Source organism: Phaenicophaeus curvirostris, chromosome 1, assembly GCF_032191515.1.
Source record: "Phaenicophaeus curvirostris isolate KB17595 chromosome 1, BPBGC_Pcur_1.0, whole genome shotgun sequence".
In the NCBI taxonomy this organism is placed as follows: Eukaryota; Metazoa; Chordata; class Aves; order Cuculiformes; family Cuculidae; genus Phaenicophaeus; species Phaenicophaeus curvirostris.
Genome location: NC_091392.1, coordinates 32,635,730 through 32,779,908, shown reverse-complemented (window position 1 = coordinate 32,779,908; position 144,179 = coordinate 32,635,730). Strand labels below are relative to the sequence as shown.

Here is a 144,179-nt window from a genome sequence, read left to right as displayed (position 1 = left end):
AAAGAAGCACAATTAATTTGACCCCAACTTGCTCATAGCTTGCTTTGTGAATGGGTTCAAGTCACCTGGAAAACAGCCCCAGGTAATCCTGCAGCTGATGTCCATATCATAATATGTAGGTGCAATAGGAGCAGGAATAAGAAAGGAAGCTGTGGCTCATTGCAAGGGCCAAGGATATGCACTCAATAACAAGGTTGACTCTTTTCCTGGACTACGGCTGATCTCACACTTCCAAAAGGCTCTTAGTACAGTCTGTTCTACAGGGGCCAGTGGTTTGATTTAACAGGTGACAGCTCCACTAAATTGAAACAGAATTTTCTGGGACAAAGAAAAGACTGTTCTTTTTTATCCTTCCTGCAAAATTTCAAAGCTTTGCTGCAAACAGTGGAGATGTTAGAGCTTCTCAGGAAGAAGAATAAAAAAAGGTCACCTGTATCTGCTGCACAGAAAAAAACGAAGAAAATTGAAAGGTTTTGCTTTTGTCAGTAAAGCAGAGATTTTCAGAATAATTTCAAAGCTTTTTACCTGATTGGTTGTGTTTAGCAAAGGATCAAACAGAAATAGTTGCTTATGGATGTTCTTTCAATCTCTATTATTTGTTTTATTTGCCTGCTCCCTTTTACTTGCTCCCAGGCAGTTTCTTATCTTTGCAAATGTTATCAGCATGTCCTCTGGGCACTCACACTTCCCTAACTGAACCAATTTACATATTGAAAATTCCCCATGAACGCATATGTGCACATAAGGAAATACATGCATACACATTAAATGTATATGCACACACATGTATGTACTATTAGTAGTTTTATTCACTTTCTTTTCCAGGCCAGCAGAAAATAAAACATTGAGCTGTAAAATTCTGAAGACTTAATTTGTAAATAATTTTTCAGTTTATCTAGTTTTAGCACTAAATAATGTACCAAAAATTCCTTATACTTATCAATTTGACATACTTTTGCTAGGTTTACTGCTCTCGTTTTACAAACGTGACAAAAAAAATAACAACTATCCTCTGTGTGACACTTTGCAAAGTTTAATCTACAAAATTTTGTGATTGCAGTTACTTCTCCCATGTTTTGTGCCTTGGAAACTCTTGAGAAGGGTGGTGAATGAATTATCCAAGGGCATGTCCATAGAGTATACAATAGGTTATAGTCAAGTCAGCTTCAAAGCAGAACCCCATGGAGACGGTTCAGGGAGAAGCTGAACTCTGCAGGTGTCACTACATCAAACTTATCAGCTTCTGCCTGCAAAGACTCAGGAGGACTGACGAGGAAGGGTGCAGTGATGCTTTTCTACAGGTGAGACTAGGGATTCCTACCTTGTCCAAGCGCCACAAGAGCATGTCATTGAGGAATTTGTCTTTTCAGATAGGTTCAGAAATGCTATCTGGACTGTCTTTTTAGTTACAACAGCAACCTCAAAGGGCCTATGCATGGCATGCCTATAACACACAATTCAAGCCCCAGACAGACATATAGAAGTAAAAAAATCTTGTAAGCAAAGATTACTGGCAAAACATTACTTCACCGTACACAATTACTCCAATATACTACCTAATTTCACTAGAATTGCTCTAGTCTATAGAGAAGTACCATATAGACATCCAGCAGTACTTTTCCAACCAACATTTGAGTCATTCTGTGATGCTATAAACTGTATCTCTACTAGGATACATCAGTGCCAGCAAGCTCTCTCAGGTGTAGAGAGATAAATATCACTCAGGAAAAAAAAAAAACAAACAGAGCTCTACCTCCCTAGCTTCTTAGTGAGGACACTCTTCTGCTTGTGAAATGAATCATTGTTCTTGTAAAGCTCTTCATATCCATGTCTCCCACCTAGAAAGAATGTTGCAACAACTAAAATCACTGAAGAAAAATCAAGATCATCAAGTCTACGCTCTTATGCAAAAGAGGATGAACAGTACCCTTACTATTTCTAACAAACATCTGCCTGGATTGTTCTTCAGGTCTCCTGCAATGGTGTTTTGTTGTTTTTGTAATCCACCTAGTGCCAGAGCTTCACAGACTCCCCTGTTAGAGTGCTTTTCCTAATATCTAACCAAAAGTCTCTTATTGAAGTCCATTACCTCTCAGTCTAATGACATTGGAGAATATAAGGAGCTTTCACCCTTCAGAGTGGCTTTGGAATATTGAATTATTTAACAGAGCTGTCACCAACTAGAGTTAGTCAAAACCTGTTTCTAAACTGACATTGTTGCATTTGTAGAAAAAAACCAAAATTGTGTATATATGCAGCCCAGAGCGCACCATTTAAGCCGTGAAAATTAGTGCTGCCATAACAAGTGATGTGCAAATTGTAACCCATGAGCAATGGATAATCTGTGGATTTTCATTAAAAGGCATCTAGAAAAGAAAACCTGTTTTCAGTAGGCTAAATGCACTGCAAAGTGCCCAGTGCCTCAGACCAAGAACTGAAAAGATTCTAAAAATCAGAAAGCATTGAGAACCATTGATGTTCTGTTATCCATTGTCAAATTACATCATTTACATCTAGTTTGGATGTGCTCATTGAACACTGAATTAATGGAACATCACTGAAGACACACAAGAATATTCTCTTGCCGAAAGCAAGAAGCACGTATCATTCCTTGCTGGTTAAGGTTTGTCATCTGTCATTTTAACCTGTATACAGAGACTGACCTAGGGGTGAATTCATCCAGCTGTGCCTTGGACTGAAAGAGAGATTCTAAAACAGGAAACATGAGTACATGAGTAGAGTGGAAAAAAATAAAAGCATTTAAGGCTAAGGGACAATACAAAGTCTCAAAGGTAACAAGCTTCTTAAAGGAGGAAAGATTTAAAATAAGAAATAAGCTATTATTAGAAATAAAGAATCAGAATGGTCATAGACATTCAATTCAAGGAAAATCCTCCTAAATTAAGATAATAAGAGATTACAGGAAAAGGAGTTATGGCTGTTCAGGAAATAAATTAGAAAAAACTATGACTATTTCAAACAAAAGTGAACTTTTAGATTGTATACACTGAGCAGATTATTAGAGCCTGCAGAAAATATTTTTTGTAATGAGCGAAATCTTAAAATATCACATAATTGAAATTTTAATAGAAATTATTTTTTCTTTCAGGTTCTGATAAAAGCATTGGTGTATAAAGGACTGACTGAAAGATCAGTTTTGCTGAAAAACTAATATCTACTGTAAAAAAGAAAAAGATATTTTTTAGTTTCAGAAATTCCTTCTGTAACTACGTATTGCAATATTTTCTATGTCTATCATCAAATATTTCTTAGATTTTACTAGCTTTTTTTAAGGCATCTTGTGGTTAGTGTAAAGTATACTGTAGTTAAAAGTCAGTATGTAAGTAAAGTGAATAAGAAAAAGCATGGAACTCTTTAATGTAGGGTATCCAGAGAATTTATAACTAAAACCCTACAAATATTGAATTCTATAAAAAGATCCTCCTCTCATAAGACAGGAGGCACTGCGTGTGTGAAGAAAAGATATGGGCTACAGGAAAGCTGCTTAGCTCATGGGGAAAGGCAGGAAGAGAGTAAGAGTGGGGAGCAGGAAGGGAATTCCTATGGCTTTACATAGAGACAGAATTTTTTTTTTTTTTCCTAATTACTGAAAGCCGCAACTGAATCTTTTCCCACTTAAATTAGCAGGAATTGACTCCTTTGGTAATCTGATTAGGCTCATGTTGACATGCACCAGAAAATATTCTAATGAACCAAAGATTTTTAAGATTCTGCATTTTACAAAGAAACTAATTGTCCTTCTTGTTTATCCATCCCTACCAGAGACAGTGCTGGCCAGATGATGGCATTTTACATTTTAAACACAGGAGAGAGAGGACATGAAAAGTACTCTTGAGAGGGTCTGAAATTTGAAAGTAATTAAGTAATTTGACTTTTGCAATTTCATGAAACTCTAGTTTCTTTTTCTGTTAAGCTCTGCAAGAGGAAATATTTGCTCTGCTTGCTGTTAAGCAGTTTGAATCACTAGAAGACTCCTCCCCAATGTCAAATTGTCAGGAAATTAATGTAATGTATTCAAGAGGTTGGTACAAGCATATACAGCAGCTTAAAGCAAGTTTGTCAACTCAAGTTAAAGCTGCTTAAGCTGTGCTACAGCCAGAGTAAAGATGCAGATCTCTTTTGAAATGAAATATTGTGTTTATTGTTATGTATTGTTATTTATTGTATTGTAGAGCAAAGCAAGCCCCATCTATCACTGTTTCAGACCTTGGGAGCACCTACAGTAGTGTTAGATGTTGCTTTCCAGGGGGGCCTCCATTTGTGCCCACTTGCTGTGCTTGGATTCACATCTCAGGGTGCTCTGAAAGGAGGGGAAATGCATTAGGAGTTATCATCCCTTGCGCTCTGGCTGCTGATGGAAGGCCAGGCCGCAGTGTCAGAGGGGAGCAGTCAGAAGGAGAAGCCCCATGACCCTGCAAGGTGTTCCCCAAAGGTACAGCTGCAGCTGTTTCCCTGGCACCTCTGCTCCTCCAAAGCTGCGCAGCTTGTTCATATAGACCCAGCCTTTACATTACTAAGCGCTTCACGTTTTGTCTTTGCTTAAGACTGAGTAGTATTTTACATTAATTAATTGATGAACCTGTGTAAATGTGTGTGTATTGAGACACATCTTAAAGCAGTTTTTCCTCTTTGGGTTACATTTGTGAGACAATAAAAAGGAGTCCACCTGAACTCACTTTTTTGAGTGTCTTCTAGGTAGATATGAAATCTCGTTCTACTGGAATACATTTCATGTCTCCACCACCAGGGGAGATTTAGGCTGGACATTAGGAAAAAATTTTTCACAGAAAGGGTAATTGGGCACTGGAACAGGGAGGTGGTTGATTCACCTTCCCTGGAGGTGTTCAAGGCACAGGTGGACGAGGTGCTAAGGGGCATGGTTTAGTGTTTGATAGGAATGGTTGGACTTGATGATCTGGTGGGTCTCTTCCAACCTGGCTATTCTATGATTCTATGATAAAGAACACATTATATCTAAGGATCCCATTAGTACTATACGAAGGGTACTTCAGATCCTGGGTACTTCAGTACTCAATACAGATGTGAGAAAATCTCTTGATGCAGGATACAGCTTTCAAACTGACAGAATGCAAAATGAGAATACCTTCAGGTTTTGTTAGAAGTTTCTGTTATGGAAGGCAATGTAATTTTCTATAACCTCTGTTTATATAAATAGAATGTATTGTAAAGAAACAATTGCTATATTCACATGATTTTTTTCCACATGACTTCCCATTTTTTTGGTTAAACCTTTACACAATGAGAAAATCTGAATATAACAAACGAAACCATAGAAACATTGCTGGAAATATTTAGTCAAACCTTAGCTTAAGAAGACTGCCTGATGAAGGAGAGAAAGGGAGGACAAAGAGGCCATGATCTAAAGCAGGTGGCTGTGTCTCCAATCTCTATCAGTCTAAAATGTTTTATATGTATATCAAATGTTTTGTATATGTATATTATAGGCACTTCCAGGGATGTAATGGGATGATCTAACTGACTGAATCAAATCTGCGTCTGAAGTTGGGAGTTGACGTTCATCTCACTCTTCCTAACGAGAAGTCATTTTCTTTTATCAAAAAACAAGCACTTAGTTAATTTTCATTTTATGTGGTAGATCTCCAGGAAAAATAATATTAAAGAAAAGAAATTAGAATCGCATGTTCTGCATGAGAGTTATTTCAACTTCCCTGCAAATGTTTTATTTCTACATTAAATCTTTTCAGTTTTCAGGCTTGTTCTTTTCTTTTGAAGAACTTGACTTTCATTCCATATGAATATTATTTAAACATTATATTCACACAGGAGAAGGATAAGCTCTTATGAATGTGAGTCAGGAAGAAGAAAGATTGGTTTTACCGAAGAAATTGAAATAGAAAAGAACATATTTCATATTAGTTAATAATTTAAAAGTTGCAACAGTTTTTCAACTGTGAAACTGAGATTTGGTAAGCGTATGAGAATTCTGATCACGAGTCTTGAAAATTATATTATTGTCCTGTTTTGAAACAGAAGACATTCAAGTGGTTAGAGTTTTCAGCTCTACTGAGGACTCACTATGTGTTCAGTTCTCCATGTGTCTTGGGAATGTGATGGACCAAAATGTAAACAAAATAATAAACCAGGTGCGCTAGCAGCCCAGAAGGCCAACCATATCCTGGGCTGAATCAGAAGAAGCATGGCCAGCAGGTTTAGGGAGGTGATTTTCTCCCTCTACTTCATTCTCAGGAGACCCTACCTGGAGTTCTGTGTCTAGTTCTGGAATATGTAACATTAGAAGGATATGGAACTGTTGGAACAGGTCCAGAGGAAGGCCATGAAAGTGATCAGAGGGCTGGAGCACCTCCCATATGAAGACAGGCTGAGAGAGTTGGGGTTGTTTAGCCTGGAAAAGAGAAGGCTCCAGGAAGACCTTGTAAAGACCTTCCAGTACTTGATGGACATGTACAAGAAAGCTGGGGAGGGGCTTTTTTCAAGGACATGTAATGATAGGATGAGGAGGAATGGCTTTAAATTTGAAGAGGGAAGATTTAGATTAGACATTAGGAAGAAATTCTTCACGATGAGGGTGGTGAGGCACTGGCACAGATTGCCCAGGGAAGTTGTGGCTGCCCCATCCCTGGAGGTGTTCAAGGCCAGGTTGGATGGGGCCTTGGGCAGCCTGGGCTGGTGGGAGGTGTCCCTGCCCATGGCAAGGGGGTTGGAACTGGTTGGAACTAATCTTTAAGGTCCCTTCCAACCCAAACCATTCTATAATTCTATGATTCTACACCTTACAGCCTCAACTATGCAGTCATAGCCCCATAAGGGACCACTTTTATAGGCAAATAAGCTGCTTTCATTCAGAATGATAATCACTACAAATAGCATTTATTGCTGGAATAACACTTTAACTTTTTATGTGAAAGTTAAAAGGGTAAAGAAAAACTTCTTCAGTTTTCACAAAATATGTTGAATTTGAAACTTAAATATTCTGGATAATGCACAGGGGATTTAAATTGCTAATTACATTCACTTCTTTTACATAAGGTCACTTTTTAATACAAAACAGCTGCAGAAATGCTAGATCGTACCAAAAAAAATGAGCATGTCTGTTTGACATACATTTATCACTTTCAGAGAACATTATTAAGGTTACAATTTTAAAAAACAGAAAGCTCCTTCACAGAAGACTTCTGAAAAGTGAGGACAGGTTTTGCAATCAAACCAGATGCAAACTAAATTATTCATTTTTACTAGATCTTGATATTACAGCTTAGACTTTTTCTGTTGTCAGAGGAACTGAGTTCTAGATGAGATACATTTACAGCAGTTCCTCCTAAGGAGTCAAGCTGCCTTTAATTAAGTTGGTGAAGCTGCCCAATGTATATGACAGGACTGTAGGTTAACAACTCAGCCAAGGCAAAATGAGGTATAAAATCACCGTGGAGTGTAAATTTACTGATAGGCCTAAGAATCTCAATAACACAGAGGCAGCCCAGAGTCTAATAGGAAATTAATCTTGTGGAAAGACCCACAACACAATAAAAAAACCATTAAAATTATTTCTTCTTAAAGTTATTTCTTGGATAGCCATTATTCATGGGTGAAAAAAAAATACAGCATATAGGCATTACTTGCATGAGGATAGGACTGATATAATAAAAATAGTTTTAAATGCGTGGTGGAAACAGACACACAAAATGATCACTATGACAACAATAAATATAATGAATACATAAGAAATATTAAATTACAGTTGAATAAATTATTGAAAGGGAATTTGGTAGATATTTTAATAACTATAAGATACCTTCTCGTCTAAGATTTTTGCCTATTTACATTGGAGGAAAGGGAACAGAGGCTTGAATGAAAGTTATGCAGACAAAACTAGAGAACTGGTGCAGCTGGGTCCATGCTACCCCTCCTCATTTCATAGCATAAAGCAGGGTACATGTAAAGACCTTTTTTAACTTTTGAACAAAACCAAAAGAAATTTGTGCATTCTCAGAATTTAAGGTGGGTTTTTTTGGTTTTTTCTGGTTTTTTTTTTCGGAAGATTCTGGGACTGGTAAAATGTTAAATTGAAAATAAAAGGAAAGCTTTTTCTGCTCTTCCTTACGTACCCCCCAACAGAAGCTCAGGAGTTTTATTGCAATGGCCTTGAGATAAACTTATGAAGATATGAGTAAGGCAATTTAAAGAAATGTTATGAGCAAGAGAGCTACAAAGTGTGAAAATAGTTATATGCTGTACTGTGTCAGTAAAATACTGGTTCACTAGAGTGCTCTGTTTCTTTATGAGTGCATTTGAACTTGTACAGGAAAAAATAGAAGAGAAATAGTTATTTGATTCATTAGTATGGCTTTTCTTGCTTTTTTCTTTTTCTTGTCCTTTTGCTTATAATTAGGCATGATGAGAATTGGCTTTGCCTTTTAAAGAAGTATATGGCAAGTAGTTTGTCTCCAGATGACAAGCATCGTTCTTTCTCCTTTCCAACGAAAATTCTTAACAGAAAAGCCCTGCAAAGTGGCAATTCCCAATGTCACTTCTTTCTTAAGATGTTCAAGCACAATGCAGTGGACAGGAAAGGGATTTGCTTGATGATCTGTTCAATCAGAAAAGTGGGGAGGTTAATAAAAAGATAAACTATTTATTCTGAATAAACCAACCCAAAAATTAAAGACATATCATACCGACTGTCTAACTGGAGGAAGTGGAATATAATAGTCTGCTAGCATCCAAATGACCTGCTGATGCTCTCACAAGAGACTCCTCAAGGTGAAATACATGGTATGATGATAACTTCACTGTCTGTCTGGCATCATTCATAGCAATAACCTTTTCTTCAACAGGATATGGAAGGGCAAGAAATAAGTTTATGCTGATTATGTTTGATTTATGGTCACAGAAGAAAGATACAAATTATATCACTGTGACTTTTATTATTCATACAATATTCTATATGAGACTTCAGTGCAATAGTCCACCAAATAAAGGTTAATTGTTATAGAAATTGCTCCTCACAAAGGTCCAAAACTTCAGAAGTTACTGATTTCAATAGCAATGAATGACTTAAACACTTACGAGCATCTGGTCTTAAATTAATGTGGGGTGATATCTTTAATTCACAGTTAAGTAGAGCACCCATTGATTGATTTTAAAATATAGAAATAGGTGTGTTAACAGAAACCTAACATGATCTCCTCTTCTTGCATCGAATCACCAGTAGTGTGATTTATTTTTAATGGCAAAATGGTTGTACATCATACATAAAACCTTCTATTTAAAAAATACCTTGACCTTTAATTTACAAAGTTCAGCCTAGGATGACCACATTGCCATTTGGGTTAAATGGAGTGGGATTAATTAGGTGGGATAAATTGAGGACTGAAGACATCACCTGTCTTTGCAACTGTCCAGGGATCACGATTCAGCTGCAGTTTGTTCCAAAAACTAACGGCATGTCCTTTCAAAATTAGTATTCTTTTCAATCTAAACTGTTTCCATCTGACTTTCTTCACACCATATCTTGGTTTCATATAGATTTTGATATTGAGGGCCAAACAAAGAGTCTGGGAGAGAATGCAAATAATTCCAAATGAAATAAAGGAAGTGTGTTCATGCCTATGAGTTCATTTCACAGACAGAAGTATTATCAGCACCACCATGAAAAAGTGATTACTATAAAATCCTTAGGATCAATGGCTTTGGTTCTAAACTTAATCAGACTTACTACCCTCTGGAGTTAATTCAGGGCCCAGTCTAGGTCAAACAGCTGAATGTCAAGGAGAATCCCTTCTTGAATTTTGTTAGATTTAGTATTCATTTAAATATATTTTTACGGCAATGTGGATGAAAGTTAGTTTCTCCTTGACAACACCGGCCACCCTAAGTAGCCCACTCACACAGCAATGATGGGGCCAACATGGAATAGACAAGATTGTCTGGGAATCTTCCTAAAGTGTCCTGGCATAACTTTCCAGAAAGACAGAAGGTTGTCAGGAAATTTAAGATTACATCACCTAAAAAAGAAACTCTGATTTGCTTAAAATCGAATATCATGACTGTACTCAGCTTGAGTTATAGTGCAGTTCTGACCTCTTCCAGGGCTGAATTATGAATTCATGAAGTCAAAGACACAGAAGACTGACATTATTTCAGTGAAATGGGAAGTCGGATACACAGCATCAGGGCAAAGGAGAGCTCTGAAGATAGGATCAAAGACTTGAACTGTCCTTTTCCTTCAGGAAAAAGGGAAAGGGGTGTTTTCAGCATTTCAGAAAAAATGTAATAAGACAGAAGATATTGTACAAAAAGCACCAGGAAAACTCCTCTACTTGGTCACAAACAACTAACAGACAGTATTTTTAATAAGATATCAATATGTCATTGTATAATTTGGTTTTGTAAATTGGTATGGTCCTGACAGAGTATCAAGATAACACATACCTCTGCACTTTCAAGTTCACACACAAAATATTCTTAGTCCTTTCTACAGCACATTTGTCAAACTACGGGAGTCGTTAAAATTGTCCAGCACAAAGCATCAGATCATGATGACAGTTTTCTTCAAAGGAAAATTTTAAGGGAAACAGAGGCAAAGAGCAAAACAACCTATGCTACTACCAAAATGTAAACTTTAGGAACCACTGTGTCTTGAACTATGGTTGCTTCAAGCCCAAGCTTGTGTTTCCCCTAGAAATGTAAAGTTATATGTTCTCCAGAATTCCAGAAAAAAGTTTGAGATTCTCCAATGTCATTTCTTGACAATTGCTTAAAGACTTTTTCACATTTCTAGTGCTGACTTGAAATATTTTACAGCCTTGGTTTCTCTCCAAACTGTATCTCTTAATCACAACAAACTGTCACACATTGTCAGTCTCCACCAGAGGAAATTATAGTGAGGAGCTTCACTTTGCAAAAAAACATCGAACTCATTTCAGATTGATGGGAACAGCAAACAATTTTGCCCCAGCGTTTGATGAGCATATTTGTGCAGCTTGGAAATCCCATCCCAGAAAAGTAAACTTGCTCTTGGCAGTTGGAAGACAGATAGTGCCAGGGCTCTATTCTAGTACTACTGAACTAACCATGGAGCAGATGTTGATTTGCTGCCCTTTGTGGATTGTTCTCTAAACTCTGAGCTGCCCCTAAGGCTGCAGTCTAATGGTCACTTCCACATGTAATAGTAGACCCTTGAGTAATACATCCTGTCTTGAGAACATGGTCTTACAAATGCCATAGTTCCTTTCCCAAAATCCCAAAAGTAATATGCATCTTTACTCTTTGATGCTATATGGATTTCACTTTCCTTACTTTATTACTTCTGGAATGCAAATGCATGGCTAAAACCAAGCTCAAACAAACAAACAAGCCCTCTATAGGGTAAACTTGACTTGTTGGCTCATATTCAGGAGTCCTTGCAATGTACTCAATCAGCCTTTGGTGAATGGGGAGCATATGACCGTTGACATTCAAATAAGCAATCCTGCAGCAACTCAAAGTATGCTATTCTTCTGTACGAAGGGAAAACACTATATCCTGTAGGAACTCAGAGAGCAGCTTGCTGGCTATACATTCTCTCCACATGGGCAAAAGCTTCCCCTGCTACAAGCAATGCAACAGGAGCTGGAAGTGGTGCTTTGCACAGAGCTGTGGTAGGGCTAATCAGTGTGTCTTGCTTCTGTTTTAAGCAACTGATGTCACCTGGGCTTCAAATCTGCTTCAACTCCCTCCAAACTTCATGCTTCTATGATGTGTTCCAGGTAGCTGGTAAATTTAAAAGTATTACTAAGATACAGGTTGCTGGCTAAACTTGGTGCTGTCGGTAACATCATTTCCATTACATTTGATATATAAATCATTCCATTGAACTCCAGAGAGCTGTGATTCCACCATGGTAATGTAGCAGACTATGGCCATACTGCTGGTTTGGATGTAAAGAAATAACTGAACCACAGAAAGAGTTGAGAAGGACTTGCCCATGTAGAGTATAGCAGGCCAAATTGAAAAAGTGGAGCACCAGCAAAGAATCATAGAATCATAGAATAGCCAGGTTGGAAGAGACCCACCGGATCATCGAGTCCAACCATTCCTATCAAAAGTCCAACCATTCCTATCAAAGGATGCAAGGTCAAGGTCCCTACCTATACACTGCTTCTATCAGCCCTCCATTTAATTCTGCTTGTGAACAAAGTCCTGTACTATTAAGGACTCACTATGGAGTCAAAGTAATTGTCTTCCTAAAGCACATAACAGGATAATACATTTACTATAGTCTGTTGTCCAGCAAATTTTTGCAACTAATTTACAGAACTGTAAATATTCAAGTAATGACAGCTTTCTGCACTATACAATGGATAGCAAGTCTCTAATTACATTTTGTCTATAAAACCTGACTGTTACAAAGTGTTTTCTTCATTGACAGGGAAACTAGGTGCTTTCTCATTTGCCCACACCATGGTATAATACTACAGAGATCTCAAGCTGTTTGACTTTTCAAAGGTATACTTGAAGGAAAATAATGATATACTTCTGCTTTTTTTTTGTCATGTGAAGGAAATGAAAATTGAGCTTCTTACAGGGACTGATAATTTAAGAGTCTTTGAATTAGCCGCAAAAAATTATTTTATGGTATTTGAAAACAGAGCAGTTACAGTAGCAGTAACTGCAGAAAATGGAAGTAACTTTGTAACTAAGTATAACCATAATTTTGTAGCTAAGAACAGCGGATGTCATGAAAAATTCAGTGTTTAGCACAGGGGAAGGAGGTGTAATGCCTATGAACAACACGGGAGATACCAGAGCTACAGAGCATGCCTGAAGCAGCGAGTGATGCTCAGGACTGCAAGTAATGGAGAAAGTTATCACCACCCTGCTAAACCGTCTCAGATTACACACATTTATAAACAATTAAGTTATCAATGCAGCAACTGTATAATAACACTTTCAATATTAGTACTGAGGTTGGTATGAGGATTTGAGAGAGCTTTCTGTGTGGCAGTTAACTAGTCCCAGCAGCATGTTTTCTTGCCTAACACAACAGCTTGAACCTGTTTCAAAAGGTACAAGAATCTGTAGTCCTCAGCCTTCCAAAATGAAGAACACACACCTATAGTTGTCACTTTAAATGACAGATAAAATACAATGGACTTGTTATTCCTGTTAGAGCATTCATTATTTCTCTTGTAATAATCTGAGGAACACCCTTCCAGCACCCTGCTGCACACTGGCCTGCTTCAGTCACTGTGTACAGACAACAGCATTTGGAAGAAAACAACAACTTTGGTAAATTCAATACCATCCAGTCAGATTTTTTAGGAGTTTGGGCAACTGAACTCTAAAAATCCAACCTCTAGTGACTAGATGATCTTTAAGGTCCCTTCCAACCCTAACTATTCTATCATTCTATGATTTTCCAGATACCTCACAGGAAAACCGCCACCAGCTAAGGTTTAATGGTCAGATATTCCTGGCTTCACAGATTAATGACTATTCTAAATTACTAACTTGAAAGTTAGTACTAACTCGAAAAGTTACAGGGGGACTACAACACAGCTAAACAGTACAGACCTGCACACCTCACTCTAATTTGGGGGTATCTACCACTAAATACTTACCAGTTGTGTGTACCTACTTACACCCATCATAATTTATTATAATTCCGTCTAACAAAAATTTGCAGGTGGAGGACACATTCTCCAAATTTGCTGCAAGAAGCCAAATCCATGTCACACTAGCATCTGCTAGAGGAGGAGAAACTATTTAAAGGATGAAGGATCAAGGAGGTATCACCACTCACAGAGGCCAGGGATCTGCTGGAAGCATATGGGTAATCCATCTACTCTCTTGAGAACAACTACATCAACCTTACTTTTGCTATTCAGATGGCCACAGCATAGCTAGCTCATTATTTGGCTCTTGACTGTGCCCTTAACTCACTGTAGATGAACATTTTTAACCTACACTTCAAGCCAGATTGCTGTCACAGTTATAAGTGAATTAATGCCAAATTAGCAATAGATGCTGGGGAAAGGGGCAATTCTACTGGTAATTTGATGCCAGTAGAAATCCTCTCACTCTCAAATTTCCTCCACATGTCATCAGTGATGTGTAATCCTGTACCTTCAAAGCAGCAGCAGGATTTTGTGTTTGGGTGTATTTCTCTGATGAGCATCTCCTCTGCCCTCCATCCTGCCTTCTCCATCACTCCAGCAGGGATCAATTTCTCCTTTCCTGAGCCAGTACCTGTTTGAAGATTGACCTTAGCAGCACTTTGAAGCAAGACAGACATGAGGCTGACATTGCTAATTTGGTGCATAAGACCATGTGCACCTGTATTTACTGTTATAAGAAACTTCCTCCAAATGAAGTCCTTGTCTCTCCCTCTACTGACTAGTTGAGCTGCACAATGCTATCTTAACGATTAATTTGTTCCCACAGGCAGCATGTATTAGAGATATTTAAATGACAGACATGGGTTCTGTTAGGCTCTTGACAGAAAGCTGAACTGCAGCCTTCTTGCTCTGTTTTCGCAGGCAGCCACAGCACCAGGAAGCTGAGAAACTAAGGGAGAAGTGCAAAGGATCTACAATATATATACACAGGAGAAGGAGGAGGAAAAAAAAGAAAAGGAGAGACATAATATTTTCTTTCTTTGTGTTTTTTCTCTTCAGTACCACTTCACTTTATGCGTGTTTGTTCTTAAGCTGTATATTTTAATACAATCTCTCTTAGCTTATGTATTAATTATGGTTTAATTTTATTCTACATATGTAGTATATAACCCAAAATTTAAAACAAATACAAACATTTTCCTCAGTAGGATTTTCCTGTGCAAAATTATTGTTTTATTCCGTTTTGGTCACTTTTTTTCTGTGTTCTAGGATCACATGAGAAATGAGGGTGGATCTTTTCTGTGCCAGGGAATTCATGAGTGTTTCCAAAAATACTATTTTATGATAATACCGAAGTGTTTTAATTTTATATAACCCTCATTTTTCATTGCTTAACTGTCATGGAAAAAAATCCAAACCTGTGAAGTAACCATGAAGGAAAGATAGCCTTGCTGTCTAATACCCAGGGCTTAGCTTCATCTCACTTGTTCATTGGAACATATGAAGAATTCTGTAGTTATTATTTTTGTATTTTTTATTTCCTTCGTAGTTTTATACTCCAAAACATCATAAATCTTGGTAAAATATAGGAATTGCTGAATTAATTCTCTAGATTATACCAATATGTTCTGCTTGTAAAAGATTTCACTAGATTTGCTTTAGAAGCTCTTGAATGCTAAAATAGGAAATGAAATTTCAACAAAGGTGACAGGTCTAAATATAACCATTTCTATATGAACACTAAACAAGTTATATATTTAAAGGAAAACATGCACTCATTAGCCTATCATCTCCTGCATGGAGAGTTTTTTCTTATAAGGTAAAGTTTGTAAGCATGGTACCTAAAATATTTTTTTGCCCATCCTATTTGTCCCTTTCCAACCAATCTATAACTTTTCTTTCAGGCTTTTTCATGCTAATGCAGACCAGCAGAGCAAAGTGTACAGCTATGACATCAATTATTTTTTTCTTAGTTGCTGCTTAGTAACAATGAATGTTTATTTTTAACATACTTTGTCACCTTTAAAGTCCTAAAATTAGTACAGAACTAAGAAATTGTTTTGTTCCCAGAAAAAAGCCTTTGGATGTCTAAATTACATGCCAAATTAAATATGAATTTGTTATGATTATCTAATTAATACCAAGATATTTCTGTCACCTCACTACAGTTTCTACTTACAATAAGAAAAGATATGTTAATCAAGAATGCCCTTGTCTATTTTTAATGTAGAATTTTAAAATGCTATCTTTGTCATACATGACCCTTTATAAATGTACATTAAATGAATGACAGTTATAATTTCTTTTCTAGTTCTAATTATTAAGGTCTCAGAAGCAACTAAGAAATGAGTGTACTACGCAAATTACGCTCTATACTGTGAAATACTCTCTGAGTTGTTAGCTGTTGGGACATAATTACAAAACTGCAATTGCTGATGCCAGAAACCCACCTCAGATCATCTGTACCACTGTGTTTCCTAGTGGTTTTGCAATAACCAATCTCCTTTCTGTTTGCATCTACCTCAAACAATAATATGCAATGCTCATTTATTGACCATACCGAGCTGCCAACCGCTTGTTCAATTAGTGGGCAACTTGAGAACTGAGTAGCAAAAATGGTTCACCTTTATAAATAATGTATTCTTTTAAATGAAAAGAAACTAAAGACCCATTACAGGATTCAGAATATTGCTCATGAGCCTAATCTCAAGCAAGGTATCTAAATTCAGAGAAGGAAACTAGAAAATCCCTACTTTGCTCTTTCAGATGCTTGAATCAATACATGTATTTGTATTTTTCAGTGAAAACTGCTTTCTGTCCCTAAAGCTGTGCTTTTGTACACTCCGAAAGAACCTGTTGCTTAGCTTGATGAAACCTTTGTCTTGCTTAAAGTCTTGTGAGTTGCACACTATGTGATCCTTACAGTAATGTTCCTGGAATATCCCTTTTTTTTTTTTAATATTCTGAGTGCTTGTGTTGAAGCACAGGATTCTTCAGTCCTGCTCACCACTGTTTAAAGAAAGAGCAGGTAAGGGGTGATGTTTAATGGACCCAGACATAAGTTCATAGAGACTTAGTTCCTCTGCCCCAGTTTGCAGGAGGCTGTCCTAATCATTCAGTGACACGTTAGACAGAGGGTAATTTTTCTAATGCTCCTTCTTACAGCTGCACCACTCTGCAGGCACGGATGCAGAGGAACCCAAGTCCAGAGAGGATGTCTCAGCTGAAGCATAATTTTGTACCTCAGTAAATGGCCATTCATGCAGAATGACTCCTTCCCTCCCTGGTGCCTCTTTGGCTTTCCCAATGGCTATCTAACACAAAACACACACAAACACACACACGCACACACACACAGAAAACCTCACAGGACAGATAACAGCCTCTCATTCCCCAGTCCTTCTATAAGAAGCAGTGTGGCCAGCAGGTCCAGAGAGGTTATTCTTACTCTGTACTCGGCACTGGTGAGACCACTCCTTGGATACTGTGTTCAGTTCTAGGCCCCTCACCACAAGAAGGATGTTGAGGCTCTGAAGCGAGTCCAGAGAAGAGCAACAAAGCTGGTGAAAGGGCTGGAGAACAGGCCTTATGAGGAGCAGCTGAGGAACCTGGGGTTGTTTAGCCTGAAGAAGAGGAGGCTGAGGGGAGACCTCATTGCTCTTTACACCTACCTGAAAGGAGGTTGTAGAGAGGAGGTTGCTGGCCTCTTCTCCCAAGTGACAAGGGACAGGACAAGAGGGAATGGCCTCAAGCTCTGCCAGGGGAGGTTCAGGCTAGGTATCAGAAAGACGTTTTTCACAGAAAGGGTCATCGGGCACTGGAACAGGCTGCCCAGGGAGGTGGTTGAGTCACCATCCCTGGAGGTGTTTAAAAGATGGGTAGACGAGGTGCTCAGGGATATGGTTTAGGGGCAGATAAGAATGGTTGAACTCATTGATCCAGTGGATCTTTTCCAACCTGGTGATTCTATGATTCCTGCCACAACACTACAAAGACCCTCAGCTTCAGTTCTGGGTGAGGTCTACACGTTCATCACTTTCTCCTCTTCTCTAGGACTGAATAGGGATCTAATTTCTTGCTTCTGAGCCAAATGTCCCCAACACCTCAGAAAGACAGTAAGTGCTAGTGTAATGTACTTCATCCATGTTCTAGGTAGAAAAGGTAATCTGTCTGTCAGCACATGGTTTCCTTGTTGACCCTAATCAGGTGACAATGTGCCATTGATGGTTCAATTAACCAGAGGACCAAGTCAGTTAGTAAATCCTCTCAGTGGAGGAACTTCAGCTGCACCATTCCCTTTGGTCCTCCCCACAGCTCCTGTCATTGTCCTGCCTAGAACTCAGCCAAATCGGAAAATAGTTTAAATTCTACTGCAGAGCTTGAATTCTTTCTTTTGGAGCTGTTCCTTTATTCAGATTTTCTGAACCTCAAACAATAAAAAAAAAACCTCCAGTATCATTATATGTCAGGTATAAATGCCAAATGATATAAATTGGAACCATTCCATGGAAAGGAGTATAGCTGTAAGGATTTGTACTGTTTAAGGCTTTATACCAGCAATGCATCCCCTCTAGAGTAGTACGGACTTCGTTGCAGATAGAACTTAACCAGGACATAGATGGAGTGTACAGAATTTTCCTCAACAAGACAAGGCAAGTCTGAAAAACTTCACTAATTGCTGGACTAGTCAAGATACATTATTAGTGACTCCTCACATTCAACAGAAAAATACCACACCTAGCAAGACTTCTTACATTATAATTCTGCCATGCTCCTAATTTTGGCAGCTGAACTCTTTCTCTGTGTTTATTGTACCACCAAACTCAACACTTTGATTACATATAGCAAATTCAAACTTAGGTTTATACCTACCTGGAAGCATTATCATGTTCAATCTTTGGAAACAGAAACTCATTATTTATGAAAATACAAATAATTTATTAACAGAAAATGCAGATGCTTTATTAACAGAAATCACAAGTTCTTCTAGCCAAAACAACCAAAAAAGCAGATTTTGCTACTTGGAAATTTCTAGAACAATGACCAAGTTACAAACTCTACAAAAAAAGTGAAGAGGTAATGCTATTCAGCAAAAATTAATAGCTCTTGCAGGAAATGTAAAATGGAGCCCAGATTAACGGGTAAAACGATTTCAGATGTCTCAACTTATGCAGTGTATACCTGGTGCTGACTTGGGAACTGATAGATTTCTATAAGAAAAGGCTGTACAGAGCTTCCCTGTCCCTGGGGAGAAAACCCAGCCCCTAACTAGCATTGTGCCCCACAGGGAGAGCTGAATGGCAGCATGAAGTGACCAGCAAGGCTCTCTGAAGCTGCAGTAGCTATTTTCTCCAGCATTATGAGTATCATTTAGATAATACAAATATAACTATCCCATTACTCCCCCAGAACATGCTTATGGCTGAACCACTGAGGAACTGGCAAATTGCTTTAAATTATCTTTGCTGAGAGCTTATTGCTCACAAGGGACTGGTTCTTCCTCTGTGTTTCCAGCTGTTAAATTGCCTTCAAGGATGCTTTTCCACATAAGCATTTGCTACAGTGTCTTCAGGAAGTGATGTGGTGAACATTGCTGTAGTCTAAGCTGTGAAAACTGGAAAAATCCTGCGTTAAGAGCATTTTGTAGTTGGAAAGTCATAATATACAAGTGCATTCTTTACTTTTCAAAGTCTCTTCTGAGTTTGCTTCACTACCAATCCTGGCTTTCAGGGAATAAATCCACCCCATCAGGTTAAAGATCATATTTTCATCAGAAAATAATTGATTGATTCTGATACCTTTGATATCTGGAAAATCCTATCAAAGTACTATCTCCCAACAGTGGCACATGCTAAGCATGCTATGGTAGTTGAAGCCCAAACATACATTTACTATGGAGAGGCAACACCAAAATAACTCTGTAAACCACACTGCCGCCAATCCCCAACTATCAACACAACGAAAGGAAATTCCCTTTGAAATTCCAGCTCCATTGGGGAAAAAAAATAAGTTGATACACACGGATTTCTAAGAAAGTGAAGACTAATGTTAGAGGACAATTTATATTTCTATTTTTTAAAAAAATATTATACATTGAAGCAAAAGGTAAAAAATGCTCATCTTCCACATGCTGATATACACTCACATCTGTAAATATTAGCATGTGGGCAGACTCACCAGGTGAATCTTAGTCATTTGGAAAGGAAAGGTGAACTATATGGAGCCTGAAATTCTCATGAGATTTTACACTGAGTTCAATATAATTTTTCAATGGCAAAAGTAAAGTGTAATCTGCTTTTAACAAACTATAAAGAACAAACAGACCATCAGAACAAATTGTAACCACATGCAACATAAATATGATACTTCAATGTTATGTAAACACTGATGCTCAATAATGCATGAGACAGGAAGGTGAGGAGGTAACGCCCTCAAGCACGAGGTGTAATATTCCTAACTAAAGGTCTGAAGGTCTTCTGATCATTACACTGATAAACATTAGCATGTAATATTTTGAACACATCACACATCAGACTAGAATACGGAAGATTGCAAAGAACTAGGTTCATCAGACAAGCTTTTCCCAGGACCTGGAAGTTTCACAGGTACCCAGCACTGATTTCCCAGCCAAAATTAGCCCTCTGAATACCTTCAAATCCCAGCCTCAGACACTGTAGGAAATGAAAAGCACATCTGCTGGCCAGGGCATGTGTTTCAGAAAGGATAAGTCCATGGAAAACAGCATTGTTCCTAAAGAAAATTTTAATATTGTTAGGGCTCCATCTTGGAGACAGAAATAAGTAAGAAAAGACTGAAAGCAGCTTTTTCCTTTTGATCTTGCTGCAGTAGGGGACATCTGGCCAAGACATTAGGCAGCAGATCAGTACAATAATCTGTAGAGTTCCATCAGGGGCACTTTGTTTGTACATTCATTTACTAAATATCTCTTTCTACTCAGACATATGGATATCCTACTGTGTTTATGTAATTTAGGCACAAATGCACAATCCTAGTGTGAGTCACCACAGTCTCCTTCATGCATTACGAAGTTCATTGGACTCCAGTCACTAGCTATAAAACAAAACTAATGGTTCGCTCTCAAACATCCAGCATTCTTGAATTCCACACAAGCCTACTACAAGATATCTTCTATCTTTCAGCATGAGGCCTCCAGGACAGGGACTTCAGATGTCATTTAGCTGTCTGCCAGCCCTGGGAAGAGCCAAAAGACATTTCAGTTTCCTAGGAAAGTTAAGCAAGTCTCAGCTGTGTCTGAAAGATTCTCTGACATGGGGATGCCCACGTTGCTTGAAATACTCCTGAAATATTAAGCCCCTTCCTGAGAGAATGCAGCCCATGACTGGCAGCGTAGGAAGCAGTAGCACAGCATTAGCTTAAATTAGCAAAACTTTCATCCTTTGGAACAGGATTTCCATTGTCTTTGTCTTCCCTCTTAATAGTTTTCCAGAGCAGTGAATCCAAGCACTATCACACTAAGCTGTTGTTCACCAGGCAGCATCAATAGTAATCTGACATTCACAGCTAGCTCTCGATAACCTCTGAAATTTATTGTAAGCAGGCAGGGATTCTGCCCTGGTCCTCTGAGTGGGACACTTTTTGCAGCACTCTCTCTCTCTGGAGGGCATAAAAATTGCTGCTGAACTTCCTTAGCTGGACTGGGACTAAAAGCATTTTAGCTGCTTTGGGGACAGCACAAAAGCCTGAGCTAATGATGTTAGAAAATGCAGCACAGGGGCTACCTCCAATGAAACTGTATCCCAGGTCTCATAACACAAAAATTAGGGACAAGGCTGTAGCCTGGGGTCTTCAGATAACCACTTTAAGCATATTTCCACCAAAATCAATACCTATGAAAACAGTTTCACCCATCATGGCAAGGTATCGTATGTGTCAGTGTTATCTGCTTGAATACTCACAAGGTTAAGCTAACCCTTCTGTTAACTTCATACACGTTTACAAAAATTAGCAGTTCTTTCACCTCCGATAACGATGTCCAGTGGAGATCAGTAGCCTAATTTTCATACATACTTGTCAGTAACTGAATTTTCTGTATTTACACAAATGTGTGAGCTTTGTGAGTGCAGGGAAGCTGGCTGGGGGAACACACCTCTTAAAAGCGCTGAGCAACCTCGGCTTTCTCTCTGATCAATATTCGTCACTCAATATGGGTACAAGTTCATGCACTGACTGAGAGATCAATGTTGCTATTTTATTGATACCATTTCTAAAGTGTAATTATACATTGAAAATATGACCAAGAGTGTTTTAATAAATATTTTTTGTTGTTACTGCTCTGGTACTTCAAGTTTCTTGTTATAGGAAAAATGTTTTGTAGAAAAGTCTGATGTTTTTATCCCTAAGTGCTATGTGATTTGCTTGTGGTTTGTTTGGTTTGGTTTTTGTTTTTGTTTTAAATGGGAAGCTCATTTCCATTCTGCTGCAGGATCCAGTGAGGGTGGTAGTGATACTTGGAGGATTATTTTGATGTGATTATAAAGATGAAGATTATCCTTCTCCATCCCTTTTCAGATCATCTTCCAACATGCCTGAAAAAAGAAAAGCAGTGTCATGCCACAGAACTGAGATTTTTGTATCTCAGTTTGCTATGTGCCCCTGCTCCCAGGTTGCTACTGTAATTACCTTAGTGACATTGCAAGTGCAGGTTCAAGATTAATGTAACACATAGGAGCAAGAGGATCTGAAAAATAAAGGCTTAGGATCCAACTCTAATATTTTTTTTATTTCTTGGCCAAATATGTTTCCTTTAAAAAAATTACGTATGTCATAATTATACGTAAAGGAAATTGTAGAATGTCTACTGAAGGCCATTTAGAATGTCTACTAGGCCATCATCTGGATAACAAAGGCTTGATGAATTTCCAAGACAAGTATCCAGGATTCTGTGACAGTCCACTTGGTAACTAAAATTTGGGATATTTCTCCTGTTACTAGATTTATGAGTAAATTAATTGTATAGCATATTTTCTGCTTAGGCTGAGCATTTTTATTTGAGGGGTGCATTGCACTTTTACTGTTGAAAGTGGGTAACCAAAGCATACATGCCGTCAGGAAATGACTATTTTAGGGTAAATATTTTGACAGTCCCAGAAGAGCCACGTAGAAGTCTCAGGAACCACATATTGTCAAATAAATGTGTTGCCAGAACATTGTTACTGAAGTGAACAACAATCAAATAGTTAACAGACCTCAAAGTATTACCACTGTTTGGCTATGTAGTATCCCACTGACAGCAGTTGCATTTCCTGAGGGTGACTGTTTCAAAACGATGGCAGCTTTGCAGTCTTATGGAAACACTGTGGAGCCCTGAAGAACTAGCAGTGTAATTATTTTAAACATATTCATTAACTTTAGAAAGCTAATTAGTGGCAGCAGGCCGATTTTCCGGCTAATTCTACATCCTAAAGGCAACAAAGACTTAAACCTCCACACTAAATATATCACATTTTATCACATTACTCTTCTGTGAAGAAGCACCTGTCTGAGAGACACAGAAGTTCAAAGATAAACATAGAGCAGAAGCTCAGAGTTTGTAATTAAAATTTCAGTCCTGAAAGAAAAAGCATAGGCAAGTGTTTTAGGTCAAATGTTTAGATTAAAAGCCCCATATTCTGTTTTAGGATGTCCACAAAGCTGCGCTGTGCCAGAACCAAAGTAGAATTTCTCCTGCCTTCTACTCCACCAGCACAAACAGCTCAGCTTCTTTGCCTGCTGGCAGGTAGACATGTCACTGGAAGTAGCTGTGTTGAGGTTGATGCAGGACTTCATCCCCAGTGGCCAGCTGCTGGGACACACTGCTGCCTACCATGCATAAAGGCGGCGTTTCTGCTTGCCTTTCCTCAGGAAGGCAGAGACCTCTCTCAGTCCTCACCCAGATACCAATTTTTAGATAAAATTTAAAGGACCTCCAATATCCTAATCCTCTTTTCAAACAAGACAGCAAACATTTCATTAACTGGTTTAGAAACTATTAGGGGAAAGGACTGACAGACAGGTGGATGGCTAGATACAGAAATAGACTTTATCTCATTTTCTTAGGAAACCAGGTGACAAATACAACCTAGATGCACACAAATCTGAGTTTCATTTTATGTCAATATTTGTTCAATGGGTACAACAGCTGTCTGCAACCAGGGTGATATGTTGTTATTCATTTACGCACCCCAGTGCTCATTTGATCACCTGCTACCATATAAAACCAAAGAAGTTTTTTATAAAATCCTAAATCATTACAGGATAGGGCAAATAAGCAGTGGACATATAATTTTTAGACTTTCCCTCTCTGCCCTTTTTGAGCAGAAGGCAAAAACTTCCACTAAATCACTCAAAACAGCTTTCATTCATTTCTTTGAAGTCATTTTACAACTTTGTAGATCACATGGAGCACTTAGCTGGAGCGTTTTACATAGCATCTGCCATTGCCTGCACAGCAGGTCATTTGGGAAAGCCCTGAGAAAACTACATTGTACTAGTGAAAGGGAGACATCATAAACCCATGAAAGCAGATCCTTTCCTGGATGCTAATTCATGTAAGTGCAAATCTAGGCTTATCTTTTTTAGTAGAGAAAAAGTAAAATCAGGGACTGAAAATGTACTGGCACAAAGCAAAGGAAACTAAAGTTAAACATCAAAATTCAGCTCTCTTCATCCATTAGGATCAGAAAAGTACAGTAAAATGTAGCCTGCAGTGGAAGAGAAAAAGTCCTCTGAAGACTGCAGGCAGTGTAGGGCTCTCAGAACGGGGCAACTTACACAGCAGTGAGTGGGCGTCCACTGTGTGCATAGCTGATAAATAGCCAGCATGTTCCAGTTGTGAGTAAATTCTCCCAGTAATGAATGCTATATTAGATAATGGGAAATGCAAGTAATGTCCAAGCACAAAGCCTTTCAGCATTCCATCTGGTAGGTAAAGTAGAGATTGATGAGCTTCATCAAATGACCAATTTTAGTGTACTCTAAAGGGAAAAAACACATAGAAGAAATGGCCTGCAGACATGTACCAGCAGGGGAACAAAGGTGAGGAGCTGAATTAAAACAGTTCTGAGATTAAAAGTAACAAAATAAATGCCCTGAGAGTAGTCTGGCTGTTTTCTTAATCAGCTGTATTCCTCACAATGGGACAGGACTGGGCCGAACATCACTTCATCTCCTGGATATTTTCTACATCAGAACAAACACCAGATACTTTCCAGTGCTTTCATGAATACCTATCTTTGGACTGAAAATGTGATGATTTTATTTGATTTTCCTCCTTTCTCCCAGCCTCTGTCTCTTTCTCTCTCTCTCTCTCCCCCTCTTTCAAATAAAAATTGATAACAGAACACTGCTCTGAGAAAAAACAAAAACACAAAAAAACCCACATTTCCAATAATCTCACTTTTTCTTCATCTGGTCCAGAGGCAAAAAAAGACTTTGACTATCTCTTCTTGTAGAAAGCAGCAGCAAGGGAGGAGCTTTTCTGAGGAGCTACATAGACAATGAGTCTCAATCAGTCAGAAGCATCAGTGTGAAAGTTTAGGACCCTCTTTGAGATAAGAAGGGAGTGAAAGTGGAGCTGGGAGGCTCCACAGAAATCTGAATGAAAACCTTGCTCCATGACAGGTTAGAGAAAAATATATACTTGTTAGAATAATTGTGTCTTGAAACAAAGAAGCACAAGCTAAAAACAAAGTCAAGGCAAAGAAAGGGGATGCCCCCTCATATGCATTAATGTCACACTGCGTGACTGCATGTCACTGCATGACTAACTCAGCTAAAGCACTTGTTTCAACTGTGAGAATTTTTCAGGAAAGTCAGAAGGGGCTTAGCTTTTGAATAATAGCTCACACTTTTTTCTAATGACCAGGGCAAGAATTTATTTTTAAAAGAATACACTGGGCACCTGATGCTGCAATAACTCTAGTTATTTAAATGATAGACTTTGATTCTAATGAAAGCAGAAATTATCCTTGAGCGACTGATTAAAATTATATGATATGCTAACAGTAGCTACAGACTGTATTATCACTGCGGTGGGAGGAGCACTAATTCACAAGTTTGGTTGACTGCAAATCCAGCATTTAAAAATCACAAAAAAGCAAAAAGCATCATTAAGATTGCCTGGTGAAAGAATTCTGGTGTATTTGCAAAATGAAATAGAATATTTTTTCATGTTTGCTCTACACAGATGTTCAATCATTTAAGTTGGCAAGACCACAGCTATTTCAGCTCCTTATTTGCAAAGTGAGTTTTTTACTTACTATTGCTTGCTAGAATGCACTTCTGGAATGAGATTTCATAAGGGACATTTTCAGACATCCTTGTGCTCCTGGTGTTGCTTCGGATGCAGGACTTGCCATTGACATTTAGTGTCTTGACTTCCCCTTTTATCTGCTGCTATTCCTGTCTTAAACTGGAAAAAAAAAGAAATCCAAGGGGAGAGGGAAAACGTGCAAGCAAACAGCTTCCCAGAGCCCAGGTGAAGTCCCAACTTCCATTTTTAGAAGCAAGACTGAAAGAAATCCCTTTGTATTACTGGTGCTGGTGAATGTGGGCCAAGGTTGCATGATTGTGCTTGTGGGGATGGAGTTTAAGCAGTAGAGGAGACTGGCATTTCAACAGATACATTTTGACATCCCCCAAAATGGTATTTCTTGTAGGTACAGTCTTTTGTACTCGAGATGCCATATGCATGGCAGCTGCATGCCATCCCTCCTTGTTCAGTTTTTGTGTGCTACAGAATGCTGTGAGTGTCCTCATTTTCCATAGGAGGCTTGGCGCAGGTACAAATATACTGAAGTACAAAACCACTGATGTGGGTGTAACTCCACGGGAGAAGAGGCTGACAAGATATAGGACACATGTTTCCTTGTATGAATGAGGGTAGGCATTCAGGCCCTAACACATTGCTTGCACAGACTTTAGAAATCTGAGGCCAGAATACAACAGCAGTAAAGGCAATATGAAGACAGAGTATGAGCAATTTCTTAGTTCCCAAAAGATATATTGAAAAATCTCAACAGTATTAACAGAGCGAGGATTTTGCCCTTACATTCTTCATTCCAAGTGTCTTTCTATCATAATTCTGGTTGCCACTCACGTAGCCATAATGTTGTATCCGGTTAGAAACTATTCAGTATAGGGATGGGCAAGAGCATTCTGGCTGCCTGAGAGCACAGCAGAACTAGTGTATCTGAGGGTTAGCCCTGAATGTTTAGGGAGCCACAGCTCCAATGCTGTAGCACCCAAATTGTCCTTGGTACATCTTCAGCAGTTGCAGACAGCCCTGGAGACATGTGGAGATACCTGTTGAAATCAGAAGAGGTGGAGTAGAGATAAATCACTTTTTTCATTATTTTATCCAAGAAAAATAAATGTATTTTTTAAATAAATAAAACAAATTCTGTATCAATACTTAGTGGATGAGATTATGATATTAGAATCATAGAATAACCAGGTTGGAAGAGACCCACCGGATCATCGAGTCCAACCATTCCTATCAAACACTAAACCATGCCCCTTAGCACCTTGTCCACCCGTGCCTTAAACACCTCCAGGGAAGGAGGTGTCAATATCTATCAAAGGTGAAGTCAATATCTATTTTTAGTCATTTAAAAACTACTGCTAGTCCATATTTATTTTCTTCTTTGATGCAGGATACTTAAGTAGTACATGAAATATTAAATACAGATTAGTATTAAGAAGTATTTTCAGTGAAACAGAAATATCTACAGGGAGTCATGGAGCAGAGAATTATTACTATTTCAACAAACCAGAATGAAGTAAAAATTCTCAGAGTCATCAGGTGATAAGCAGATGGAAGAAAGTTAAAGCTGTCATCTGCTGTGCTGAGTGATCACCTGCCAAAACCACAAGTTAAAAAGCCTAAACATGAACAGAGGAAGAATCTCAGAGAAAAAGGGAAAGAAGAGAAAAAGACTGCAACATATAAAAGATTAAATAAGAAATCAGTAGAATGACAGTTCTCTGACTGGTCCATTGTTAATGAGCTACTAATAACTATCATTAACATAATGAAAAATAATATAGTTTTTCACCTTTCCCCAATAAAACAGGCAATTTTCCAGATGACATGGGAACCTTAAAACAAACAATATTAAATAGATTCATTGGCCTTTAATTTTGAACATAGTTTCTGAATGAATCCTTATTTTTTGAAGGATTTCAAGAAAGTTTCAGAGACATATTCTATAAAATAATTGGATCTAAAAATTTTTGGATTAATACATTTAATAAAATTGAGCTGGAAAATACAGGCTTTAGAGAGGCAAACACTTGTGTCCAGTGAAAAGTTAGTAGAATCAGCATGGATCTGAATTTATTTTGCTAAGTAATCTATGTTCACAAAACATAAGTTTAAATCATAATTTGATTTGCTTCATAGTGAGATTAGGCAGATTGTGGCTTATGGTAGTCAGGCAAAAAGACAATTTAGTTAAATCAATGTTTTCTTGATTTGTTACAAATCAAGACCAGCTACGAATGCTCTCAGTACTTCACAGTACTTTCAAGAAAGAAAGAAATTCTTCATTTCTAATACTAATTTTGAGCTTCAGTAACAGAGGAAGTGGCAGCTCTGTTGGCTGGTAGATAAAGTAGATAATATCTTTCATGACCTCTATAAAATAGCGACTCAAAATATTCACATGGTTTACTAAGAAATCAGTTCTTTGGTTGTATCTGGGGTACAAATTATCAGTCTTTACAAAAATTGAGAACTTTTATGGGTGCGACGGTGTGCTCCATTTTTCTGTATTAACCTACAGGTTAGGGTACTTCTAAAAAAACTCCTCTCTCCATCAAGTGAGTTCAAATCCCTTTCTCATCTCTCTGCCTAGGAGGAGAGTAATCTACCCCAACTGGAGACATCTTATTCCTACTGAAGTTGGATCACAGTGCAGAAAACAAGTGTAGAAGGTGGGCTAAGTCAGAGTGAGATCAAAGGCATCTGGAGCTCATGAAGAAAAAATATTCTGTCAGAAAAGAAATCCAAGTGAGTTCACACTACAGGTAGTTTAAATAAAAGCAACACACTTTTGTCACCTGTTTGGTATAGTATCTTAGAAAAGAGTTCATATGGGTACAGAAGGCTTGCCTAAGGCAGAGTGTGGCAAATGGGTGAGTGGATAAACCAGGCTGTCACGCTGTATGATTCAAGGTCTCTCAATCTAAGACAGGTATTGATCTGGTACTGGCTCCTCAGTATATTTATGAATTGAAAGTGGTACAGTCTGAGTATTTTACATACCTTCTTTAGGGGAACAAATAGAAAAGGCTTGCATTGCATGGCAGATGGTCCTTTAAATCAATATAATGCCTGATAACACACCTGGCTCAGAGAAATGTACGTGCACATTTAGAATCATAGAATCATAGAATAGTTTGGGTCAGAAGCGACCTTAAAGATCACCTAGTTCCAATCGCCCTGTGACAGGCAGGGACATGTCCCACTAGGTCAGGCCGCCCAAGGTATTCCCATATTAGCATTCACAGGCCCTGTTTTTCTGTTTTCTTTCTTCTTTCCCAAAGAAAGCATAAGGTTACTCCCCCTTTTATCAGTATGACTCCTGTATAGTTTGCAAGCAGCTCTGGACATCATCCACATGGGTCAGAGCCAGGTGTCTGTGTCTCTTGTGATGGGAAACATAAAGCAAAGATGCTCTTTGTTTGCTGCCCAATAACATAGTCATTTTCAAGCAGGAAAGAAAGGCAAGGAAAGGATACACGGTTTGCAGCGGCAGGAGATATGCTGGAAGAGTGAACTCCACAGCTATATTTTACAGCAGTGCTGTCGTGAGCCTCAGAATTTGTTATTGAAAAAGCTCCTTTTTTTTCCCTGTACCACTGAAAACCAGCTGCAGGTATCTTCCCCTACCGTGGTTTTTTGAGGCTTGTTTTGCTTTCTGGTTGAAACCGTTGATGAAACTTTCATTACGCCATTTGTTTGTCAGAAAACTTTTGCACCATTCTGTAATAGAATCTCCACCAAAAGTGACCCTTCTATTATCACACATATTTTATCAGGTCACCCAGCATCCTTCCTAGCTCAAGACTTTCTCCCAGTTTATTCCTTGATTTCTTTTCTATGACATTTCCTACTGCTCCAGTGCTCCTTGGTTCCATTTTTCTTTATTCCTCCCATATTGTTGTAATTACTTAAAACACCCTTTCAGGATAAATGCCAATTGTTTTCTCTCCATTCAATTCTATCAGCCAGAGAGCATTAATACATTTCCTAGAGAAACACTGCACAACCTGAATTTCAAAGAAAAGGAAAACCCATTACTTCCTGGCTAAGCTTTCTTCCAGGCAGGGAGCTGCCTGCTGCTCTTCAGCCTGTCCATTGCTGATAAACTGCAGGAAGGAGCCCAACCTTCCTGCCAGTGATGTCAGCACAAAATAACATCTGGCAGCACTGTGCAGATTTTATTTTACTTTAGTTTACTATTGGAGAAAGCACAGTTTGTTACATATTTGTTTTGTAAATTCCATTTCCATTTTAATTAGAAGGCAAGTTCCTGCAATTTTCCATCATAATTATCATAATCTGCTTACAGTCAGTATGATGAGTACAGTCAGGACGAGCAGCTGGGTTACATTTGCTTTATCCTGGGTGGAAATCTTTAATCGAATAAGTATTGGAAATAGTTCAACAATCCCTCTTTTTGAGACAATATCCATTTGCAGGAGTTACTTTATGGATTGCGCGTAGTAGGATCCAGGTAGCAGGGAAGAAACAGCTTATAGTGTATCTCTGGATGTGTAGCAATGGACATATGCAGAACTCTTTTTTTTTCTGATTGTGTTGCTTATGGAGAAGATCATATTGAGGTTGTTTACATTTTCTTGGGAAATGACTTATACGGGTAGGCACATATTATGGATTCATTCACTATTGAATTTTATGCCTGTGTAACTCAATTGAGTTAAGAGTTAGGGCAATACAGCAGTAAATCAGACTCTATTATTCTTTGCTACTTATATGGAGTCACAAGCTAAATTCACTGTGATATAACCAGGAATATGTGTGTGGGAGGGTGCTTAAAAGGGGGTCTTTAGCGAGAACCATCAATCTTTCTGATTGCATTCACCTCTGCTCCACAAGACACTCCAACCAAAAGAAAGCTGTGCTTTCACAGGGCATCCTTGTCTCCTTAGAATAGAAAAGCTGCTGCAAAAATAGCTGGAGAATTCAATGCTTTCTCTCACCTGTGCTACTTCACTCTTCATCAATATTGTACAGCTCATCTATAGAACTGATCTGGAGGAAAATAGAGTAACAAAAATCAGAGACAAGACTGGGGAAATAATGGGGTGATTTTATTTCAGAAAGTCTCTGGGCAGATTAATTTTACCCACTCAGGCTCATTCTTTCACAGTCTCCTTTCATTCATGCTCTTATGTCTATATACTTACAAGCCCACAGATGTGTGTGCCCAAGTGGTCAGGTCGCGATCAGTTTTGTGTAACAGAGAGGACAAAAGTCCCTGCCTGTGAGGCTTCATATCTTTTCAGTTCCTCTTGACTGGTGATGACAAAATAGTTTTCTTTTATATTCTGTAGAGTTACAGCTGTTATAGGGTGGCCCTTTGCTTCAGAATTGAATATACTTCAGAATCCAGAAATCTTAGGCAGGATTGCTTCTTGTTGTTTGCCGAACCTTGTTTGAAACATCCTTTTGAAATTTATATGTCTTTACGGCTGTCCTCTGTTTTCCCACCAGGCTGACATGAAAAAAAATAACATAGATGTACTGTAACCTCTCTGCCCCCATCCTGTGGTCAGAAAGCAGTGTCTTCACCTAACAAGGCATCTCTGCTGGGCTCTTGGTAGAGGGCAAGCCTTTGGGGAGTGAATAACCATAATGTTCCTAAACTTGATTGATGGGGAGCAGTCACTCCCAATACAGGTCAGTCTTTTAACACTCATAGCAGCCATAACATTTTATTTTAAGTCTCTTCAGATATAACATCCTCCTAAAAAACAACAACAACCAAAAAAACCCAAGACAGATCTTCCCAGTAGCTCTCAATTGGGAATAGGTTTGGGTCCTTGACTGACAGCGGACTTGAATTTTTTTAGAAATAATTTTTCAATAGTTCCACAAATGTACACCACTGGAGGCAAAGAGTTCATCAAATTATTTACTAGTATTATTTCAGACAGTTTCTAATAAGATTTGAGCAAAAATTATCTACTGAAGCCAAAGGAAACCTGAAGTGCTATTTATGACTCTCTTAATACGTGGTCAGATGGTCACTTCCACTGTCTGTATTTCTGGATGTAAACTGCTTCATGGATGTCTTGAAGTTTTTTTAGTGATATTTGTTTCATGTTAACTAATATTTTCTAAAGGTAAAATTCAAGAAATTTGGGTTTTAATTATGTAGCAGTACGATTGTCACAGCCTCCTATTAAAAAAATAAAGAAAACCTGCTAAATTAGTCTGGTTACCATTTACATACTGTTTTCACTGCACTCACCATTTGAACAGCTGTAATTTGTTTGGAAACTTCTTTGTGTGGATGTACCAAAGCAGCTAATCTGAAGTTAACATCATAGAAATTGATTGCTTAATTGAATAAAAGCTGCAAGAGTTTGATCTGGATTTCTCACTTCAGAAACAGGAAATGTTGAAAACTTTGTTGATCACTGGACTAGCTAAATTAAAATGACCAGGTCTGTAGTTTTCTTACTACTAAAATTGAAAACAAGGTCCCGTGGTGGTTGTTGATATGGGAATTGTCTGCTACCAACACACTTAGAAAGATAAATGTGTTTTGGATTACATAGAGGCAAAGTTTTCCTAGTTATAAACCATATACAAATTATTTCAGATCAAATACTGCCTTCTGTCTCATAGCTTTCATAAAGCTGGCATTAACCATTGGAGGCAAACTAACAAGATCCACTGTCTGTGAAAAACGATCCCAGTCAAACAGAAGAGACAGTTTTAACCATTTAATGGATAAATATAATCCTATCCCTGAATTTAAGAAGTACATGTGTGTACTGTGTGTTTCAAACCTATATTACTTTGATGATGACATCTATCTTGTGCCCTACCTTTGACCTTCTTATGGATAGTGAGCGATAAACACTTTGCTATCAGGAGAAATTAAGATATGAAGGATGTTATTAGATTAACTTTTCTATATATGAGGGAGGAAATAAATATAATATATATACTCCTTTAAGAAATGTAGATCAATAAAAAAGCCACACTTCTCAGATATTCTGAAAACCTGCTTGTCTGCTGCCATAACACAGCGGAACATTCAAATTAAGCATCACTCTGGCTTTGGCTGCATCCAGAGAAGAGGTCAAGTGCATAATTGGGTATGTGCCTCAACGAAGAGATACTGTTGGCTCTTGAGCTTCTGCATCTCTGAGAAAAGAAAGGCTGACTTTGACTCAAGCTATGGTTTTCTTGGAAAACTCTGTGGATAGATGGAGGAATACCTGCCAGTTGTACCTTTTCCAGCCTTACTTTGATGAAGCAGAATGGGTTTTCTCCATAAAACCACTTATTTTCCACAGATTGATGATATTCCACCACTAATTTATTTTCCCACCTGCACACACACTGGGGTGTTTTGTGAACCTCAAGCAAAGGTGACAGCAAGTACCAGTCTGTGGGACTCCACACAGGCCTCTGTTCTACAGCTGGTGGAGAATTTCCCGACTACTTCTCAGATGCATGGGAAAGGCTAATTTGTGGAAAAGAGTTTCCCAATAAATCTCACAGAATTGCATGCAGAGTTTGGCTAGAAATCTGTCACTGCTTTTGCCAGTTCATTGTCTCACAGATGCTGGCTGGCCTGGCTTTTCCTGGTTCCAGGACAGTCTTATCACCTACCTCACCCTCATGTTGGAAATCAGAAGTTTTTCTTTGCTTTCATGGCAAACTATACCCTGTCACAAGGTTTGAAACTCCTAATATTACAAGAGCTGTGTAGCAAGGTGTTGAGGAGGCTCACAGATCCCAGACCAAGAAGGCTTTCCCTCCCATCTGGAGGAAGCAGCAGAAGGCTGGACACCTTTAGGGTTGAGCTGGTCAGTTGCCAAGCTCCATGTTCATTTGTCGCTTTGTGTGGCTTCAGGATTCCAAGCTCCTGACAACACTGATAGGGTGCCATAACTGGTCTTGAAACTCCAAGCAGCAAGCTCACAGATTTGATTTCACTTTTGAAAGATTTCGTTTAAACATTGCCACAAGTAAAAATTTAAAAAAACAAAACTTCAATCTTTTTCTCCAAAAAGTAGGAAATATTCAGAACTTCATAAGTTCCTAAAGGATATGATCTGATTACTGACTAACATTGTACCAAAGGGATGGCTGCTCAGCGTCATTCATTCCACTAGTAACATGTAGAAGAAGGAGGGGAATACCGTTACTTCAAGACACTAGGTTTAAGCAAAGAGATATCCTGGCCTTTCCATAGTCTCTGTCATAAAACTACAAATAAAGGGAAACAGAAGAAGAGAGAGACAACAATCCTCATGGGTAAAAAATGTTTTTTACTCGAGTAAACAAGTCAGTGTCAGAAGCGCAAACGAAAGTCATTGCCTTTCAGTAAGAAAATCCTAAAAGTCATCAAAATTAAACTTATTTTTTCTTTTTTAAGCAAGTAAGAATGTAATAAATTTCACGATATGAAGTTCTGATTCTTTCTGTTGTGCTCGATACAAGCTCCTCTAACACAGACTTGTTGGTTTTTGGCTTTTTTTCATGAGAGGTTGAGTTTCTGGCAAGTGCTTCATTTCACGCTTCCTAAGGCCGTATTTGTTTGCTCCAAGATGAGAATTAACTTGCAAGGTGGCAGCCCACAATCTTTGCAGATAGTGATCTTTAAATAGGATTCTGATGAATTCACAGAGGATTGGAATGAAACACCACAAAAAATTTACCTTGAAAAGATACAGCTTCTTAAATTGGTTTCCCAGAGTACATTTACAGTAGCTGTCACCAAAGATAGCTCATAGCTGATGAGTCTCAAATGAGCACTTCAAGTCCATGAGACAGAAGGTGCATAAGCAATCACATTAATGCTATCTAACCAAGCTAAATAGCATACGACAATTTTAATTTGCATGCTGACAAGAGCTAAATAAATCAAACGGTGATCATTGCTTTTGCTTTTCATAAATTAGCATCTGCCAAGTACACCATAAAAATTCTGGTCACCTAAAGAAAAACATATTACAGAGCTAAATGTCACCATTACTTTGAATTACTTTGACTTATGATACAGCAAGCAATATTTGGTAGCCTCTAGCAAAACTATGACCTTTTCTCAGTCAACTGCAAGAAACAGAAATGGTGTTGATAAAATACAATACATTTTTGTAATATCACAGACTTTCTCATATTTCAAAAAAAATCCTTAATAATGTATTGTTTTTTGACACTAAAATATGCCTTTTTTTTCATGTGTGGCAGTGAATGAGGAGAGTGTTAGCTAATAAATAATAGTGCTCATGGATACTTTCAGTCGGCTTGTTTTCTGTCAAATATTTTGGCTTTATGATATTAACACAAATTAGAAATGGCTGGTAGTTCTCACTCTGTATATTGCTGCTCAGAAAGTTCTCTTATATAACGTGTCAGCATGTTCAGATGTATAATATAACACCACTGACACTGACTGAAGTAGCGTTACTATATACATATGATTAATGCAGCTCCTCCAAGGAGCTCTGAAAAATTGTCCATGAACTCAAGCCCTTGAGCTCTGCAAGTTCAAGCAGCAGCATCACTTCTTTTCCAGAAAGGACTAGATGTCCCTGGGTCCAAGTCCTTCACTTTCTGATAAACCTGCTTGCAGTTGAAGATGTTGAAGGATGTTTTTTAAAGGAATGGGCATTATTGAGGAGTTGATGGAAAAAAATTACTCCTCAAAATCAAAGCTTTTCACAGGAACGTGCCTGTCTGTATATAAGTTCCCTCTGTGAAACATTTCTGCACATTAGAGTTGAATTTCCCACAGAAATCAAAGAAATACAGCTGCCTACATGCTGAATTGGTTCTCTCTTGCCCCAGGATGTGTATCACAGCTGGTTTATTTAATCTACTGGAATCTCCCTGGGTTTTTTTATTATTTTCCTAGAAAAATAATGGCTCTTATTGTGTGACCTTGAAATTTCAGCTTTGCATGCAATGCCTTACTCTAATTAGTAAATCATCAGAGAAATTATCAGTAAACATATACTAGCTGTTACTGGTTTCTATACAGCCTTTTTCCTTTCACACTTTTTGGCTTCTTCTTAGTTTAATTGCAATACCATCTCTTTTGTATTCTTTGGCCAAGCCTTATGAATACCCTGAACCTCATTTCTCATTGAGATTAATACTGGAGACACAGCCATTTCAGGCAACAATGGACTCAAGAGTGCCTACAGAGAAAAATCAGATAAAATATAAGAACATTTTCCATGTCATTTTCCTAATTTGCATAAATTCTTTGCTGGTTTTTGAACACATTAATGGCAAGCAGTACTGTGACTTAATTAAAATAATTCCATGAATTTGAAGCAATTGTGTTGTTAGATGATTTCATGTTGCATAATCAAAGAGCTTTGTACTGAAATCACCCACTTGATTTTAGCGATGAGCCCCATGGCAAAACAGAAACTGAAGTGCAACCTCCCACTTCCATCCCCCTTCCAGAACAAAATTAAAGAGAATTAGAAGTGCCCTATGAGGAATTCTGGTTTAGAAAGTAGAGAGAGGCTGTATCACAATTTACAAATCAGCCACGTTTTATTGCATAGTTTCAGCCTTCAGATGATGGTTAATTAACTTGTAAACTGATATGGGGTGTTTCTTGTTATGCACTCCAGAATTTAGGTATAATGGAGATAGAAAACCTACCATGACATAAGAAGAAACCACATACTGACAAACGTATATGGCAAACCTTACATAGATGTAATCAAGCAATGATACAGAAGAAACAGAAGCATTCTCTGAACAGCCACAAGCCTAACCTGATATTTCAGCAGTTAATGAAGTAAATATTCATATATGTGTAAGAGAGTGGAGAATCAAGATGATAAGCACTACCTGTTCTATCCAGAACTGTAGCATTTCTCTTAACATTGTTAGCTCATGAGATGTACTGCTTAAAATCAATTTCAGTTTACCCAAAACCTACACACATATACCCCTAACTCACACTTCATCTCTTTTAAATGTGTATAGATAATATAAATGTTTCACCTGAGTAGGTTCTTCTGGCAATCTGTATCTAAATGGAAGCTAACACCAGCAGGAGAGATTCATTCTCTCTCTGGAAGGGTTTTAAGCAGGATTCAAATTGCCTGATAAAGAAGTTTATTCAAATTTTTCTATGCCAGACTCATGGTATGTAAGCAGATATTAGGTTAATGAAGATTAATGCAGCAACATCAAATGTATGCATCAATAACTTCCTGTAATATGATATTAGAAGCTATGGTTTCATTTCTTTTCCTCTTCAGCAGCAGTGAGACAGAAAGAGCAGGCAATTACCATACCATTTTCTAACTGTCTCATATAGCCACAGCTCAGCCTTCACATACACAGCATTAATCTCCTTTTTAAAATTAATGAGGACAAATAAAGGAAAGTAAGCCCCCACAAATAAAAAAAAGTTGCTTTTGTGTGAAGTTAACTCTAGTAACTATCAAAAAATGCCATTCCATTGGAAAAAGACATGTACAACAACAAATTATAATAAGAACTGATGAATGTTAACTCTTTCCAAGCAAATCAGAGAAGTCAGTTTTAACTCTTACTTTAAATATGATTATTAGTAATACAAATGGTATGAAACTGCTGGATAATCTGAGTTAAGATAAATCAAATGAAGGAAGACTAGAGAAAAAAAACATTAACGGAGATTTAAAGAAACTATTACAGATCTACTTTACACTACACCTGAATACTATAAGCTTCAAATTCTGAAATTTGGAGATACTAAAGAAGAATAAAAAGAGATACTTTTTTTCTGTGGCTATACTGAAGAAGTTATTTTCAGAACAAAACACAAAACAGTTGCATACCAGTATGGTACAAACCAAATCTCAGAAAAATTCAGCCAGCTGCCAGAACATGCCCCTACAAAGAAATTTGTCGACTAATGAGACATAGAACATTTTACAGGACTAATTGTCTGACTTCCATGTTTAGGGTAGTATTAAGTACATATGAGTACAGATCTGCAAAACTTTAACCTATCTAAAGTTTCTTCCATTCTGCCAGAAATAAGAGAAGACTGACCTGAATGTAGGAGCTGGTTGTGAAATAACGCTGAACCACCCATATCATAAAGAAAATCCAGTCCTACTATACATCCAGTCTGGTATTTCTACCAGCAACAAGCAACTGCTCTTAGCATTTTGCAGAAAAACTGATCTGGAAAACCGTGTAGGCCCATTGTCAAGAAAAGAATAATTTAAGCTAGAACAAAACCAGAGCAGGGTTGTGAGACCAGCTCAGTAATCTAAGGAGGATCTTATGAGGACTTAAAATGATTTGGCTTCTTTTGTTTAATAGATGAAACCCCAGGAAAAAAATATGATTTTTTTAAATATAAATACATTAGGAAAACATATAATATCAGAAAAGAGCCATATGTTTTAAAGGGCAATGATGGTTAAAAAATAATTAAAATTAAAGATTATAAATTCTTGATGTTTGTCTTCAACTGGTTTCTAAGCATGTGAGTAATGAGTACAATAGTTACAATCTTCCAGCTGGAGCCCAGGGAACAAATAGATTACAATTTTAGGAATAATATTGTCTAATGTGTCCAGACATTGCATACTAAACAAAAAGAAAAGAAAAGAGAAAACAGGACTACACAGGGATAATCTGAAGTAAGAACAAGATTAAAGTCCATTGATATACAGCCACTTTGATTTGATTAGCTGTTTCTGTGCCAAGCTTTTTGAATGATGGAAACTTGCCCAGGTAACCAGCTCAATCAAATACAGAGAACATAAAGGAATCAGTCCTGGCTCCTACCCACCTCCTTCTTAAGACTCACATGTTAGAACTGCTCAGGTTTGAAATCAAGGATTTCCTTTCTTAGCACACGTCACAGAAACTGCATTGCAAACTCTTGCAGGTAATGCATTTCTTTTCCCAGGTGCTACAGAGCCATAGCACTGTATTTCATAGGACTAGTTTCAGTGTTTCCAGTATCCTGAATATAAGATCCTGTCATCAAGTCTGAAAGCAGAGCATCCAAATTTCCTCACATTCCAGTGTGAGGTTGTGCCATGGAAACAGTGCACAAAAATTTTAAATTAATTAGAGAAGAGATCAGTGATCTGAAAGGAAGTATCTAAAAGGTGCTTAGAGTACAGATGCAGGATTTTAAGAGAGCACTGACACCCACAGTCCATCCTGATGTGAATATGGTAACATTGGATGAGTAGAAGGAGACCAAAAATGGATGGTAGTTTTGGACCATGATCAGAAAAAAAATAGAGAACAGAAGCTATTCTAATTATGAAATCTGAAAGGAAAGATATCAGATAAAAAAACTGCTAAAGCCAGGAAGACAAATTCTACCAAAGCATTAAAAAAAAGATCACAAGAAGTATCTGATGACAGGGTAATGTGGTCACTGAGACAACATTGGACCAAAGAGACCCTGATGACCAACTAAGCATAGAGGCAGAAGCTTATTGTTTGTACCATGTAAACTCATGAAGCAAAGTATATGGCTAACAGATTAAAAGTAGTTTTAAAGTAAATGGAAGGTAAAGGAAAACATGCTCTCAGAATATGCCAAAGCTACACTGATCTAAAGCACGTGAGCTGATTGTTAATGTCTTGGTATTCATTAACTTTTCAGAGCTAGTCGTTTCGTGGGCTACTATGCAAAGCTGAAGAATTTTATGGAGTTCGGGACAAGTTCATTGCAATTGTAGACACTATGTACAAATTCCTTGTAGTGCTTTATGAACTACTGAAAAAAACAAGCTAGAGGCTCAAGTCAAGGACAAACCATCACTTTTTATCCTCCCTTTAAAATAGACATGATGAATGTGCAGGACCTTGTGCTTTACCTTCTTGAACTTCAAAAGTTTGTCATAGGTTCACTACCCAAGCCTGGGAAGGTCTTTCTGAATGGCATCCTTTCCCTCCAGTGAATAAACTGTACCACACAGCTTGGTGTCATCTGTAAACTTGCTGAGAGTGCACTCAATCCCACTATGTCACTAATGAAGATATTAAATTATATCGGTATTAGTAAGGATCCTTGAGAGACATCACTTATCACTGGTTTCCACGTGGATATTGAGCCATTAACTATAACTCTTAGGAAGCAGTTCCTTATTCATCTAACAGTCCATCCATCACACCCATCTGTCTCCAATTTAGCTGCAAGAGCATTGCGGGGAACCGTATCAAAGGTCTTACAGAAGCCCAGGTAAATGACCTTCTAGCTCTTCCCTTGTTATCTGATGCTGACACTGCGTTGTAGAAGACACTAGATTAGTCAGGCACGATTTGCAGTTGGTGAAACCGTATTTACTGCCTCTAATCATCCCCTGACTTTCATTCTCCAAGGGGGATCTGCTCCATGATCTTAGTGGGTATGGAGGTGAGGCTGACTGGTAGGTAGATCTCCAGGGTCCTCCCTTTCACTCTTGAAAAATGGGTGTAATTTTTCCTTTTTCCTCATCACTGAGGACTTTGCTTGACAGCCACAGCTTTTCAAATATGATGGAGAATGGCTTGGTAGTTAAAACAGCCAATTCCCTCAGGAGCTTGGGATGTATCTAGCTGGATCCCATTGATTTGTGTTTGTTCAGGCCAAATTTGTGTTTGAATCAGGTGACAGTCATACCCACAACATGGGAGAATTAAGGTTGGACTTGTTTTTTTAGGGGTCTGGGTGAAGGCACTTGCTGACCCTTTGTTGGAGGCAGCTGGAAATAGAGCAGCTGAAATCAGTTTCAATTTTCAACAAATTATATAATTAAAAATGAAAATAATTGTGATCTGCTGCATGTTGACACTTAGCTGAGGGACTTAGGCAACTATTTGTTAGAAAAGAGTTTGAATTGAATCAACCTGTCAATTGCAGCCAAGCTAAGAAAGCCAAAGCAAAAGTTTACTTTGCTAAAAGTTAGAAAGACAATTCTTGATAAATGAACTTTTGGAACTAGAAGTTTATGTAACAGTCTAGATGAAATGTACCATAAATGGATTGAGTTTATTGAGTTTTTAATATATTTTTGAGTAGGAGGATTATGCATGACAGTAAAATTGATGGAAGAAAAAATAATGAGGGTAAATTTACTATGTTAATGAAGTCGAGTTATACCATCAGGAATGCCTTCTAGTGGCCTGTATGCTGACCAACCCCATACATGATACATAGGCATTTGGCCTGATCTTGTGGGAGTTTAAAAAAAATACTGCTAAGAAAAACTACTATCTCTTTTTTATCATAAAGTATTGTGAATAAAGTAGAAACCACTTTTTATTATATGTTATGAAGTCTTACAATTTACTAAGGCTTTTTGGTTATATTAAACTAGAGCAAATCATGAAGCAAGCAGAAACAAAATTAATTACAGTGATCACTATGACTTTTCTGCAATCACAGATTTAGCCATTGACAGGGGAAGTCTTCTCCAGAGGGGCTAGATTGTTTTGTCATTTCTCTAAGGACTAGCTGTGATTTTTAAATAAGAGATCCTCCATTAATTTCCTATAAATTTAAATTGTTTAAAAGACACTGCAATAGGAAAGAGTACTAGGAGAAAAGGAGATGCAAGAAAACTAGCTGCATTTCCAGCTTATAAGCACCTAAAAATTCAGAGTTAAGCCCGCAAGACATATATTATGTTACCGCAGGGTGCTGCTTTCAGATCTCAATACATCTTTACCATTGCAGCTTTCTTAGAAAAAGGGAGAATTCCTGCTTATTAAATGACTTGAAGGGGGAGGAGGTTATATGATGTTTGCCTTAGGTGGTGAATAAAAGCAAGGCACTCATTTATAAAATTATTTGCAGAATTTGGACACCGAAATCTGCTGTATGAGTTCACAAGCACATACATTAGAATGCAAAAATGAATGAGAATATGGGCTCATGTATTCAAATTGTGCCAATGGCTCTTAGTATCACATGGAATATTATTAGAGAGAAAAAATTAGGAATGCACAGAATAACTGAATGTTTGGAAGATATATGCTGCATTGGACAGGAATAGGATCAGCCTGGAGGGAGGAATTAGTTTTGGTTCTGGCACAGACCATGGGCAGTGTTGAGATGTACATGAGCTCCCTAAATGCCGTCTCCTACTGATACTGCTGGAGGTGTAAAACTGGACTAGACAGACCCCTGGTCTGACCCAATAAGGTATTTCTTCCTTTCCTACAATTGGTTAATTTTTCATCACTGATTGTGACATGAAGTCTGAAAAAGTTCTATTGAAATCTGTCAGCGAAACACACCTTTCTGCCAGCATAGAGTAAGAATGGACTAGCAAACAAGAAAGATCTGGGTAACCTCAAGGATGGCAGCAATAAAAGCATCATCAAACTTATTAACATAAGAATGAAAACTCATTAATATTTTGATAAAGATTTTTTCTTTAAACAATAGCTCAATACTGGACAATGACAAAGTAGTTTAAAGACTCAAAAGGATGCAGCCATGAAAATGTAGATGTTATTATAGCAGAAGCATCTTCAATGGTAGTAGGAAAATATTAATGCCATCTTAGCTGTACTTCTCAGAAACATTTTTTGACGTTCCAGACACCTACGTTCAAGAAAGACTGACCCAGGTTGTACTTGTTTCAAGGAAGGATTATGAAGATGCCCAGAGGAACAGTGTGCTCATCTTATGAGAGGAGGCCAAAGTTATTTCTAAATTGCATTCACAGAAGATGATACAGTGCTGTGTAGGAATACCAGCTTTAACCTGGCAAGCTTGGGTACTGTCAACAGTCCAATTGCAACAATAAATAGTTCAGTGTGGGCTAAATTACTGTCAAGACTGCTACCCACACTCAAGCTATATAATTAAAAGCGGCTCATATATCTCTGCTCTTCACCCTAGTCACAATAGCAGCAAAAAGAAGAATAGATATCAGGCTTTCCATAAGGGTGTCATTTACAGCAACAGCCTAAAGCAGCCTAGTTTGTTAGCTTCATAAACAAAATACAAGTAAAAATAAAACTGTAAGGAGATAAGATTCCTCTCAAGAAATAAAAAGCAAGCATGAGAATGAGAGCTTGCCACTAGGAGCTATTTAGTTTACTAGATTATCTCAGAAAAACAAATAGATGTTAAGTGTCCATGAATATATTTTTAAAAAAAAGTTTCTAATCAACAAACCAATGAGATGCTAGAACAGTCTTTCAAACAGAACAGTGGGTCTAAAACCTAACCAATTTTAATATAGTGCTTGATTAGATTAAGAATGGGATTAAATATTGAGATTGCTTGTAATGACTGTGATCGAGAAAGTTTCATGCATTCATGACTGAAAACGCGTAGATTACATTACTGTGTAGTACTTTGTCTTTCTTAAATAATAATATCATCTCTCTTTTACATCAAAAGTTAAATGAACTCAGTGCCTCTTTGTTAGTCTGTTCTTTCATGGACTCACACTGATGAATTCTTGTGATCAAAATTTTGCATGCCTGAATGATAACCCATTTTATCTTTAGAACTTTGTAAATAACATGGTACAAGTGAAAATAACCAACATACAACTTAATTCCTCACTCAAATTCAAAGAATTAAAGAATTTTAAAGATTTTTATTAATTCTTTTCTACTCTCTGCATAAATATTTTATTTTAAAAATATTCTGCTGTAAAGAGAGCAAAACAAAACAATTCCTTCTTATTTACTGCAAATTCTGATATCTTATTAGGCTAAGTATCTCTCTAGATACAACCGTGATCTTATTGTAGTATGAGTACCATTGATCAATAAATACAGAACTGTCAGGTCTCTCTCTTAATGTAGGAAAATAGCTGCAAAACACAGATGTAAAAAGACAGACTTGTATGTAAACTGCGTTTTTTTTATTTGTTAATATAACAATGTTCATACTTCTGGAGGAAAATGAAATTGCTTGTTCCCTACTACAATCAAACTTCAGAGCGAAATTTTTTAATTAAAAAATATATTTAATTTTTTATGTAAAAACCCATTATCTGTCATCTGATAGCTTTTTTTCTGCTACAGTGTCCACAAGGTGAAGGTCTTAAAGCCCTTTCAAACCAGCAAGTTACTGTTCCTCTGCACAGTGGTGGAGGGAACAGTGCAATCCTTAGAGCATATCACAGGGAAGAGATCAATACAGACAATAAGCCAACTTCCTAAAATGTAAATAAATGTCAAAGTGCCAGCTTTGAGGTTAGACAAGTATATATGTATATGAGTAAGTACTTATGCAACATTTCCCTCTTGCATATGAGTTTGTGACTCAATCACTGCTTAGCAGAATGTGAGTGTGCTGCCTTTCCCCTCCTCCCCAAACCCAACACCAAAACCCAAACTAAATTTAAAAGGAAATTCAAGAGATTTTCAGGAAAGAGAAGTGTGGTGGAGTCAGTTTCTGGTTTCAAACTAATAAGGCCACAAGGACTGTGACCTCATTCTGAGAGGAAATTAGATTTCATTTGAAAAATCTGCCATCTGTACTATTCTGTATTTCTTTACGTTGATTATCTTTGTGAGATAAAGTCATGAATACTGTAACAGAAGGTCATGTTCGTATTTACAGCTAAGCTCTTTTACACTCCTTAAAGAACCTTTCCCATTCACTTTAAGACCTCTCTATGCTGACACAAATGTGAAACAAATTTGCCTGGAACTAGATGAGAATCAAGCTCAGCATATACATAGGGAAGAAAGCTATATGGGGGGAAACCCAGACATGTGGATTGAAGGGAAGATGATTAAGAAAGAGCAAGAGAGCTAAGCCCAAAAGTGTTTACTCTGGGACCACTGAAAGAACTACTTCAAGATTATTGCATTTTTTGTTGTTTTGTTTTATTGGAAAAGAAATATATAAAGAGGTAATATTTGTTTATTTTTATGGTCTCTGTGGAATGTGAACAAATGTGCATTTCTGGATTTTGCAAACCCTAAAGATAAACTGGAAGAAAAAGTCACTAATTGAGCTGGGAGAGAAGGATAATAGACTGGAAGTCTGGCCTTTGGGACTCATTAGTCTCTGCTTCTGCATCAAACATCTAGGGTACAGGAAAGTATCTTTGGTTAACATTTCAAAAACTAATTTGGTCTTTAAGCTGTGCATTTCATCCAGCTGAGTAAATATTATTTGCAGCCAAGTGAGTAAGCTGTTACATTAGCTATAGCGAAACTGCTGATTTTGAGCACTTCGAGCAGAGAAGGTCAATAGCAACAAGAAGAATTAATAGACATGTGGCTTTTATAAAGTTCCACAAAGTTTAGCCTCCTCTTATTTGGCAATAATACTTGGTTTGAAGCTAGAATCTGCAAAGGCAAGGTAATTCTAGCCTTGGGTTGCTGTGACAACCTTAACATAGCTTCTGCAAACAACCTGAAATTGTATCAAAGAATACAACACAACAGCAACTCCCAGCCAGGCTTAAAGGCAAGGAGAAGAAAAGGGAGAATTAAAAAATGGTGGGTTTTTACAGGTTTTATTGTCTTTGCTAAGAGGATCTAGAAGATTTTTTACCAAAAAAAAAATGTAGCATTTAGCTTTTGTTAGTTTGGATTAATTGATTTTTTTGGTATTACAAGCTAAAGATTTTCATTATCCTGGAAGGTTATGCCTATATTTAACTTATAGGATATTGAACTGGTAAGCTACATAGTTTTTCCTGAAATCTCAACTTAGCTAGACCAGAGCTTTGCTCCATTTTATGCAAAGTAATTGTATTTGCAGCCTAAGGAAACTAAAGCCCATTGAGGAAGAGAAGTTGAGTCAAGAAGAAAAGAATTAAGTCCGAATTTAACCAACATATTTGTGTAGATCACGAAGATGGGAAACATTCCAGAGGTATCCCTGTTCTACAGTTTAGACCTAGCCAGTGTTGACTTCATAAGGGGAATTATAATAGTTCATACAGTTAAAATAACTTCCTCATAGTCACATAGCTTCCACATAAAATTCAAGAAAATTGAGGGTGCGTTTTTTCATCATTACAATTACTATTTGAATTCCAAAGCCCAACAAATCAGAAGAAAAGACATATCTAATCTTTATTCACTGACAGATTTTTTTTAAGGATTAATACACGTAAACTTCTGAGAATCCCCCAGCATATCAGAGAAAATCGTGACAGATAAACTTTTTCATAGTAATGCTAACGATTCTGCAAGACATTATGCAAAGAGAAGCGATTGAGTCTGTGTATTGTGAAGAAGTGAAAACAGCCAGAGATTTTCTTCATAAATATTCATAAAATATATTTCTTCATAAATCACCTTTCAGAGCAACTTTTCCTGTCCTTCAGAGAAACTAAACGTGCAGACTTCACCTTGAGAGGATGAAGGCCTCATAAATTGATACTCTGTATATAGTTAGCCTTTTTTCCCCATTGATGTTGTTTGTTTTATTAAAGCTGGATTAAAATCAGAAGGAAAAAATATTGCAAGAATCCTCTCAAATGTCCTAAACAGATCCATTTCCCATGTTTTCATGATTTCCATTTTCAATCTCACTGCCCATTCACACACAGCACACACATAAATGCACTTCTGACCAAAAAGGGCTAAACAATGAAATCACCATCAAAAGAAATCTTTTAAAATTACCATTGCTGCAGAAATCCTTATATCACGCATATAGATCAGTAACCTAAGCCTAAAATACATTCCTTTGACTAGGGAACACAAAACTTACCATCCATCTTGTGTCTAATAAAAGGCAGCTTATCCTCAACAAGATTCCTTATCCTTCTTCATATTGGTTTATTTTCTTTCATATAGACTAAATTAATATAGAGGCAGAATCATAAAAATGTGCAAGTCCAGATATGCTTACATATTGCCGTTGTACAATAATGTGGTATTTCTGATGTACTCCTGGATAAATATGGTGTATTAAAAGGACTAAATTAATTAGCCAGATCAGCTTTGTTTATGAGAAACACATTCAGATATTTCATATAAAAGTGTGTATATAGTACTAGATTCATTCTGCAAGCCTATGATCTCCAGAAATCTCTACTTTCAGTTTTGTGATGGAAATTTCCCAAAATAACAAGGACTACAGATTTGTAGAAGCATTGTCATGATAATAAGCTCTATTTCAATGAACAGTGGTTTTGTTCAGGTAAAAAATAAGTTCTGACAAAAAATAGCTGAAATATTCTTGAACTATTTTCCAAATTAATAAAAGGAACTCTAAAGAAAACACTTTCGAGTTCCAATGTCACAGAGAGCTCAAGGCAAAATTTTTAAGGGGATTATTAAAAGCATTTTTAGAAACCGTTTTGTATTAAATTCATTTTAATAAAAATAAAATGTATTCTTACTTTATAAAACCTAACTATCAAACTTCAAAATGTTTGTGGAAGAGAAAGTCCATCCTGAGACGACAATTAAATTTTCTAGGTTTCAAATTATCCTGAGATGTTACATCAGACAGCTGTTAAGGATCTCACCAGGGATTGCGTGCATTTCTCTTTGTCCATCATTTTTAGAAGGCTAGGCATTAAACATTCTCTTTTTATGTTTCTTCTCAAAGCTTCTGTGCTGGCTGCAGATATGTGAGAGAGGAATCAGAAAGGAAGAAGCTGGGAGAGAATCTACTCCTGTTTCTGGCTCATTGTGGTATAAATAGCATCCAGAAGCTCGTGTTCTGCTGGTGCTAGCAGCAAGATTCTTCCATCTCTTCCACTGTGGAAATAATGTTTTCATCTCAATAATTCGCAGATGATCTGTTAATATTGAGGGAGTATTACCCTGTCTTCAGGTCTATGCAGGTCCTCGGTTCAGCGAGGGTCCTAGTCACTCTCCTGGCTTAAATGCATGGGTGACATAATTATTTGATACTATCAGAGCAGTAAAGAGGAGCTCACACAGTAGCTGACTGAGAGATTAGATGAGGCTCTGACAACCTCTAGATTATTAATGTCAAACTGTGATCAGCTGCCCTGCTGTCAGCACAAAAACATTGAAAAAAGAACAATCCAGCAAACTGACAGCTTAAGGGAAGGTGACTTGCTCTAAGTGTCTAATTATTCAGCCTATATCGTCTCTGGCTAATGTGTCATATATGGTCTTGATCAAAAGCCAGCAACATGCCATTTGCTTAGTAGAACTGTTTCCCAATGCTCTCTTTTTCTGTGATTTGTTGTATGTGATATGTAAAAGGAAGATTTTACTCGTTCTATGATGCTACCTGAAACTAGAGGAAGTGTCTGAAGTTGAAATGAAAAGGACATCCTACCAAGAAGATGAGTCTGAGGAAAAAGTGATTATTCCAGAAAATATTATGAATACAAGAAACTAAATATTGCCTATTCACCCCAAGCAAGATGAAAGATGAGAATCTGAAGTCTGCATTCAGGAAATAAGGGCTGATGTTTCATACCTCTAATAATAAGCCAAGCACTGAGGATCTTAGCAGAGCTATTCTGAGTATTAGAAAGGTACTTACTGTTAAATATTGATGGGGGACATATTCATATGCTGTTTTTCTTGAGCCCTTGTTTACATTTCTCTAACTGAAAACTAACCAAAGATCTTGCAGAGATAGGACTTCACCTTGTTTAGCTCTTTCTGGAGTTATAAATGATTTCACCTGAAACACAAAAAGCTGACTTCATCCTTTTGTAACAGTGAGTCCAGGTAAAGTTGTATAAGCATCAGCAAACATTATCCAAAGATGCAGGGACCTCTCACCTGCTGGATGTATGGCAGAGCTGGAGCACGCTGTGCTTCCAAGGGGGCTGAAAAGTAGCTAAGGCTTATATTCAGAGGAAATACTTGCTCACTGAAAGAGGAAAATGTAGAACTTCAGGTTATATAAGTTAATATTCATTATTTCCATTTAACTTTTCTTATATATTTTTCCTTTCTTTTCTCTTGATGCTGTACTCCAATGCATTTATTTGTAAAGGCAAATAAGTAAATCAATAATATCTAAAATAATTAAATTAGCAGTAAATTACTGCTGCTATTTTAAGAATTGTCAGTACACATTCCAGAAGTAATTTCAGAGCAGAAATCTAGTAGTCATATAGTACCATCCATGCAGATGGCTCCCATTGTTTCATATATGATGTTTTATAGTTCCTTTATCATCTGGTTACCAAGGCTTTTTAATTGTATCTGCTATTTGATGTAAGCAAGCATGCTACTTGATTGAGTAGAATGAAAATGATTTAAAAAAATAAGTTTTGTAAGGGCTTTGAGCTGTTATCCATCACTCATTTATTTTTAACAGAAGAGTATCCATCTAGATTATGCACTTATATAAGGTTTAGATTCATGTAAGTCTTATCTCCTTCTTTTCTTTTTTTTTTTATTGCAAGCTCTGCAAACATTATAAATCATGAATAATTTTAAGCCAAAGAGTATTTCCACAGACTTCACTTGGACTACTCTGATACAAACAGACACAAGCAGATGACAGGCTTACAGAGCTGGGAGCTGAGCATCTGAGTTAGAGAAATTGACAACTGTTTAGACCTAATTAAGAACAATTTTCAATTGAATGTTCTCAAAAATTGCTGATGTACCAAACATGAAATTTCTTCAGTTAATGCACAAGATTTCTCAGTCTGAGGAAAAGGAAAACTTTGATGTGAGAAGAATATCACTGAAGGGAAGTTCAGTTCTCAACAATTAGATTATTTACGTGGGCCAAAACTGATTGATGCTTACATCTCTTTTCTGCCTGATTTAAAATAAGAGGCACCAGCAGGACCAACTCACTCAGTTGAACTTGCTAGGGATTTCAGAGACTCATGAACACTACACTCATTATAAAAATTTTTTATTTGTATCTAGTCTAAATCTACTCTTTTTTAGTTTAAAATCATTACTCCTTGTCCTGTCATTACAGGCCCTGCTAAAATGTTTTTGCCCATCTTTCTTATTATAGAGGCCCTCTTTAAGTACTGAAAGGCCACAATAAGGTCTCTCTGGAGCCTTTTTTCCTCCAGGCTGAACAATCTGTACTCGGCACTGGTGAGACCGCTCCTCGAATCCTGTGTTCAGTTCTGGGCCCCTCACCACAAGAAGGATGTTGAGGCTCTGGAGCGAGTCCAGAGAAGAGCAACAAAGCGGTGAGGGGGCTGGAGAGCAGGTCTTACAAGGAGTGGCTGAGAGAGCTGGGGTGGTTTAGCCTGGAGAAGAGGAGGCTGAGGGGAGACCTCATTGCTCTCTACAACTACCTGAAAGGAGGTCGTAGAGAGGAGGGTGATGGCCTCTTCTCTCAAGTGACAGGGGACAGGACAAGAGGGAATGGCCTCAAGCTCCACCAGGGGAGGTTTAGGCTGGACATTAGGAAAAAATTCTTCACAGAAAGGGTCATTGGGCACTGGAACAGGCTGCCCAGGGAGGTGGTTGAGTCATCTTCCCTGGAGGTGTTTAAGGTGCGGGTGGATGAGGTGCTAAGGGGCATGGTTTAGAGTTTGATAGGAATGGTTGGACTCGATGATCCAGTGGGTCTCTTCCAACCTGGTTATTCTATGATTCTATGATTCTATGATCCCAGTTCTCTCAGTCTGTCCTTGCAGGAGAGGTGTTCTGTCTCTGTGATGATTTTTGTGGCCCTTATCTGGACCTGTTCCAACAAGTTCATGTCTTTCCTGTGTGGAGGGCTCCAGAGTACTCCAGGTGAGGTCTAATCAGAGCAAAGCAGAGACGCAGAACAATCTCCCACGACCTGCTGGCCATGCTTCTTTTGATGCAGCCCACAATATCATTGGCTTTCTGGGCTGCAAGTGCATGTTCTTGGCTCATGTCCAGCTTTTCATCCATCAGTACCCCCAAGTCCTTCTCTGTAGAACTGCTCTCAGTTCCTTCAGTCTCCAACTTAAACTGATACTGGGGATTGCCCCAACCCAGGTGCAGAGACTTTCACTTGGCTTTGTTGAACGTCACAAGGTTCTCGTGGACTTGCTTTTTGAGCTTGTCCAGGTCCCTCTGCATGGCATCCCATCCCTCAGGCATGTCAGCTGCACCGCTCAGCTTGGTGTCACCTGCAAACTTGCTGAGGATGCACTCAATCCCACTGTCTATGTCACTGATGCAGATATTAAAAAACACTGATCCAAATATGGACCCCTGAGGGACACTGCTCATCATTGCCAAAATCCATCTGGACACTGAACCATTGACCGCTACCCTCTGGATGCAATCATCCAACTAATTCTTCATGCACTGGACAGTCCACCCAACAAATCCATACGTCTCCAATTTGGAGAGAAGGATATTGTGGGGGACCATGTCAAAGGACTTATGGAAGTGCAGATAGACGACATCAGTAGGTCTTCCCTTGTTCACTGATTTAGTCATTCCATCATAGAAGGCCACTAAGTTGGTCAGGTGAGCCCTTCATGAAGTCACGCTTGAAAGCTGTGTGAAGAGACTGAACACTGAGGCAAAAGTTGAGTATGTCAGCATCAGCTTTCTCTTTGCTGTTAAGAGTTTGCCCGTCTTGCTCATCGGGGGACGGGGAGGAGGCACTTTCTTTGACCTTCCATTTCCAGCTGTAAAAGCCTGTAGAAGCCCTCATTATTCTTTGTGTCCCTTGCTAAAATCAGCTCCAGCTACACCTTGGCCTTCCTGACCCCATCCCCACACAACCAGGAAGCATCCCTATACTTTTCCCAGGATGCCTGTCCCTATATCTACTGCCTGTCAAGTTCCTTCTTAACTTGTAGTTTGACGAGCAATTTTGAATTCAGCCATGCCAGTCCTTGCCTTCCTTTCCCGATTTCTTACCCCTGGAGGTCAAGAGCTCTTGCACTGCATGGATAGTGTCCCTAAGGATCTGCCAGCTCTGTTTTGCAACCTTGACCCTGAGGACATTTTCCCAGGAGGGGTCCTATTATCTAACTCCTTGAACAGCTGTTATTTTGCTTTCCTAAAATTCAGGGTCCTGACTTTACTCTTCACCTGACCCATATCGCTCAGGGTTGTGAACACCAGTGCATGACCACTGCAGACCAAGCCTCCAACCCTGACATCACCAATTAGCTCACTTGCATTGGTCACCACCAGGTCCAATATCATATCCCCTCTGGTAGGACTGTCTATTACCTGGTTTAAGAAGTTGTCCTCAATGCATTCCAGGAGTCTCGTGGATTGCCTACAGCTCACTGTGATGCTTTTCCAGGAAATGTTGAGGTTGATGAAGTCCCTTAATAGGACAACAGCCTGTGAGTGTGATGTCTACTGTAGCTGAAGTAAGATGGCTTTGTCAATAGGCTCTCCTTGATCAGGCAGCCTGTAATAGACACCAACCACAAGGTTCCCTTTGTTGCCGTTGTCTCTGATTCTTTTCCATAAGCTTTCAACACACTTGTGGCTATTCTTCAGAGACAGATCTTCATGTTCTCTCCATTTCTTGATGCAGAGGCAATGCCTCCACCCCTCCCTCCTCCCCAGTCCCTTCTAAACATCCCATAGTGACTGATAACTGCACTCTAGTCATGGCATTTGTCCAGCCAGGTTTCAGTAAGGGTAACTAGGTTGTAGCTTTCTAGCAGTATGGTGGCTTTCATCTCCTTTTGTTTCTTGCCCGTGCTGCATGCATTGGTGTAGAGATACTTCCAGCTGGGCTGTTGGCCTTGTCACCTTCTCTAAGGAACACCCCTTAATTCATTTGAAGTATTTCACTGGTGTTTCCCTTTTGACTCCTATTACCTCAGTAGCCCCTGGCTCATCTCCGAAGACTTCAAGTATGCTGCAGTGTAGCCAGCATGCCTCAAAGCAACAGGCTGAGGGCTCTCGTTAGCACCCCATCCCTCTAGCTTTGGTGTGTCATCCCAGAGCTTGTCACAGTCTGCTATTATCCTTCCCCCCATTAAGCCTAGTTTAAAGCTCTGTCAATGAACCTTACTAGCTCATGAGCAAAGACTTTCTTCCCCCTCTGAGAAAAGTGAATCCCACCTGACACAAGCAAGCCTGGTGCTGTGTAGGCCATCCCATTGTCAAAAACCCATAAACTGTGGTTGTCACTCCATGAATGATGCTATGTATTAGTAGACTGGGACCATCTGTTTCTTCCAATGTTGCTGCTTAGAGCTGGAAGAAGAGAGGAAAAAATAACCCGTGCTCTAGATTCCCTTACCAACTATCCCAAGGTCCTGAAGTTTCTTTTGATCACCTTTGAACTATTTCATTGCCACACACATGGAAGAGCAGTAATTTTCTGAAGGCCATAACAGGCTAAAAGTTTCCTAGTTATGTCCTTAACCTGGGCCTGAGGGACGCTGTAGACTTTCCTAAGGGGAGAGTCTGTTTGGTATATTGGACGCCCTCTTCCCCTCAGAAGGGAGTCATCTGCAGCTATAACCCACTTTTTCTTCATGGAAGTGGTTGTGATATGGGGCATAAGCCTTTATGACTTTGGAAGTACTTCTGGTGTAGATGGACCTTTATCCATATCATGCATTGACTGTCCTCCCACACCCAGAGTCTCATATCCATTGTACAGAGGCACCAGGGAAGGTGAGGTGGGCAAGAATGGGGTTTGTCTGTCGCCCCATGGACTTGCCTCCATTCATTCTTTTCCTTTGAGCTACTACCTTCAGCTTGGAGGGGTAGGATACAGGATCCCAGCTGTTCATATTTCTGACTCAGGAAAGGCACAGCATGGCTCCACCAGTCTATCTCTTCTTCAGACTCCCTGATGCTCTTCAACCTTTCTACTTCCTCTTGTAGTTCTGTCACCATGCTGAGCAGGTCATTCACTGTTCCCACTGCTGCCATCCATCACCAATGAAAAGCTCTGGCACTGTCTGCAGCCTGAGACCTTGATATCTGCATATTTTTGTACGAGCTCTGTCTGGGTTGCCACATCCATTCTGGTGAGCACAGAGGACAGAACTTTCTGCCACATGGATATCATAGCTAAGCTCCTTCTGAGAAGGTGATGACCAAATGAACTCACTTCTTGAGCTGGCAGGGTAACTCCACCTTTCCTGTGCGCCTTTCCACACAAGCTGCAGTGCCAAACACTGGCTGCCACACTACAACTTGTTTCCCTGTGCTCTTTGCAGAGCTTCTGGCTGGTAGGGGTCCCCAGGCAGATTTCTATGTACCTGGGAATGGCATTTCTATGGCAGTGCGCACACCTTGACAGCTTTCTCCACTACCCAGGACTTCCCCTGCATCAGGAAAACAATGAGACCAGCTGCTCTGTTGTGAATAGAGCCAGCTCATGAGCAGCTCCCCTTGGCACCTGACCTCAGGCTCCACTGGATACATTCTGAAATCTTACCCTTTCAGTTTTACACTCACATTCTTTTTTACTGTGAAAGAGATTAAATAACCATTTTGCTTTACTCAATGTTAGCAAGGCAAGACCAGAAACGTGACAAATTTGGGCACCACACCTTCAACACATTTGTAAATAAACAGGAGATTCCAGAGAAGTGCAATCATAGACATTAGTCTAAAAAAGTAGGAAAGAATGAGAGAGTTGAGTTTATTTATTATAGCAATGATGACTTCCCTTGCCAAGTTCAGCTCCAGCTGCACCATGGTCTTCCTGACCTCATCCCTGCACAGCCAGGCAGTGTCCCTATACACTTCCCAAGTCACATGTCCCTGCTTGCACTGCCTGTGACTAAATCAGGTCATTTGAGCCACTAATGTGCGCCCACAGGCCATAAGGACAACTGTGTCCTGGGCTGCATCAGAAGAAGTGTGTCAGGGGTGATTCTGCCCCTCTATTCCTCTCTTGTGAGACCTCATCTGGAGGTGTGTCCAGTTACGGAATCCTCAACATAAGAAGGATATGAAGCTGTTAGAACAGGTCAAGAGGAGGGCTGCAAAGATGATCAGAGGGCTGAAGCACCTCCCATATGAGGACAGGCTGAGAGAGTTGGGCTTGGAGAAGAGAAGGCTCAGAGGAGACCTTATAGCGACCTTCCAGTACCTGAAAGGGGCCAACAAGAAAGCTGGAGAGGGACTATTCGTAAAGGCTTGTGGTGATAGGATGAGGGAGAATGGGTATAAACAGGAGAGGGGCAGATTTAGGCTAGACATGAGGAAGAATTTCTTCACCATGAGAGTGGTGAGGCACTGGCACAGGTTGCCCAGGGAAGCTGTTCAAGGCCAGGAGGATCCCTGGAGGTGTTCAAGGCCAGGTTGGATGGGGCCTTGGGCAGCCTGGTCTTGCGGGAGGTGTCCCTGCCCATGGCAGGGGGGTTGGAACTAGATGATCTTTAAGGTCCCTTCCAACCCAAGCTATTCTATGATTCTATGGTGATAAGGTAATTCTCCTATAGGTATAGAATGAGGCTAATGGGTCAGTTTCCTAGGAGAGAGCTAGACAAGGAAGGAAATACATATTGTAGGAAATGTACTATCATCTCTTCTTTTTTTAATTGAAAATTAAGTTGAATCATCTTCTTCTAGTTGTAGCATCTCTGTAAGAGCAAAGATCCTGGGCAGCAAACGTAATTAAGGAGAAGGGCTAACATTAGTGCCCAAGACTAAAGGAGAGGCAGAATTTGCAATATCTTTTGGTTATTTTGGTTTTTTTTACCCTAAGGAAATCCCTGAACAAAGACATTCAGTTCCCTGAAACTATCATTTTCCAAATTCAGGAGAATCACAAGAACCATTTGTCTTTTCCATGACAGTGGTTTTTCATATGTCCTATAAATACTGCAGTATTTCCATGAAGGATAGTATTGAATAATACAAAAGCAGTGAAACTGCTTGTCCACTTGTCAAACAGAGAAAATACTGGAAATGGAAGGACACTACAATGGCAGAAGAGTTCTGGTGCTTAAATAGCAGGAAAATTGTCACTTTGGTTTTGAGTTTGAATAAAGTTTCTGAAAGCACTGAATGAAGGGATAGGTTATGCAATGTGTGGACAAGCCCCTAGGAATTTCATATTTGTGGGGTTGGAGCCAGGCAGAAAGATACAGTGGTAGAAGCAGGTAAGGCTCATGTCTAACTTGCTATTGTAGCTATCTATCTTTTAATAAATAAACACTTTAGGAAGGTGGGTATTATTTACTTCACTGGATTAAACGAGACCAAATATGATTCAAATCTGGTCCTTAGCAGTGCAAGACTTTTTTTAAACAATTTTTGAAAACATTACAAGAAGTAAGTTTTTCCTCAAGTAAACCCCACAGTTTCCTGCTGCAACAGCAGGAACTCTCAAATACAAGATGACAGCAGCTGCAGGGGTTTAAACCACTGCATCACACATAGATGGACTTTGCTCTGAGCAGAACAGGACTTGACAGGGCTGTAATTAGCCAATGGCTTTTTCACGTACTGGGCTTGAACATGTGGCGACAACAGCAGGAGTTTTCATGGAAATTATCCAGTAGAAACACAGCTTTCTGTTGCCATACAAGATACAGAACTTCTATCTTCTTAGCTGTAGACAAAGACTGGGAAAACAAATCATGCCCTATTATAATATTTATACACAGAGGCAAACAGAAAAAATAACCTAATGTGTTTATACACATACAGCTAACTTATCTTGCAGTTTGCCAGTGTTTTTTTTTTCTTTTCCATGTATCAGTTTTGTTTTTTTTCCACTGACATTCACTGCCTATGACAAAGGTTTATTAAATATAAAGGAGTGAGTTCTCTTTTATATTAACGCACGGGTTTCATTTTGCAACAAACTGATGGGTTCTTGTAATTTAGTCAAATGTTTTGGGGTTTTTAAAAAGATATAACAGGCCTGGAAAATCATTCTAAAGAAAAGAAATGTTTCTCATTTATACTGCTGTTACTCTAGTTATTGAGTAATATTGACTGATGCAGCAATTTCCTTATAGGGAAGCAGGATATACATTATGAAGAATTTTATTGAGACCTTTGAGGTATTACTGCCTGTAGCAGAAATGCTTTAACAGATCTGAGAGTGTGTCCAGGATACAAAGGGTTAATGTATGTACTGAAATCACTAGTTTAGCTGATGGTTTTACTATATAGTTATGGTTTCTTGTGCCTCATCACACACAACTTAGATCTACCCATAGGAAAGAAGCTAACCACAGGAAGGAACAGGGAAGTTTGCCATCCTTTTCTGACCCCAATATTTAAGTTTGGTGCAGCAAATATGATAATTTTACCATTACTTCAGACATGATGACTAGTGTCTCCAAACCATTCATTTAAGTTGTCCTCCCACTCTCACTTCTCCTTGTTCTGCCTGTATGATGCAGAAACAAAAGAACAGAATATGTGAGAGATGATATGCACAGCATCCTGCTGGAACAAAAACATTACTCATCCTCTCTGGAGAGCTTGGGGACTCAGAGGAAGAAGACAGCAGCTTTCATCTCTGTTCAGGACTCATTTTGATTTCTAACCGAACTTGTATTTCTCCTCAGGAGCTGCACTTCTATGTAGTGTGCAGGTCTCTGCCCTATCAAAGGGTATTTTATAAAGACAACCTTATTATTTATGCCAGCACAATGTACACAGAGCACTTTTTCTCATGGCTAGGTGAAGTGGTGCTTGTTGCCCCAAAGCAATTACACTGCTGAAGGCAGTAAAGGACAAAAGGTGTGAGCCTAAAGCTGAGTGATTTATTTCTAGCACATACACTAAAGATGTGCTTTGATGATGTTGCCGCCATTTACAAGAGTAGGTCAAATTTATCAATTAGCTTTAGCTCAAAAACTTTTTCAGACAGGTCCAGAGATTGTCTTCATGGCTAAATAGTTAGGCCACTTGCTCAGCGTTTACAGACTGTGTCTGCATTTGAGGACTTAGAAACCACATCTCATGTCTCTGAGGAGAGTTGTTTAAACAAAGATAATTCTGGGTCTGGGTGTTCTCAGTGTCTTCTGGACCTGTTCTGTACTACACAGTATCATCTTCACAAACACAGCAATGGTCCCTTTCTGGCCTGGTGGGGAGTGCAGGTAGGACAACACCTTGGTCATCAATACAGGGATTTTCACTTAGTTACACTCAGTTGAAAAATACAAGGAGAATAAATGAACAGGAAAACTTCAACCTGACTTCAGATGAAAGTCTATGAAGGGTTGAGTGTCTTTCAGACAGTGAGAGCCAGCAGGTCTCTGAGTTGTGCCTGAGACTGAGGTAGTCCCAATCCCTCAGCCTACTGAGCTCACCCAGGGCACCCTGGCTATGAGGGATGCAAGGGGGGGGCAGCAGCCAGTGATGCTTTCCTCCAGCACTCTCCAGACAACACATTAAACACAAACCTCATCTTTTCAATCTTTCCCTCTAGACAAAATCCTTAAGAGGTTCAAACATGTGGTTTGATCTAAATTTCTCCTCTTCCCCTCCTACTACCTTCATCTAGTTTGTCTGGCAAACTGAGAAAAGCACAAATATTTACTCAGCCTTTATTTTACATCTTGACATCCACTTCTGCATGAGCAATGTTCATACAGCATGATCCAATACTATCAGCACCAAGTTCTATCTTTTAGCCACAAAGCCTGAAATGCTTTTGGTTTGCCTAGATAAGAATTAGTCCTAAGGTGATCCTAAAGCAGCAACAGAAACCTCATTGAAAGCATCCCCAAAGTCTTAATAAACATCCCGCTTTGTATGTGAAGTTGAGATATTAGTTTATCCATAAATTTATGATTTACATCCCCAGAAGAAATTGAAGAATGACAGCAGAAGGATGAAGAAGGGAACAATTTTGTCTAAGTATCTACAGCTTTGCTGCTAGTTCTTCTCTAAGACCTCAAACATTTGAAGAGAACTATAGGATGAATCAAGACCTGACATTTCCAACAAAACTCATCTCAGATTTTTCAGGAGCTCAAAGAGTAGAAGAAAAGAATATAATGGAACTTAAGAGAAGAGAAAGGACAAGTTTTTTATATGTTTATGTGCTTAGGCACATGAAAAATTGCAGAAAACCTCTGCAAACCATTAGCAAATTATTAGGAAAAATACAATCAAAAACCTCTGAAAAATCAACGTCACATAGAGTTAATGGACCATATTCTGTACCAACTTGCAACTCAAAACCAAATTTGCTAAAGCAGGATTTTATGTAAATTCACAAAGATAAAACACAATGATAAATAACAAAAATGTTATTTCAGTTGATTCAAACACATTTTAAAAGGTTAGGTTCTATAAAAATATATAGCATATCTCATTTTCATTGTCTTAATTTTTACAGTTATTTTAATTTTTTTCTCTAGAACTTTTTAAGATTTGACTTTCCTACCATCTCTAGGATTGAACAACACCAATGAGACTAATATATCATGATGGGTCAGCTGAGCAGGAGATGACAAAAAGGCTTATCTGTCCCAGAATTTTTTTGCAAGTTTTAAACCTATCTCCTGTCACAAACTGGAGTAAAATGGTAGAATCCACCAAAACCTTATGACGGCACCCTTCTCCTCAAAAATATATTTTGGATTCAGTAATTTTCTTTCTTTTATTTTTGTAATGTTTGGCTAGCTTAGATTTTATAATGAAAAGTTCTTTTTGATATAAAAAAACTTCAAACATGGAAAATCTCAAAGGAGAACATTTGTCGGTTTTGCACTTTTCTCAAATCTGTTTTCTAAACATGGCATTTTGTAAAGTAGCTCTGTTACTAACTTTCACCTGGAATGAGGCTTGGGAAAATAATAAGGAGCTTTTCAACTCATGGAATTTAAGTTATTTCATGCCCGGATAAGGGCCTTCCTTTTTGGTCCCTCACAGCTTACCTGCTAATATACAGAATTTCTTTCAGTCTTTTATCATTTCCCACCATGCATTTGCACAAGTGATTGATAATAAATTTGAACAATATTATCACATCAGAAGCGTGAACAAAGCACAACAAAAAGTTCTCTGAGGTCACTTAATAAATTTGTTAAAACAGCATAATGAAAAATAAAATATAAGAAAATGTTATTACAATAAATATATAGTGACTATTAGCTTTACCAATTGCACTGTGAGAGAACTGGGTCAATAAAGTACTTAATGTTTAAAGTACTTTAATGTTTGTAAAGCACTTTGGAGATGAAGATTACCAAGGATAACCCTGACAATTCTTTGAATGCTCCACTGGGATGTTTTAATGTAAACTCTCCAGCTAACATTAATGGGTAGAGGTTGACTGATTCTCAAAACGGAAGCAAGTCTTCACCCTAATTTTGCTCGAGCCAAGCATAAACACTCTCACTGTGTCAGTGATATCTCCTAGTTCCTCTCCAAAATGGCAAATCTCAAGATCAAAGCTCAGTTTTCACAGCACCTGACTTTCAGCCCTCTATTCTTGGTGGAAGGGCCATAGCCCTCCAGTCCTCCAGAGCCTAAGACAAGTGGATGTCTCAGAGGGGATACACAAAGCACTGTGCTGTAGAGGGTTCTATCTAACTAATCAACAGACAAATCCTTCTGAAAAGAGGAGCTTGGGAGTCTCATTGACAGTTCGATACCAAAATCGTGTTTTGAAGGTAGACACTTCAGATCTATATGCGACAATGCAATTGATATAACTAATTGGGCTTTCTAGAGCTTACTCAAAAACTGCGCTAAACCTGAAGGGGAATCTCTTTGGGAGGCACGGTGGTCAGGAAGGTGCTTTCTCCTGGATGAGGCTCGTCCCTTATGCCATTGGTGAACTGACCCCTCCAGTGGTCCCAGAGGCAGGAAACTTGACTGTGTTTGTGCTGTGTGCAGCAGCAAAAAGGAGCTCAATACTCATCCAGAATCTGTGAAACCTGTGAAAATCTGTTTTATTTTGTTTGTGGAGAAGGTCTGATCCTGCGTCTTTGTAGGAGAGTTCCCAACTGTACAAATTATTCTAGAACTGGAAACCATACACTCTCCACTCTGTGCTTAAAGGTCTTTTTTCCTTGGCTGGATTACTCAAAGACTTGAGACTGTCCATGAAACCATGCAGCTCTGTAATAGAATAACCACTAACATAAGCCTCTTAACATAGGTAGTTATTGGGGGAGAGTTTTTAAGACATCTGTCTTGCTAGTAACTTAACATCACAGGCCCTAGATTTCCCTGACTGTGCATTTCATTCAAAGAAACTAGATTTTATATCCTAGCTCATCTACCATCTGTTAATGCAACACTTTCCTGCAAAAATGTCTTTGACCAGAGTGTCAAAGCTGGGTCTTCTTCTTTCTCAGGGTATTTAGGAGGCAAACACCCCTCCCACTGCTGAAGACTGCAATTACTGCTTTTGCATTTTGTGTGGAGCTTGATACACTAGACAATCCTGAGAGAGTTTTAGGCTGTTATCAGAGGGAGGATAAAAAGCAGAATGATGATTTCTTTCTGAATCTCAATCAAGTTTGCTCAAAAGCTAGAAAACAAGTAGCTCAGCATTGCTTAACTGTGCCATTGTTAAGCATGCACTGAAGAAACATCAGTGGAATATCAATGTCAAGAAGCTAAGCAACCTCAGAGTGAAAACGCTGTTTTATTGCATGGCACAGATGAAGGTCTGAAGAGTAGCAATTAAACCACCTTTTCAAATCATGTTTATGTTCCTGCCATTCGTTGTAGTCTTCCAAATGACAATTTACACTTCCTGTGACTGATATTTTTCCCTTGAATTTGGAGTTTTGCATGCAATTCAGAAATGGGAGAAGGGCTGCAACCCCCTCTTAGCACTACTCGATGGAGCTCAAAATAGTGTGCTTTGGGATATATTACACAGTCTCCCCATTCAGAGCATAGATACCTCTTGCCCTGTCTATAAACAGTTTAATTTTTCAAAGATGTTTCATTTACTGTACTTCAGAAGCATTCTTGATACTGAAAAAAATTAAATTGTGCTGAGGAATAAGAGTGTTTTCTCAAAGAGAGCCAATAATGACCAAGTCACAGAGAGGATATTTTCGACATATAAGGACATGTTTTAGACATCCTTTCATACTTGTAAGTATTATCATAAGTAGTTGAAATACTTGCTTAGATGTCCATGTTTGTAAGCTTTTAATAACAGCATCATAAGAAAAGATTCCTCAGTCACTGACTTCAGGGTTCATAATTTGGAACAGAAGATAGCAGAAGAATTTACGCATCATTGAGTGCAATACCCTTTAACAGTGCCAGCATATAAGCTCAATCTCAACAGTTTAATGACTCTGTAATATTTTATTTTGTTAATCAACTAGTAATTAAGATTCAGAGTGATTTCCCTTATTGATCCTTAGATGGCTAAAGTCATGATATCATTCAAATATGTATTCCTCCAAGAGGTTTATGAAGAAACATATTGCCTAAAAGGTTGCTAATAACTCATATACTGTTGAATTGCAAAGAGAAAAAAGTCATAATTAACTAAAAAAGCTCCTTGAGTCTTCCCCATCAAATTTATAGGAGACGTATAAGAGCTTATTTTCTGGCTAACTTAAGCTCTGTAATGTATACTCTGAAACTTCTGTTATCATATATAGTTTGGGGAAGTAAAGACGCAAATGGTAGTGAGTTCAGGACAAAGGCCATCAATCTGAGAAAATTTTGGTCATTTAGACTGTATTTTAGTGTAAGTCTCAGATTTCAATTATGCAATAATCAAATAGGAATAAAAAAATGCAATGTTATTTCCTAAGAAATATAAAAGAAAAATAATTACTTAAATTTACAAGATAACTGCGAAGAACACAGTAGGAAAATTATTCTTAACAAGGTAAAGTGACCTTAAACAATATATAGTATTTATACCCACTGTGCTCAAACTAGGTCCCATATTAAAGTGCATTTTTCATTCATTTGTTCAGTGATGACTCATCCGAGCAACGATTTCATTATCTCAAGCACAGTGTCAACAGAAGAATAGTGATGAATGCAGTTTTACTAAAGAAATAGGGATGTGTTCTACTCAAGCTAGGAAAAGACCTTCTGCTAAAGTCAAGCCACTGGGTCCCCTGTGTGACACCTTTATGGTAAAACAGAACAGGAACTGGGGGATGATCCCACCACTTATTCAATGGCAGAATAACCTGGACTGGAAAATCCCAATCTGAGAACTACCACATTGTACACGGGACCACATCATCTGGTAATCTCAGTTGACAATGGGTTGTCATAAACTACTTGTCTAGTGTTTGCAGTAGTTCTGAGGATGGTTCAACAATTATTAGTTTCTATAGTTTCTTCACGGCATGTGGAAGCCCAAAGTGTGGGGTGAGTTTGCCCTGAGACACTTTCATTTATACACCAAAGTTGCATTGCTAAAGCTACAAGTGTCTACATTTCCAATAGCCAAGAAAAAGTAAGTTTAAAGAAGCAATAATTTCTTTCTATTACTGGCAGGTCACACAAGGATATTAAATTACAGAGACCAAGAATGAAACTGAGTGTGCCTTGCAAATTAGAACATTACAAAGGAAGTAGAAGCAAAGAATATCTTGAAAAAAACAAGACGGGAAGGGAAACTCTACACAGAAGAGCTTTCACATTAAAATGAGCTTTGTACAGACTGTCCAAATCAATGTGACCATGTGATCTAGCCTAGTCAAAATAGTCCTGAATTAAAGACCCCTTGGAATTTTCTTCAGGCCCTTAAAAGCAACACATGGAACTAGTAGTTTCCTCGTATTTGTGTTGTTTTCCGGGACTTAAGATTTATCTATGTATTTTCCATCCTTTAAATCACATTAGAAAAAAAAACATGACCTTCTGCAGCCCTGTGCTGGAGGAGGTGACCCAATACAGAGGACATACCCACTACCACGTAAGTAAGCGAAAGAAGCTTGCCTTTCCTTCCTTCCTTCCTTCCTTCCTTCCTTCCTTCCTTCCTTCCTTCCTTCCTTCCTTCCTTCCTTCCTTCCTTCCCTCCTTCCTTCCTTCCCTCCTTCCCTCCTTCCTTCCTTCCTTCCTTCCTTCCTTCCTTCCTTCCTTCCTTCCTTCCTTCCTTCCTTCCTTCCTTCCCTCCCTCCCTCCTTCCTTCCCTCCCTCCTTCCTTCCTTCCTTCCTTCCTTCCTTCCTTCCTTCCCTCCTTCCCTCCTTCCCTCTTTCCTTCCTTCCCTCCTTCCTTCCTTCCTTCCTTCCTTCCTTCCTTCCTTCCTTCCCTCCTTCCTTCCTTCCTTCCTTCCTTCCTTCCTTCCTTCCTTCCCTCCTTCCTTCCCTCCTTCCTTCCCTCCCTCCTTCCTTCCTTCCTTCCTTCCTTCCTTCCTTCCTTCCTTCCTTCCCTCCTTCCCTCCTTCCTTCCTTCCCTCCTTCCCTCCTTCCTTCCTTCCCTCCTTCCTTCCTTCCTTCCTTCCTTCCTTCCTTCCTTCCTTCCTTCCTTCCTTCCTTCCTTCCTGTGTTGGTAGTGCCTCAGCTACCCACATCTCTCAGCTCAGAAAGTGCCCGCTTTCCATGGCTGCTGGAGTCTGCCTGACGAAGAAGCAAGAGGCAGGACAGGAAAGGCAGCAGAAGAGGCTGAAAGGGGGAGAACATCCCTGGGAGAGAAGACATTTAGGATATGAAGGAGCTCATTGCTGTGGGATAACATACACTAGCGTGAGCTGAGCAGGAGTTTAGCAGCAAGTGGGCAAGTGAGGTTAGGAGTTGAGGGCTCTTGTGCAGATCACAGAATCATAGAATCATAGAATCACGTGGTTGGAAAAGACCCACTGGATCATCGAGTGCAACCATTCCTATCAATCACTAAACCATGCCCCTCAGCACCTCGTCCACCTGTCTCTTAAACACCTCCAGGGATGGTGACTCAACCACCTACCTGGGCAGCCTGTTCCCTTTCTGTGAAATTTGACGCTTTCTGTGAAATTATTTTCCCAGCATCCAGGGCAGCTTGAGGCCATTGCCCCTTGTCCTGTCCCCTGTCACCTGGGAGAAGAGGGTAATTTATTTCTTCCCTGAAGCAATAGCATCATGTTGGACATTAGTCCCAGTAATATAGTGATCATGAAAATTAAAAATTTTTAGATGATCTTGCACAAGAAATTGACTTCTTAAAGCTACTCATAACAGATCATCAAGAAAACAAGAGGAAATCCTTTGACAGCACAGGATTTTTAAAGCATGGATTTTTCACATAATTTTTTTTTCTGTCAATGTTACTACTTGTGACAAACAAGTAGGAAGAGTGGAAAGAGGAGGAGTATCATTACAGAGAAATGCACAGAGAGTACTGTCAGTGGGATGCTTTTGCACAGAGCCCCAATAGCTATTAAATATTTCCAGTAAATTTCCTCTTTAGAAGATTACTCTTTTTTTCTGAGAGGTTTAGGACTGAAAAGAGTGATTTGAAGGCACATATAAAATAAAATACTACCTATGGCAAGAGGTACAAGTCCTTAAAAAGTTAGGCCAGACACAAACCCTTTATTATTTTGCAAGGTTATGTACATTGTTTATTTAATTGACCAAGCAACAGTCAAAAGATTTCATAGAATAAAGCAGGAAAATAAAAGAACATGGAATTGGAAATGGAATAAAGTGATAAAAACATATCTTTACATAATATAAATATTTTATATTCTTGGTAGCTACCTGGGATTTATGCATACAAACTCAATAGTTATTCACTGTTCATCTTAATTTAGATTTATATCACCCAAGATGTTTTTCTGTAGTCAAGAATCACTTATTGGCCTAATAGCAAAAGCATTTTGAGCCTGATGAATGGACTGTTAAGACGTGGTCATTACAGACTTTAGAATACCATCTACATTAGCCATACTATGGCTACGTAATGATTTTACATCAGGCACTGCACACACTTTTGTGTTGGAAGTCAGAAGCCCCACTGGTTAGTATAAAAATGGTTATTTACATCAAGAATTCCCCTCATTAAAAACAAGTACATCTTTTTTCTCCACTCATTTTTCAGTAAAGTCTGTTGGTAGGCTGCCATAGAGCCACAGACAGCAGATTACAAACCTTATCTCTGAATATCATTAGTGTTGGACTGACAGGGATTTTTCTCAGACACCTAAGCACTACAGAGCTATTCCAATCTTGCCATCATCACTTTCAAGCAGTTGATACTAGTTTTGTTTCTGCTGAAGAAGAACTTCATGGCCAATGAAGTAATTAAAATATCAAGCACATATCATTCCTTTATATACAAAACTGCCCTAAGGTTTAGAGTGGCAAAACGACTGATGAAAGAAGACGTGAGCCGCAAGCTCCACACCAAAGCAAGAAAGTGCTTCTATTTAAAGAGCATCACTACAGCTGTGTCTCTGCTGACAGCACACACTATTGCATAAGTGGAGAGCCTCATAAGAAAATGTAAAGCACCAGAGGGCTTTGGACAGGATTAACAGACACCAAGGTCCAATAAAATCTCTGTGAAATTCCTATCTGATTCCTGGAATTGCAGGTCATGTGATGAGAAATTTTAACTGCACCTACTCCAAAGTTTTGGGGACAAGGAATTGAGATGAGCCAAATAATTTGAAGAAACTGCCCTCCTCTAAGGTGTTTTGGCAAAAGTGATGGCGTACTTCAACATTGTCTCTTACCAGCAGAGCAAGTGGGGGATAGTTCATTAGTTCCTGCTTATGTAGTTTTAAAGGAAGACTTTCAAAAGCCTGAGAAATGTTGAGTCTTACATATCTTCGGATCCGAAAGAGATAGGTAGGGTTTACGCTTTTCAAAACTATTCCCTGAGAAAAAATAAAGGATTTTGAAATTGCTCTGTCTTCTAGATTGGAACTTTTACTTAAATAGAAGTTTTGAACATTGTTTTAATATTCAAGTCAAGCTATTCTTTAAATTAACATCATCTTAAAAATATACAATCATCTTGGAAGTTTGAATATTAATTGCCTCACGTGTATCTTTGTACAATATCTCATGACTTCCAATCATGGTTCTGTCATTTCCTGAAGAAGTCATGGCAGTCAGGAGAAGTCCCTAGTGACTAGAAAAATAGTAACATGGCACGTATTTTTTAAAAGGTAGAAAGGAAGACCCTGGGAACTACCAACCTGGCAGCCTCACCTCTGTGCCTGGGAAGATCATGGAAAACAGATCCTCCTGGAAGCTATGCTAAGGCACATGGAGGACGGGGTGATTTGAGAGAACCAGCTTGGCTTCACCAAGGATGAATCCTGCCTCACCAACCTAGTGACCTATGAAGAAGTGAGTACATCAGTGGACAAGGGAAGACCCTTGGTTGTCATCTATCTGGACAGTAGTAAAGCCTTTGACATGGTCCCCCACAACATCCGTCTCTCTAAATTGGAGAGATATGGATTTGATGGGTGAATGATTTACTAGATGAGAAATTAGCTGTATGGTCACACTCTGAGGTTAGTCATAAATGGCTCAATGTCCAGATGGAGATCAGTGGCAAGTGCTATCCCTCAGGGTTCTGTATTGGTACCAGCACTGGTTAATATCTTCATCAATGGCATAGACGATGGGATCGAGTGGATCAGCAAGTTTGTGGATGACACCAGGCTGAGGGTTGAGGTTGACACACCTGAGGAATGGGATGACATCCAGAGGGACAAGCTGGAGAAGTGGGTTTGTGAAAACCCCATGAGGTTTAACAAGCCCAAGTGCAAGGTACATGGTTGGGGCAACCGTCAATATCAATACAGGCTAGGAGATGAAGAGATTAGTATCAGCCCTGCAGAGAAGGAACTGGGGGTCCTGGTGGATGAGAAGCTGGACATAAGCCAGCAATGTGTGACTGCAGCCTGGAAGGCCAACTGTATCCTGGGCTGCATCAAAAGAAGTGTGGCCAGCAGACTGAGGGAGTCGATCCTACTCCTCCAATCGGCTCTGGTGAGACCACTCCTGGAATACTGTACCCAGCTCTGGAGCCCTCAGTAGAGGAGTGACATGGACCTGTTGCAGTAGGTCCACGAAAGGGTCACAAAAATTATCAAAGACCTGGAAGTTGTCCCTGCTCACTGCAGGAGGGTTGGACAAGATGACCTACAGGTCCATTCCAACCCAAACTATTCTATGATTCCATGGTTCTACAGAGTGGCACAAATGGAAACCATGTGACCACACAACAAATCCCAGTGCTAGGTTTTTCCTTTGGAAGTTTTGCACTGCAATGCTGATGAAACCTGACTGTTTCCTTTGGAAAATCAGATGACGTGAAAGCCCGCAGTAGGTCTGTATCTGCACTACATTAGATTTTTTTTACGTTAGATAAAATTAATAAAAACCATAAAATATATGTTTATCCTAAAGGAATTCCTACTGGGTTTATGTTTCAACAGACCAGTCTGAACAAGCAGTTAATAACCGGCTTATCTGCAAAAATAATTTAAAATTACCAGAGTCCTTTACTTCTGCCAGTTCCTGTTTTGCTCTTACTAAATATTGGTTTGGGTACAACCCCAAATGAGGTAAAAATTGCTTTGGGAACAACAGAAAATGGAATTGTGGGACTTAGGTAAAAGGATGGGGAATTCAATTGGGAAGGCTCAGGAAAGACTGAGAGAGCTTGAACAAAGGTAAAATTGCAAGATTGGAGAAAGGACCTGCAGTAAATGGAAGGATCGTGGGCATGTGGTTGAGGACAGGTATGTCCAGGCTGGGGGAAAGCCTGAAACTGAAGAGGCTGAGCCAGAAGGACAGAGGGAGAGGCACATGCTCTCCCATCTGTGCACTTGCAACAAGGATTCGTGTCTGAAGGAGATGTCCAAGTATAGGATGTCAGCCATGCTCCCTTCACTTGCCTTCCCAACTTGGTGCCAGGACCATGGCAGCTGTGAGCAGCGGATGTGTTTGTTGTATTAATTTGGCAGGCTGAACACAGAAAACAATCTGGGAACAGATGCTGCCTCCAGAAGGGGAAGCTTTAATGACAGCTGTTTGTGTAAACACCATGTAGCCTTCCTCAGAGCCCTGTGACGGAAAAGATCTGCAATTCATCCTTCTCTTCCCAACACAAATGTGTCTGGCCTATCAAGTCCAGATTTGCTTTGTTTTAATTTTCCTTGTTGCTGTTTAATTAAACTCCTTGGTACCTAAGAGAATAGTAAAAACATATTATTTTGATCAACATAACCATAAAACAAAACAATCCCAAATAACTTGACAGGCTGAGAGAGTTGGGCTTGTTCAGCCTGGAAAAGAGAAGGCTCAGAGAAGCCTTTCAGTACCTGAAAGGGCTACAAGAAAACTGTAGAGGGGCTATTCAGAAAGGCTTGTGGTGACAGGATGAGGGGAAATGGGTATAAACTGGAGAGGGGCAAATTTAGGCTTGATATAAGGAAGCATTTCTTCACCATGAGAGTAGTGAGGCGCTGGCACGGGTTGCCCAGGGAAGCTGTGGATGCTCCATCCCTGGAGGTGTTCAAGGCCAGGTTGGATGGGGCCTTGGGCAGCCCAGTCTGGTGGGAGGTGTCCCTGCCCATGGCAGGGGGGTTGGAACTTCATGGGCTTTTAGGTCCCTTCCAACCCAAACTATTCTCGGATTCTATGATTCTATGACTCTATGATTCTATGAACTTCAGAAGCAAAGCTGTATAAACTAGCACATTAACCCAGAAGTGAAAACCAGACGAATATCTTTCCCTCAAAATTTGCAGTGTGGAAGCTTTTGTCTAGACTACTTCTGCCATTGCATAAGTAGATTCAGATCGCCAAAGAAACCAATTTCAAAAACTTGTTCTGTATGTTCTTGTATGATGTTTGCTTCTGAAATAAATTTACAAGCTGCCTTGTCAACTCTACAACAGGTATAAAAAACTTCTCAGTCAGTGAGAATCAGTGTCAGGGATGGTAAGTTCTGCAGCTGAGCACTACATCAATGAATCAACAAATGGCAACCAAAAAAACCCACATTTGCAACATGCATACAGCATGGAATATAATATATAAAATATAATTAAGCATTATGAAATAGGAAAAAAAGAGTATTAATACTATTCCAAAAGAATACTAATATCTATGGCACCTACCCACAGAATGAGCCATTTCTAGCATCAGTGAGTAACGAATGGTCTGTATAATGAAATAATTATCTCATTAAAAATGTCTAGTCAAAAAAGATCCAGACTACCAAAATGCATATTTATTTTGTGGAGTAAACTCACTAACTGCTCACTTTCCAAGAACTAAATGTTTCAGAGTCAGACAGCCAAGAGGAGAAGCCGAACAGCAATTGAGTTTTGTCTTCCTGGGTAACCATTATATGTGATGGAACCTTGCTTTCCTGGAGATGGCTGAACACCTGCCTGTCAATAGGAAGTAGTAAATTAATTCCTTGTTTTGCTTTTCTTGCACATGCAGCTTTTGCTTTACCTACTAAACTGCCTTTTTATTAACTCCTGAGTTTTTTGCCCTCCTGATTCTCTCCCTCATCCCACCAGGAGAAGAGTGAGCAAGTGGCTGTGTGGTGCTTAGCTGCCAGCTGGATGTAAATCATGATAACTAGCTAGAGTCCTTTATACTCAGTGAGAAGTTACTCTAATAATACTCTTCATGAGAGGTCACCCAAAGAACACACAGAGGTTTCTTTGTCAGACCAGACAGGATTCTCCTCACCTGACTTTGACTACCTACAAGTGCCTTATCACCATTTCTCCATCTTCTATGGGCTGCCTCTGTTTCGGAGGTACATCTTGAAGATGTTCAGTCCCATTCAAAAAGATGTCAGGAGGTGGTTTTCCTTTCTCTTCATTACAGAGGTAAATTAGACAATTCTCATTAGGATGGATACATTTAGGCAAGATTCAGAATAAAATAAAATCCAGTTAGATTTAAAAAAAACACCCTTCCCCATAAGAGTGGTCATACATTGGAAAAGATGCCCAGAAAGGCTGCACAATCTCCACCCTTGGCAATATCCAGAAACAGTTGAACAAAGCCCTGAGCAATTTAATGTAACTTTGGAGCTAACATTGTTTTGGGCAGAGTGGCTCCAGATGTCCCTTCCAGACTAAATTATACTTTGATCACATGAGTCTCTTCTGCAGAACAGTTAAATTATTTATCGACCCACAGCTCCACATGCTTTCATGGTTTTCCCTCCCTGGGCCATGTTTTGTCTTCCTCACACACATCAAACTCTGAGAGAGCTCAGAGAGGTCTGGATATGGAAAGGGACGTGCCAAGGTTCAGCTCCCCTCCCCACCACACACATTTTTTTAGCCATACATTTTCACCATGTCATTAGTTAGTGAGAAAATAATTGCTGTTATTGTCATGGTAAGCAGCATATTTTGGTTTAAACATTCATTTAACTGTGTACATTTAAAGTTCAAATTTTGCTCTACTTATTAATTCTAATGGTGTTGTTTTCACTGCTTATTCATTTGTACATTACACTGCAAAATTAAAGATGGGGAGAAAAGCAAATTTGAGAAGTTCTGTTGTATGAGTTCAGAAAGGGACATAAAACAGTAGAAACTGCCAGTGATATCAACCAAGCATTTGGTCAGGGGACCATCAATGATTTAAAGCTTGTCACAGGTTCCAAAAAGTTCATAATGGAAACAGGAGCTTTGAAAATAAAGAGGGTCATGGACGTCCTGCAATAGACAGTCAATTTACAATCAAAAAAAGGATGACAAATTAGCCCCATGAGCTGAACAAAAATGAAAAAAATAATTGTTGGTACAAAGTCTTCTTTGTGCGTCTTTTGCAGAGCAAAAATGATCCATTTTTTGATCATATTATGACATATGGCAAAAAATGAATTCTATATGACAGCTCACAGCATTTCACACAGTGGCTGGACCAAGGCAAAGCACCAAAATATTTCCCCAAAATGAAGCTGCATCAGAAGAAGGTTATGATCCCTATTTAGTGGTGGGGAATAGGAATAATCCAGTACAACTTCTTGAATCCTGGAGAAACCATCACAGCAGAGAAGTATTGCCAGGAAAACAACAAAATGCACAGAGAATTGCAACATTTACATCCAACATAGGTCAATCAAAAAAGACCAATTCTTCTCCAGGACACCTGACCACATTTATTGCAAATGACTGTGCAGAAGATGCACAAATTGGGTTACAAAATTCTACTGCGCACAGCTTACTCATGAGACACCTGAAGCACCAATTATTACATTTTCAAAAATCTCGACAATTTCCTGCAAGAGAAAGTTTTCAACAACCAAGTAGACACTCAAAACACCTTCAAAGAATTCATCAGTTCCAGGACCCCAGAATTCTATGGTATTGGAATAAATAGACTTGTTTCTTGTTGGGGAAAGATGCATAGATTATAATGGTCCCTATTTTGATTAATAAATTTTATTCTAAACTGAGACACAATGCTTTGAAGTCAATGGTTAAAAGGAGTAATTCTTTTTGACCCAACCTAACATATCTGTATTTGGATCAAAATAAGTATAGTTTATTGAATATTTTCAGCTACAGACAGCATCACCTCTGTGTAAACAACAACTATTGGGGATACATTTCTGGAGGGTCTCTTGGCAAATGAAAAGATATTAGCTGAACGTTTACTGTGCAAAACAGATATAGCATTCATAAACCAGTAATCAAATGATACTTCTATGAATACACTAGTTTAAAAAAAAAAACACAGTTATTTTCAAGCACATTTACTTGCTCTGTTTGACAGAGAATAATAGATCAGCACATGCCTTTCCACCTGAGCTCTTTTGAACCAGATGTGATACTTAGAAATAACTTTAAAAAACTTATTTCTGTCTGAATAGGCAGTCCTACATGATTTTTACAAGAAAAAGCATACAACAAATGTTGAAGAATGAGGCATTGGCTGGAGAATGCAACTTCTATATGTCTAATATTTCATGTTAGCCAGCTTTAATTAGCTTTAGTTAAGTTTCTATTATGCAAAGTTTTAATCTACTTATTCAAGGATCCTCTGTTTAAATTACCAATAAATGCTGCTTAGCAAAGACCAGACTAAGGAAATCATATTTCCAGAGTCTGATGTGCTGTGACCTCAAAATGATTCTGTCCCACAGAGGACTTTTTGCCTTCAGGACTACTGAAAGTGTTTTTATGGGTGTTAGTTCAAGCTGATTCAATAGAAGTGGCTATTAAAAGCAATGTCAATTCCCAAACCAGCTGCTAAAAACTATTGTGTCAAGCTCAACTCTTATTCTCTCTCCCTGGAGCCATGTCCCAAGCTTTCCTTAGGAGCAGCCCTCTTGTCTCCTCCCATGCTGCCATAACCAGGACTCTGCTGTGGTCTTGCTCCTCAGCTCAGTATCGATTATTTGCATCTCTTATAATAACAGACTAAACAAGGCCCCTAGGTACAAATACTCTTAAACTTTAAAAGTTTTATAAGGATTATTATGGTAGCTCCTCCAGATCAATCAGTATGTGCAAGTGACACCTTTATTGAACAGTTCTAAGCACACCAACTAAAATCCAAAGTAAGTTTAAATCAGATAACAGATCTTCAATTTAATGTTATTAAACTTTAGATTATTACATATTGGGTGTAGGAGCACAGAAATATTTCACTGTGCTTATGGGCAACTGTAAAAATTCTAATAACTAATTCTGAGCTTGCAAGATGATTTGAATAATTTTCAGTCTTAGAAAAATTAAACTCTGTGTGACATATTAATTATGCTAGGCAGAATTCCTGTAAGCATAAAAATTAATATCAATATACTTGGATTTGATCTGCTGAAATTCAATATTATCTCAAATATAAACTATGGTAATATACTTGTGATGCTCAGCTATTGAAACTGGCATAGCAGTTTTAATCAAATCTGGTACCAAGTAATATAACAGAAAAGAAACAGCCTGATTAATTGAAATGACTTCACATCACAACTGCCCAAATTACTTCTAGCACAACAGACTGAGATTCAGCTTACATCACCCTCTCTACTATTGTTTTTCTCCAGCACTCCTTTTCCTGTCATGTGGAGAGAAGAGTATTCCCCAGATAAAGATAACACAAGCATCCTTCTTACACAATGGGTCTGCAGTAAATTTCTGGGCTTTCTGCATATTCTAACACAAAGTTGGATAAATGTTCATCAGGTGATGCACAACATTTTACTCATGACAGCTATGGCTTCTACATATGAAATTGCAAAGACTAGACTACATTTGAGTGTCACTGTAAATATCCATGTGGTGTATCCTCAGTGGATGTCACTGTAAATATCCATGTGGTATCCTCAGCAAAATTTTGAGGATCACCACTCATTACACTGTAGTACATCATATTATAGTAGTGGAATAATACCCTTAACTGCCCAGAGTACAGCTATGCTACCTGATGCTTAAAGAACAGAGAGACCTCCAAGCTCTTGCATGGATGTGGTGTCTCAGAAAAAGCAGGGAAACATCAACCCTTTTTGAGTTGTGCTTGGCCTTTTTCTGAAGATACATCTACCCAAAGTTCTGAGAAAGTCTGAATATCCAGAAACCCCATAGAATATTAAAAAAAAAAGTAGAAAATAAGCAATGAAGTTAGGAGCAGTGTCTGAAGTTGTAAACGTCCCCAAATCAAATGTATTTTCCTGTTAGACAACCCCCATGCTAAGAAAATCAATAGAAAAGCATGTGGTCACATCAGCAGGCCTGCCACCTAAAGTAACTCTGGTTCCTAAATCTCACTTTGGAAAGACACAACGTTTTACTTACCTTCAGCCAAACAGAGGGGACACTAGTGAATGTGACCAGATACCACGGAAATCAAAATTAATAGCATCAGGCTCTGTAACCATACAGAAGTATGTTGGATTCTTTAGAGAAATCATTTGCTCTTTAAAAACGTAGACTTTAACTGGTTAAAATATATGCATGTTTATGTTTAATGTTCTGAATAGCTTTGATTTTACAACATGAAAAATACAGTGTGATCAAAAAAAATCACTCATTTTTCTAAACTTTCAAAATTTATTTTCCAGTTATAGTTTAAAAAAAAAGGCTACATTTAGAAACATATATTTTGACAGTAAATAAACTGGTTTATTTTAGGTTAAGCACAAGCCAAACAAAAATATAATTGTTGTTCTTCCAGTGAAACTTAAAAATATTTTAGCTATTCACTTTGCTTTAAACTAGAAACAAATATTTTCAAGCAGAAACAAATTGGAAAGCACTGAAATGAAGGCAAACAGGTGCTCTTTGCGAGACACAAATCAGCCCATGGCAAATCAGCAAGGGGATCGTGAATAAGATAGGGAGGGAACGTATGCCATCAAAATTTCTTCCAGACAACCCCTGCCTGTGAAATTCCCACAGAGGGCAAGCTCTTATTGAAAATACTTTTCCTTATCAGAGCCTTAAAACATCACCTGCACTCTCTAAAGGTGGAATGGATCCCAGCTGGATCCCAAAGCTACTATTTGCAGTGACTTGCACTAACAGTGGCAAATCAGACACCATGTGGCTTTGATTTTTATTTTTTTTTTAATAAAGCAAGGTCTTTTTTACATGAAAAGCAAGCTCTTCCCAGATTATCAGACCTGCAGCATTAGGTTTGCTTTTTAATTCTCCCTTCCCCATCAGGTTAGCACTTACCTTATTTATGTTTGATTTTCAGAGTTGGAGTGGCCACAGAGACTCTGTGGGACAATGGGGGCAGGAGGTGAAGCTGTTAGTACTATTCCTTCCCACAACTATTCTCATCCCTGCAGATGGATCGGTTTCTCTTCTGTTTTCTCATGCTCTGGATCAACACATTTTTCATTCAAAAGCAATGATAAAGTTTCAGTGGACTTTTTCACCAGGATGGTCAGAATCTTGCTCTTTTAATCCACTCAAATGAACTTCAGACTGGCAATGATTTCACCAGAGTTAGATAATATTGCAGATAAAATCCTGAAAGGCCGTTGTACAGGATTTCAGTTCTACTGCCATACTGGCCCCAAACATTTGCATTGAAAGCACATCTTCTGAAAAACAGCTTCATTTTAACATCTATCATTCCTTTTGAAAAGGCAAAATGAAGTAAAATTTGTTTTTCTAAAAGGCAAAAAAGCAGAGTCTCAGACAGGTTTCTGTGGGTTGAAGTTTATAAATGCAAAGCTGGTCTCTGAGAAATCAACGTTTTGCCCCAAAGCATCATTGTGTTGGTGGAAAATCAGTAGGTAAAAACTGAAGGGGAAAAAAACATTAGGGACAACAAAAACATTTTTCTCATTTAAAAAAAAACCTTTTACTTCTATATTCATATTTAATTTTCTACTGTATTTTACTATAAATGGTGATACTTATACGTCAATCAGAAAAAGAAGGTTGAAGAAAGCGTACCCCACTGATGGATGAAAATGGTGACCATGTATCAACAGACAAGGAGAAGGCTGAAGGCAACTTTTTTGCCTCAGTCTTCATTGACAATCACTCTCCTCACCCCTCCTGGGTGAGTAGTGGTCAATGGCTCAATGTCCAGATGGAGATCCATGACAAGTGGTGTCTCACAGGGGTCTGTACTGGGGTCAGTGCTGTTTCATATCTTCATCAATGATTATGATTTGTTATTATACAACTTTTTGGTAGTAAGTATAAGTAGACCACAACTATGTATTTCCTTATGCCAGATAGTGTCACCCCTTACTGTCCTTTGGCAGTGGATCCTCGTTTTTTGAGTTACCCCACTGATGCTGGCATCAGTTTGCCCAGGAACAAAATGGTTCAGCCCAAACACTTTATGACTGCTGGAAAGAAACTGCATTCCCAAGCTGCAGGCTGCACCAGACACTGCTGGCAGCCCCATGCAAAGCAATCGCTTCCTCCTAGCTCTACAGAGAATACACAGGACTGGGAGCACTCCCAATGCCAGCAGTGCAGCAGGTGAAGGACAGAAGGACTTCTCCCACTACCCACCCCTAAAATCCCATGCTCCAAAGATGCAAACTGAAGAGAAAGTGTGTAACTACACTATTAAAGATCACACTGTGATGTGTACAAACACATTTGAGGATGCTAGGGTAAAAAGTAACAATAATTCAGGCCGGTGGCGAGCACCTGCCTCACACAGTGAAAGTTTGAAAAACATTACTGATTAGGGATCACTTTACAGTGGTCATCTGATAACTTCAGTTTCCAAGACCAGTCCCAGCATGTGCATAACATTATTCCCTTCTGCCTCCTTTAGTATCTCTTAAATACAAGAACTGAAAGCCCTTGGTTCTTGCATTATGGAGATGTGCAATTAAGCATACTTGTGGGTTCCCTGTGTATTTTGCTATTCAATAAAACTTTTCATTGCAACTAAAAGCCTAAGGCTGGGAAAAAAGGCCCACTCTCACATTCTGTATGTGTTTTCCAAACTGTTATCCATGGTCAAGCCTCAACACTGCACTCTAGTTGGCAGAGAGGGAGAGATTAGCCCTAGGATTAGCACTTTAATTATCCTGCTGTTCTGTAGCACTCCAGTGAGTTGCGGTAGCTTCAATAGTGAAAGAATTCTGGAAATATCTGATAGTTCTGTTACATAAGGATGTCATATTTTATAATTGTATATTAAAAAATTATATAGATAGTCTATAGACCAGTGTTGTGGTTTAACCCAGTAGGCACCTAAACACCAGACAGCTGTTGGCTCACTCCTCCCCCATGGGGATGGAGGAGAGAATCAGGAAAAAAAAAGGTAAAACCCATGGACTGAGATAAAGACAGTTTAATAGGACAGAAAAGGGAGGGAGAATAATAATAGTAATAACGCTAAAAGAAGATACAAAAGAAGTGACACCTAATACAATTGCTCATCACTTGCTGACCAGCACTGAGCCTGTCCCCCAGAAACAGCTGCCACGCACCCCAGCCAACTCTCTCCAGTGTTTTTGTTCAGCATGACATCATATGGTACAGAATATCCCTTTGGCCAGTTTGGGGTAGCTGCTCTGGCTGTGTCCCCTCCCATCTTCTTGTGCATCTCCAGCCTTCTCACTGGCAGATCAGTATGAGAAGCTGAAAAGTCCTTGATTTAGTGTAAACACTGCTTAGCAACAACTAAAGCATCAGTGTGTTATCAACATTTTTCTCATTCTAAATCCAGAACACAGTACCATAACAGCTACCAGGAGGAAAATTAACTCCATCCTAGCTGAAACTAGGGCAACAAGTATGCATAAAAAATATATACATACACATCTACATCTACATCTACATCTACATCTACATCTACATCTACATCTACATCTACATCTACATCTACATCTACATATAAGAATTCAGAGAGATGAATTGTAAAGTGTTGGAAGACTGACTACATGGATCACCATCTTCCCTGCCGAGGTATTAATATATCAAAGGAATAATTTTCTCTGTCATTCTCTTCCTCTCCTTTTGTTTCCTCCCTGCCCCCATCTCTCCTCTGCTCCAAACTTTTAAAAACAACAATAACTAAAAAAAACCCCACCACAAACAGAAAAAGAGGGAGAGGAAATAAATATATTAGCAGATAGTTCCCCAATTGTTTCCCAGCTCAATCAAATGAACTATGGGTTTCATAGAGCATGCACTGAAGCCATGAATCTTTTGGAAACAAATCTGCAGAACTTGGCCCTACTAACCCATGGGGGGTGTGGGGGGTGTGAAAGTCTCAGGTCCTTTAGCAGTGCTTAATACACCCCAAGGAAACCAAAAACCCAATGCAGGACTCAAAAGCAGGTGTCCATCGTACAATCATTCAGAGGAACCAGTTTCAGACTTGTCTAATTTTATATCAGTGAAACTGCGTCACAGTGCTCTGGAGAGGACAACATGTTCCTTGTATTTTGCTAGAACAGGGCTGATCATAAATTATTTGGGGGCATGCTTTCCCTTGGGTAAATGCACTCTCCAGTAATGTGTAATATACTTGAGAATAGGTTTCTGCAGCCTGGAAAAATGAGCAGGAACGCCAACTCACTCGCCCATTATTGTATGTAAAATAGCTTTGTATTTGCAGTTACCAGGAGAAGTGACAGGACAGTATCTGACTGGGAAAAGTGGAAGCTGCTGAGATTAATCAAGTGTTCCCATGGCAAGAACTATTCTGGAGTACATGCCAGATTTGAAAAGAAAAATCTTTTGTGTTTTATTGGTGTGTTTGTTACCATACAATATGTGATTTCCCTCCCTTCTTCTTTCTGATTTTGACAAGCAGATACTTAAAAGAATGAAAGCCTAAAAGGTCTACTTCCTCTAACACAAGTACATTGAGTGTTTATAATGTCAGGTTTAATTCAATAGTGAAGAATAGCAAAACTGATGAAAAAATACTTTTGATTTGTGGCTGAATAGAGGAAAAAAAAAATCCAACATAATAATTTTTAAACTATACTTTAGAAAAAGAAAAAGCAGGCATCCTTCAGGTACTGATAGTTTGAGAAAGAAAATTATAAGGATTCTGAAAGAGCAGTGTTGGTCAAAAGATTACTGCCTTGATAACACAAATATGGTTTATATTTTAGATTGTTGCTCCTGCAAAATTATACATAGCAATAACACAGGGTTGAAAATGCCACAGTGCTCATGACTGAAACTCTGACCTTAGATTCAAAAGCTGCCTTTTCAAACACTGTTAATACTGCAAAAAGGGGCTTATTTCAAATCCATAAATTCATTTGGAAATAGCTGTAAAAATAGAGTACTTAAGTTCCAGCTAGCTAAATAGTTGAAACTATGCCAAAAGTTGACTTTGCTCACAAATTGTTTTGATTGAAATAGAGCCTACTGGTTGAGGCAGACCCAAGGTCCAAATATGGCAGACGCTATGCACAGTTTTTTAACTTCCCAGTATCTAAAATACTTACTTACATCTTTCCTTAACAATATCAAACACTACAAAGAGAAAAGTTTAATCGGCTAAAACACTTGAGAATTTGAATGTCCAATAAATCAGCCTAATTCTTCACAACCATGTACAAAAGGTCTGGGACAAGTTTACATCAGCATCAGCAGAATATCAGCACCAGATGCTTCTTGTTCTCATAATCCTGCAGTTCTAAACTAAGTACAAACAGTTTTTGAAGCGAGAATAAGGGAAGAGGTAAGGGAGTCATGATGCGGGAGATGCCACCAGTGTATCCCACTGATCTGCACTGATGTACCACAGATCTTCAAAACTGGATCAGCCTGTTTGGGCACCACAAAAATCACAGAGATTGTGGCACGTCATTCCATACTGTCCTAATGTGTTATATCTCTATTGGCCACCTTGCTCCATGCTGTAGCCCAGGGCACCATAAAAGGCTCTTTTTAGTCCCAAAGCCTTCCAATTCCCCCAGCTCATAAAAGAAAAGCTCCTCTTTAATTTTCCCTCTTGAAAATGTGCATTTGATTCATTTTAAGCAGAGGATGATGTGAGGTCTCGTCAGCGGCTTTCTTGAAGTTAATTTCTGGAATAAGACAGAGGCTCCTAATATATTTAATCTCAACATCTTTCTTCAGAAATATACATTCAGCCTTTTAAAGAAACCGTATAAGGGGGTGTAAAGCACTTTAGAAAGGGATGTTATCACACACACCTATTCCAGGTATTTGAAGCTAGAGGAACCACCCATATTTTATTCCCAGAGCATCATATAATATTTAGTTCCCTTCTTTGTATATACTTCCCGGAGTATAATGTAGAACGAAGCACATTAAAACTCTGATTAAAACCTTTATTAGGTGACCATCTCATTATGTTTATTAAAGGCCTGTGCTGTTCACAGGTTCATATGACTGAAGACTTGCTGTACATTTTCCTGCAGGCTGCAGATAGCGTTAATTTTAAGAGTAATTAGCAGATTACTGGAAGCACGATATGTGTACAAGAGGCAACCGGAGTTTATTTGCCAGGATCTTTAAAAGTGACTTATTCATTCTTGAATCAGATCCAAGATTCTTTAAGAAGCATTTTGTTGCACGTTGTTATAATCTGCAGTGTGGTGGTGCCTAGAAATCCCAGTCAAGGACCAAGCTTCATGTATGTCATCGGAAGACAACCCCTGCCTTAAGGATCTAGATGTTTCATTTAAAAAGCAAAGTAACAAAATGATGTCTATGCACTTTCTAACAATTTTAAGAAATAAATCAATACATTAAGTAGTGAAAGATTAGACACACTTCTTATTAATCTTTTACTCAGAAATCATTTATGGCATTTTATAACCTAAATAAGGTCTTGTCTTTTCCCCATCAAATTCAATGGTAGTTTTCCAGACAACAACCAAAGCTGGAGTTTTGTGAGTTTTAATTAGCTTAAATTGTACAGTTGTCATCTAAACAAGACACTAAATCATGAAGATACCTACAGTGTCATTTAATAACATTTGTGTTTAACAAAGCATTAAAAGGTTAGGCATTTTCTACCCCTAGTCACTGTGTTTCTTGCAGCTGTACCTTTAGTAAAATATTAGACTGTATTTTGTGAAGTATTGTATTTTGCCAACATCTGCCAGTGGCTTTCTACTCATCAGCAGAACACTTTGAAGGATGCATTCTCAAGCTTATATGACACTTTTGTGTGGGGACAGAGGACTTGTCCACTTATATCTATTTTGTATCATACACAAATTTGAAGAAATTCTACAGGTGCTCTGTTTAGAGCCAGTAATATGATAAATGCTTTTGTGCATGCCTATGCTGCTACCATCAAGGTGTGTGGAAAATAATAAAACGGCCTGAATTATCAGTTAAGAAAAAAACTGTACCAAAATGTGGCTCTTGAGATCAGCTCAACCGTGTTCCATGGAATACGTGATGTTTCCTCATTCTGCTGTCTCTGAGTTCAAGTACAAACCAATTGACTAACAACAAAAGTTTAAAAAACCAAAAATTTCCTAATATTGTCCTTTATCATCTATCAAGAAGGACTGCTTGATCACAGTATCATTTCTACTTAAAATTTTCTTTATCCTTCCAGATTTAGAACAAAGAATAAGCCTACACAATGATCAGCAGTTATCGCATAACACTAAGTACAAATATGCAGAATAATAAAAGAAATCTATACAGTGAGTCTCTCACAAGCTAGTCTGGAAGAAAAATATGATGTAGAGTGGATTTGAACGCATAGGAAAGGGTAAAGTTTAAAAACTGATAAAGAAAAATGAGGATATGTTGACAGATATAAGATGGAGATGAGAACTGTAGTAATAAGGAAAGAGAAGTGAGACTACATTCTTTATAGGCAACAGCAGAAGAGTTAGGAAGAGATAAGAAAATGAGTGTCACATTGCCTTGAAAATAATATTTCAAAACCATATAAAAGAGGCCCCATTCCAGAAAACATTTCACCATATGCTTGGCTTGATGGACAGAGAGAGTTTCACAGGAGTCAATAAGCTAATGTCTCCAGCAGGCAGTTTTCCAGGGTTCAGCTACACACAGACACCGCTACAGCACAGACTCCTATGTGGACAGACACTTGTATTTACATTTCAGTTTTACCTCGGTGTCATTTACCTCAGTTTAAAGCATAATGTCTGTACGAGCAGGGCTCAGCATCTGACCTGGCCTTGAACACCTCCAGGGATGGGGCATCCACAGTTTCCCTGGGCAACTTACGCCAGTGCCTTACTACTCTGATGGTGAAAAAATTCTTTCTAACATCTAGTCTAAATCTGCCCTTCTCCAGTTTATACCTGTTCCCCCTCATCCTATCACCACAAGCCTTTCTGAATAGTCCCTCTCCCACTTTCTTGTAGCCCCTTCAGTTACTGGAACGTCACTACAAGATCTCCTCTGAGCCTTCTTTTCTCCAGGCTGAACAAGCCAAACTCTCTCAGCCTGTCCTCATAGGGAAGATGCCCCAGCCCTCTGGTCATCTTTGTAGCCCTCCTCTGGACCCGTTCCAACAGCTCCATATCCTTATGTTGAGGATTCCAGAACTGGACACATTACTCCAGATGAGGTTTCACAAGGAAGGAATAAATAGAGGGGCAGAATCACTTCCTCTGGCTGTGAGCACACACTGCCAGCTCATGTTGACCTTCTCATCAACCACCACCCCCAAGTCCTTCTGCCCTGACCCAGTGTAGGGCCTTGCACTTGGCCCTGTTGAACCTCATGGGTTTCTCACAGGCCCACTTCTCCAGCCTATTCAGGACCCTCTGGATGACATCCCATACTTCCAGTGTGGCAACTGCACCACTCAGCTTGGTGTCCACTGCAAACTTGCTGAGGGTGCACTCGATCTCACTGTCAATATCATTGATAAAGATATTAAATAGCACCTGTCCCAGTACAGACCCCTGAGGGACACCACTTGTAATGGATCTCCATCTGGACTTTGAGTCATTGACCTCTGAATACAACCGTCCAACCGGTTTCTTATCCATTGTACCATACACGAATCAAATCCATATTTCTCCAATTTAGAGAGAAAAGTGTTGTGGGGGACCATGTCAAAGGCTTTACAGAAGTAAATCTACATAGATCACATATGTCGGTTTACCCATGTCCACTGCTGTGGTTACCCCATCATAGAAAGCCATGAAGTTGGTCATACAGGACTTGGCCCTGGTGAAGCCATGCTGGCTGCTATTAATCACCTATTAATCACCCCCATGTCCTCCACATGCTTTAGTACAGCGTCTAGGAGGATCTGTTTCATGACTTTCCCAGGCATAGAGGTGAGGCTGACTGGTCAGTAGTTCTCAGGGCCATCTTTTCTACCCTTTTTAAAAATGGGCACAATTTTACCCTTCTTTCAGTCGCCAGGGAATTCTCCTGATTGCCATGACTTTTCAGATATCATGGAGAGTGGCTTGGCAACCACATCTGCCAATTCCCACTGGGATGCATTTCATCAGGTCCCATAGACTTATTCCTCCAGTGGTCATGAACCTGATCCTCCTCTGCAATGGCAGAGGCCCTGGCCACTACCTTGTCGTCCCATGACCCAGGAGTTGTGATAAGAGCAGTTGTTGGTGAAGACTGAGACAAAAAAAAGTGCTCTTGCACTTTATGGAAAGCATCCTTGAATATTTGCCAGCTCTGTTCTGCTCCCTTGTCTCAGAGAACCATGTCCCAGGGGATCCTACTGAGTAATTCCTTGAAGAGCTGGAATTCTGCTTTCCTGACATTTAGGGTCCTGACTATACTCCTCACCTGTCCCATATCCCTCTGGACCTTGAACTCCACCAGTGCATGATCACTGCAGCCCAGGCTGCCTCCGATCCTAATATCATTGATGAGTTCGCCTGTATTAGTGACCATAAGGTCCAGTATTGCATCTTCTTGGGTGGGGGTCTCTTATCAGCTGGTCTAAGAAGTTATCCTCAATGCACTCCAGGAGTCTCCTGGATTGCCTACAGCTTGCCACGCTACTATATGCTACTTTCCAGCATATATTGGGGTTGTTGAAGTCCCCAAGTAGGATGAGAGCTTGCAAGTGTGAAGCCTCCTGCAGCTGGAGGAAGAAGACTTCATCAGTTTGTTCTCCTTGATTGGGTGTCCTGTAGTATACCCCAACCACAAGGTTCCTGTTGGTTCTTCTGTCCTTAATTTTGACCCACAAGCTCTCAACCTATTCATGGCTACTCTTCAATGACAGCTCTTCACATTCTAACCCTTTCCTGAGGTAGAGGGCAACGCCTCCACCCCTCCTTCCCGGTCTGTCCCTTCTGAACAGCCGGTAGCCATCAATAGCCACACTCCAGTCATGGGATTCATCCCACCATGTTTCCATGATGGCAACTAGTAACTTTCTAGTAGTGTGGTAGCTTCCAGCTCCTCCTGCTTGTTCCCCAAGCTTCGTGCGTTAGTGTAAAGGCACTTCAGCTGGGCTGCCAGTTGTATCACCTTCCCAGTGGACCCTTTATTACCTACAAAGTGTTTTAGAGAAGTATCCTCCCTAACACCGGACCCCTTCCCACCCCTTGTTGCAGGCTAGCTTGATGTTATCCCTCTCCCCCTTCATATCTGGTTTATACTATAAGCTTTCACTGTTTTGAGAAAGTTATTATTTTCCTGCATAGAGCAGAGCCCTAGAGTATTTGAAGCAGCCCTTTTGCCTTCTAGTATATCAAGAGGCCTATGATTCTGTAAATTTTAGTCCCTGTTGGCTTTTGCTTTCCTGCTAATCCAGTTTTTATAGTGCCTCTAACACTTCTTCCACTTAGAAACCAGTTGCAGAGATTCTAAAATAGAAAGCTCAATGGCAGTGTTAGTGATGCTGCCTCTTACAGGGTTTATAAAGCCTGTTTCAATCTTTCACTATCTCCTCCACACCTGCTAAAACAATGACTACAATTCAAATGCAAGCACAGTCCTGACAGTTTCTTTGAAGTTTCAATCCAGTTCTTGCACACAAGGAGTACAAGTTGAGCATTTGCAGTGATGGCAACAGCTATACAGAAGAAAGACTATTGTCTTTGTTTTACTTAAGTCTTGCATGATATGCTATGATGTGTCTGCAGGGAGTTTTGTGATGCTACCAAAAAGATTGAGAACTAAATTTCACTTTGTTATAAGGAGTTACCCCAATGGACTCCAGACTTACTCAAGGACTGTGTTTGGTCTATTTTACCCTTAAATGATTATATGCGCATTTTGCAAAAGCTGTGTTTCATACTATGTGGACCCTTATAATATAAAGCAAGCATATATGACGATCTTCGAAGCAGATCAAAGGGTGTGTAATCATATTCATAGGATAATAATCCCACACTAGCACTCCTTGCCTGTTAAGAACAGCTGCTTTGGATTTGGTAGTATTTTAACAGAATCATAGGGCTTTTCAGTAGGAAATAGCTCATAGGAGAACCTCAGTATGCACACAGGCATACCTTGTATCACTTGCAAGTCAACTTGCCTCTTCAGAAGGATTACATTTGGCTCTGTTGGTTATGTGCATTGATATTTCCTAGGAAACTGTGTAAATATGGGATGAGTAAGAATTATTTTGAGAGGTTGCTGAGGTTTTAACTGACTTATGGTTCTTAAACTCTTTTTTTGCAACAGTAAATAATTTTTTGCTATTAAACTCAATTCAAGGAAACCAATTTTGTTTTGATTTAACACTGAGATGTTTTGAGAATCTCTCTTTCCTTGCATTTCTTTTTAATAAGTGTATTATTTAGTTGGAAGAGATTTACTCAGACTGGTAAAAATAAATAGATACTATTAGCACATACAGACCTTTTAGACAATACCAATAACAAAGTCCACATAACAATTCATAATACGTTTTTACAGACTATGTAGTACAAAGGCAGAAACAAAGCCATTAAAACAAACAAACAAACAAATTCGAATCTTTCATAAAATTATTTTTTTCCTTTACATTCTTAAAAGGTGCTGACTTCCATAAGTTCTTTAAAAAAAATCAATACATAATGTTTTGGGGTTTGTTTTTTTTTCTTCATCTTACAAAACTAGTTTGAGTGGACTACAAATGTTTAGGAAGGAAGAAAAAAAATAATTTCAGATTTCTTAAAACTATGAAGTTTTTCACTATGTCCCTATTTTCTCACATTTTTCCAAACATTAACACAGGTTTTCAACCATGTAATTGTGTTCCTTAGAGTGGTGCTGAGCTTCCCCTTCCAGTGGCCTCACCAGATCTGTGTGGCAACAAGCCCTGCCCTGCTTCTTTATGTAGCCTCAGCTCTGCCTGATTGCTACATGAACCTCCATTCTTCTGACACATGACTCTGATAAGAAATTGCCCAAGGAGAGGAAAAGAGTCAACACAATATGAAGAACGCAAGTTTATCACGATATTAGGTACCATTTTTTCCATTCTTGTTGATGTCAAGGGCATTTTAGCGATCACCTTGCTCAGCTGTGAATTGTTGAGATCTAATTGTGCCAATTCAGAAAGCCTAAGCCATAGAGTACATTATCACATTTTATATTTGCCTTTTATACTGCTCTGCTCGGTTTCTCTATTACTTACAGCCCACAGCTTTGTCCTGCTGCTACAAAGCAAGTCCATTCACATGCAAGTCTTACTGTATTTACACAATAGCAAAACAACTTTCAAAACTCCATCATTTTTGTGAGTTTATTATGTAAAGCTATCCAGACAGACTATAATACTTCATTTCTAGTGAACCCTGAACTATTTCAAAGGGCTGAATAGCATTCAAGTCCTTAGTTGCTTGCTCTGCCCTGCATCTTTTCACTTCACAGGCAAAAGATCGCTTAAGAGACTTTGATGCTGCCACATTTCCAGTTACTCCTACTTGACATAGACTTGATTATTTTTCAAAGAATATGGGGTGACTTGGGACATCATTTGATAAGTTGGTAGGTGACTGATTAACTCTAAAAAGCCAGAGGGACTCAGCTGGATCTCCTGGTTTTGACTGAAAATCCAGGCAGCCCCAAGAAACTAGTGGCTGAGCAAGCTGCCCTACTCACCCCTTCACTTTCCTGTAACTTGTTCTTCTCATTAAGCAAAAGATTCTAGACGAAGCCACCTCCACTGTCGTTAATGCTATCATAGCACCTTCACAGTGCTCCCGGAGCATGTGCAGTTAGTGACTTGAGCTCAGGTGACTGATGTGCCTGTGACTATGTTGATGCTAGTAACAAATTCTGCTTAGAGTTCTCATAAATAAGTAGCCTTCTCAGAAACATCTGGGAGAAGCTACCACACAATAATAGTTAGTGCACTTAACCTAATTGCTGCAGAACAAGTTTTCACCTTTAAAGAAATATTTCATAATCACAGTGAAAGACCTAACTCTAGAATGTATGACTCTTTCAACAAACACTTTATAAAGTGAGATTGAGACACTGTTCTCCTTCTAGTTGTCCCATTAAAAGGCTCTGGTCTCTTAGCAGATGAAGTAGTTATAACAATCCTAAATTTATCCTCATCTTAAGATTCAAGAGACAAGACTCTTAACAATTTTTGTGTTTTGTTCCTGCTTGTTGTAGTTCCTGTCCATGACTAGAGACTAACTACCTGACAACATAGTTCTGACTTTAGAGGAACATTAGTTATTTCTTCCTTCTAAGCTTATTGTATGCTATGTCATTTTGAGATTGATTATCCTGTTTAAATATCTTCCTATCTGTTATAAACTCACATAAATATTTAGTTTAAATATCTTCAAAGTGACTCCCTACAATCAGTAACAGACTCTTCCCAGACAAACACAGCTGGATGTTTTGAAATCCAGTATGATGAACTGTGAAAACACAAACCAAAAATCATTAACTGCACATTCTTACAAAGCTGCATTTTTCAGGCAGTATTTCCAGCCTCTGAAATATGAGTTGTTTATACTGCAACAGTTCTGGCAAAACATGCAGTCTTTGCTGGATGACCGAATGTTGACCGATGCTGATAACAAGAGAGATTTTAATTTTCATTCTACTGGAACAGAAGACTTCTGAAGGGGAAGGGGGTGAAGGATGAAAGGTACGGCTAATCATGCTTTATTTTAGGTGTCTACAATGTGTGTCTTCATCAAAGTTTTTTCTCATCTGATGTGTTCAAGGAAAGTTCATCAATGGAGCCTGAGGAACGATTCATCCTGCCCATAAGGAGGTGCCTACATTTGATCAGTCAGATATCATATTGAATGTCAGTTGACTACATGTGATCAGTTATATGTAAATCTACAACATGAATCCCCTCTCAAAATCAGTGGCATTTTTACAATTGATTTAAGGAGAAGCAGGTTCAACGATTTTCAAGATGTGGAAAAAGTAATTACAACTACGAAAACTTACTTAATTACTTCTTAGAAAGCAACATGTTTAAAGGGACGTTAAATAACTAAAATATAGGTATGGTTATTATCTAAGTAAGATTATTCTAGATTCATTGCATCAGTAGTAGAATTCATTACTTTTAAGTACTAAGTGGTTTATGCTGAACGTGAATATTTCTTTTTCCATGTCAAACAGCTGCCAGAAATGATCATTTCTCATTCTTTGGCTTTTTTTGTTTAGGCTCACAGAAGAAGTTTACTGGAAAAGAACAGTTGACTATAATTTTTTACCTCAGTGAAGTTTATAGAATTTCTCTGGCAACTGCAGAGTACAAGGATGCATAAAAAAAATGTCATGGTTAAGCAGATTGACCTAGGACAAGTTACATAAGAGATGTGTTAGCTACAATAACGTATGTATTGTACATCTGACAAGCTTTTGTTTCTATAAATCAGTACATGTTTGCAAAGCCACAGACAAATTTTGTCTTAGTATGGAAAATGATGTGCAAGACAAAAAATAAATTAAAATTAAAACTTCGGGAAAAAAATAAGATGATTGCTCCACAACTTCAGCAGTTACAAGTCATTGCTTTGAAATTTGTATTTGCTAACAAGGCACTATCTTATGACCTTCACAGAGCATTCTTCACAAGCAGGATATGCTGGGGCAAGGGTCTATCTTCTCGCTGGGTGGCAGCTAAGGCAATGCTGGAACAGCTCTGCCAGTCACCAATTGATTTTAAAAAGTTATATGACTATACCTGTACTATTGCAAGTTGTGAGATCCCAAACAAGAAATCACAAATACCAGGAGAGCAACCAAAATTAATGTGAATGCTAGAAAGTTGTGAGTGTTGTATGTCTAGACCAGTACCTGCCAACTAGCTCAATTTAATTCTGTGAGATATAATGTCTTTACTGCCACAGATGGTTACCTTTAGATTTATCACATGGCATTTCATAAGATCTAAAGTTTCTGCATCTTCTGCAATGTTCCTTTATATCTGTTCCTGTCGACAAGTGATAAAGTTAGAGCAGTTTTTATTTTCATGCAGAGACACGCAGAAATAGAAGGATGAGAAAAAGGAATCATAAATAATTTTAGTCAGACATCATTAACAAATAGTGTTAATTATTCTTGCTTTTTGCATAGCCAGGGCAGCCACATTTCTGCTAATATTCTGCTATGTTCTAATATTCAAATCTAATCAAAGCAGAACTCTGCATGGGACTTGCCCTCTCGTGCTGATGGAGGATTTCAGGGGTCTAAGAGAGGCATCATAGATCTAAAGTTCAAGCTTTAAACAATGTCAAGATAGAGCAAGTTGGACCACAGGTTTGTAACTAGGGCTCAACATTCAATGAGAAAGGACTCAGAATGGACAATACCTGTGTCATTTCTACAAAAACAACTTGTATTTAACTAGCACTTTCTCGAGAGCAAATGTCAGAATTGTCCTAGCACAAGTTAGAGCCACCACCAACCTGCTTTGACTTGTGTCTATTTGCCATGACACAGGAGGCTTCCACCACCAATGAACTTCTCCCTTGGGTTCCCCAGGAATGCCTTCCATGCCAGATGGCAGCAGAAAGAAATCCATACTGTGTGCTTTCTAGAAGTGTAAGTCCCAAACATCAAAGCCATTCATATCTTCACTGCACACCTCTGCATTAGGACAATTCTCCAGCTTTTTTGCCTCCAAAGAAAGAGGAATGGACAGTGACACTAAGACTACATCCAAGATTGAAACAGAGAAATCGCTTTACTTTCTCTGTCTATCAAGCTGTTACTAAGATCCCTACCAAAGAATTCAGTAGGTCATGCCTGGAGTGCTGAACAAACCAAAAAACCTTGACCTAACAAAAGGAAATTATAAATATTTATGGTTATAATGGTATGAAGGACTAAAAGTTAACCTACTCAACTAGAATATGCCAGAAAATAGAACCATGGCATGCCTATTTAAGTAACAATTATTTTGATAGTGTTGATATTAAAAAGACATCCAAAATAATGAATTTATATAAAGTTGCTAATGCCCATTATTAGAAGTTGTTAAAGTGACTGGAGCAAATGGAAGCCAGTTACAAGTGGGGTTCCCCAGGGCTCAGTGCTGGGTCCAGCCCTGTTCAATGTCTTTATCAATGACATTGAGGAAGGCATCGAGTGCACCCTTAGCAAGTTTGCGGATGACACTAAGCTGGGTGGGAGCATGGATCTGCTGGAGGGTAGGGAGGCTCTGCAAAGGGATCTAAGGGATCTGAACAGGCTGGACTGCTGGGCTGAGACCGATGGGATGAGGTTTAACAAGGCCAAATGCCGGGTCCTGCACTTGGGGCACAACAACCCTATGCAGTGCTACAGACTAGGAGAAGTCTGTCTAGAAAGGACCTGGGGGTGTTGGTTGACAGCGACTGAACATGAGCCAGCAGTGTGCCCAGGTGGTCAGGAAGGCCAATGGTATCTTGGCTTGTATCAGAAACAGTGTGACCAGCAGTACTCCCTCTGTACTTGGCACTGGTAAGATTGCACTTCGAGTACTGTGTTCAGTTCTGGGCCCCTCACCACAAGAAGGATGTTGAGGCTCTGGAACGAGTCCAGAGAAGAGTGACGAAGCTGGTGAAGGGGTTGGAGAACAGGCCTTATGAGGAGCGGTGAGGGAACTGGAGTTGTTTAGCCTGGAGAAGAGAAGGCTGGGGGGAGACCTTATTGCTCTCTATAAATACCTGAAAGGAGGTTGTAGAGAGGAGGGTGCTGGCCTCTTCTCCCAAGTGACAGGAGACAGGACAAGAGGGAATGGCCTCATGCTCTGCCAGGTGAGGTTCAGGCTTGATATCAGGAAAAAAGTTTTCACGGAAAGGGTCACTGGGCACTGGAACAGGCTGCCCAGGGAGGTGGTTGATTCACCATCCCTGGAGATGTTTAAGAGACAGGTGGATGAGGTGCTGAGGGGCATGGTTTAGTGATTGATGGGAGTGGTTGGACTCGATGATCCAGTGAGTCTTTTCCAACCTAGTGATTCTGTGATCCTGTCTGCATCTGTCCAATATTAATATACAGGATTTAATACATATGTCAAGTTTATTAGAAAATATACCTTTGTTTCAAGTAATTACAAGCTCTTTTCTTGTCTGGTTTTAGCTTTCCTGAATTGCAATCAGAAAAAGAGCTGAGTGTGTACCTGGTTTTTTCAGGCTTGTTTTGCTTTTAATGTTATTATTCAGTAATTCAGCTGAGATGGCTTGAAATTAAATTTAACTAAAATTACATTAAAGTGGAGCAACAATCACTAGACAGTATTAAAAAAAAAAAAGAGCTTGTTGGTTTTGCCTGAATAAACTAATTAGAGCAGCCTATTGAGATTAAAAGCAACTAAACAGATCACTGGCAAAAATATTGTTTCTGCTGACTTTAAATGGAGGCTATGAATTTACCCTGTTAGTTTATACTAATGGGGAGGAAACCAGGGAATCATAAGCTTTGTAACATATGTGAAATCATAAGAAAAAAATTGTCAGTGGAACACCTTCCCTATAGACCACGGCAACCACAACCATCAGTCCTTTTAACAGTAAATTAATTCCACCCCATTTACAGCTCCATTATATGTTTACAAGGAAAGTAAACATTGACTACCTTCATTTAAAGCAAGTCACACCCTGTCCCTATTTTTAATATTTTCAATAGCCAGAAGGCATGCGCTCCTTGGTCGCCAGCCATATTGCACTGTATGTTTAGAGAAGGCTGATTTAGATACAAGCCCTGTTTTCCTTGTCTGTATCACAGCACACCAGATTTAGCTTCTAAATGCGTATTTTTTTCCTTTTTCATTTCCTCATTGTTTTCTTTTCAAAGTATCTTTTAAATACTGAGCAGTGTGAAGTAATTGACATAAAAGCACAACTTATTACCGAGTAGTTGAAATTGGATGTTTCTTTACTGTTTCAGTGCAGCAAATTGCCAAACCAACCCTGTTAGGACGAACAATTCTCTATGACTCCCTGGGGTTTCTTACAGTGAAGCTACACTGCACTGGGAAAGTTCTGACAGATTTTTAACTTCCTTTTGTGCAATTAAAAGAACAGAAACAAGCTGAAAGAACACCACACGCTCTTCTACACTCTCCAGAGAGCACCCCACAGAACATTCTGCAGATGACTAGTGGCCCACAGAGCACAATTGAGGAGCTGCTGGAAGAAAGGTGGTTGTGTAATGAGCCTGCTTTGTGAGTGAGTTAAATGTGCACTATAAAAGTGCATTTTGCTAGCACATATTTTAAATTCTGTACAAAACTTTCCTAGACTTCAATTAAAATTTCAGAACCTAAGAGTACTTGTAAAATCAGAGTAATCTCTGTGTATTTCACATTGTACCAACCCATAGATTCCCTCTACAGCACCCTTGGAGTAATGCCCAGGCCATCTAAAGAGGAAACATGTTGATGTTTCTCAAATCCAGACACTACACTCAAAAATTACAATAGGCTTTTTGCCCATTAATATTGATCTAAATGTCACTAGATATAAATATATTCAAATGGCTTTATTCTTATTTATAAACTATTTTTTATACTATATAAATTCAAAATCTGATTTATTTGTGTATAAAAATGCAAAATAAAATTGCCTCTTAATGCACCTTTAAGCATTTCTGCACACACAATCAATCAAGGGGTGTTATGTCCTTTCTGAGAATGGATATAAACAGGCTGGAAATGATGTCATATATTATGCAGAGGAGAAAAAAAAGAATAGTTAGATAGAAACTATAGGCAGGTACCTTTATTGTACTGGAAATGGAGATACCCACTCCTGTTTGAATGGGCTTCAAAGTGTACATTTATTTGAAAACTACTCTTCCAAGAATAGCCTATTTTGCTAAAGAAACCACCCTTAAAATCAGAATAATTTTGGATTTTTCTATTTTCTTCTTCCTTTAATTTTTTTTTTTTAGAAAAAGGAAAACCTACCTGCCCAGAGTTGCTTTAACCTAAGAAGTAATCCATAATCAAGCCCTCAAGCTTCTGCAGCTCTGAAGGTGAACTGACTGCAGCGAGACTGAGAAATCTGTTGCTTTATAAGAGCTGGGTTTTGCTTTCAGATATACAACATGTACATTTGGTAAGCATGCCCTCCTTACTATACTGTTCCTTGAATATGTGCCTTTATCTGCACTCTCAGATAACGCCCAGAAGTAACAGTTACAGTGGGATGCTGAGGATCTATAATAAAATTCACTGTAAGCAAGCCACATACATACGCAAGAGTCACGAAATCACTTTAAAAGACAAAATGATAATCTGGAAAATGTACATAGGAAAATGTATCAGCTGGCTATCAGATGCCAGTGAAAACATTTTCTCCTTCTTATGCCTATTTCTTTATAAATCAAAATAACGTAATATCTCAGTTGCTCCTATCCTTACTAGGGTACAGTATAACTACTGCAGGAGGGGTTTTTTTATTTATTGCTTAAAATATCAGTCCTTCTTCAATATTTATTATGGCTGGCATTTATATCCATAAGAGTAAAGGCCTAATGCAAGATCATGTAGTGAAAATTAAACACATTTCACATGACTGCACAATCCAAATCTCACTAAAGGAAAAGCACAGATCACAGTGAACATGATCAGAATCATGACGCGTGATCTGATGCACACTAAGTACAATGAACTCCATTCCATATCTAAAAAGACTATGCAGACCAATATATATATAAACATATATATGTATGTATATAATGTGTATGTATATTTATGACTTTAAGACTCAAAATATAGCTGAATTGTTCTAGCCTTATCATGATTATTTTTAGCAACATATGTTGCTAAATCTGGCATGAAATCAAATTAGTCAGGCTATTCAAGCAAATGTAATGAAACCATCTACCTTTAGGAAGAACTACTTTCTAATTATAAAAAAGAAATATCATTAAAATCGGCAACACTAGATTATTTGATTTTGACCACAGAAAAATTAGAATGATTTACCTTCTTTCATAGAAAGTTGTTTCTCCATCTCTGTACTTAACTCTGATTATGTCATGTTTATTTTAGTAGAAGAAAGACTGATGTTTTTAGGCATTAGTACCACAAACATCTCAGACTTAAAAGATCTTCCCACAGCTTCTGTTTAAAAAAGACAGCAAGTTACAACTCAGGACCTACGGCATTCCAAAATGATCTGAGTGGTGGCCCCATGTAGGGGTTGTAAAGGCAAAACTGAATGAGCTTATAAAACATCAGATACATATACATGTGATAGAAATTTGTCTGTTGAATCAAAGAGCCTTTTAGCATACAAGATCTAACCAGATCTGAAAGCTTATGTAAGTTACATTCAGTTTTGAAATAAAGGCATTCTTAACAGTGAAAGTGATTTATTAATAAAATAAACTAATTATAATATGCTTGAAGGTTTTGCATTCTTTTATTTCTGGATGATAAGATTACATAGGGTACTACGTTAAAAGAAAAAGACAGGAATTATGATTGGTTTTTTTATCTTCTATTTTTTATTCTTTCACTTTTAGGGTGGCTTAAAAAAAAACCCAAACATTTTCTCATCTAATTTCAGTTGCCTAGAAGTCTAGTCTAGCTCCACTTCTTGGGTTCTCTTTATAGTTACCACCACCTTCAGAAGGAGATTAATCTTCCCTTTTCTGACGAAATCATTGTTACTTTCAAACAAAGCCACTGTGCAGTCATGGGCCATAACATCAATAACAGAAGTCCAGCAAAGTGCAATCCTCTGCATAAAAAATGAGGTAGTTTACATCTGCCAAAGCCAAATTTTAATTTTCCTATACATGTGACCCTCTTCTTCTTACTCATCCACTTAGACCACAGTTACTTCTCATATCCTAAGCACCACCTTCCTCCAGAAGTTCAATAACATGGAAATGACTACAAGGAGCAGTGGAAGCAAGGGAGCATTGGCCATTACATAGCAGTTCTTCGGGGATGTCAACCATGCACTATCAACTATTCCATCTTCTTAAAACACAAGCTTCCTGATCTTGCTCTTCCAGTTCAGAGTAATACAACTGAACAAGGTAGCAAGACTTGTCATAGTATTATAAACAGTAGCAGACGTTTAATAACAGTTTAATTGTCTTTTTTTCTTTTAATTACCTCTTTGAGGTTTGATACAGTTATCGTATCTTGAGTACTAATAAAAGTGCCAAGAATCTTCATATTTTCCTGTCAAAGCCAATTCATGAGCTCCTCAGGAAAAATAATGTGTGATAAAATGCCAAAGTTAATAAAATGCCTGGCACTTTCCAACATATAGCTTTCACAGATAACTTTATTTGACCAATCCAGCTTTTTATTAATGAAGTCTTTAGGATCAAATATTGTTCCAGGAATTTTTGTGATTAACTACTGAGAAGCTGAAAGATGAGTGTGTTTGTAGTGTCACAGACAATGATTAGCATGAGCATGAGCAAAAATATATATATAAAAGAAAAACAAAGACCCGCAGAATACAGTATGGGGCAGCTTTTCAGATACTTTTATGATCTCTAAAGGAACAGTTTAGCATGAGAAATGTTTACAGATTGATAGAATTAAAATAAATTTGAAGTAATAAGGCATAAAAATTATTCCTCTGTTGTCACTCAAAACAGAAAAATGAAATTAAGTGGATAAAAATTGTGCCAATGACTCTATCAAAATAATTCATCCAGTAAGTTTTTCCTCGGGGATGCAGGAGAGATTAAATGATTGTCAATAAATCTTTGTTAAGTGTACACAGTGCTATATAGAAGTGGGAGAAAAGATGACACTTCCAGTTAGTTCTTTGATCAATGATTAACAGAGATTAGGATATACCACTATGTGTAGATATATTAAATATCTTCTATGGGAAATTTTATTCATTAGAAATCCCTGTTTCTAAATGGGAACCATCTGAACCTCTTCCACTTGGGAAAGTCAAGGCAGAGTAATAGCTAAGAATAAACCTTAGCACTATCCTCCTTAGCGGGGTATGATCCAAAGTGTTGAAAATACAACTCTGCCTTATTTCCAGCCTAAGGGCACTGTACGCTTGCTTTATTCAAGTGCTGGGAAGTCACACTTTTAGGGGAAGAGCTACCTTCTATAAAAACACTTCTACATAGGGAGTTGATATGAAGTAATTCTTACACTATCAGTCGATACCCCTAGCATATGGTCATGTGCTATTTTCCCCAGGCTGGCAAGTTCTCACAACAAAATTTGTCCTCCCCAGTGGGAACTAGAGATTAAAATCATACAAGGGTATTGTGGTCTCTTCAAAAAAAAAGTATTACATATGAATTCAGTAAGGATGGATAGATTCATAATACTTTATGAGAAAGATTATATAGACAGATTTCTTAAGAATATTAAAAGATTTCTTCAGAATATTATTCAAGCTTATTTGTTTGGTTATTTGTTTGATTATAGAGCAGACCATAAGTATTTATAGATGGAAGCACTGAAAACAACCAGCTTCTGGCAAAAAGATGTGGCTGAACATGCTGCACGAGGAGTGGTAATATTAATCTTCACTGCTTAATACAGAAACCCAAAGAGGCCATCTGTCTGTCATCTACAAGTGTTTCATAAAACCTACTGAAGCATAGATGTGGATGTTTTTGTTAGAACTGTGATAAAAGCCAGAAAAAAAAGTCACGTGTATTAATTAAACTCAATCTTAATTGCTCATCCTTTAGGAAATAAACAATACTGTTTCTACTGAACATGAAATAAAAATGTTTAAAAATGCAGATGGGTGTGTGGGCACAATCAATCGCTTACAGAATGCTCGAAGAAATTCAAGCCTGACATGTGAATCCCTTATTTAATTATTTGTTCTTCCTGCTCTTGGCTTATGGTAATATTTTAAAAAATAATCATTGTGGTTTGATATGAATAATTTATTATCAATAAAAGAAAAAACGGTAGATTTTTTTTTTAATTTTTTTTAAGTAAGGTCAGCCTGATTCTTGCAGTCTGACTCCTCATTTGGGCATGATGAGGAGCAGCAGAGGTAGGTACACAATACCTGTTCACTAGGATCACTAAGGGAAAAGGAAGTACTCAGAGAGAAATATAAAATCAAGCCAGCAAGAGGGTTTGATTGAGGGCTCATGAGTCACATCAGCTTTCTTCTCCCCACAATTGTCTGTTGAACAAATTTCAGCTCTGCATAAATATAAGGAGGAACTATATAAAGATGCTTGTGCTCCTAATCCCAAATGTACTATTCTTCTCTTGAACTCTGAGTCTTTGTCATTTCTATTGTATTACACGTATTCTGTTTTACAGGCAACTAGCTCCCTTTCAGTGAGCAAGGTTGAGTAATTAGCAATACTGTCAAATTTATGTCTACTAGGGGCATTAATTATCGTAGAGGAGGCTTAGTTTCTTTAGCAGGCAACCAGGTCTGGGACACATTGTTGTGATCCAAGTTTTATAATATTTCATTATCAGGTTCATATTATAGAAAGGAAAATGCTCCCAAACTTGATATCTCAACTGATTTCTGATGCATTGATTTCTATATTTTTATAGTATCACAGTCCCTCTCAAGCTGAATTAACATGGTCAAAATATTGCACTAACCTCTTTTTTCACCTGTTTTCTGAAAGGCTGAGTCTACATTAGGTAGCTTCTTCCAGGTCAGACAGATCATCTAGACAGATCACAACTAGTTGTGATCAAACTACTAGAAGACATACCAGAGATTAGAATTACTGTAGCTTCTCCCTTTCTCCTACTAGCATTATTCAGCACGACATGTGCCTGACAACCCCATTCACAGCACGTCTGGCTCAGTCTCCAAATCAGACATTTTTTCTTAATTAATTGATGCCTGTTCACAATATGTTTTCTACTATGCTGGTCTTGTCTCTCATTAGCAGAGGGGAAGTTGATCCAGAGAAGTATGTTTTACTTTAGTCTGTTACATTTGTCAACAGGATCCATTGTTAGAAACAGTCCTGTAGAATATTATCTGTGTGGAAGATTGTATTTCACAGTGGTGGCCAAAGGCTCAGACAGTGCCAGGCAATTACAGTTCTGCAGTACTCTCAGATGGAGGCAAACTATTTTAAAGGCGATTAACAGTATGTATACATGATTACATTAAGATACTTAAAGTGTTCCTTCTGATCAGATGATCAGTGATCCACAAATGAGTATGTGAACATTCTTGGTTGATCCAATGGCAAGGTAAGACACATTAGTTCTACATACACTAATTTTATTACATTAAGATACTTTTAAAAATGTATGAAGTATCAAAAACTACATCCAGTCTTTCCCAAGTACAAATATCCCAAATAAAAACAATAAACTGTTGCTTCTAATTTACTACCCACAGCATGTCAACTAGTTCTTTCTCAGCTTAACGTAAGGATTTCCAAACTCTAAGCTCACCACAGACAATAGATATTATACAGAAAGTCTTTGGAGAATTCCCAGAAAAGATCGAAAGGGATAGCCCAACCTAGGATTGAGCGGTGCTGCTGAAGTACAGCATACAGTGGTTTTCAGACTGCAGACCTTCAGTGCAGGACTACACCTTTGTCACAATGCTGGAGATTAAGAATGCAAAAGCTCCTGTAACCACCCTGAATTTGATGGCTCCTGCTCTCCTGCTAATGGTGGTCTCCCTTTCTGACAACTTTAAAGCATAGAAATGCTCCATTGACAAGAACATCACAGATGTTCAATCATTTTTGGTTTTGGTTTAATGGGCAATCTGAAATATTGTTTTGTTAATCAAAATGTTTTATTTAAAAGTTCAAATGTTTATAATTGTAAATGAATGTAAGCATTTCTTCAGAAAAAGGTAGCAGAATCTTTATAAAGCCTTCCTTCTCTTCATGTAGAGCTACTGCAATTCATGCTACAGCTAGCATATAGCTTTTGCCAACCAAAAATCACTTACTTTTTGGAATGCAATCTATTATTGCTCAGTTGCAAATAGCACTTTAATCACAAGTTAAGTGGAATTGTAAATGTATTGCTGATATTTATGCATGATGAACTTGTTGAAGCATACAGTCCTCCTACTTTATGTTCAGTCAAGTCCCTCTTATTCAGCAAAGAAACTCATTCTCCCCAGTGTTTCACGAACAGCATACTGAATAATAAGCACAAAAAGATGTCAAGGTCTCCATTCAGGAGATTATTTACAGAGATGCTGCAGATGCAGAGGTGGCAAGAAGTCAAGCTGTGTACATATAAAGTCAGATTTTCTTGTACTGCCTTTGAAGCACTCCTTTGTACAATCACTGTTTCAAGTTCCCTCCCTAACAATTATATCCTTGCCTTGTCTGTACTTTTTCCATACAGCTGAATGCTCGCTTGCTCAAAAAAGAAGTCTGCCATGCCGTCTTTCTCCTCATTCAGCCAAGACCAGCCTTAGGCAACACAATCTGTCTGTCTGAGTTTTATAGCTGTAAATATTTTGATCTGAATCCACTTTCCCAAACACACATGTGTCCAAAGAGACACCTGGCTACCATACCCTACAGACTGGTTATCGTCTTCTAACATATCTTAGATTTACCAGGCTACCACCAATCTACTTCTGGGTTATTGTTGGTTGCATAAGTTAGAAGAGAAAAAAAGGACTGAAAACAAGTAACAAATATTTTCTGTCATTCAAGCACAGGTTTCCCACTGTAACTAACTTCCTTCTCCATCAGCAGGTCCTGACGAAGCACTTGTCCAGACTACAGAGCACACATCTCTCCCTCCAGGCTCCACTTCAGGGCCCAGGGAATGAAGTTTTGTGATATTCAAGCCAATCTCACAACACACTTTCAATCTGTACCCTTCTATCTCATTTTCCCAGTACATGGACACTTTTGTGACTTCCCAATAATTCAGTTCAGCTCACTGAAACACTGTTTGCCTTTGGAAAGCCTTTGGAAGCAGTAGACTTTTTTCCTCTGGGTTGCCTTGCTGATGGCTTGGGAGGCTAACCCACCTTTCACGGGGCTGGAGAAGAACTAGAACTAGGTGGAGAGAAGGATCTGGGCTGTACAGCCCAGTGGGTGAGAAAGGAGGGACACAACTGTCTCTGTAAACAGGTAACAACTAAGTTGGTGATAAGATATCATACTTTAAGGAGCTTCTCATTCACCTCTTGAAACTTTCACCTCTTCTGGAAGTAATAAAGCCTCCTAATAAAATAAAGTTTTTTTTCTGGAAGAGATTGTCCACTTTTCTCTCTGCATGTATTACAATATTTCGTGCATATCTAAGATACAAATGATCCTCTCCTGGCCTTTGGGAATATCTTTGTACTTTATATACCTTCATAAAGGTATATATTTATAGACCTTTATATGTCTTTGGTATAAGAGAATTAAACAGAATTTAAACAGAAATGCACATTTCCAGTCAAATGGATATATTTAATATTTTACCAGCAATTGAATTCAATTCATAATTCAGTCTAAAAAATCCATACCCCCATTTTTAGATTGATATTTGAAATTAATAATGGTCCCTCACAGAGCACATACCAAGAGACAAACTTTCAAGAACTCCCATACATCTTGCTGAATGCATCAGCCTAACTTTACTTGAATGAAACATACACTGCCTGGCCCAACTTCCTTGACCATTATTTTGTTAAACTCTTAACAGATTAAAATTTTTGATGTTACTAATAACCTGTAATGTTGCTCTATTGTTATATAAATTTGTTTTAGTTTAATCATAGTTTACTTTTCATAAATGTATTAAAAATATTCAAAATTATTATGAGCTTTATTAAGATGTAGTAGAAATTAAGAATCATTAATTAATAAATAGCTGTGTTTATAGAGAGCCATTCCCCATTTTTCTGGCTGGAGGGTGCTTTTTGAACTTGGTACAGAACAAGTGGCAAAATGCCTTTAATCTTTTACATCAACTCTAGCTTCATAAAACATGATACAGTTTCATGTAACTGATTAAGGAGTTGAATCACAGTACCGGACATAATACTAATAATTCTCATTTGTCCAGTCAGCATAAATTTCTTCCTTTCTGCTTAACAAGCTCACATTTGGTTTCATCTGGGCTTTGTGGTTTTTTTGCTGTTTTATAGTCTTCTGTCATTCTCCAGAGAACATTTCCATAGCAAAGACAAATGTCCAAAAAGACCTATTACAGAGAATTCAAAAGCAACTCCAGTTCAAACAGGTTTAAAAAAATGAAATGTGCATTTCATTCCATGGCACATAGAGATGTCAAAAAACATACAAGAAAAATGAAATGACATTAGAAGAATTATTTCTTTGAGAGCAATGATTAGGAAATAGTGTTAGGCATAGGTGAATGAATCAACTGCTTATTCTCTTTTCTAAAGCACGATCATCGCTTTCCTTTCAGCTGTTATCATAAAATATAGCACTAATTGAAACTTAATTATCGTCATTAATCTATCTTTGTGTTATGAATATGTATATTGGAAAGTATTAATTGCATGTGCTACTTGGAAGATACTAGTTATTCTCAATCAAAGTTGTCATATTTTACTTACTATCAGACAAACTTCAGATGATGGCTGGATTTAATATACTGAGAACACTGCTGAGATGTGGAAAGTCTTCCAAGAAAATTGCATGGAAAGAACTGTCAAAACTATACAGCAGTTTCCAAACAGGTAGATCAAGAAAGTGCCTGCCACTAACCCAAATATAAAGTACTAAATTAAATGCCAGAAATACAGAAGAGGAAAACATTGCCATGTCCCCCCATTGGTCATATCAACCATAAACATTTTAGTCATTGAAGTATCAGAAGTTTGCAGGCATTTGAAAGAAAGATAGACTATATTGACTGATTGTCTAGGACAGAAAGTGACTAAAAAGTAAAATCACATTTTTCAGGACACTGTCTTTTTCTTCATGAATCAGATTATTTCACTTAACAATGAAAAGTCAAGAAAGTGATAAATCTTGTATTCTTCTTCCAGTTCAGAAATTAAAATGAGTTGGGGAGGATCTATTGATTCTAAATCTTTGAAGGCTTGATTATCTCCTGATTCAGTTAAACCATTAAGCACATCCAGTATTTCTTCCATATGACAGGGCAATTTAAGTACCTGATGTTTTTATTGTTTTATTAAAGAAGTGAAGAAGGGTTTCTAACTCAATAGAAAGAAAATCTGGTTTGTGTGTAATCGGATCCTATTTTCAAATCAAATGCAGCTTGCCACAACTTCCAAAATGTATATATTAGTTACTAAGTAATGCAGAAATAGGTTTATATTTTTCAACATTGAAAACATTTTAAAAACATTTAAAAATACACGTAATGCTGTAAAAGTTGTTCAACTTGAAGATTTTGTCTTTCATATGTCAAGGTGAATCTTTGAGTGTAAAGGTTAAATTTAACTGAAAGTCAGGATTTGAATGAGTTATATTGGGAATGCCATTATACAGAGCCTTGACTGAAATGTAAATATGCAAAAAAGGTTAAAAACAAACACATAATTTAAGTTTTCCTCATCACTCATTTAAATAATGATTTATGATCAGTGAATTAAATCAATTAAATTTGATTAACAGACATAGGCAGACAAAATGTTGAAGTGTGTAGCGTGATAACTGAGAACTTATCATTAAACTAGATCGGAAAGTGAATCAAGCAGACGTTCCTCTGACAATCCAAACATTGAATTACTGTTGTGTAAATATTAGACAGGATCCTTATATTATCTTTGAATAAAAATATCAACTTTCCAAACAAGTAATCAAATAAATTAAATAAATAAGAGACTGCGTATTCATTTCCAGCTGCAATGTTACGCTAACAATGTAAAAAGACAAATTAATTATTCTTTTAGCTGTGGATTAGTTAAAATGTGGCATGCAATCTTCAGTACTTCAACGTCAGTATGTTATCAAATACTCCTGTTTGTTGGAGATTAAACTAGTGACATCTACCATAGCCTTTTTCTAATTACACAAATAATGCAAGCAGTAAAGCCCTGGATTACACTTCTTCCTAAAAGTAAGCAATCTGCTGTTCTAATTCTGGCTTGCACTAAGCTTGAATCAAATTATATGCATGTTAGACATGTCCAGGATAAACACACAACTTCAGAATCAAAAGAATTTCTTGCAATTGCATGCTCCACTCTTTCAGAAAGACTCTCTCTTGTGAATGTTTATTACTTCTAAGCAAAGCTAGATCAATTTTTAATTAATCATAAGCCAGAAATAGCTTTTTATTTATTACATGCAGTAGGGCTTTTTGTTCCTACTCAGCCTTCAAGCTAAACTCCTAACCAGAGATGGCTTACTGAATCGTGTGTAGGCATGATGTAGCAGAAAAGCATAATAATAAGGTTTGTCATGGGTTTTTATCAGGGTCATGCTGAATTCTCAGCATCTTGGAAAGCTTTCATCTTCCACACATATCTATAAAATGCATATTTCAAAGAGGTAACCAGAGCCAATGCCTCAAAAAGAAACCATACCAAATGAAGGTGAAAAAAAAACCAGTGGTTACTATAGGTAGGATGAGCAAATATTGAAACAAACTATCATGGGAATTGGTGGACATTCCATTCTCACTATTGACAACTCATCGCTGAATAGATTGCTGGAAAACACATCTCGTAAGTAACTGTTATTGCAGAGGCACTCACGTGAATCTGTGTTTGTCTGCATAGACAACTCAAGAAGGCATCACAGTCCCTTCTTCACTTGAAGTATATGTAGTAAAGAAATAGTAAAGTGTTGAGGGTTACAGAAATAATCCTGCTGCTGGTTCTGCTCCTTTCAATCCAAATGGTTCACATTTATGTCACCATAATTGTTGAGTCGTTATGTGCATGCCTGTGTTCTTGAAAATTTAGTATTGATTGATTATAATTTTGATTATCAAATTGGTAAATTTGGGAAACTATCAATTGACTAGTTAAAGACTCATTTCACTCCAGAATAGAGACAATAAAACTAAACTCAGGAAGGAGATAGTGCTGGGGGGCGAAGGGAGGGAGGAGGGGTAGTCTCTATTCAGGTTTCATTTTCTGGAATCCTGGCTTCTAATTACATGCAAAATGAGTTAGAATACTTTACCAACCATCAATGAACGGTTACATAGCACACATGGTTCAAAAAGCACTTTAGAAGTTACATTTCTCACCTCAAAGCAGAAGCAACTATTACAAAAATCTAGGGAGAAATGGTGCAAAAAGGGCAATAGACATGTACGCTTATGGTCATTTATAAGTCATTTAGTAGGTCTGTCATTATCTGTCTTGTTCCTCATATTTGTCCTCTATGAAATGATAATAATCATAGAACCCATCTTCATAAAGATCTTGGAAACCCATGGATAGATGTTGATACATGAGCTGAGCAATATCACTATTATACTACTCTTCAACTAACTCCTGAAAGGAACAAATGCTGAGCTACACAAACCAAACAACATTTAATAAAAATTAAATGATCAATTATTTTCTTGTCCTTTCATCTCAGAATGCTGGAAGAGTTCCAAAACTACATTGAATGGTCCCAAGGTGTCTGGCACAAAACACAGTACTTGTAAAGCGCTTTGTCCTCTCTGACTGCCCATGAGGAAGTAACCCAAGTTTGTCACAGAAACAATTCATTTGCAGTATTTTTTTTATGACTTTACATGAAGAGTCGAGGGCCAGCTGAACCCCAGTAAAAGGTTTTCAAGTTTGTTCCTTTCAGTTTACTTCATGTTATTTTCCTTTCCTAGGGGTATTTGGCCCTAAAAGTGCTATAACCTGACAGTGGATTTTTTGCTTTACGGGAAAATAGATCCTCTAGCCCAACTTCAACCTTGCAGGATCCATATAACTGGCTTCATATAACTCTTCTGAAGGTTGGGTGGAGAGCTTTGAAAGCTAGAAGAAAAGGACTTCAAAGATGAAGAAGACAATCTAATGCCACAACAATTGTTTCACTACCAAAAATGATCTATCAGTCATATCTACAATTTTTGTGATCATAGAGGAAAAGGCTTTTTTTAGGCTATAAATGCTTATGAAGATTATAAACGTCATTGTAAATTGTTTCAGAGCAACAATTTACTACCATACAATGTACTAAGAAGTATGGAATGAGTGTACTGATCCCAGGCCAAACACACGCTCCTTAATTGGAACTGTGCATCCACACAAAGCCCAGTAGAGCTTCAGATCTGAGTTCAGAGTTCAGAACTGCAAGGAGGCTGCTAGAATCGTATTTAACCATAGTGAGTAGCTTACTATAAAGCATCACCACTGATATATCACTTTTAAATTACAAAATGTCAAGTTCTTTCAACAGAGGAATGAATGAGGTTCGGTTCCTTATGGATCTTGCAATGCTGTATTTCCCCCTGCCATATCAACAGCTTCTCTAGTTGTGATGAGTCCCCTTTGCCTCCCACAGTGCTACCCATCTCCCCCCCACAACCCCTCACCATCCATTTCCTCCAAGCCTAGCACAGGGGCTAGTTCCCAGTTTTGCTGTGCTGAATTGCTGAGGAGTTTTCATCTGGTGACTAGCCAATAACAGAACAAACAGAGCAGGCAACTTCTAAGTTTTCTCCCAGGGAGGGTTTCTCCTACCCAGCTGCAATATGCACTAAATTTTTAGTAACTTAATAACAAAAGGTCTGTTCCTCTGAGAAATGTGATTAAGATTAGATTAAGATTAGATGAGTAAAACTTTGTTCTCATGGAAAGGAGACACAGTGACACACAAACAGAGTAATTGCGTAGCCCTTATTGCTTTAGAAAACCTGCTTTAAGATTCTGAGTTAATGAAACCCACACAAGGAAATCTGTAATCACCACCTTACACTTTCAGAGAGAAGCTTAACAAGGCTTTTTTTTTTCCCCAGATTTGTTTTTGTCCATTTAGACTTTACGTAGATGCATGGGAAAACAGGCAAAAATCACAAATACAGAAGGCTGCTGGTTTGTACAGTACCTGACAAATGACGTTGTGCTACTGATCCCACACCCCAGATTGTAAACTGCTGTAATCAAAGCTGGGGCTGACATCAGTATTGTCCATACTTGCCAATTTTATTATTTTATTGATGTAAGATACACATTCATACAACTTTGAAACAAGCAAATATTGCTAATGAAAATATTGCTCTAGATGTTCAAACATTCTTAATTAGTTTGTATAACTCAGATAGGAACAAAATGAGCTTTTCCTTCCTTTTTTTTTTTTTCCCCCAGTGTGGGGTAGTTTTTACTTTAAAAAATCTGTGATAACTTTCTGTGTTTTGTGTTATGCTTGGAAGAATGTCAGGATAAATTGTAAAGCTGATTTCCCTGAGAAATTTGAGTTCTGCCAAGTTAAATCCTCGAGCTAAGTTGGGTGGCTATTAGGAAAGGATGTGGCACTTACTCAGTGACGGCATGCAGAGCTCAGTTTAGCTGAACAGAAGTTTAGTTTCCAGTAAAATGTCCTTCCCATTAGATTAGAAACATGTAAACTGGGGGAAGGAAGAGAACACAGGGAAAAAAGTATATTTTTGTCTGTGGCAAAAATGAGGGGAACACAGAAGAGAGCTCTAACTCCAGACAGAAGCTGTAGGACACCTTTGCACTTCATTTCATACAAATGACTGTCTCACAGAAAATTGCTGTCAGCTTACAAAAAGCTGCTATCCACTGCCAACATATACACTGAAATCAACCATTTTAACCAATGCTGCTAAGCAGCGTTGAGTGATTCATTGGTTCCCAGCTCAGGAGGAAACTTGTCAGCTGTATCTGCCCACAAATGGGGATCTAGATTTTCTCAGCTTGGACAAGTTGGAGTGGGACATGGGAACTGGGTGCTCAGAAAGGATGGATCTAGGCAACACCCTGAGAAGCCTCATCTGACACCAAAGCTGCCTTTGCTTTGAGCAGGGAGGTTGGACTAGATGACTCCAGCAGTTCCTTCTTATCTGAAGTATCCCATGATTCCCTGACTATTTTTTTAAATTGTGTTTCAGCAGTTTGATTCACAGTATTTACAACACAATGTCAACCAGAAATAATCTTGCCTATTTTTACTTTAGTTCATAACCTTTCTCTGTCCCTGTTTACAATAGTTATGAGTTATAGTATTGCAAACTACTTTTTCCATTACCCTTTTTCTCTCACACCCACCTTAGAAAGATCTCTGTTCTCCCAGGTGTTCAGGCCCCAGGAGTGGTCACTTTAAAGACAGAAGAGAGAGATTCCCTGTTCAGATGTCAGGACCAAGACCCAGCTCAAGCCCCAGCAGCAGTTTTTTCCCCTTGGCTGGTTAAAAGCAGTCTGTTCATCGTTGTGCAAAATATAATTATACTAAGGTTTATGAATTGGCAACTTCCTCACACACTTCTGCAAAACAAGGAGATGCTAGAGCATTTCTAAGATAAACTTGTCAGAAATGTTAATGCAGGTAGTACCAGTTGTTCATTTTTCCTTTTTTCTAGACATATTTCAGAATGTTTCAGAAATGTCTGATATTTCTTAATCAAACATCAGCTGAGGCAGATAGAGAGTATGAGATATTGTTGCTCCAGCTGTGAAATTTTCACAAGGTTATACATAACCAAAATCACGGGCTTGGAATGGGAAGTTCTCAGTGATCTAAACAAAATACAGTGTTACCAGCCATTCCAAATTAATCCTTTAGTCATTGCCTAAGAATTTATATGACAAACTAGCAATATGGAGCATAATTTTACATGAGAACATACTTGATAATATCAAATACTCACCAGCCATGTAGTGGCAGCTCAAACCAAACTAAAACTCAAGTATGGCTAAAATTAAATTTTGATGTGTTCATCTAAATGAAAGCTCTGGATGGGAATGCACATGCCTCACAAGCACTGACCCCGCTCAAGTGATTCTAGCCATTACAGGAGTTTTGTCAAACATATCACACATATTTTCATCTAACAGACCACATGGATTTCCATCAAAAACAACTGAACTATTTCTCCACAATTAGGACAGGGTTCAGAAGAATGTGAGAGAAGTAGATGACTGCTGGAAACTCACTGCCAGAGGTGAATAAGCAAGGTCTGAAAATAGGGTGAGTACTGACTGTATCCTCCCAGTTTCCCACCCAGAATATCTGTAGAAATGCAAAGATTAAATAATCCTGCAGCTACTGACAGGACTAACCAACCTATGGAATAAGGCACAGAGACAACCCAACAACCTCAGTAAAGCTATTCATACACACTACCCGAGAACATGCTTTGATGTTTAGCTGGGTGCAAGTCATGGGTCACATCACAAAACTCATGAGCAACAAAAGGATAAAAGAAAATGTGCTAGTACTGACTGTTCAAGATGAGAAAGGTAGTAATAGCCAAAGATCAAAAGGCAAAGTTGTTCCACTATAAAAAAACAACTGACTCTCAAAATTTAATACTACAAGTTAGGAAGATTCCCCTTTGCATTTTGATTACCAAAAAAGGAACTAGTACTAAAATCAGACTCGGATTCTTACTGGGATCTTAATTTTACAATTTTTCTTCACACTGGCTTTTGTGACATTCTACTACAAACAGGATCACAGAAATCAGCACTAGCAAATACAGACAGAGGTTTTAATGAATTTTTTGTGAGGCGAAGAATAACCAGAAAAGATGCCCAAATTGTCATCTCCATCCAAAGTGTATGACCAAAATTATTGTAGCAATGCCAGAAAAACAGGGAGCTATATTTAAACTCCAAAGAAGGTATTTGGAATTCAAAATGCTAATCATATTTACAGAGAAAGGGAAGGAAACCTCGTAATAACATACATATGAATTTTACTAGCTTGTTTGTGTTCATTCGAAGCAGATGCTCTCTGTATCCAAAAGGACAGAAGCTTACAGCAAGAGAAAAGCAGACTTGGCTGGTTAAAGCACAGCAGTTATTTTACCTCACCATGTGTTGTTTTTCAGGCTTCTAGCAGTCAGATGTCTGCCGGAAAAACACAGTCATGTGTGAGGGCACAGGGTGTTGATCAAATAATAAAGGCTTTGTCTGATAAAAACTGATCTAGTTCTAGGGGCAAAAGAACAAAACTCCTTCCACACGTTAAAATGGCATTTTACTTCCACAGCTTGAAATATAGGCTTCCTATTTAAAGCATTTCACTCAACAATACAAATAAAATATTGAACTGATATTTTTTCTGTCGGCTTCAACACAGTAGTTCACGCAATAATAAACTTAGAAAAAAATCAGCCGAAGGCAGATCTGACATTCTTCTGACATCAAAATTTGCTGCTTCATACTTCTCATCCCTCTGGTTATTTACTGCCACAAATGATAGAGATTTGTGTGTCCTAGGCAAAAAAAAATATGGTAACTTAGATACCAATCATGATCTTAGGCAGCCTGAAATTTTGCATTCTAAATTTTATATAGATCTGAAAAGCCTTACAATAAAAAATATGGTCCAAGAAAGGAAAAAAATAAAATCAGTTCAGGGAACAGTGATAACGACGGGATGAGTGCACCTGAATGAATAATGGATGGAAGGACATCCCTTCTGCCCTGTATTTTTAAAGCTTTTTGAGTCAAACAGGTCAGAATACTTTAAAGTGTCCTTTACCAGAACTATCCAATACCTTTTTAACTTCAGTAATACCTGCCAATGTAACTCTGTCTAGCCCCTTATCAATCAGATCAGCCATAAATGAGCCTATAATGGCTCTTAAGTGAGTACCTGCTGAAATCAATTATACCATATGTGCACAACCATTAAAACAGCTGAGTACAGTCTCTATTCTTAAAGGCACAAATGGCAGAGGCAATGTATGGGATCTCCCACTTTTCCTTTGTCAGGGCCTGAGCACTGTAATCCTTTGCTCAGCTGTTCTGTTTATAACATGGTGTCTCAAGTAAATGCGGTTTGTGTAGACAGGCTGCCTCCCTCCCCGTGGACTTGGAATCTCAGCCAAACTTACAGAGGAATGAAAGTCTCATGCATAATGGTAGATCTACAAGCTTAATAAAAATAATCACCTGGGCAAAGGAGATTTAACAAGCAAATGCTCTGACTGTAGGAAGAACCACTGAGCAAGCGAATGTGAGTTTTTTGGCTTTACTAAAGACTCCATCTGGACAGGACACCCAGCAGATATGTGCTAGCAGGTCATATGAAAATCCTCAACAGGAGCTTGTAATCAAGCGCAAAATACAAAGATAAAAAAAAAAAATAAAATTCTTGTTTCAGGATTTGGAAGAACTACTTACTTTTTCAGGACACTGAAATGAGAATAGATATTAACTAGGAGGCAAAGAGGATTAATCTCTACCATATGGTCTTCCATGCTCCCAAACATATCTGCTTTACTCAATGTTACTGCATGCGGCAGCTACAGCAACAGTTAGTGGAAGCTTCTGATTACAGTATATTATTTTTTCTAGAAAATCAAAATATGCATCTCTGCTTTATTTATTGGGTAATCTCTTTTCAAAATACTTTTTTCCCCCTCCACTTTAAAATCGGTCTCAAGTTCTAGGCTTGTCAATTTTTTTCCAGCTAAAATTGGAGTTCAAAAGGACAAGCTGTTTTGAAGTATTTTGAGACTATTCTGAACATGTTATTTTTTTCTCAGTTCTCCATTTTTCAAAACCCAAGTACTCGGACACCATCAGGTGTCCAGATACCAGAGGTGTATTGGAAACAAATCCTTATTAGAAGAGACCAATGTACTCAGCTGAGTAGATTGGTAAGGATTTATAATACATTCCGATATTTATTCTTAATAAAAATTTATATACAGGCATTAACTGCTATTTTGAAGCAGGGACACTGCAAAATCCAGAATTTGGTCTCGTAACTCTTGCCAAATCACAGGCCTCAAAATACAATCAAATTTTAAAAGACATAGTTATTTCAATGAGTCTTGCCCTTCATACCAGTAACACAGTTAAAAGGAGACTCTTAGGCATCCCTTACTATGAGACTTAGCCCAGAACAGACGCTGGCACTAACTTTTACCTCATTACAAAACAGAAACCAGAACCAAGAGAGCAGGACATGGAATTCCAGCTTCTGCAAACAAAAATAAACTTCAGAACAAACTGCACAGAGCAACATTGCAATCATGTCAGTCCTGAAACCTAAGGATCACTAAGAAGAAGAGAAAATTTCTCCACAAAATCTGAAATGGGTTAGATGGTTGCTCAGTGTAAGAGGCCACCCCAGCACTCCTGCAGGCACTGCAAGTGAAAAGACAATAAGCATTGGACCATGCTGGTTTATGGGTGTAACAGAAAGAATAAGCACCATACCGAACCCGATTCTGCATGTAAACTAAGTTCTGTCCTTGCTGATTTCAAGATGGGTGGTTATAAATAATGGGCAATGTGTCCTTTTATGTCCAGCCAAAAGGAATACGCAAGGAAGCTTCATTCATGTCCAGGATCACAGTGTTTGTTCCCAACAGATTTTTTTCCTTATAGCTATTTTCTATTTCCCCCCACCTGAAAAAGTGACTAATGGTAATGATTGGCTGTCCTCATCCCTGTTATTAGTTGAAGCAAAGTCAGAGAAGTTTCAGTCTGGATTAATACAGATCATAAAAGCCTTCACAAAGTACATGTTGTTCACTGAAGTAACGTACAATTTTCTTTCTTTCCTACATAGCTTTCCTATGATATTTGGCAACTGCTTGTTAAGTGCTAGTAGTAAAGTCTCTGTTTTAAAAAGGACATCAGCTCAGGTGGAAGGCACCACGGTAATTGTTAGGAGCTTCTGCTTGCTGTTTTACAAAAGGTAAAATTACAACACCAGTTCACATCTCCAGAAGAGCATTTCTGGTGTCTTGCAGTCACAGCACATTATCATGAGAAGTTATGGATCTGCAGCCACCTTTTGCAGGAATTTGTGTGCAGAGAATTGTTTGTCCTTTGCAGCTGTACAACTCCTCTGCACCCGCCCAACAACTCTGCACCCCCCAGATCAAACTCACAGCACTGCTGTGCCTGACCTGGTGTCTTAGCATCAATCTAGAGGATCCTGTAGCACCACGTTCTGGAGTTCCATGTGCCGGTCACAGAAAGGGGACCCATGTCTGGCACCTTGAATCTTACAACTAGAAAGAGATACAGAGGAAGGCTGCAGCTAAAGACTGATCTTCTGTACAGGATCTTTTAAAATTAATTTTATTTTTTTCCTCTTTTTTCCTATGCAATGCACCAACTTCTGTGCTCTCTCCCACTCTGCGAGTCCATGCACCAGGTACACTCACCTGACAGATTATGTTGAAGACTGACCATTCATGATCTGCAATATCCAACATGTGGGGTCTTGAAAGGGGGAGAGAAAATGTGCTGAACCTCCATGAAAACTATGAGGGGAAGCAGGATGTAGAGGCAATTAAATGAGTCACACACTCAGTAAGAGAGACATCACAGAATCTCTGCAATCTCTTTCCAATGCTGCATATCCACAAAATAGTTTTACGCTATACTTCCTGAGAAGTGCAGTCACTCCAGTGCAGAGAAGCCTATAGCTGTATCCATGAACAATTAAACGAAAGAGACTTCGGAGATATCACCGATCTTGTTTTTCCATATGCCCAATACTGCAAATCTAGAGATTATTCACAAAAACTTCATACATTGCCATGGGGTAGTATTCCAGTTTTAATAAAAAATCCACTTGCATGTTCTCTCTTCAGATACTTTTTTCGAATTACTGTAGTAACTCACTACAGCCCATTATACAGCAAAATGAATCTTGTGTTCTAAAAAGCTTTTCTGCTTTTATTTGGGCTATATGAGGGACATATGGTGTCTCAAGAAATAAGCAATACCTGACTGCATTCAAAATCACCTTTTAAAGTCCATCAGTAAGGTTTATTTGCATGAAGAACTGCATTTCAAAGGTTAGGTTACCTACTTGTTATCATAGAAAAGCTATCGTACCGCTTTAAAAGAGACTGCTTGAGGCCAGGACAAATTACTTTCTCAAATGTTCTTACTATTAAAGCCTAAATTCACTGAACCGATAACTTTCTGTTAATTTGTAACATTTTCTCAAGTTGCTGCCTTTGGAATAGAAAATGAAAATAAATTATCCTTGGTGCTTAACAATGCATTCCTTGCATATAAATGTCCTCAAAGGCTTGAAGACTTCTTAACAATGTCTCTGAGCATATTTGAGATCTGCAGACTCTAGGTTTAAGGACCCTAAAAGTCTGTAAGGGCACAGAAAACACTGACACTTCTGCTATTCATAAAATTTTAGATTTCAATGGCCAATCTTGTTCAAAAGAAGAATGCACGTTAGAATGCTCATCTACTTCTCAAATCACATATGAAACACACCTGTGGATTGCTAGTAACTCAGTTGAAGCACTCTCAGTGTTTTAGAAATCAACCAGGACATAAAGTGCGTGTTCTGTAAGCTATACAGAAGCCCGATGGCACCAGCACGCAGCAACGAGACCCTTAAAGTAAATCAATTTTATTAACCAAAACACTTAAGATGTATCTGCTCGGGTTTTTTCCCGTCTTTGGTCTTATGACATCCTTGAGGTAGTGAACACATCAGAGAGGACTGCAAGCGACAGCAAACCTGCCAAACTGAGGAACTAACATTTTGGGCACTAAAGAGGTATTTGAATGAAAAAAGGGGCAAGAAGTCAGGGCCAAATCAATAAATATAAGTAGTAAAAAGCTTTTATCTTGAAATATACTCACCCCTAATATGAACCTCAATTTAACACTAGCCACTCAGACTCCCTGTTCAATAGTACTTACCAGCTGGTGGCAGTTCTGAGGACAGAATGTGGAAGATGGCATTGGCGGACAGGTAGTACTCCATGGGTCTTTGAACATTCCCTTCAGACATGCAGATCCATAAAACAGAAAATAAAGAGCAATAGAATTGGTTTGAGTGACAGAGAAGAAGAAAAGGCAGTTCTGGTGGTCTAAGGTTAAGGAGCAAGGAACTGCTTTCCCAGGTAGGGAGCAAGTACAATCCTCCCACATCCCACTCAGTGGGCTAAAGAATCAGTTTCTTATTTTCTTTCTCTTTAGTGTAGTGAATAGTATTCATTCCCATGTGGGAGTAAAAAGGAGCTTTTCATCAGAAAAAGAAAAAAAATGCAGAAAAGAGGCTGAGATCTCAGAGACTGAGCAGCCTGGTGCAGATTGTCCTGGTGGAATGGAAGAGCCATGCTCAGGGCTCAGCTTCAAACTGGTCAGAAAACAGAGTTGAAAAGGGCAATAACAACCCTCAAGTGACAGTCCTGCTCATCATCTAATATACGCCAAGAGCTTTAAAAACCACGCTTGCCGCAACACCTGCCATTTTTGCTTTTCATCCTCTGAGTCAATGCAACAATGGATCCTCGAGTTTTCTGGATAGGACAACAGGCATGTTCTGCTTCAGGGCATGCTGAAAGCATTAGAGCCTTGACAGGATCAAGGATTTGTGCTTGTGTCCCACAACAAAGCCCAGACTGTATCCACAGACCCAGTATTCTCCGCTACGGGGCTTGGTCCACTAGGTGCTGTCAAGCTCTTTGCTGTAGACTTTATTCAAAATACAGTGTCAGCTACTACTTTCTTCTAAGACATGACTGGGAGAAGAGGACTTATTCTTCCCCTTAGGTAAATGGTGTTTTAAGTCTTTGTGTAGCTAGCTTCGCTGCTTTCCTCTGAGTGTTCAGAGTTCATGCGTGTGGGACTGCAGCCTACATCTCCCAGCTCACTGAATTACTCTAACTGCCAGACTGGATGTGCACTGAAACAGAATTTATTCATGACTGAGACAGCGGAATCACAGAAAGGATGATGGCTTCCTAACACTTTCTACTTCATGTGTGTTATCTAATGGCTATACTGTATATAACCAGACCTTAAACCGGAGGCTGGAAGTCCTTCTTCCTGTGTGAGCAGTATAGAAGAAAATGCTTGCCCTTGTCAGAAGCAGAGAAGAGGTGGAAGATGTTGCTTTCTTTCATTACCCCCTTCCTAATTAGACTCTAGTCTGACAGTTACATTGCTTGTTCATTAAGGGACTGTAAACCCCCTGAAGCTAAGGTGAATAGGGATCTTGCTTTTGAAAAAAACATTTTTAATGATCAATTTAATGATATAACAGTAATAAAATTGCTGGTTTACTCAAAAGAGGGTTTTTTTGAAGATACCAGAGGCATTTCTGGTTTTGTGTGGCCTTTCAAGAGCAGACCAGAAACATTGTTATTGAATGCTCTTCTCAAGCCCCATCACTCTGCCTGGTACTGCACAGGATATGAAAACAAGAACTAAAAGCTTTAACTCTAATAGATACTCTGGTACAAGGGCAGGGAAACATAGTCAGGATCCTGATGTTTTTGGAAGAAGGAGACGGCTATCAGCAATTCTCTGCAATAAAAATCTCTACTGGTGATGCCAGAAACCTTATATTTGTTCAGATTATCAAGAGAAATGTTTCACATCCTAATTAATGTACCGTCAGCTTCACACAGCTTGTGTCCATGTACGATCAACAAAGCTTTTGGATAAGTACTGTTTCCACATCAGTACTATTTGATAGAAGAAAGCTAATTACTGCTTGTTCCCATCCAAACTAGATTTTTGAAAAACATTATTCCTTGTAATTCAGTATGTAACAAATGCCATAAGCATCTTCACGTTGTGAAACAGCACAAAGAATTAGATTGCATCATGCCATGAGCAAACTTGTCAACATTCAGTGAGAACGAAGAATTGCTGGGCTTACAACCAGCTGTTGCCAGACTTACAAGAATCCTGTGGTTCTGAACTCCTTTCAGAACGTTCAGTGCATCCCTTGATCATGATTTCTCTGCAAAGTCTGTTTATTGGCAGATGGTCTCTATCTGTATGCTGAGCAGCTCATGTAAGGTTCATCATAACCCATTAATTTCTTGAGCATCTGGGCCCTGAGATCTCCAACATAAAAAGCAAAGCCCAGTCAGCAGTAACAAGAAAAATGAAATTGGAAAACAAAATTCCTTTTACCTTAAGTATTAGACACTTCACTATGATTTCAGTCCTGCCTTCCCCAGCATAATTACAGCTATGCCCAGATCTCGTGGTCGGAATCTAAATAACCAGGCTGTGAGCAGTACTTTGCACCTACTGCTACTTCCTACTTACTGAGGTGTAAGAAAACTGCAAGTAAAATTATTATTTTTAAACCAGGGTAGTTTAAATAAAGTATGCAAAATACTCACAAATGGACAGCTACTACAGACAGAATTATTATTCCATAAGCAAGTCTTTATGAATAATTCAGGATCAATGTTTTCTGTTTATACAGCAAGAGGAGACTAAAAAAGTTATTAACAACTTCTTCAGACTGTATTGGCAATGTGAACAGCTTAAATTTCAATAATTTGATAGATCAAGGCAACTTGGAAAGTTTGATAGTTTAGTCTAAATGAAGACCTGCTTCTTTAAACAAATGAACATTCCAACGGAGTGTCTGAAATCAATCAGTGTTGAATCAATAACCTGGAGATTAAAATTATTTCACTGATGTATCACCCAAATGCACAGAAACGCAGAAATACTTCACAAAATAAGAATGATTAATAAAAAGCTAGATTTTTATGATAAGGCAGTGCTCCAAAAGTCTTTGAAATCAATATCAGCATCATCCATGGCTCAGTGGGCTTCAAACTGTATTGAATCATGGTTTTAATAGATACCTTGTACCACACCAAAGAATTTTAGTTTGCCTGTAGCATGAATTTTAGGACAAGAAGGAACCCTGAAAAGAGGTTGTGGAGAGGAGGGAGCTGGCCTCTTCTCCCAAGTGACAGGGGACAGGACAAGAGGGAATGGCCTCAAGCTCCGCCAGGGGAGGTTCAGGCTGAACATTAGGAAAAAAAAATTCACGGAGAGGGTCATTGGGCACTGGAACAGGCTGCCCAGGGAGGTGGTTGATTCACCTTCCCTGGAGGTGTTTAAAGGACAGGTGGACGAGGTGCTGAGGGGCATGGTTTATGGGAATGGTTGGACTCGATGATCCGGTGGGTCTTTTCCAACCTGGTTATTCTATGATTCTATGATTCTATGATTATAAATAGCCACAAACCCTCATATTAAACAGCACTTCACTATGTGCCCTTGGAAGAAAAGGGTAATTTACAGCATCTTTACACAAGCCCGTTCGCTAAAAATTATTCTATAAACTATACAGCTGGTTGAAAATAAATCCAAAATCTCTGCTATTTGCTAAACTAGCACCTGTCCAGTTTCAGTCACTAAATGTCAGGGTTCTTTAAATGTAAGGGCACTCTAAATTAGGGTAGAAATACAGTGAGAAACTTTACTGGAGAGGTTAAAAACCCAGCGTGTAACAGAGGGGAGGGTGTCCCCAGGCTTCCAGCCGCGGCTCAGCCTCTTCCCGACCTGCTCGCCCTTCGCGGGCTCACGGCAGGTCGGATCCACGACAATTAATTCAGAAAACACCCTCGCAGCATTCGATAGACTCTTTCGTTCTCATCAAAGCCCAGTTTAGCGCGGAGCCTCGGCGGGTTCCGACCGTTTAATTAGTCGGAGGATGGTTTTCCGGAGCTAACACGCCGCCCCTCTCAATCCACCTGCCCCCCGCGGTCCCACCTCCCGCCGCCCGCGGGGGCCAGTGGGCCCGGGGGGGGGGCCGAGCGGGGCCGCGAGGGGCGGAGCGGGGCGGGCGATGCGCTCCTCCCCCGGGCACCGACGGCTCCGTCCCGCGGCCGCGGCAGCGGGGAGGCAGGAGGGGATAAAAACCCCCGGCGCCGCCGCGCTCGGGAGCCTCCCGGCTCCCTTCCTCGCCCGTCGCTGGCTCCCGGGCCCGGAGCGGGGAGGGTGGGGTGGGCGCTCCGCTCCGTCCAGCGCCGCCTTCGCCCGCCGGGGAGCGCAGCGGAGCCGCCGCCGCCCTCCCGAGCGGAGCATGCGGGGCCGGCACCGCGCTGCCCGGCCATGAAGCGCCCGCCGGGAGCCCCAGGTAAGGCGGCCCCGAGCGGGCATCGCCCCGGCGGCCGGGGCGGCGGGGGGGGGGCGCTGGGGGAGGCGCTGCCCGCCGGACCCGCCGCGGAGCCCCCGGGAGCCATCGGGGGGCTGGCAGGAGCCCTCCCGCCGTGGGCGATTGGGGTTCTCTGCGCTCTTCCCGTCAGAGAAGCTTTTGGAGGCGGTGAGGATCCCACGCTGGGCGACTAAACTTTCGTAAGCTCTGGCATTGCTTGGAAACTGAGACCCTAACAGGCGCTGCCGCTTATCGCTACGTTTTTCCTTAATTATTTGCCGATCTCCTTAGCAACTGGAGTCATTTACAAGGTTGAAGCGAGGGTCCAGCCCGATTAACGAAGTGATATAGCAGAACGAACGCGTTTGTTGTTCCGCTGATGCACGTTTCCCCTGTAACTTTCTCAAGAGGGGTAAGAGCTGGAGTATTGACTCCATGGAGCTGGTGCCGCCGTAAACAGGCTGGTGATGATTAGCCCAGCTCGGGCTCTGTGGCACGTCACGTAGTGGCTCATCTGTGTCTCAGCTTTCTTTAAGCCAAGTGAGTTGTCATGGGTGAAAAGAAAAAAATATCCGTCATAAGAGAAATGAAGTGTTTAATGAGGGATGAGCGGGAGACTGTGGCTTCACCTGGCTAAGGTTACTCGGACAAATTCATCTCTAATTCAGCACTATTGAGACTGCTCCGTTTGCCAGGCTGACCTCAGGATCAGATCATAGAATCATAGAATAACCAGGTTGGAAGAGACCCACTGGATCATCGAGTCCAACCATTCCTATCAAACACTAAACCATGCCCCTCAGCACCTCGTCCACCCGTGCCTTAAACACCTCCAGGGAAGGTGACTCAACCACCTCCCTGGGCAGCCTGTTCCAGTGCCCAATGACCCTTTCTGTGAAGAAGATGGTGCAGAGGTGATATAAAGTCATTTTTTCATCCCTGTTAGGTCCTGCACCAAGCACGGCTTAGCCAGGTTGGGGAGTTCAGTCTGGCGTATCACTTAGCCGTAGCTCACCGACAGTCTCTGCTGCCTGATCCATCATGTCGCTAAGTCTCATGGATGGCAGTGGCTGGGTAATCCACATCTGCTCAGTCAGAAGTGCTGAGCACAGCTGTCAGCCAGATTTGTTGCAGAGAATGCCTTTCTCATTCAGGAGTGATAAAAGCAAGAATAGAGACTGGAGTGACGTGGACACTCCAGGGATGCTTCCTCTGGCAGCATCCCATTTTCCACCCACCGCAAAGGAATGGAGGTTTATGTAGCTCTTCCTTGTAATTGTAACATTTTGGAAGATTAGTTATGTAGGATGCCATTAGTTTGTTTGTAATTAAGGACTGTGTCATGTACTTAAGGAGGATTCATAAAGTTAGAATTGAAAGCATAAATACTTGGATAATACTGTTATGAATTAATAAAACCTTATTCTTCCGTCACTTTTTTCCAAGTTTATGCACAAAGCTTTGTCAAATGTCATACCAAAAATGAAAAAGCTGTGAGGAAACATTTTTAACACCTGAGCTATCACTGTTTCATTTCATATATTATTATATTTAACTAACACAGCCCTGATTAATCTGATACGTAAACTGATAAGATTAGGAGAGAGCTCTGTGGATATTGGAAGTCAGTGGGGAGGTTCAAGTGAGTGACCTATGGACTGATGAGACTGGGGGACAGAGGAGACAATCGTAGGAGACGTGGCACAGGATAAGGAGCTAGGAGATGTAGAAATGGTGTGGACCTTCTGGACCAAGGTCTTTAATATTTTCTAGTGTTTGAGCTCTCTGGGGGCTCAACGGTATATTTCTGCAGTAGTGCAGGGGGTTGTGTGCAAATATTTGCATTTTTACTGTGCAGAAACTGCTAGACAGTTGTGGGACTATTTGCATCACCAATGTACACAAGAAGATGTTATTCCTACTGTAGAGCATTTATCACTGCAGTTTGTTTACTTTTGGAAAGAATTATGGTAGCTTTTGCAAAAGCATTCAGTGACTTGGGATCTCCAGACCAATTCACTGCTTAATTTAAGAGATGTGCTGCTTAAGACTTTTTTTTAGCAAAGGCTCAAATGAACTGGAAAAGAAAGCTTGGTGTACAGGTTTCCCTGGAAGAAACAGAAAGCTTGAAGAAAAAGAGAAAGCTGGTGTAGAGACTGTTAATGTAGTATTAGTGGGAGAGGGAGACCAGAGAAAGTGGAAGTGAGTGTTTAAGACATTAGTTGATCTTGCAGTGACAGTTAATAGTGAGGGTGTTTGATTGTCCTTTTCCAAAAGCAGCTCTATGTGCTCATTACATAAAAAGAAACAGCAACAATAGCAAAACTGAACAACCCAAATAAACACCAACAAGCAAACACATTGGCAAGATCAAAGCCAAGAGCCAAATCCTCAGCTTCTCTAGGAGTTAGTCTACTGTAGTCAATTGAGCTGTTCCCGACAAGAGACGATATTCCCTGTGATATTGGGGTATGTCCTGCATTTCTTCTCAAACAGTTAAGAAGCATGTGTGCCATTACTGCACAGATGATTCATCTCTGAGTACTGTGTTTTTGGCAGTGAACTTAAAATATCACACTTTAACTCCACAAAGAAATTATTTCTTTGAAAAGAATTCAGGTATAAAACTCCCAACGATGCCCTTCACTTCGCTATAAATCAAAAAAAAGCTATTTACCCAGCTCATTCAGAAATAACGATGAAGTACTTAGCCAGAGTTTGTTGGCACGTGCTAGGTGATAGTATTTAATAGCAAGATCTCTCCTGAGAAAATATGTAATATTGAAGTGTGTAAAATCATATTTTTATAAGACCTGAAGAAATGTTATTGGGATGAAACTAAATGCTGCTTTTTAGTATAAGGCCAATTGTACATTTTGTTCTTCCTTGCCACTTAACACATACACATTACTAACCCAGAAATGTTTATGCAGTCATTTTAAAGAAGTTCAAATGATCACGTAGGTTATAAATGTTTGTGTTGACTGTACTTGGTTTTGCAGACCATCCTGTGTAATTTATGCAGAAGTTTTGGGGAACACAGGTTGAGGGGCAAGTTGCAGCTCAGCAGTCCTACTTTCCAAAAGGGTAAAGATTTGTTGGGAACTGCACTGTGAGCTGGACATGGTGAGGAAGTTTTCTGCTTGTCAGGGTATTCTCAAAATAGCCTTATGTGGCCCACGTCAGTAATTTGGATTTTCCTTGGCAGGCAAGGCAAGATATCTGAAGTTATCTGAAACAGTTCTCATTTAGCAACTTCAACAAGCTTTGGAAACACACAACCCAGTTTACAGCCCTTGCAGTGTGTTTTTGCTCCTTACAACTCAAAGATATTGATTTATACTAGCCAATGATCCTTATGATCTGGTTGCAGATTAGCTCAGAGTATCTGATGAGTTAATTGCAGGTATGGACAGAAACAAATGTGCAAGGTTATTTAGTGTATTAAACTTTAACTCTTCCAAAACTGAGCCTTGACCTAGTATGTCCCATTTGGAGTATCTCCAGGATCACAGCTATATTCAGCATAGGAGCTGATTTTTGAAAGTGCCATTCATCTTGTTGCAAGTGCAGTTACGTTAACAAATAGGCTGCAGAGGGTGCAGAATCAGGCATTCAAATATTAGTGGAAAAGGCAAGGCAACCTTGCCATTCAGTTGTGGTGCATGTGGTTTTATGGTGTGCAGTTTTCAAATACCTTGCTTTGAGCAATATACTAAATGAATGAGCAGTTATTAAATTCTTTTTTTCATAGAATCATAGAGTGGTTTGGGTTGGAAGGGATGTTATAGGTCATCCAGTCCACCCCCCCTGCCATGGGCAGGAACACCTCCTACCAGACCAGGCTGCTCAAGGCTGTAAAAAGTTGCCCCCAGCTTTCTGATAGGCCTCCTTCATGTACTGGAAGGCTGCTATAAAGTCTCCCTGGAGCCTTCTCTTCTCCAGGCTGAACAACCCCGACTCTCTCAGCCTGCACTCATAGCAGAGGTGCTGCAGCCTTCGTCTGTCACTGTGTCTCCATTGTGCCTTATGTACTACATGCCAGACAAACCCACACTGTTGTATAGAATTATGTCCTGGTGGTTGTTTCTATAATGCTTTCATAGATCTCACTCTCTAGAAGAACTTGCATCTATTAATCGTTGCCATAAAAGACTAGCTAGCTAGCCAAATCAACTAAGTTAGGTGTTTAGGACTGGTTAAAAAGTTCCTCTGGGTTCCCAGCTTCCTACTGAAAACCCCATGCAGTTAGATGCTTCAGTAGGACTTAAAAGCCTAGATAATTTTATGAATCTTGATGTTAAGCTTTTGTTTTAATCAATTCATTTTTTTTACAGTATCTATATAGTTAAGATCACGTGGCTATATTCCATTTATAGACAGGGAAGCAAGGAGAAGCCTTTATTGTCAGAAATGCCAGTTACAGTCATAGCGTCTCAGCACTTATTGAGACCAGGGCTTCCCAAATTTAATACATGGAGGTTCCTTATTTTTCTATGTGTCAAGGTAGTGACTGTAATATGTTTTTTATTTTTTAACAGTCACCAGTTCATTTAATTTGTCTGATCTCACAGGAATTCTGTGGCAGAGGCTAGGATATGCTCCAGTTCTCGGATATAGACATTTACTGAGTTCTTGATGTAATCACTTTTTTATTTCTACTGTTCTTCCTCAAATCCTGTGCACAATGCCAGGAAAGGTTTGGAGAAGAAAAAAAAAGAAAACAACCTAAACAATTGTGTAACTGAGGACTGTATATAAAATCTAAAATGGCACAGAAAAATGTTAATTCTGAAATTTTAATTTTTGAGAACTTGACTTGGCAGGCTTGCCATTCTTTTGATGTAGTTTTTGGGAATGCAAGCATTTAAAGCCAATGTATATATAAATTCTTGTGTAGGGTGACTTATCCCATCCTGCTGCCTTCATAGTTCTTCTTTTAATGGGTCATTAGATGGTTCATCTCTTTAGATTTACAGCACATCCTCTACCACTTGATGTAAGAGTAGAGGATTTCTCAGTAGAAGATCAGCAGCCTGCCAGATTGACAAAGGGTTAGAGAGGGGGGAAATAAGGAACTGAGGGAGTGTGTAAATTAGTTCACTTCACATATATTAGTTAATTGTCTTAGATTCATAAGTAGCAGATGCAAATTCTCTGGAGAAGTGTGTTCTCAGGCTCACCTCATGAAACCTTTGCCTTTCTTCTGCTTAACCCTCTCCTTGTCCTTTACACCCTTCCCATCTGTTTTTCCTGTCTTGTATGCCTTAATTGACTTCTGCATTTTCAAACTACGTTCTCAGTTACTTCTTTAGTAATGAAGATAATACTCCATTAGCATCCTCTTCCCCTGCTTTTGACCTTCCTTCACTATGTATCTCTTAGCCTACTTTTCCCTCTCTCCTCTCCTTTGGCTGCTGCTCTGCCCTGCTGCCCTCCACCCTTTAGGTATTAATTTTAGTGGTTTTGAACTGAAGATTCATCCTTTCTGCATCATTCTTGCCTCATCAGAGAATACTACTTCTACTTTTATTCTGTTGCTTTCCATCTGAGGTTTTGTTCTCCTCCTCCCTGCTGCCCACAGGCAGTCTCCCAGCTCCTGGCTGTAGCTGCCATCAGCAGCACTACGTAAGATTTTGTGAGGTTTATCCTGCTCAGATACTGTACCAACGGGTGAGTGAGATTGGAGAAATCAGTATTAGGTTAATGTGTGGGAGCTGAATACTAGCTGTGAAGGAGTGGGGATAATCAATGCATATAGATACACCTGGGAATTTACTGACAAAGTCTTAATAGGTATCCAGGGAGAGAAAGAGTGAATAGGAGTGTTCATTACGCTGCTAAGTATGTGTACATTTTCTTAGGAGATGGCAAAACTCATGTCCTTTGGGCTCCCTAGGGAATCACTAGGGTGATTATGCCCCTGCTTCCAACTATAGTGACATTAAAATAGTTTCAGAAAAAGTGGTTGGTTTTGTTCTTACTATTTGAGCAACTTTTTTTTCCTTTTGAGAAATGGCTGACTCATTCTTACTGAAAGTTCCCAAAATTTGTGCCTGAGGTAGGCACCAGGCATGGAAAATTTCCTCCTCAACAGTTATTTTGGGAAAGGTAGAAGGAGCAGGATACAAAATATTCTAATTGGCCATCTTTAATAACTTTAAAAATAGGCTGTTGCTACCTGAACTATCAGTTACTGAATTAAAAAAAAAAATAGGAAAAAAAATAAAGAAATTTGACATTTAAAGCTAAGTAGTCTGAGAAAATTCGTTGCTTTAAAATGTGTGACATTTTCTGATTGGGAAGAAACACATATGGCAGCTGCTCCCCCCTAGACAAGGAAATAGAATGCTTTTTCTTTCCTGTACCAGGATTTTTCTGTCTGAATTTGTCTGGAAAGAGGTAGGGGATTCCACTGCCCACTCGTGTTCTACAGAGGAACATCTCTGTTTTGTTTTTGTTGTGAACTGTCAGAAATCGCATCCCTTGATCCCAGACTGAAGTATAGTTGCATTGTTTTTGAAAAGTACCATATCTGTAGTGTGACTATTTAAGTGAGTGCAGAATTTCATGTTTAAATAAAACCAATGTTAAGCTTGCATCACCTAATAAGAGCTAGATTTTATAATTAACTATATGAAACATTAAGGATTATTTCCCTGTATTTTTCAAAATGCTTGCATAAGAAATCGGACTCAGTGTGAATTGTAAATGTTAACATACTCTACCTCTGTATCCCTCTTTTGACAGCAATTAGTGCAAAGCTAACTGCACGTGTAATCTGTGGCAAGGAACACTGCGACACAGCTAAGAGACAGTGACAATGTCTTTACACTGGCAGACAATTTCTACTCAACTTGGAGTTTTTAGAGTGAACTGCAGAGGACTGGCATGCCTCTTGGTATTTACAGTGAGCGTTTGTGGCAGCGCCCCAGGGATGTGTCCCACAGCCTGCATCTGTGCCAGTGATATTGTGAGCTGCACCAATAAGAACCTCTCTCGGGTGCCAGGAAATCTTCATAAGTGTATGAAAAGGCTGGATCTGAGTTATAACAGAATTGGGTTTTTGGAGCCTGAATGGGTTCCAGCACTGTTTGAGAAACTGAACACTTTAATAATCAATCATAATAGCATTAGCAGTATTATCACTGGAAGCTTTTCCACAACTCCGAATCTGAAGTACCTAGACTTGTCATCCAACAGCCTGAAGACACTGGGAAGCCCAGTGTTTCAGGAGCTAAGGGCACTGGAGGTTCTTCTGCTGTACAACAATCAGATAACACAGATAGACTCTTCAGCCTTTGGAGGACTGTACAAATTGCAGAAACTGTACTTAAGTTATAACTTGCTCTCATATTTCCCGTTGGACTTGTATACTGGAAAATATAAACTGGCAGACCTTGTGTTGCTGGACATTTCCTTTAATCACATCCAGTTGATGCCTATTCAGCGACTGAGTTCAGTGCCGGCCAAACATCTTAGTGGAATTTATCTTCATGGCAACCCATTTTATTGTGACTGTATGCTGCACTCCATGCTTATCTTCTGGTACCAAAGGCACTTCAGCTCAGTGGTGGACTTCAGAAATGAGTACACTTGTTCACTGCGATCAGACCCAAGAGGTTACAATAAACTGCCTTTACTGCATGACAACTTTCTGAATTGCTCTGAAAGCACTGTCAACAGCTCTTTCCAAGCCTTTGGGTTTATTCATGATGCCCAGGTTGGTGAAAGGCTGATTGTACACTGTGACAGCAGAATCAGCGATGCAGGCACGCACTTTGTTTGGATTCGTCCAGATAATAGATTGCTGGAGCCAGACATGGAGACTGACAACTTTAGGGTGTTTCGTAATGGCAGCCTGGAGATAACAGATGCCCAGCTAGAAGACTCGGGGCTGTATTCCTGCATCGCAATAAATAAGAAAAGACTATTAAATGAAACCATAGAGGTTAGAATAAATGTTAGCAATTTCACAGTGAACAGGTCCCATGCTCATGAAGCGTTTAATACAGCTTTTACCACCCTCGCTGCCTGTGTAGCCAGTATTGTTTTAGTACTGCTGTATCTTTATCTGACCCCCTGTCCATGCCAATGTAAGGCAAAAAGGAGGAAGAGAAAGCTGAACCAAAGCAGTGCCCACCCATCCATACTGAATTCCCCATCGCCACAAGAGCTGCCAGCTGATGAGAAAAAGGCTAGCACTGGTAAACGGGTGGTTTTCCTGGAACCTGTGCATGAACCAAAACACAGTCAGAATGGGAAGGTAAAACTGTTTCCCAATGACAATGTCATTGCTGAGAGTATCTTAAAAACTACTCGAACAAAATCTGACTCTGATTCTGTCAACTCTGTGTTCTCAGATACACCTTTCATGCCATCAACTTAGTTTGCTGCCTGTGTTTGTATTGTGCAGTACTTTTCTGAATACCTCCTTTGCCTGTAGCAACCATCAGGAAAAAACAAATAAAAAGAAAGAAAATGTTTTAAAAAAAATCTCTATTGTCAGTTATTGAACTGTGTCTCTTCTCTTTTTTTTTTAGTGTAGGGCCATGCAACAGTGCTATCTTTTTTGGGGAAAAGTAAACAGTGTGGCATTAATATGAATATCTTCAGTGCAAGCTTAGCCTTGGTTTTTACACTCTTGTCCATATACAGTGATTTCTCATACGTATTTAGAGGCACTTTCAGTGCATACTGCTGACTCTTCAGAGGCCGACCCCTATAAAACACTCTCGGTTATGCTTATGACTTGGCTCCTCTGCAGTGAGCGCAGAAGCAAATTCAGATGGCTACTGAGAAAAATGTGTAGGCTTCCTGCAATTTCTTTCACAGGCTCATAAAATCTTTACAGTAGAATCAGTGGCGGCGGGGGGGAAGTCATGAGTTTTTCTTGGACTGATCAGAAGAAAAAGATCAGATTTCCCACCAGGATGCCTAGCAACACTGGGCAAATGTTTATGATGTTCAACTGATAACGCATTTGCCAGTAACTGCTTGAAAATTTTAAATGGGGGAGGGATGTTGCATTAATTTTATTTGAAACTTAGGCATGGATTTACTCATTAGAAGTAAAGTGGTTGCATTTGTTCGTAAGGACATATAACGAAAACAAGTAAAAGTTAACAGGTTACTTCTCCCTTAGTCAAGGAATGTGAATTGTCAGTCATGAGAACTCAAGTAACTCAAGTTATCAGCAGTAATTCATTAAGCTGTAATAGCTGGATTGATTATAAGCAGTTGGTTTAACCTTCACTATTCAAGGTGTGCTTAGTATTATGTGTGGTGAACAAGCCTACCACTATGCCCAGAGCTCCTGCTTCATCTTTGGCTTCATCTTAGGGATGGAAGGCTTCTTTTCAGAAGGAACTTCACAAATAAGGGAAATATTTCCATTAGTCCTTTCAGTAGCACATGATTCCAGCAGCCTTATAAAATTTCCTTCCTATTTTTTTCTTAAAAGAGGATATGCAGTATTTGGATAAATTCATGAAAAATATAGAAGACTATGCACTGTGAATTCAGAAAGTACAGCTTTTTTTCTCGACTTGTCCCTTGTCTTGTATATACTGCTTCCTTCCTTGCCCAAATGTATTCACTGTCCAAATTTATAAGCCTGCCTGGACTGGTCATACAACATAGGTTTCATGAAGTGTTGTGTAATTGTAACTGAGTTATTGAACATACTGTTATATTTGCTATTTCCTTTTCTGGTATATTTGCCCTTCTCTTTTTTTTTCAGCTTGCTTACATTGGAACTAGGCTGGGCTTTGCCAGTCTTCCTCACATTGATTAGTACTAACTTCAAAGGAGTTTTGCAAGGAATTACTGCTTACTGAAGAGGAATAATTGAAGCACGTCTGTCTCATTCTATCTTTGGGGAATATACTGAAAGGGTAAAGCATGAACAAAATCAGAATCAAAGTGCTACATTGTATGACAACTGTAATTTATTTTTAAAAGTCTTACTGTAACAGCCACTTGCCTTTTTTTGTGATTTCTTTTGAGAGGCATGTCATTGTGCTCAAGCTTATATCTGGCTGAGCCAAAGCTATCAACAATTGATTTGTTACAGAGAAATCCTGATGTAGCTAATTGTTTGAAAGCAAGCTATCCAGAAAACAGATTAAATCAGGAAACAGTGTTGATGTGATGTGCACAAAGTATGTGGAATTAGAAAACTGATGGAGATTTTAATTCAGATATTCAGGGAAATGGAAGATGAAAATTCTTTTCTTAGGCAGAAAACAATAAGTACTTAGGACAGAAAGATGGCCAGGGATTGGGGCTTTTTATTTGTACATTTGTACATTTATCTGTGTAAATCTAAAAATGACTCCTGTTATTAAGCAGGTCAGTGTTCCCTCATAAATCTCTTTCCCTCTTTTATCTGTATACATGTATTAAAATCCAGATGTTTAATAGAAAAAGGTAAGATGGAAAAAGGAATGATGGAAAAACTGTGATTGTCTTTGCTGAAAACACTGTTAAAGTTGGGTCATCCATCAGTGAGGGAAGGGCTTTACACAATCTCCTTCTCAGAGATTTTTTTTATTGGAAAGGTTCAGTGAAGATGCATGATCTGAGGCTGTGCCACACACGTGGTAGGTGTCCTTCATGTTGAACGAGGATGCGATCAGTAACCCAGAGCCAAAGGATTGAAATAGGGGTGGGCCAGAGTGGGAAACAGAGAGGCAAATACTCTGAGAGAAAGTTGTATGGATCAGTTATAGCTTTAGACAGATATTATGCTCTGTGTTCGTACATGAGGTTAATTGACACAGATTTTGGTGTTTACACAAGAGCACTGATGGTCAGTTCCAAATGGGACTGAAAAAGAGAACAGGCTGTTTCTGTGGCTGCAAGGTAGATGTACACATCTCCTTAGCAGCTATGGCTGAACAGGTGCAACCCGTTGCTGTTCACAGTGCAGGCAGTGACACCGCATATCAAACTCACCATGCATTTAAAATCTGCATGGAAGTCCTAAATAAAAAAGGAAGAAATCCTGTAGCCTTCCTTCCACGGGGCTGCTTTCCTGCAGCAAGAGTGTGGGGATTTGTGGGATCAGAGTAATCCTACCAGACGATTAGGAAAACCGAGTGTTGATCTAAACTGCAGATATTTACTGTGACTATTAACTGGCTGTATTTCACCCACTTCTTCAAAATGCTCACAGTTGTAACTGTGATTATGAATAAGCTTTGGTAAAACCAAAGCTTCTGAAAGAACCACTGGCTTATTTGCTGCTTCTTTATTTATCATAGCCTCATGAATTCAGTAGGTGCAGCTTTGATAAAGATTTTAAAAATCTTCTGCACTGAATATTTATTGTATAGCACTGACACCATCAATCTACAATTCCAGTCTTCTCCTTGGAAAGCTGTGGAAAGATAGTGCAGCTCAACTGTTCCTCCCTTCCCACTGCAATGCAAGCCTCCTGAGGGCTGTGAGTACGGACACTGTTTTCCAGCTCCACAACCACACAACAAGATCAAGATTCTGGTTGATCAAGATTCTGGCAGCAGGCCTGTCCTACTGACATGCCATGCCATGCCATGCCATGCCATCCCATCCCATCCCATCCCATCCCATCCCATCCCATCCCATCCCCCCTTAGCCTATGTCCTGGATTCCCCATTGCTGTTTCTAGCAAGTACCAAATAGCGGAATGATATTTTTAATACAGAAAGAGCTCAGTTCTGCAAGGTGTTGGGTGCTCTGGCACCAGTCCATCCATGCTCTTAAAATGGGTTTTCAGTAAAGCAGAGGTATCAACCCGCTAGCAAAAAGTATGTAGTTGGCTGTGAGGTTACTCATTGCCTCTGCAAGATGCCTGAAATGAGATATTCCCCATGCAGCTCAGATAACCCTGAGGGAGTTTTGCCATCCCTTGTCTTCTTTCCATTGCCTGACATCATGCCACGCAAGGTTGCGAGCAGCGCTCTAAGGCATAACTGAATACTGTGTCTTTTTGTGGGGACCTTTGAATCTAGGTCCTCCGTCATTTTATGGTGTTGAGCAGCCATTCTCTTACTCAAGGGCCTATTGCATCAGTTCCAGCAGTCTCATAGTTCAAAACTAAGGGTGAGGGATGCAGACAGCTCTGGATGGTCATGTTCTTCCCACTCCACATTTCCAGAACTACAGATGCCTGCAAGGCATAAGCTTTTGTGGAGTGTGTTAGAATCCGGTTGTGTGAGGCCAGCATGAAAGATTTCAGGCCAGCCCTCAGTGTAGCAACAGCAACTGCACAACAGCATTGTTCGCGTGTTACCCACTGTTGCGGCAGGTGAGAAGGAAGGCTCATCTCTCCTGACCTTGATAAGGTTAAGTATCTGACTGAAAGCACATCACTAACAACAAACACATACAATGACTGACTGCCCCTCAAATTTGATGAGCACTTGCCAACCAAGCTGGAAGCTGAGGGAGAACCAAAGTGCTTTCCTGATACCAGCCCTTAAACTGCAGTTGTTTATCACAGCCAGAGCTGTCTACTTTTAGCCCAGATGTTCATCCCCATCTTGTTAGGTTAGTAACGTATCTATCGCCTTAGCACTGCTTCTTCGAAAAGTCAGATTTCTGAGGACTGGTAACAACAGTGTCAAAATGGAATATAGCTCTTTCTTCTGAACCCTTGACCCTTCTTAGGGTCAAGTTGTGATTAAACCATAAATGTTCATTTAGGATAGCACAAAATTATGTCTTCCTACTAGAGTAAATCAACCTCCTTTAGAGTGCTTTTGTGCCTCAACTGTAGCATATTACTTATAACCTGTCATGTCCCTGAACTGGGTGAACATAAAACAGCCTCTATGGGCCAAAGCATGCTATTGTAGCCATCTCTAAAGTCAGGTAGAAGTGATAATCCCCTGTGGACTGCAGCCTCTGCCCATCACACCCAGAACACACTTCTGCTGTCTTCATTGAGGCTGAGCTATCACCATTCAGCTGTGGCAGGTACAATGACTGTTTCCAGCCTCTTCCTTCATAGTTCTCTATGTCAAGACTGTCTTCCTGAAGACAGTCTCTGGATGTATTGCAATGTTGCTGGAAGAGATAATTTTAATCTATAATTAAACAAGCTACTTCCAAATGGCTTCTAAATGGTGAGAACTAGCATTGGTAAGCAGTAGCTTCTGAGAAAATAGGATGTGAATTTCATTTACAGATTGAGCAATTTAGAATTTACTGACTTTCTTTTTGTTCTTTCTAAATTATTATTAGTTGAGTCATTATAGAGAGAAACAGAGTGCATATTTAAGGAATTTTCCCTGTGTTTGTTTTGTCTCCATTTGTCCAGCAAGACTTAGATGTAGATAAAAGGAGAAATTTAAAGATGAGGGGTAAAAAGGGAAGGAATCATTTTGGTGAAAGTTCACTTGATATTTTATAAAATGGCTATTATATGAGCTCCTGCCTTCAATAGGTACATGTTCAAAAACTAAAAACCTAATCACAGATATGAAAGTGATCCATACAAAATCAAAGTGTAAGAGTATTAGTATTTGTTTCTGAAGAAGTGTGTGTTGCTGAAGAGGTCATGTCCTAGGTAAAAGGACCATGCCTCTCTGCCTTACTTAATAAGAAGCTCTAATTTTAATATTAAAGAAATGAACAAATGCAGTGAAGAAAATATTTTTCCTGTGAATTCCTGGTTTATGCTCTTGTTATGTTAGGCAGGGTTTTTTTCTTATTCAAATCTGTTTTCCTTTCCTTTGCAGAATAACTTAATTAACTTGAACAGGAGCTTCTCATTTAGTTCTCCTAATGAAGTCAACATTTGATAGAGGAGGATAGGAGTGTCAGGAGTGATACAATATGTTTGATGATACCTAGACATCAGGAAAAGTTAGTTATGAATTCAAGTGTTTTCCTTGATCAAATAGGAGATTAGCCAGGCATAGACCAGTGGGGTGTTTTAATTTAACCAAAATTTTCTGTCTCATTTCGCTGATTTAAAATGACATATTTTGAGCCTTTTATTTTTTTAAAAGGAGAAAGACTATTCGTGCAACTTTTTGCCTCAGCTTAAATAAACTCATTTAGAAACCATCATAATGCGAACAATTCTGTTAACATGAAGTAACTACGGTGTACAAAGAGGCTGTCCAATCTATATCAATATTTCTGATGATAGTCCAATATCAAATGTGAAGTATTCTTCATCAATGACATAGACAGTGGGATCAACTGCATCCTCAGGAAGTCTGTAGATGACACCAAGCTGAGTGGTGACCTTCACACCCCTGACGGATGGGATACCATCCAGGGGAACGTGGACAAGCTCTAGAAGTAGGCCCGTGTGAACCTCACAAGGCTTAGCATGGCCAAGCACAAGGTCCTGCACCTGAGTCGGGGCAACCCCCAGTATCCTGGGGGACGAAGGGTGTCCTGGTTTAGCCCCAACTCCTGGCTTGGTCAGGGGGTAAACATGGGACAGTTGTGGTTCCCCCTTCTCCCCCATGGAGAAGGGAAAGGTAAATGAGGGAGAGAGAGTCTTTGGGGTTAGAAGCTAAAACTAAAACAGCTTTGATGAAACAATAATAAGGAAAATAATAACATAAAATATATATGAATATACAAGATCAAACTCCCAGATGACTCTGCATCATCACTGACACTGCAGGGCAGGCACAAGGAAGGTCCCAGGCTGGACTTAGCAGCAGATGGGAGCTGCATTCAGGAAAGGATTTCTAGCACTTTCCATGGCAGCTGAGGTGGTGTTGGCAATAACATACCACAAAATAAATTAACTCAGATAAGCGCTGCTGTTGCCTGGAGCAGGTCAATTAGCCTTTTGCACTTGGAGCAGAGGTTTTTATTGCACTAGCTAGAGCCTCAGACCAGGCTACATCTGACTTTTGTCCTCTTTGCTCTTTTTACATGACACCAGAATCTCTGAAAATCACTGGGTTTGTTATCTGTTCTTTTTTTACCTGAGTATTTAGAACAAACAAAATGTTGAGCCTTTTTCTAGGCAGTCCACTGTTGCCTAGTGTTGATGGAAGGGAAACAAAGCTTTTCTCCTCATTTTAGTGCCAGAACAGAGATTCTTTCTCATTTAAGCCATGAGGGAACAGCGTCAGTATGGTATTACTACTTCTACTAACATGCTCAGATATGTCAGTCAAGGATCCTGCTGAAGGAGATGTTTTGCAAAACAGCAGAGGATATACTTGCTTCTCTGACCTTGTTTTTTAAAGCAGAAATGAATATACTTGAGGTATTACCTGAGATAATTTCAAACCCTATTTTTCAAACTAATATTCATGAGGGCAAGCAAATGACATTTGTAATTGCAGTCCAATCAGTGATTTTGTAATCCAGGGACGAGAGAACTTTCCTTTGATTTTATCTCCTCCCCTTCCCTTCTTGTCTATATACGAAACAGATAGTTGATCTGCTTTTTCAGTGCCTGTGCCTTCCCTCCCCTGCTTATTTTCAAGCACAGATAATCACTGCATACAATTTAAGCAAAATGATCATGTTGCAGTGAATGGTCTCTACCATCCATATGTTTTGTAGAGATAAGCCGATTTTTTGAGTGTGCTGTCCTGTATATAATATCACATTTAAAAAAAAATAGTTAGCTGCTATTATTGTTGTTACATTCGTGGTATATAACTTTCATAACATTTCCTTCCCATTACAAAAAAATCCTCAAACAGTAAAATGTCAGTTTAACATTTACTAAAAATGGTAATTTTTGTCCTTTAACACTGTAATGTTTTTTTCTTTTAGCAGTCCCTTCTATTAATTCACACCTAGTACAGAGTCAGTGTGGCTTTCAATAGCATCTGCTTCATATCAGTTGTGAAAACAGGCCTTTTTCTATCGCTGGAAAGGAAAACAGTTTTTTATTAATAAAAATACTCTATCCCGCATCCACAAGGTCTATCATAAAACTTAATCCTAGGTGGAGGCTGTGTCTGGTTTAAGAAATATTATAGATATGCAGAAGCTACATTCTTATCGTTTATTCCCCAAGAATTTGATTATAGGGTTAGTATTGTGGCTGCTGGCATTATCATTGTGTGTTAAAGAAAAGTAATTGTTGCTGCTGCTCCATCTGCAAAATTGGCATTGTAAAGTGCCATTTGCTATACTCAGACTGCTTGTGATGAATTCCCAACTCAATCATGTGCCTGTTGTCTCCCGTAGGTGCCTGAGAGTGATAAGAATACACGTGGCCAGCTTTCCAGCAAGGCCAGACCCTGTTTCTTTATACTCAGTGAGGAGAAATTGTTGGAAAACATGCCAGAAGAACCAGCATGCTGTGTACTCAGCACATTCGTGATGATTTATAATTGCTTCACGATAAAGAAATATGACAAGAGGAAGTTTTAAAATTCTCATCATCACTATGCATAAAATTGTTATAAAAGTACCCTGTCATTACTGAGCCATTTTCATATTTTTCAACAGTGTAAGTAAATCTCTCCTGTGTATACAGTACTATCAAATTAGGCCTATATAGAATACCATGCTTTCGGGGAATAACTGAGAGTTATGGATATATTTCCTGTAGATGTCCTACAGGTCTTGCTCAGTAACGCACACCTTGCAAAATTTGTGTCCATCTACTACAAAGAATCATGGACTAGAGTAGTTTTCATTTTCAGTGTGGATATGTATTAGGCAGGGTATATTTCATTGTATTGACATTTGTGAGGGGAGCTGTCATGGTTTAGCTAAAGCTGCGCAGTTGAGCCTCTGAAATCCTTTCCCCCCCACAACCCTCAGGGAAAGGGGAGAGGGAAATGAGAGGAAGAAGACTTACGGGTTGGAAATTAGAACTGCAGCTCTAATAAAATAATGGTAATGATAACAATGGAAATAATTAGAAAGTAATGAAAAATAAACAAATATATGAGATTATGCCCCCAGCCCAACCCTTGATGACTATACGTCACCACAAATACTGCAGAGCAAACATGAGGGAATGGGTCCATGGCTAGGAGGGAGCTGAATTTAGGAACTCACGGATCTGGGATCAGGAGCAAACAGACAAACGGGGTCCTCACTGGACATTAACCATCTTAGAACAGAGTGAGACCCTCATGATCTCTCAGATTTGTACTGAATATGTTGTATATGGGATGGAATACTCTGGTGGTCAGTTTAGGGTCACCTACCCTATTCGCCCCTTCTTGTAGGTGCAGCTCCTTTTCCACCAGTTTGAGGATGGCCTTGGTTAAGTATAAGCTTTGGCTTTATTGTGTACCAATGTGCAGTGTTATCAGTTTAGAGAAGAACACTGTCTCAAAAACATGCAGTTAGTTTTCAGAGAAATGAAGCTACTTAGAGCAACTGAGTTAAGAGTCCTGATCCTGCTTCAACTCAGACCACAACAGGGGCCCTTTTTCTTATCAAAACAGCCTTCAAAAGGCAGAGCAAGGTCTGGGAAACAGAAGCAGTGTGGTTTTCTTGCCACCCAGAAGTGATTAGCTTCTCTTGTGGAGAGCACAGGCTGCAATTTGTTAAAAATAGAAACGTTGCAGAGGGGAATTTTTGCCTGGTGAAAGATAACTGCTCTTTTAGTTAAAGGTGAGAGAATAACATTCTGGAGGCTAATGTCAAAAGTGCCAGACAAAAGCAGTACCTGAATCTTGGTAGGAGCTTGGGCTTTTGACAATATACTAAATCTTCATACTGTCTTAATAATTTCCTCCTATATGGACAGCTGACGTCTCTATAATGCAGGTGCGGATCATTCATCCCAGAAATGGGAAGACCTTACCATAGGCAGAAAAGAAGTACTTTCTGTTTATCTTTAATTGTCAGTATTTCATTAATTCAGGCCATTTTGCTCACAGTAGGTAAATGATGGGAATATTCATCCATGATCTCCCTAAGAGGCAGTGGATAATTGGACTGATTTGTAAATGTGACACAAGAATAGTGGCCTGGGTATTACTTTAAGTTAAGTTTTTATGCTTTTGAGGTAATCTCTTACTGTCTCCAAGCAATCACTTGTAAAAATAAACAACTTTCAGGACAGATGCTGAAATCTTGTTGTTGGAGTAGGAGTATTAAGGATTTTTATTCTTTCTTTACAGAAAATCAAGTAACTGACTCGATTGTTCCCTAAAGACAGAATGTAACATTTTTTCTTTAAAGATGTATTAACTAAAAGGTACGATGCTACAACAAGGTATGTGTGCTGCTGTCAGCTTTGCCAATTAAGATTGCACCCATGTAGTGGGAGGAGAAGAACCAGCACAGTAACAGGGGGAGAAGTGTGTACAACTCTGGAGACTAAGTATGAAAGGTGAGGATGGCTCGTTACAGTTCTCTAAACAGCCAGTGTAGCAACTCATGTTCTCCTGGAGGCCAGAAGAAATATAACTCTTCTGGCTTCTAACTGCACTCAAACAGACCAACTGCAGATGTCACCAGAATGGCTGGATGCCATGAATTTCAGATATTCCAATATACTGATATAAAGCAAAGTAGGATTAGCCTTATCTTTCCAATAACAAATGTCCTGATAAGGAATTGTGAGAGGACTTGAAAAAGGAGCTTCGCATAAGTGTAGGAAGCCTCAGGCTACAATCCATGACTATTGATAAACACTGTGGAAGTACCGTGTAATTGTATTTTGGTAACATCCACTTTAAAATCTCACTTTGAGCACCCTCGTGGAGCTTAATTCATCAATAGCTGCAAAGTATTTTGATTTCTTGGGTCAAGAAGCATTATAGTATCTCATATTGTATTAGGATATTTCCATAGCATGAAGATGTCTTTTGAATGTCTTCCGGCAGCACAGTAAGTGTCGTTGTACTTAAAGGAGAATATATTTCACAGGGAGCTACTTATCAATATACAATGTCTGTATTTTCAGATATACGATGATATTATTTTCCGAGACCATAACATTGTCACACAAGTACTCCCATACTGTAACCTATTGCTGTCTGCTTAGGTTGAAGAGAAATTTTGTTCTCCAGAGTGTGGTTTCGAACTTCAGAAAGCCTTTCTCTCTGCACTGACCACACAGGAAAACTAGGGAGACTAATGTCATTGAATTTACATTAGCCTGTGGGAGTGCTGCCATAATGGACCACTTCACAGAATAACCAGGTTGGAAGAGACCCACCGGATCACCGAGTCCAACCGTTAACTTGAGTTTAACCCTCTGAACTTGAGTTTAACCCTCTGAACTATCTCAAAAGGCCGTGCTCTCGGCAGTGGTAAGCACTTTTCTGTAACATGCACATTGAAAGACTCCAAAAGCTGACATACAAAGCCAACCTTTGAAGTCCAGCTGTGTGCTGTAGTAGCCAGCAAGGAGTGTCGCTCAGCAGTGAAGACTAGATGCCAGTAGACATTTTGAGGCTGCCAGAAATGCTGATTTTGGCTGTATGAATTAAAAGCCTCTTGTTACTGAAAAAGAGTTGTCACCGCTGACTACCCCATGGGGAAGTACTGGCATATTGCTGGCATTAATCTGCTGACACAACTAGAGTTCAGGCTTTGCTTTCTGCCAATTCCACTTCCTTCTATGAATAACAGCAGAATCTGGAATTTGTTTGGGTTTTACATCTTGTCTTTATTTAGTTTTTACAGGAGTTCATGAACATAGGTCAGACTTAACTGCACTGCCCCTGAGAAACTTCTTTTTCCTTTATCTCCTCTTCTCTGTATCTCATGGGCATTGCTCATGATCAGGCTGAGGTTGTGATGTGCACCTGGCAAGAGGTCCAAGAGGATCAAAAAGGCCCACAGAGGCCTTTTTGTCCTTGAGGAGCCCTCACAAAGGTGAATAGTATAGTTTGGAAATATCCAGGTAAGTTCTGACAACAAAGGACACATCACTATGGATCTATGCCAGTCTAAAATTGTCTCTTGATACTCAAAGCGGGGTTTCTTGAATGTTTCAAAAATCCTCAGAGACTGTCAGTGATTTTTCAATGAAGAATATATATAAATATACTATGTCTGGGAGCGATTTTCATTTTAGCAGCTGAAGCACAAAGCCACTGCGGTTTTCTATCATTGTTTCCAATTTAAGAATATAAGTAACAAAACCCTCCAATTTAGTCACCCACAAACCAGCAATCACAACATCAGTGAGGCTGTTAAAGCTAGAAAAAGGAGAATTGAGCTAAATTTTAGAAGAAGGTACAATGAAAGAAGCCTAGAAATCAGTAAAAAGAAATGTGATTTGAGTCTCTGAAGTAGATAACTAAGGGATCGAGCATATCAGGGAAGGTAAGAATTGGTGAGAAGAGCTACATCAAATGCACAATGATAAACTTACGGGAAATAACTTAAAAATTCAGGAGTAAAGTGCATTACAACTGCACCAAGACTTTCCTAAAAACCTAAAATCAAGAAGAGTCATGTAAAAAGTAGAAATTAGAAACATAATTAGGTATGAGTTTAAAAGAAATTGAGAAAGTTCATGTGGTTAAGGTACCATTAATCTGGAACATAAAACCAGCAAAAATATGCAAGGTACAATAAGCACATGAGAAGCAAAAGAATGACAAAGTAAAGTTTTATTGCTTAACAGGCAACACACAGAGTACTTAATTGTTCACCATTTTCACACAAAAAGATTACTTTCTGATCAGATACTTAACCACATTAAATTTAATGTGAAAATACGAACATAGCCACAATAGGGAGAAATTATGTTAAAAAATGTCGGGATTAAGCTAAGTGTAATTGAATCCATGTGGGTCTGATGACATTCACCTGTGCTAGTAAAAAGGATTCACTGAAACGTTCACTGTTATATTTGAAAACTCACAGAACATGAGCAGGTCGCCAGATAGTGCAACACAAGCAAATACAGTACCTACCTTTTAAAAAACAATCAGGGATTTGTCACAGAATCATAGAATCATAGAATAACCAGGTTGGAAGAGACCCACCAGATCATCGAGTCCAACCATTCCTATCAAACACTAAACCATGCCCCTCACCACCTCGTCCACCCGTGCCTTAAACACCTCCAGGGAAGGTGACTCAACCACCTCCCTGGGCAGCCTGTTCCAGTGCCCAATGACCCTTTCTGTGAAAAATTTTTTCCTAATGTCCAGCCTAAACCTCCCCTGGCAGAGCTTGAGGCCATTCCCTCTTGTCCTGTCCCCTGTCACTTGGGAGAAGAGGCCAGCACCCTCCTCTCTACAACGTCCTTTCAGGTAGTTGTAGAGAGCGATGAGGTCTCCCCTCAGCCTCCTCTTCTCAAGGCTAAACAACCCCATTCAGTGAAACGCCAATTCCTGGGATGATTCTGGAACGACTGGTTAGATAACAAATTTATAGGTGCATGGAGCATACAAACATGGTAGAAACAGCTGATGGATTTGACAAGAACAAATTGTATTAACTCTGTTCACTGCTGACAAGTTAACTGGCCTTGGCTGGATAATAGGAACAGCTTTTTGAACACATGGACAGTGAAACAATGGAAGAGACTGTTGACTGATTCTGTTGCAGATTAATTTTACTAGATTTTTTGAAAACAATTTACTCACACAACTTCTGGGAATGGTGCAGGCAGATTTGATCTTTCGTCAGCATAAGATGCTGGATTCGAGGAGCTGCAAGATCTTTTCCAGCCCTATAGTATTACATAAACAATGTTTGTTTAGGTCCTCCTTGCCCCCAACTTGTGTTGCATGGTTGTTGCCCTGGATGCAAGTTACTGAATGCTGTCTGAGATTACTTAAAAGCTCTTATTCAAATTGACCTGAAATTGAATTTGTGCATGTGTGCTTCATTTTCCTTTAGAAATTATAGCAGAAAGCAAGCAATCCTTTCCCCCAGAAGTTTGTTTTGGTTTCGCTCTTTAGGCTCATATAAACATTACTTCTGAAATCTGCCCTATCCCAACAGTACTTCTGAAACAAATACCATATACAGGATGGAAAGTTAATTAGTTGGGGGACAAACTGTGGTGTACTCTGTTGTAGGAGTGAATGTAATTTTGTCCAGAAATGATCTCACACTGAACACTAGCACATTAGAAAGTCTTGGGCCATGCTGTTACTTGTGAAGCATCTCCACAAACAGTGTCATTTGGGTTCCCTTTTCAAATATTTCCAGGTCACTGGACCAAGATAGCCTTCACTGTTCTGGTCTTAGGTAAAGCAGAACCAATTTTCTAACTTTTCAGCTAAGCCTCTTCTAAGTAACTTCATTTTCTGAAAAGTTAACTACATGTTTTTTAGATAGTGTCTGTCTCTAGAAATGATAATGCTTAGTATTTCTAGTTATCGCCAAACTAACTGGGCACTGGTATGCAGAAAGGCCATTACTTTTACTTACTCCTATAAAAATCAGATCTATTCTCAAGCTGGTGGTATGCCATAACTTAAAGGGTAGAAAAGAGTCACACCTGCAGAGAACAGCGGGCAGGACATATGACCCAAAACAGAGCATTCCATCCCGTACACATTAGACTCAGTCTAAAGCTGAAAGATTATAAGAGTCAAGCTCTCTTCTTCAGTTGCTGACACATAGTGAGGATCTGTCTGCCTGCTCTTCATCCCAATTCAGTTCTTGAATCCAGCACCCATCTGCCACTGAATCTAGTCCAAGACCTGCCCTGTGTCTACTATGCAGCATCAGTGGTGAAGTATAGTCATCAGGAACTTTGATTTTGTATATTTATATATATTTTATTAGTTTCTTATTAAGAACATTTTACTTATTATTATTTCATTAAACTGTTTGAGTTTCCAATTCACAAGTCTCTTCTTCATTTCCCTTTCCCTTTTCCCTGTGTGGGGCAAGGGGAGAACCTCAGCTGCCCTACATTTAACAGCTGCCCAAGCCAGGGGGAAGGCTAAACTGAGACAGCTGTGAATGCTGATCATTTGAGATGAATCTTCCTCTGTTTCATAGTTTCTATCAATGCAGGCAGGTTTCACTTGTCCTCAAGGTACAGAGATGGGAAAACTTCTCAAATACTCTTGGGACCTTGAGAAAGTACGAAGTTTGCTTTGCACTAGGCACTACACAGCATGAAAGAGTGTGAAGTATGATCAATGTTTCTGCTGGTGTGATTTACTCAGTAGGTGGAAATTTTACAGTCTGGAATGGACTTCTGAAAATGAGTCCCAAAACTTGGGACTGTCACCACAGTGTCCCAAAACGGAACTGAGTTATTCCTCCCCACATCCCCTAAATTTATGTGATTGTAACAAGTTTTCAGAGACAATGTTGTCATTGAAAGGTAGTGTTGCCTTGACTGTGTATAATAAATGTCATTTGACTGTCTACTGTAACTGGTAGGTATTTTTTCAGGTACTAAAATCCTTCATCCCCAAGTGGTAGGCAATCCTTTCACATTTCAAATAGTAGTTCACTAACAGGGGACATTAATCTGGTGGGTGGGCAAGGCAGAGTCAGCTCACAGTTATCTCCTTACCACCTTTTCTGCTTGGCCTTTTCTGAGATTCAGCCTCTTTATGAAAATGGAAGATACTGAAATATCCTTAATTAGTGGCATACATAAACATGCAGACCTATAGAAAGTATGTTTTGCTGATTATCACTTAACTAAAACAAAATTAGAGTCTGAACAAGCTAGTTATGTTAAACACATCTTAAAACTCAATCTATATGTAGGTTTTTTCTATTAAAATAATGAGAGCTTATTAAAAACTAATTACTACATTTAATTTTTAAGTGGGAGCTGCTGAAGAACACAATATATGTGTTAGCTTCACACAGATTTAGGACTTGATTGTCTTATTTCAGCTGGTTGCATCGCAAGACATTATTAAACATAATAAAGTGACAATAAACTAGATTGAGAGCAGAATTAGGGCCCATAGTGCAATCAGTAACCTCTTGAGATCCTGACAGCAAAACACTGAGATGAAGCTTTGTAAAACTAGTGATGTACTTCTTAATTTTTACCCCAAGTACGAAAATTCTGTGGCTGAGAAATTTTTTATTTCCCATATTATTTATATTTTATTATACCAAAGTGTTCAGTACACATTCAGTCATCAGAAGCGTGAGATTGGGCTCCTAAGTAATTTATTTTATATACTACCTGGAATAAAAAAACACAGAGTTATTAACATTCAGCTGAACAACATCTTTTTATGTAACATGTCGGTTTCCTTCCTTTATATTACAGACATTTGGTATTTGTGATGCTCCGAAAATCTGTACAAAAAAAAATCTGTACAGGAAAATCATAGATGATAAGGTCAACTCTGGAGAGCACAAAATGGTGCCAACATTTTGGTCTATGCTTCTCTTTTGCCTCATACTAGAATTGCAACTGCATTTTAAGCAAGGAATGAGCCTTTATCTTGAGACTATTCTATGTCTTGAGATTATCTCTGTGTCTTTAAGCAAAGTCACTGAGTTCATCTGTGTCTTGATTTCCTGCAGATAAAATACACAGGATGTAAATGAGCTCATTCACAGAGGCATCATGAGTATAAAAAACCACTCAAGAATCTCAGAACCCTAAGAATTGTGACTGATCTGGGCTTTGAAAGTGCACACGTGCCCTCAGCTTACCCCATCATGACTAATCCAGGGCCAAAGTGGGACCCAGTCTCAGTGTTTTCTGACAGCCCCTGGAAGTTTGTACCCCCTGCTGCATGCCTTCCTAAACCGGGTGAAAAAACAGAGATCCAGAATAACTGCTTCATGGTGTCAGGTAGATGACCAGAAATTTTTGCCATGGACATTTTTTTTTTCTGTACATTTTATAAAGAAATAAAATAGTTTTAAAAATATTCTGTTTTATCATTTTTCTTGAAATCATGACAAGTTGCAGAAAAGGACAAGAGTTTCCCCAGGTTAAATATGATGCCAGATTTTGATACCATTTACATCAGTAAAGTCAAATAAATTCGTTTCAGAGCTTGCAGGTGTAACTGAGATAAGACTGCAGCCATTCGTGAGTAAGTCGTGTTCCTGTGGCTGAAAGTCACCTACGTTTATGAACACTGGATGCATCTTTCAGGCAGAGAACTCATCATGTAAGAGATGTTTCGGTTCACTGAGCAGAATTTCACAAAATGTTACAACTGCCTCTTGAATTTTGCAGATGCAATTTCCATTTTATCATCTTTTCTCCTACACATTATTCTAAAAGAGTAACACAAGGAGAAAAATCTCATCATTAGCCTGCCACAATGAAAACTATTTCTGATCAATGTAATTTGTTCATTGATTAAGTTCCCTGTGGAGTTGTCAACTCGATGTCATCTTCCTAAACACTAAATTTTGCCTTTACATCTCTGATGTAGCCAAGGCGTGTAAAAATTAATTTAAGCTCACAACTTCTTATTACTCATCCGAAGAGTCTCAAGTGGATAAGCTGTTCCTCCCCAAGTCAATTGCTACGTAAGCTTGGAAAGCTGCAAAATTGACTCGAGTCTGCCTGGTTTAGGTACTAGTGTATTGAGAACTAAGGGCAAACAGTGGGCAGAGATAGACCTTTTGAGTCATATCATGCCAAAACAATTTTCATTAAAGCTACCTGTTATCACTGTATTTCCTCAAGCCTAAATGTTTGTATGATAAGAAAATGGGTTTCAGAGTCAGTCCCAAGACTCTGCTCTATCAAGTGACTTTCAGAGCTCTTGCTGTGAGTGGGAAGAAGGAATTGCCAGCTTCCTGCATAAGAAACAGGGCAGCCCAGGGCTCTTTAGTGCCCAGAGAGAGAGCAGGCGTGTCACTGTCCTGAGAGGCAATGCAGTAGACACAGAGGAAGCACTTGGAGGAGGTGGAAACAAGTTGGATGAAAGTAGCCAGAATGGGAAAAGGAATGAGAGCAAAAAATGAAGACATCAAGAATAAAGCTACCATGAGCCAAGGAGAGAAAACATATAAACACAAGTCTGCAAGGTCAGAAATGTTGCTCAGAGGAGGCATTGCTCAAGTCAGAGCTAGGCTGTCTCTATGCCACAGGTGACTGGAGAAACTGAGGTGCCTGAAAGCCTGCTGGAGCACAGGTGTTGTTCTGCTGCACTGGCTCAC

General features: G+C 39.0%; 1 protein-coding gene and 1 long non-coding RNA gene across 3 annotated transcripts; one reads left to right on the top strand and one right to left on the bottom strand.

Moving 5' to 3' along the window:
* Positions 1-40,514: 40,514 nt before the first annotated feature.
* Positions 40,515-114,198, bottom strand: LOC138716595 (uncharacterized). 2 transcript variants are annotated; one of them, XR_011336689.1, is made up of 4 exons: positions 113,981-114,198; positions 56,928-57,007; positions 48,538-48,628; positions 40,515-40,586 (listed from the first exon to the last, which is right to left on the bottom strand). It is a non-coding gene; the product is annotated as an uncharacterized lncRNA (long non-coding RNA). The 2 variants fall into 2 exon arrangements; XR_011336688.1 differs by lacking the exon at positions 40,515-40,586 and having other exon boundaries at positions 48,358-48,628.
* A 3,928-nt stretch (positions 114,199-118,126) lies between these two features.
* On the top strand, positions 118,127-126,689 carry AMIGO2 (adhesion molecule with Ig like domain 2). Its single transcript, XM_069852045.1, has 2 exons — positions 118,127-118,184; positions 124,953-126,689. Exon 2 carries the CDS (start codon positions 125,026-125,028, stop codon positions 126,589-126,591), a length of 1,566 nt encoding a protein of 521 aa, XP_069708146.1. The 5' UTR covers positions 118,127-118,184; positions 124,953-125,025; the 3' UTR covers positions 126,592-126,689.
* Positions 126,690-144,179: the final 17,490 nt, after the last annotated feature.

Excerpts from the sequence above, each read along its gene's own strand:
- AMIGO2 (XM_069852045.1), top strand. The coding sequence starts at position 125,026 with ATGTCTTTACACTGGCAGACAATTTCTACTCAACTTGGAGTTTTTAGA.